Raw genomic sequence first — 144,179 nt, 5'->3', positions numbered from 1 at the left:
CTGGGATGATTAATTTAGCTTTGGTGTGGCCCTGCCGGAGGATCAGTCATAATCAGCGGAGGGGAGAGAAAGGGGAGAGGGAGCGCGGGTCTATACATCAGCCACTGCAGAAAAAAAACAAAACAAATGGAGACACTTGGAATCAACTCCATCTGCATCTCGGACTGATTCTCGGAGCAGGATTAGGGGGCCGCGGGTCGATTAGTTCGACGCAGAGTGTCAGCGGTGGGTATGTGATTGGACAGTAATACCCCTCGCAGTCGTCAGCATCTTGAGATCCACTGAGGTTGTAATTGGGTAGTGCTCGAGACTCAAACAACTGATAAGGTTGATTAGTCCAATAGCAAACGCAGGGGCAGCGGAGGGCTTCGCATTGGAATCAGGCAGAAATGAGACGAGCTCCGCGAGGGGATCCAAAGTTGATCGGGTCACGACGATGAGTAATTTGCTATCAGTGTCGCGACTGTGAATGTTTGCAAAGTAGTCACTTTGCATCAGTCAGGCAAGGACATAAAAAAAAAAAAGTATTCAAATTAATTCAGTCTGTTTAAGAATAAACTGGATGAGTGGGTTTGGTAACGGCACATAAAATAGGATTGTCATCATTTTAACGACGGCATCTTAGGGAAAGTTGGTCACTGGTGCAGTATGTTATGCAACGGTTTATTTTTAACTCAGGAGAATCAGCTGTTGAGCTTGAAAAGGTTTTAAATGACACCCTATAAAGTCGAACATGAAGTACTGGCTGGTGCTCTGGGAAGTCAGTCGAGCTTAAATGTGTCCTCAAAACTCTTCTCACCGCTCACCACATGCTCGGCTTTCTCTCGATTCTCACCCACCTCACTCTGGTCTCTGAGCGACGAGAGAGAGAGGGAGAGGGAGAGAAAAAGCACAATCACATTAGCATGAAGTCAAATCTGCCTTTTGTGAAATGCCAATCCAATTAGCTCATTCTCGTTTAGCTCCCTCTTCCTCAATGGAGGCGTTTGCATCTTTTACAAGGATGATGTGCAGTAAAAGGCACATTTAGTAAACAGCGCGGCCCTCGGGCTTTCCTCCGGGACTATTCGAGCTAGGTGGCTAATGAAACGGGTCCATAAAGGCAGCGGGGGGGGCCCGCGAGGAGGGCCGCGTGGAACACAGGCAGACAGTGGCGTGGGGGTCCCCTGGGAGAGGGAGGACTAAAAGGAAAGGATGATCCTTGTCAGGGGGAGGGGGGGAGGCGGGGGCTTCAAAGGCCCGACAGTATTGATTGTTGGTAATTACCCTCATGATAGGGAATGAACCAGAGGATCCCAGAATGAACAAACCCTTCATCTTAACAACAAAAACAACCTTTAAATTTCATTTTCAAATATCAGATTGATCATTATAATCATCAATCTATATAATTAGACTTTAACTATCTTGGCTAGAACCTGTTTGATCATTTGTCCAATCATGCCCCCCCTCCTCACCATGATTAGCTCACCATGAGCCAAAATGTCAGCAATTAAAGGGGAACAGCAGAGGAGGTCTAGAAGTTTTACATTTTTCAAAAAAGACTGGATACTACATTTCCCATAATGCAACCCAATGGTAACGCGGATGAATACCTTCAGTCTGTGACCCAGGCTTTTGTAGAATATGTTTAGTGTCCTTGGAGAATCGATGCCACTCACTGGGGAAACTTTTTCAGACTCACTACAAGAAACAACCTTCAGTGACCCTTTTAGTCGGTCCAACCGCTAGATCATATTGTATATTGATTCCCATTATGTAGTGTTTAGCAACACTGACAGAAACAAAATTATCTTTTCATTAATGAGAACACAAGTGAAGATATGTGAGTAATGGCGCTAATCTGACGAAAGCGCATGTGCTTGTACAAACCGTTCCGCTAATGAGAAGCTTTACCGTGTCCGACTAACGGCTCCTGGTCATTCATGTTGAACTTTGAGCTTTTTTTTTTTTTTTTTTTTTACCATAAAGTTTCTGGAGTGTATATGGCTGGGAGGAAACCCAGCAGACCTCAAATTATCCTCCTCCTTTTTCAGGGTCTTTTCATCATTTCAGCTCTCTTGCACACCATTCCTTTACTCTTGGACATTTTACCCACAGTTATATCTGTTCTCGCTTGCACATTATTTTCTTGCTTTCTTCTTCTCTCCTTGCTCCGGTCCCTGCTTCTGCCAATTTCATGCCAGGCCAGTCCTTGGAGAATCACCAAGGGCATTGGAAACAATCAGACGACTCTCCCCCCCCCCCCCCCCCCAAAAAAAAAACAGACCTGAGTTCTTCATAATCAACCATTTACTTTCTTCTCTGTCGCAATTAAAAAAGCGCTAGATACAAATTATTTTTAGACATGGCACTCGTTTCCTATTTCGCATTTCACAGTTCAAGATTATTTATCTAAACGCAGCACTGTGCGTGTGTGCATTCTGTGGCCCCGAGCTATTTTCCACATGGGCAACCGTGAAGTCATATTGACACTAAACATATGGTCGGCCCTGTTTTGAGATACACTTGCAGACTCCCAACGTTTCACTTGTCTTAATGAATAATACCATGGTGGATTCCGGCGTCTGGAATCAGTGGAATTTTTCAGCAGCACCAACAATGCTTTCATGCATGAATTAACGCTCTGCATTTCCATTTTTACATGGTGCTGGGGAACACAACGGTTTGTAATTTCATTTGCAATATTATGAGGGAGGGCCTAAAAGAGAAGACCCATCCCGCTTGTAATAAGTGGCCCATTTTATGTTGATTTCCATTCCAGTTCAGCTGAGTACATCCCAGCACAGTAAAAAAAAAGAAAAAAAAGAAGAAGATTGAAGCATTTGAGCAAAATCAATGATATTTTACGGTACTAAACCGCCAATCCTTAGTGATATATCCCTTTGTTATTGAAATGCATCTCTTTGAGAGAACGCTGGCTTTGTATCAAGACTGGAGCTATTCCTGTGTGCACTGAACGGAAGAAAACTAATACTAAGTGACAGGATAGGAAATGAAAATAACGAGACCTCATAAATATAGTTTGGAAGACAAACTGTCCACCGCTGCTCAGACAAAAACAGATATTTCTGTTCGCAGGCCTAATTTCAGTGACCTCTGAGGTTGCAGGGGGGTATAGCTGGAGAAATAACGGCTAAAGTATCTGTGTATCTGTACATGAGTATGAAGGACAAAAGTGGATCTGCTTTCTTGATCGCGTCCGGGAAGTTTGTCATGTTTAAGGGGCTGAATGACGTGGTGTCATGTATCTCAGGCTGTGGATGTCAAAAGGTCAAATGGGAAATTCACTAAAAACATGAGAGTGTAGCGTTTATTTTAATGAGGGGACCATCTTTAACATTGGACTGAGCAGGAACACTCATGGTATTCAGTGAGAGCTGCTTGATGATCAGTCCAACATCTTTGGGAACACACCACCCTTTCTGAACTTCCTGAAACTTACAATGCAACATTTACAACACAGTTGCCCATAAAGTTGGAATTATTTTTGTTTTCATATCAGACACATTCCTCTTTTTATTCCTTTTACTGTATAAATGTTAGTTGTGGTTAAATTTTCACACTGATATGTTTGGAAGAGATTGATTAATAAGGTTTTGAGAAGATATGAGACTTTATGAGCAACCATGTGATGAATGTTTTGATTGATTGGTTGATTGATGATTTTTTTGTATATGACTTTGTTCAAACAAATGCAACAAGTAACTATTATACACATTTTAATTACAATTTTATTTCCAGTATAACCAGGCCCATTAGATTATAACCATACTAGCAGCAATGCTCGTAATGTGACAGTGGTAATTTGGGATCACAAAAGTTATTACAATTCATCTTGAGTAGAACATGAATGTAATTTCCAAAATCCATGCTTGTGAAGCAGACATCAGGGAATCATTACAGGTTTTAGGAATGATTGTCTGGGGACCGTGAATATTCCCTTATGAATTGATAAATGCTGAAATAGGGAGATTTCCATGAATATGTTTACCTCACTGTGTGACAATCTAAGATGTCAGGAGACTTCAAATCACTTTGGTCAACAGGCTTCATCTTTTGGGGACCAGGAATGTCTATAAAACTTAATGAACACCCAACTGGTATAACTATTTAATCTGGATTTATGTTTGCAACCAAGTGATTGACAGATTAGCATTGTCCTCTACCTAGTTTGTATCTACTTTGTATGATCCTCCCTGTAGAATGAAGACAGGATAGCCTCATATTTGGTCAAAACATCATTTAACATAAAAACGTAGTGCTACTTCTGGCCTGTTTTACTTCAATGATGTTTTAGAGTGAACCACACCTTGTGGTGTGTTCAAATACTCCAGGAAAGCATGTCAACCTCTTAATGTAAAACTCAAATTAGCAGCTAATTTGGTGTTGGGTGAAGCTGAGCCTCTAAACAGCAGATATGGTCATTTTCTCTTACATAAAAATTTTTACAGCCGTTTTTTTTTCTTGCCATGTAACAAACATCTGCCCTTCTTAATGACTTTCCCTGTTTAATGACTGTTCCCAAAGTTTCTGTGAACCAGCCCAGCCAATGAAATTTTGATGATGTAAGTGGTTTGTATTTTCCCCCGATCTTGACGACTCATAACTGCAAAACCTTATTAAGGTTGATTAGCAGTTTGTTGAGCTCGTGCTTTTGTGTGCATTTCTGTCACGCGTAAATCTTGACAAATGGCTTCTTGGCTCACCACAATATGCATGATGTAGTACACACACATATACACACACACACACACACACACACACACACACACACTTCACAGCTCTGTGGTCGCAAACCTTGCTGATCGGGCTTGCTTTGTCTGACTTTGGTAAACTTAAGTGTTGACTGACAAAAAGAACACTAGAAAAGTGAAAACGAAACAAAAAAAAAAGCTGTTGTGGCAACTGCTCATTAGCCGTTAAAAGCAAGTGGAAATGCCATTACTTCCACCAGCCGTCTGGCAAGATCCTCACATACTCATGTACACACCAATCTGCCTCCATGTTTGCAGAATCCAATCCCCCAAATTTTTATAACAACTGGTTATAAATACCTCGCTAGCTCCGCTCCCAGAGCACCACGACAGCAAACAAGAGCAAAAGTCAAGACATGCAGCTGACATTTTCAGTTTAGTTTCGCCCCACAACTAAAGTTTCCAGTGGGGGAAATTTGTTTTGCAAGACAGGTTTTGAAATTAAAATTAGATTTACTAAGAAACACGGCATTTGGCAGAACATATAAATCAATACAGGTTTAATGCAGGCGTAAATATACGTAACACGTCCTTTGATGCCTTTATTTGTGTAGATGATAATCGAGTTTGAGTCTAGACTCCTGAATCAGGATGCAGAAGTCGTGAGCTCAGCTTGCCCTCTATAAGTCAACAACCCTGAGACTTTAGAATGGCATCGGCCTTGCTCGCCATATGCTTCTTCAAAAGTTTTTCCAGCCCAACCGTCGTGGCCGCGGCTCGATAACTTCAATGCCAAGCTCGGCTCCATCTCGAAATCAAACTTCAGCTAATTAAGAAAGGACGACGGAGCCGGTTACAGTAAAGTTGCACAGGGACAGGGAGCAAACATGAAAGGTGCAGGTTAAGTGACAGGGCCAGATGGTCCGAGTTTCGAACCAAAGTCACTTTACCTGGCTTCACTCGTTTTAACCTTCCTCCGCTTATACTGTACTGCAGTTGCTGAATGGACAAATACGTTGTGCATGTTCTGGGGTCACTTTTGGATGGACTACTGTGGAAATAATAACGCTGGAACTGGGAATAAAGCCAGATTTAAAACATGAGGAGCGGAGCATTGCGTCTTCATTAGGGGTGAGGTCATGTGCATTGGTGGGAGACGGTCTTCACTCAGTAACAGTACCAGGACAACAAAAGGTCCTTCATTGAAAATCTAACAACAGTTTTATCAGCAAAAAATCTTACTTAAAGTGCCTGAGCTCCTGTGACTGATGCATCATTATATATGACATTATTTGACTTTGGGCTTTGTTTTTTTCTTCTGCTGGTCATGCTGTGGTTTCTTACTTCTTGATATTTTGGAAGTTTAGTTCAGCAGTTCCCAAACTTGGGGTCGAGCTGACTCCAGAGGGTCACCGGATAAATCTGAAGGGGTCGCGAGATGATTAATGGAGCGAGAGAAAAAAAGGAAAAAGAAAGTTACATAAACTTGTACTGATCTCTTGCTGCTTCTGTTTTTTTTTGGTGAAACGCTGGATGATTTTGACCCCTGTGGGCTTCGAACTGTTATATAAGTGAAACCGTTTAAAAAACTTAAGAGGGGAAATCTCTCCTAGGGGGAACTGATGTCTGAAATGGACTTTAGAAAAGGGCCCTGGCTTAAAATCATGTGTCTTTACACGTCAGTAAATACTAGTATGTATATATGCATGTGTCAGATAAGAGCATTGTAACAAAATACTGCACTGTTGTAGCACAAATTAGTCCTTTTCATAAATTTCAAAAATAGCTGGCTCTCACAACCTGCCTCATTATTACATTGTCTCGTGTGACAACACCATAAATGAGTGTTTGCACAATACGCCTGTTATACATGATTCTAAGCTATTTTCCAGCATGTCTGCTCAATTTGTTAACATTTATTAGATTTTCTGAGTTTTAGACACAAACATTAAGTTAATAACCAAAGCTGAAACCCCCCGCAGGTTTAGCCAGCGGTGAAGCCACTGATTATGAATCATGATTGCTTCCAGCGTCACTGTCCTGTCTTACAGGAATATTTATTCCCGCAAATTTATTACTGTTGTTTCTCTCTGCTTTTTTTTTTTTTTTTTGATTGACGGCTGAAAATGCTTTTAGAAGGCAAAAGTAATCACATGCTTTACGCTTGTTAGGAATTACCACAACTAAGCCAAAGCCTCTGGAAGTATCATGTTTTTATAGTGTGTTACTAAACGGGCTTGAAGACAGAGTTGTCCATCTACAGGGAAAATAACACACAACAGCCTCCATAAGTGATAACGCAGACGAGGACAGTCTGGAGAAAGGGGGGAAAAAAAACAAAAAAAAAACATAATCATGTTGGCAAGGTGCTTAAGATGCAGTAAATGGGAGGGCAGTGTCTTTAAAGCAAACGGTCACAGTGAAAACTCACTGTGCATATCAGCGTTGAACACTCTCAGCACTTCAAACAAGCTAAGTGCATTTTATTGGCCAAGTTTGCTTTATAGATGAAATCATCCCACTGTGTTTCTGTGCACTGCAAGCACTTCGCTATCTCTGCAGGGTCAGAGGGATGCATTCAACAAATTCACACACACACACATGCATGCGCACACACACACACACACAAACATTCTCAACACTCTCATGCATATAGGCGAGAGCACAGGTGGATATTGATGACAGTGCAATACCAATTGGTGTAATTAATGCCCAGGTTATATTGGAAGGACATGGACAGCGATGTGGGCCATTTATCACCGGTGGGCTCGCTTATTCTCGCCCCATTGAGCCATTGGAGTAGGCTGGCAGAGCAGAATCTTAATTGCAGGCTCAACCCTATAACCCCCCCCCCCCCCCCCCCCCCCCCCCCCCCACCCCATGCCTGAAGACAGGGGGACAAGATGGGAGAGCCAAATAATCAGCCAACCTTCTCTCCTCCATCCCCTCTCAGTTGTTGTCACTTCTGCAGGAGGAGGAGGAGGAGGGGGAGGAAGTGCATGTGCAACAGTGAGAAAGTGCACACATGCACACACATAAGTGGATAAGTGAGTGAGACCAGGAGAGGGAGGGAGGGAGGGGGGTGGGGGGTGGGGAGGGTGTACTCCTGGGGAAATATTTCTCCCTCAGCCGTCAAAGTGACAGCGAAAGAGGATTGACCACTGCCGAGCGCCGAAATACACGTTTACACTTCACCTACAATAGGAAACATTATGTAAAGAGATGGAAACGCAGCGCAGATCAAACCTGAGCTGCAAAGGGGGGTCCAAAAAAAAAAAATCACATTTTCCCAAATGGAAAATCGACAGGGGAGCTCGCGGTTTGTATTTACCCCAACCGGCGCGAATGTCAGAGTCATTTTGTGCAAGATGCGCCATTTAAAATGTGTTTCAGCAGGAGAGATCCACACTGCTTAAAATGTACAGGATCTGCTGCCAACATCACCTTGGCTGTTTCTCACAACATTTTTTGGAAGGAAAAAAAAAAAATCTCCCGGGAGGGTTTTTCCTGTTCATACAATTTTTTTTTTTTCTTGCTTCATTTTTTTGGGGGATGTAGAGGTTAAGGTGGCAGGGCACAAGGCTCGTCAGAGGAGTGCCTAATTGAAAACATAAATGTCAGAGAGGAAGCGAGGCAGAGCGTGGTAGCATGGTAGAGGAGCAGGCGCCCTGGGAATACCAACGAGCGCTCATTATCATCACTGTGTTTCACTGTGTTGGGCCGGGGCGAATGGGGATGGGAGGGGGGGCGAGACGATGGGGCTGCGGGGAAGCAGATGAGGGAGGGAGGAAGGAGAGATAAGAGAGAAAAGGAGACCAGGGAAAAGGAGAAGAGGAGTGCTGGTTGACGTGCAGAGAAGGGGATGTGGAGGAAAGTGACTGATGGGAATGAAAATATTGTAAATCCAGAGAGGGAGCGTGTGGGAAATGGCAAAGAAGCAATAGTCGTTTGACAGGTGGGCGCTGAGGGACACGTGGAGACAGATATTTGCACAAAATGGTTGCGGTGCGTCTCTGGAAAAAAAAGAAAAAAGTCCTCCCCGTGTCCATTAATGTGTGCGAGCGGACGGCTTCAGCCAAATGCATCTCGAGCCAGAAAGACAAACACAACACACTCATGCACACACGCACTCCCTCTCCTCTCTCTCTTCATTGTTTTCGCACGTCTTCACATCTTCACTGTGTTGTTTTATCATTAGTTCTTACCTCTAGTGACTAACTGTCAGGCCCCGGCCAGCGCTGAGTGAAAAATGCAAATATTTCAACTGCATTTCATTATGAGACACACAGCAGCCCCCCCGTTCCACCCCACACCCCCCTCCTCCTCCTCCCTCAACCGCTTGTGTCAATACAGGAGAAGGGAGAGATATAAGATAATATGATAGACTGCTGACCTTTCTCTGTGATCAGAGGTGTCAATGGGATGACAAATAATCTGTTAAGTCAGGCCCAGTATGCTGACGGAGAGCAATAAGGAAAGGCCCAGACTTTTTCCACTCTTGGCTCAATCGCTCTTGAAACACACTGAAAGAAGTTCAGTCCAAACACTTTACTTTACTTCCATACATGGTTACAAGATGCATGAGAAGACGAGGTGAGGCAGCCAGGTCGGACAACAGGCTCGCCTGGCTTTGACGGAGTACGTCGTAAATTTCCCCCCCGAAAATACAAAAATTTGTACATGATGTACCGATCGTTCCAAACTGTTTGTATAAAGAAAAAGAAAAAGTGCATGAACTCGGTGACCAACTGGTTTTCAACTCAGGAAAGCAGGAGAGAGTTTGCCACAGATAAACACAGGGAATATTGTTTTTCATCACCAGGACCTTGTTTCCAGTTAAAATGAAGGCTGAGGATATTCAGAAGTGGATCCCATTCATTTTTTCATGTCCTTGTGTTGTGTTCTCAGGTATACGGTCCATCTGTCATATTCTCATTGAGTATCAGTTATGCCTGGATGGAAATTCATCAGATTTGGCAGAAATATTCACTTTAGTGGTTAAAGGTCAAATGTCAAGGTGGTGTTGCCCTTGCAAAACACAATTTTGGCTATAACCCACAAATTGATTTACTGAAAGTCAAACCTTACTGTGACATCATAATGTTCTGCTAAATCACTTAAAGGGATGGTTCAACATTTTGGCAAACAACGGAGTTGTTTTCGAGGCAAATTCAGAGACTGCTTGCTGAAAAACTGCCTGCGACAGGAACGCACATCAGCAGTTTTGCATGAATTTACCTCAAAAACAGCTCTGTTTCATAATGTTCCATTATGGTGAATGTGCAGGTCACAACTTGTCCACAAGAGCGTTTTGGAGTTGTTGGATTGTGTATTTGATGAGTTTGATGAGGGAAACCAAGAAATCCCATGAGCCTCCGTAGCATAGCTTTGAGCAGCTCGCCGCTCTGCTCCGCCGTTCTAAAAACAGCTTGCACCGACAATTAAAGGTAAAGCACCTACTGCTATGACTATAGGGATTATGGCATAATGGGCCAATTTGCCAAAATGTTGAACTATCCCTTTAAGGCCATGATTCAGTGCTAAGGAGGGTGAGACTGTAATGGTGTTTCTTGAAATTTGGCCGGACTACTACTTTAAAAGCAAATATATCCATGGATTTACTGGTTTATGTGTTACATTTATTTCATATTATATATTTACTTGTGTGCATATTTGTGCATAGCAGCACTTTGTAATTACACATAAAACAAACCAAACTTGGCAGGAAGTGGCAGGAATAGCCGTTATGGATAACTGGCTGCTAAGAGCCACATTGGTCACATTTACGAGGGTTATAGGGTTAATCTCAGTCAGATCAATTCATTTCCTGTCTATAAAAATATAAGCACCGCTGATACTGATACAGAAAACTACACCACAACTTGACTGTAGTAAGCATCTAACAGCAGCATGCTCACCATGTGTAAGCTGTTCTTAGATCCTAATGGGCCGTACACCAGTGCTCTGAGTCACTCATCTAAATGCCTCCCTGCACACAACCTGACTGATGGTGTGTAAAAGGGGGTGGGGGGGAGAGGGGTTCTAACTCGTGCTTCTCTTACACCACAGCAGATGGGTGGAGGAGACATCTGCAGTGTGTGCACTGTGTGTGTACAATATATCTCTAACTTTCTCCCTCTCCTTCTCACACTCACTCTCCCCCCTCCACCCCCTCTGCTCGCGTCTGTCCCCTCAACCCTCGGGCGAAACACGCTCCATTGTATTCCTCATGTTGACTCGCAAAGAAAAACTGTCACCAGCGCTCCAGCCCTGTGCCATCATCTGGCTCCTCAGAGGGGGGAGTGGTGGCTCCGTTGCGTGCGTGTGTGTGTGTGTGTGGCTGCGTGGTGTTTGCATGTGTGTTGGTGGGTGGGCTGCCATTACCTCCGTCTCCGCCGCGCTGATTGGCGTGGCAGCAGCGAGAGCAGACACTATAATCTCATGTGCCAGGTTGACGGCATCGCACGAGGCTGCTATCAGTTGCACAGAAGTTACGCCGCTGCAGTCAGTAAACTGAATATATGACACAGATGCTGAGGGACTGACAGGGTTTGATGCAGAGGCTTTACACTGTGGAGGCCCAGGGAGGTCAAAAGTTGAAGAGGTCATTTTTATGGGAATCCCAATATGTGTGAAAAGTGGTAGATGTGAACCTACTGGAGGAGGATAAAGTTAGAATCTAGCTGAAAAAGCAGGAAAAGAGCCAAATATTTCATCTGGAGCTGGTTGAGACCAAAAATGGAGCATAAAAAGCGACTTGCCCTTGAGAGGTGGCCATAATAATGACTCCATTGTGATTTTCATTTTTATTTTCTAGGCAGTTTTTTTTGTTTTTTGTTTTTGCACAAGACATGCCTGTGTTTTTCTTATTATGTTAATTGGACCATTTTGTCGTAAATAACAGTTTATTGGTCGGCTCAGCTCAGCCTACATTCCCTCGCTTTCGGTCGTAGCCTTACGTCCAGGTCGTGACACTAATAAACATGCCGTATTATCTTCAAACCTTATGAGTTGCCAATGTTGCTTTTTCCACTGCCTGCTAATGGCTGAAAGCTTCAAACAAAGTAAAAAATAAAAAAGGGAAGAAAAAACTCTCCCTGCTGAGGAAAATAAATACTGATAAAACTTTCACATATGCATTTGTGTCTAAACATTTTTGCATAATGAGGGAACTTTGCATGTATCTTGCAAATACATAATTGTGTTACACTTCACTGTTTTTGCGGTTAGAAATGAGTAAAAGTTTAATCACAGTGCTTCCATTACAATTTCCTCTCTGGCTCAGCCACTTAACAGCATACATTAATTGGAAAAATGTAATATATATTAATATATTGATATTAATATTAATTTATTGGGCCTTGTGAGACAAAGTGTAATTATGCAGGAGGTACTTCTAGAGTTTTTTTAGTGATGAGCAGTGTGGATTTGGGCCCAAAAGTCTCATATAAACCACATTTTATCAACCTACATTGAATCATGTGCAGCTATAGAGGAAGTGAATATTTAAACATACAACTTGGCTTTAAAGCTCTCAAAAAGTCCCCCTGAAACCATCACTGTTCTGTTCTGGCAACTGGGTTGAAGCCACACACTGCTGGCACTGTTTTTCTTTTCTTTTTTTCTTCTCCCCGCTGCATTAGGGGGAACACCGTGTGCACTTGTATTGCCTGGTAATATGGCAGTCACACTTCACACACACTATAGAAGGAGCCTGGTGATTTTTCTGAGTTGCATAATCGACACATGAATTAAATTTTTTTTTTCCTCAGCAGCTATTTCCAGCGCTACCACCACTGCACTTTGGTATTAACAGCTAACAGTTTTTTTTTTAAAGTCAATGCGGTCTCACTCACCCCAATCATGCGCACCACCCTCACCCCGGTCCCCTCTATGAGTCTTATTATTCATACAGGAAAGGCTTTGCAGAGATATATATTCTTCTTTTTTATTATGCCTCGAATTCAGGCAGCGCTACGCAGTCGCTCAAACTCAAACATGCTCTTATACTAAAGCAGAGCAGGTTAAAGGTCTTGCTCAAGGGCACACTGGCAGCAGTTGTCAGCCGAGTAGTAGATCCCCCCCCACAGAACCCCACCTTTTCTTTATGAACAGGCATGTGAAATAGATGATTAAACCTGACAGCGTAAATCCTCAGGATTCCAGCGGTGACACAGGTGGTTTTTATCGCACATTTTATCACACATGCCCCCAATGGCAGAGAGAGATAGAAACGTTAAATCAAAACAGGAGCTGAGGAGCGCCGCGTGGAGGCGTGTGATTAATAAAGAAGGGGTGGGAGCATGGCTGCTGACATTAGGGTGACATTGTGCACATAAACATCTGTTTTGTTTTGTCAAGACAGCACCGCTCCCTGGGGTTTCCCGCTGCTTAGCATCATCAAATCCATGTGGATTTGTTTATTTTTTTGCGTGCATGTGTGTGAGGGCACGCGCGTGTGTGTGCTTTTGTTGCGTTAACTCACACATGCGAGAATGAATCCGCATGCAGAGTGTGGGCACTTGTGCTTATGTGTAATGGGCTAATTAAGTGTAGCCCCTGCACAACACACACACATACACCCCCACATATTTTCACCTTGAGAGAGGAAAGCAGCCTGCAGAGGTTTTAGCAGAGGGTCCAGACACACACACACACACACACACACACACACACACACACACACACACACACACACCCTCTCATGGGATACACACTGTAGCTCCCGACCCCCCCCCCCCCCCCCCCCCTCACCCTCCACCACCTCTCTCTCTTTCTCTCTCGCCCTCTGTGTCTCACTGGGTGCAGCAAGAGCAAGAGATGGAGAAGCAGGAAGTAAACAAGGTGGCCATAGGGACAACATGGTTCACACTTTGGACTGTGTGAGTGTGTGTGTGTATGTGCGAGAGAGACAGAGAGAAAGGAAAGGATGCACAGTCAGATCTGCTGGGAATAAGATGCTTTTTTGTTGTTGTTTAAAATCACACCTCCCACACCTTGCTGTTTATTAGGAGTGAATCGGAGTTCACCAGCAGGAAAATCTGCATGTGTAGCATCGCATTTCCATCGCGAGGAGGAAGTCCTGCAACCCCAATGCATCAATCAAAACCCAACCGGGCTGAGCTGTGACTGCCACATGCTAGCATCCTTTGATGTAGCACATGCAAATACCAGTGTGCTTTTTCTTCTCGTACAAGCGCTAACCTAAATACTTCACACACAAAAAACAAGCCACCCTTTCTCATAGAGCCATCATATTTATGCAAATGAGTAAATAAAACATGCATGCGTACTTGCTTGACTGATTACGTTTCTTTTCTTTTTTTTATCCTTCCCTCCACAAGTTTGTACAGTGTCTTCCCACAATCAGATATGTGGGATAATTATGCAAAAACATGCATGCAAAATGTGCATACAAGGAGCACTATCTACCATAAAACATCAAAGACAAAGACCGTCCTTGTCAGAATAATGCATGCATAAACAGATATTTTATATACATCACAGGGGTATTTTGTTTTGCTGGTGACTATGGAGCGGGGATGCACCACAGCAAAATAAGCTGCAAGCAAGAGGCCACTCTCCCCAGAGAATTAGCCCCACAGATCTCAGTCTCTTCTCTCCCGACCCTCATTCGATGAATTGTATTAGCCCGCGAGGATAGCCGAATCCATTGATCTCGGCAGAGGCTGAAATTAGCTAATTAATTACCGTGGTGGGGGTGGGGGGTGAGGAGGGGAGAAACAAGCAGACGACAGAAAGCTTGATGCGCAGCTCGTCCGGGAAGCCAAAAAAGTCCCCGGTCCTGAAGTTGCCCGCGGTGGCTTCAGGTTGAGCCTTGGCTCCGCTGTACCTTATGTAAATATACCTCTGATGAATTAAACATGAGCGAGTGTCTTGGGCAGTGATACTTTGGTATGCAAATGATGATATGTAAATAGACGGCAGCGTGTTGGACCAGCGGTTGGTTTTAAGAGATCACTGAGGGATCAATAGTCGAGCAGTTTGGAGCGAATGTATTTGTTTATGCATGTACACATGTTCATGTCAGATAGCATACATGCTAACATGAATTCGCTGGAATGAAACACGCATCAGCACCACTGTTGGGAATACACACAGACACCGCAAAAATGACACTTAAACCAAATGTGTTATTAAGACTAATTGAATTAACAATTAATGGAATAGTTGCTAACAAGTAATATTCCGACTTCAGAACATTAATTGCACAGTGTTTTGAGTTGGTTTTACACAGTTAAAGCCCCCGTCAAAGTTTGATTTTAACTTCACTGACCTAATCAGACCTCTTCTGATGGCAATGTGGGTGTAGAAACTGGATTTGATTGACTTTTCACTGACATCATGCTGGTGAAGACTGGAAAGTCTAATCAGACAGAGGAAGTGGAGACTCCTGTGTTGGTGGTCAGGGATGTAAAAGCCTCAGTCTGGTGAATGGAAGCAGACAGTAAATGAGCATCGATCAGTCTGCACACAAGGGTGTGAGAGCCATGCTAGAGTTGTGTGTTGTGTGTGTACTAGATATAGCAATAAGTTGCCTTTGCGAAAGCTAAACACGGGTGAACTCTGACAGGAAATGCATGTTTGATTTGCTGATCAGTCAGGCTTCAGTCGAAGTGAATGAGAAATGGGCTGCACTGTAAAATCACCATGACTTTAGATGACATGACAACACAGGGCTTATAGGCAGGGCCGTTGCTAGTAATTCAGGGCCCCCTAATAAAGTGAAGTGGGCCCTTAACCCCGACTTTTCATCACCACTTTTTTCATAGACTTTTTTTTTATGTTAACCAGGGCAACTTTTGGTTTTCCTGTTTCTGGTAACCAGATATATGTTTTTGCATTCTCTGTTCTTCCAGCTAGCACTATATTAAGTCAGTGCTATGTTCGCTAATAACTGTCTCAAGAGTTTACGGGGGGCTATTGTTGGTTCAGCATGTACTAAACCATTTCTAAAAAGAAGGCAGGGGGTTATTGCTTGGAAAATAAAACATATTTTATTAATAGTGAATGTTTTGTGGCTTTGTTTTGATGCTGGTGCAGCATGAGTATTAGTCAGGGTTAGGGTTACCCAAACCCAAATCAGTTTAACCCAAATGTCCTTTTACTTCAAAATATGGCCCGATGTCCCTTTGGATGTTAACGACCCATACCTGTATCAACCAGTAAGCGATGAAAGGAAAGCAGTTTTCAGACTCCTGACGTTTGTACGGTTTGCAACCAGGGACGCAGCAGTTATACGGTTTGTTTACCCACCCCAAGTGATGACGTAAGGACAAATGGCGACGCTGTGAATATAGTGAATAGTCGGCCCATGGCTCGTTGATAGTTGGCATCACTCGAAAGGAGAAATTGTACAAATTACTGCATGTAAAGTAATGTAAAGGTACCCTGACGTTTGACATCCAGCCAGCTAATGATTAGACCACATACTGTATGGAACCACAGCTCTTTATACTTCTCATTTTCACAATCTGTGCTACTTGGTGATTTCCTTTGGTCTAACAGTAATGAGAAGTGCAGCAGAGTGGCAGAGGTAGTCGGGCACAGTCGGATAGAAATGGCTTGGTGTCTATCAAAGTGTCAAAATGGAATAAAGCTGTGCTGCACTCTTGGCCCCGAGCCACAGGGTGAGTCAGGGATTCAACACATGCACTTACACACACACACACCCCACTGTAAGGTAAATACAACCATTCCTGAGTCAAACTGTAGTCATGTCATAGAGTTAATTCTTAGAGATAGGAGAGAGTTCTTATATGTGTGTGTTCTGGCCCTTACAAACAGCTGCTCTGAACATTATATATTCATCCACATGGGAAATAATAATGAGATTGTTCAGATCATTCTCTTTGCAAAAAAAAAAAATCTGTTGCATTTTCATAGCTGGTGCCTTGTGCATGTTAACAGCATGAGGCAAATCCAACTCTCCCTCTCTCTCCGTCTCGCTTTCCATTTTTCATCTCTCCCGCTCTCTCTCTTTCCCTCTGGCTTCTCACCACGCAAAAATTTCAGCATGTGTAGAAGTCGCATGAGAACCCCCTCAGACATGCAATAGGGGAATAAAGGGAAGACAAAACAAACCAGGGGTTAAATAAGGAAAAGACAAAGCAGGAGGGAAATAATAATAATAAAAAAAAAGGCTAGAGGTGAATATCGTCACCAGCTTGACAGCGGGGTCAGCGTTCAGTCATGTCGTCTGGGGGGGGTGGGGGCGCTTGCGTCATTGTCAGGCTTCAGGAGAGGCTGAATGTGGTCGTATTCAGCTGTGGCGCCGAGCGTTCCCGCCGAACAGCAAGAATCCGCCACACACGGTTGTAAATGTGTGAATCTGAAACATAAATGCAGAGCTGCGACTGCGGGAAAAAGGGGGGTAAAGATGAGATATGACTACTGCTGCCAAAACATTACCTCCCAGACTAGTTTTGCATGATATCACCCTATGATTCATACATCAGACATGATCCTCCTCGCGACGCCTTATGGTAAGTGAGAATTTCTATGCCGCGGCTTTTCCCTCCAAAATAAGCAGCGGCGTTTTTTTTTTTGATTGATCTGAGTGTGTGAGTGCTGCAGCTAACACCCTCTGACTAGAAGTCGTTTTCAAAGTGCGGCAAAAACACAGTAACACAGACTAACCATCGTGTCCACAGCTATACGCTGTAACAACACAGAAAATCCATTTGTTGCGTTTGCAAAAGTGATTAGAGTCGGAGTCATCAATTCAATCTGAATAATAGGACTCACTGCAAACATCTATTAGAGGATTCATTACTCTGTGCTGTAACACACTCCGACTCCACTGCGGCCTCCTATTAAGCGGGTTGCATGGGTGCAGATCAATACTGATCTCAAGATGATATCTGCCTTTAAAAGAGACAGACCCTCTGGCCCATATTCTGTTTGAGACATAGTCATGGTTAATAAAGATGGACGTACTGTAGCTTCTTGGATGTTTCCCAAAGGTTTTCTGAAGAAGAGAGGGTTTGAAGTGGTTGCTGATCTGCTGTTGCCATCAACTCCGCCTATTTTTGGATTAAGAGGAGGGCCATGACCTTGGCATTCACTCACCTGGTGCTCAAACTGGCCACCCCTTCAATTATGTATTAATTAATAGAATATATTCATATTTATTTCTTCTGGAAAGTTGTGTACTTTAACTTGGGAGTCTATAGGACTGGACTTGCTTTTAAAGCCACCAACAAGTGGCCATTAAGGGAACTGCAATTGCAAGCTGCATCTTGTTTGACTGTCGATGGCTCAGGAGCATGATGGAATGGACTAAACGCAGGCATGTCCAAACTCTTCCACAAAGGGCCGGTGTGGCTGCAGGTTTTCTTTCCAACCAAGCAGCAGCACACCAGACTTGACTTGATTCAATCAACTGATCTCAGTCTTCAGAGAGTTGGTGGTTAATCTGTGAGCTCTTGCTTGGTTGGAACAAAAACCAGCAGCCACACACAGCCCCATAGTTTGGACATGCCTGGACTAAACTATCTGTGGTATTAAATATTATATACAGGTAATACTCAGAAAATTAGAATATCGTGAAAAAGTTCATTCACTTCCCCATGATTGCGAACTGTACTGAACCAGACAGAGAGCTTTTAAAGGCTCAGGAACCCTTTGCAGGTGTTTTGGATTAATTGGCTGACAATTTGAGCTACAACATTGAACTTTTTCACGATATTCAAATTTTTTGAGATTCTGATTTTGGGTTTTTCATAAGCTGTAAGCCATAACAGGGTCCGACGTTAAGGTTTTTTCGTACTTGCCCTGTCGGGCAAGTACTTTTCAAATCTACTTGCCCCATCTAAATTCTTACTTGCCCTGCCTAGGTTTTTTTTTTCTGGTTGTGTGGTGCATACTTTCGCTCATGACTTATATCTTACTAAAATCCTTCCTGTTGACTATACACAACACTACACAACACTTCTTTCTTCAGAAAGCAGTATTTATTATTATCTATAATTGCATTTAAATGGCAATCATTGCAGACATGTAAAATTAACTGCTATTTCACATTATTTGACCAGTAGCAGTTACACCCTCCATGCCCTATCTGAACAGGTGAGCCACCTGTTTAATGCCCGATCACAGTTGAAATCTTGAACTGAAGGGCCTTTTAATGGCTAAAACATTAACCTGGACAACATTTTAACAGATAGCTGGCTCCTCCAATCAGATTTTATTCTTTTCATTGCATTCACATGCTGCAGTGGACAATTTAGCTTCAGTATTAATGCAGTATCTAAAAATATATATATATATATTAGAAAAGACCAATTTAAAAAATAATTTTGAATATGAAAATGTTCATGTCCATCTATATGCTCTCAATACTTGGTTGGGGCCATTTGACTTGAACTACTGGAAATAGCCTAGACTTTTCCATGTTACTCTAGTTTATTGAGTTGCCCCTGTAAAACTCAAGGATGTGGGACATTGAAACAACAGTGACAGGCAAACAGCCAATCATGTGTGTCAAACTCAATTTAGTTCAGGGGTAACAAACAGCACAATTTGATCTCAAGTAGGCCTAACCAGTAAAACAATATCATGATAGCCTATACATATATTTTAAAATTTCTATTTTTCCTCTGTTTTAGTACATTATTAAGATGTTTACAGTTAATGAACTATCCTTTTACAAAACATATTATGAACCACCTGAAATTTCTTGATAAAAATATGTGCAATTTAAAATTTTCACACTTGCTGAGGGCCGGATTGGACCCACTGTTGGGCCGGTTTTGGCCCGCGGGCCGCATGTTTCACACCCCTGGTTGTAGCGCCGTCTCCACGTGTGTTTATTGACAACAGGATTATAACCTAAAAAGGGCACGTTAGCTCGTCGGTATGGTAACTAAACGGTGCGTCTGCCCCGAGTCTGAAACAGCGGCGGCGTTAATGAAGCAGCGTCAGGCCGCTCACCGTCAGTGAAATGCTCGGTGAAATCGCCGATTACGGCGAGCCGCGAGCGACGTACCTATCTCACCTGGTAGAGCACCCGCTGCAGCGACCCAGTTCGATCCCACCTGACAGTGCCTTTGCTCCGCGTCAACCCCCCCTCTCCCCCCGTCTCTCTCCAGCTGTCCTTTCAAAATAAATGCATAAAAAGTCCGAAAATAAAAAATAATAAAATCTGAGTCGGTGCTTGCCCGACCGGGCAAGTCCGCGCAGGTTCTACCTGCCCGCCGGTAATTTTTACTTGCCCCGGGCAATCGGGCAACCGTTATTGTCGAACCCTGCATAATAATCAAAATTCTAACAAATAAAAGCTTGAAATATCTTGCAATGCCTGTTATGAGTCTAAATAATATATTCATTTCACCTTTTAAGTTGAATTACTTAAATGAATGAACGTTTTCACGATATTCTAATTTTCTGAGTATTACCTGTATATTGAATATTGAAACACTAAATCAACAAAGTGAACTAACATTAGCAAATCTACTAACTAATGAGTTTAAATGCAGGAGGACAAAACAAATCCCAAGTTAAAAAGTTAGTGGTATCCATTGAAATTTCTTCATTTTCTATGTGCCAAAACAGTCAAAGATGAAGAAAACACCAGGGAAATAAATGTGAGTGTTGCTAATGGGAGGTTTAGACATTGAAAATTACATATTTAGTTTTTGTCTGGATGGAAACTCTTTCAATATGATATCATTGTTTACAAGGAAACTCCACAGGGATCCTTTAATGTTTTATTCTTATGATGGCATTTAATATGTTGAACATTAGCGAGGGTATAAATTACTCTGAACCTCGTTTAAATTACATTTACACTGCAGCAACGGGGGAAGAAAAGACAGCCGAACCGGTGATTGGCTCGATTGAGAAAATCGCCTCTGTCGAAATTTGCCTCTGTGCAATATCCTACTGTAATTACACTCCAAATGCCGATTCAGACAACTCTGAAGTTGAAGTGTTTCATCGCAAAACCTGAACGGATGAAATAAAGTAAATAAAGATCTCAGCATGCCCTTTGAAAAGAGAACGTCCATTTGGCAAAAGAGAAAAACACTCAACATGTCAGCACCTGGAGGATTATTTATTAATATTTTCGCTATCAATCATTGCAATGTGACAGTCTGGACTGAAGCACTCTTCACCATTACAGTCTGACCCTGGAGATCGGGTGCTTTACTTAATTCAGTTACCTTGAATGAGAAAAAAGAACTTTTCAGACATACTAGCCGCCTGTAATGGTTTTGTTACTTCCCACTTTCGACCAAATATTTTCTCTTTTTGTGTGTGTGCATGACTGCATTTGGAGTGTAGTTGAGTTTTTCCATAAGAAGCCTTAGCCAAAAAAAAGCTCTGCAACATGTCAAAGGTGAGGGTATTTTAGGTGGGAATGTGCTCCTTCCGCAAAGATTTTTCACAAAGAGATTGTTTTGAGGAATTTCAAATTAAAAGTTCAGTTTTTTCAGGAGAGCAAACTTTTTCTCCCATAAATAAATGTATTTGTCAAGACGTCTGTTTTAGAACATGAAGTCTGGATTGAAGGCGTCAGGGGAGCGTTGGGCGTTGGATAGTCAATCAAGCAAGTCACCTTTTTCTCAATCCCTTTCGCCCCCACAGTCGACCGCCATCTATTTGTCATTTATCTGCCTCCTCCAGCTCTGTCTCCCCCCTTTTCTTCTCACCTGCTCACTTTCCTCTTATGTAAGTAGTTCTCATTAATCACCGGTCCAGCTCCAACTACTAAGCCTTGTATGGATTTTTGTCAAATTGCTTGCGCCACATAAATCTAGCACATATAAATTTGTGTGCATTCAACTCACAACTGATGGTTGATTAATGGCCGTGTATGTATTTGCCCGTTATACAGCAGTATTTTTTTATTTTTACTTATTCTGGAGAGGGGTTGGGGTGTCACAATAAGTAGCATTCACCTCACACCTCTTCTTTTTGTATTGGTGGGAGATCACATGGATGGCTGCAGGTCATTGTTGGGAATCTATCATGTGACAGCTGGGGTCACGGTGAGGCTTGTGGGTAATAACGAGTGACCTGTGCGCACTGGATAGATATCACTCATACCCTCTCTCCACCATTCCACTTCCTGCCTCCTGTGTGGCCTAGTTTACAGACGGAGACTGTTCATCATAAACACAACTGAACGGATGAGCACAAAAAAAACTATCAATGATGGAGCTGCTGAGATGTGCTTGTGGTGCAGTTCAATAGTGCATCTAGTGGTCAAACACTGAAAAAAGAAGATTACCATAGTTTAAATTAGATAAAAACAAATAATTGTTGAGACGATAAAAGTGAGCAACTGCTACAAATCAACTCAAATGAATGGATTTCAGAAAACATTGATGGAGGACGTTTAAACGTCCTGACAGGGTGAGACAGCGGCTGTGTGTCCATCTCTGCTTTGAGCGCAATAAAATTAACTGTAATGACATCATCCTCAGGGGTGTTTGTGTGTGCGTGTGCGCCTGTGATCGCCTGGCAAAATATAAACTCTGATAGAATTTATGTGATCACAATTAAATCAAAGTTATTGCAGGAGTTTCCTTATGAACTTGTTTATTTGTTCCATCCACAACACATAAAAAAGTTAGCCCCTCGATCCCTCAGCGCGTTCGTAAAATAAATATGAAAGAGAAATCAATTTAACAAAGCCCTAACTGCTATTCCTCAGATGCTATTTCCTGTGGTTGCGCTAGAAAAATAAAATTTAAAGACAATAAAAAAGTCATAAATTGTGGATATCAAATAGCTTCCTTGAAGGTTTATGGTCGAATTCCCTTTGCTGATGCGATTTTGAGTCGTTATTTCGCCCCAGTGAGCATAAATGGGAATGGGATTTATATGAAAATGGTATATTTCATGTTTGATGTTGGAGAAGTGATCAATGATTTCATTAATTAGCTTTACATATCTGAGCTTTAGTGGTAGTACCTTTGATTTTCTCCCTCCCCTCTCCCTCTCCCTCTCCTTTTCCCTGTGGTGTACTCAGGCTTATCCCCTCCATATCCTACGGTAGGTGCAGCTTTATCTGTCTGCTTGTCCCGCACTATCTTCTCTCATAGGGCTGGCTGAACAAGACAGCACCACAGAGTGGACCTTTGAAACAGGCGAGTTGCCCGATTATTATCGAGACCTCACGTCTCCTTTTGGGCTCCTCTTCTGACGGAGGAGCCTGCGTGGGAGGTCAGAGCACGGCCGGACCTTTTTGCGCCTTTTTGCAACTTTGCATGGAGATCAACGATAGCGGGGCAGTGTCAGGTATAACTGCCAGTGATGCTTGCCAGAAATGTGTCTGCTGCTGCCAGTGAAAGAAGTGTCAGGTGCTTGCGAAACCTGTTGTGCCTCACTTTGTTGTAGTACAGTCAGAAAAACACTCACGCCCACGATACTCCAACTGTGATGCTAAACCTGACCCGATGAGACCTGTTTCACAGCCGGCTCTTGAGAGATTAATATTTACTGTGGAAAAAAAATATGATTATGTACATTTGAGGAATTAATAATTCATGCAAAATTGTGTTATTGCCTGTTGCTGATAACTCCTATCCAGTGGTATCAAAGCAGCTTGTAATTTTGCAAAACTTATTCTTATTTATGGTATTCAAAGTATTCAGTCGCTGTTTTATTCATTAAAAAAAAAACCTCACAACAATTCATTGGTATGCATTGCCTAAACATTAATTACATTCAAATTCATTCTAATTTGTCTTAATTTCCCCCTCTCTCAACAGAAAAATTAATACTACCCGCTGATTATTCCATGCTAGGCAATTCAAAATGCTTCAGAGAGGACAAGAAAATGAGCAAGACCATTTGCATATCAACATGATTCAAACCTAGTATTTCTTAGAAGTGGCATCTTTTGGAAACAAACATGCAGTGGGTGGGGGCATAATTGTCTTACTTTTGAATTTCCAATTGAAACTGTACACAAACAAAACTTGAGCAAAAACAATGTTTTTCAGTTTATAATTTTGGTTATGATATGACACAACAAGAATGTGATCCCCCTGTTTGCACCGGTGAAGAATCTTAGTTTTTTTTTCCTGAATACATTTTGTAATCTTGTCACATTTCCATGTTACGTAAAGCAGAAGTAATGCTCAAATGGCCACATGTAATTTAAAAGTATTCTCTTTTAGCCTGAGTGATGTGATCTTACCGTACACTAGGGATGGGAAATCGGCCCTATATTCAGATCATTCGATCGCGGACACTGTCGATCGCCGATAGGCGATCCAATCGCCAGGAGGGGGGGGGGGGGGGGGGGGGGGGGTTGCAATTACGTCATCTTTAAAAAAAAAAAAAAAAACTTGCTACATAGTTCCGTTCATTCATTTCCGCATAGCGCTCACTCTCCGTTATTGTCGTCCACACACACAGACAAGCGCGCATGCATGACGCGCGGGTCCCGCATCTATGAAGTATTTTGACCCGCCCCGCACCACCGCATCTATTTTCACAACCATCCCCGCCGCAATGAAACGTCAGACAGCGGGCTTTTTTTTTACTTTGAAAGGGCAGACAGAGGCGCTGTGTTGCCGGTAGCTTGTCAGTGTGGAGCTCGTGAGGAGTGGGAGAGTCACAGTGCAGCGAGTGCAGCAGCCGCCGCCGCCGCCGCCGCCGCCGCCTCTCCCTCTCCCCGCTCTGCTCTCTGCTTCAACCCCGCTCTGCTGATGCGCCCAGCCGGCGTCTCACCGGTTCCCTCACACCTCCGCCGGCTTTCTCGTCAACATCAGCGCACCCCTGATAACACACTCTGGACTTCTTCATCAGTTTTTTTAATGACCCGCCCCACCCCGCACAGCCTGCGTCCGCGGCATGCACCTCCGAAAAAAAGTGAGAAGGAAAAAAAAAGATCAGGAATTAAGAGTTTAATATTCACTCCTCTGTTGCACAGATCCAAGGGCTCTGTATGCAGACATGTTGCTCCACGAAACATTTTTCAAGTACACAGTAGAGCGCAGGTTCTAGAGATTATTTCTTTAACATCTTACGGCAGTAAATTAATTAAAGATCGCCTTAAAGATCGCCATTTGAAAAAAAAATCACGATCGTCCCCTTCGATCGCTGATAGACGATCCGATCGAAAATCACTCCATCCCTACCGTACACTAGGGATGGGAAATCGGCCCTATATTCAGATCATTCGATCGCGGACACTGTCGATCGCCGATAGGCGATCCAATCGCCAGGAGGGGGGGGGGGGGGGGGGGTTGCAATTACGTCATCTTTAAAAAAAAAAAAAAAAACTTGCTACATAGTTCCGTTCATTCATTTCCGCATAGCGCTCACTCTCCGTTATTGTCGTCCACACACACAGACAAGCGCGCATGCATGACGCGCGGGTCCCGCATCTATGAAGTATTTTGACCCGCCCCGCACCACCGCATCTATTTTCACAACCATCCCCGCCGCAATGAAACGTCAGACAGCGGGCTTTTTTTTTACTTTGAAAGGGCAGACAGAGGCGCTGTGTTGCCGGTAGCTTGTCAGTGTGGAGCTCGTGAGGAGTGGGAGAGTCACAGTGCAGCGAGTGCAGCAGCCGCCGCCGCCGCCGCCGCCGCCGCCTCTCCCTCTCCCCGCTCTGCTCTCTGCTTCAACCCCGCTCTGCTGATGCGCCCAGCCGGCGTCTCACCGGTTCCCTCACACCTCCGCCGGCTTTCTCGTCAACATCAGCGCACCCCTGATAACACACTCTGGACTTCTTCATCAGTTTTTTTAATGACCCGCCCCACCCCGCACAGCCTGCGTCCGCGGCATGCACCTCCGAAAAAAAGTGAGAAGGAAAAAAAAAGATCAGGAATTAAGAGTTTAATATTCACTCCTCTGTTGCACAGATCCAAGGGCTCTGTATGCAGACATGTTGCTCCACGAAACATTTTTCAAGTACACAGTAGAGCGCAGGTTCTAGAGATTATTTCTTTAACATCTTACGGCAGTAAATTAATTAAAGATCGCCTTAAAGATCGCCATTTGAAAAAAAAATCACGATCGTCCCCTTCGATCGCTGATAGACGATCCGATCGAAAATCACTCCATCCCTACCGTACACCCTCCAATATTTCTGTGTCAGTTGAGAGAAAAACTTTCTCCAAATTATTGAACTTTGGAGATGTAATTTGTAGTTTTCTATTAAGACGCCATTAGTGATTTGAGGGTGTGGGAGAGGCTGTAGCGGTGCTGTTAATCAGAGCATAGGGAATGGAGTAGAATGGATCTCTAATCACCTCGACTGTAATCGCCTCGTACATCAACCTCAGACATACAGGCACTATGAGATACACACTCCAATACATATGAATACATTCACACGTGTGTTTACATACACATGTACAGCTAATATGGTCATTAGGAGGATGATTTTTACTGTTTGAATGAGTTTTGATTGCTCCACATCATCAAGGTCACTTACTGGCTTGATGCAATAAATGTAGCTACATGTTCAACTGAGATTATATAATGAGTATGATCCAGATTTCACACCACTGAAAATAAATCTTTACCTTGTCACTTAATGCAGCGCTAATTAACATTTTTAATGCTGGAATATAAGGTTTAATTTGACAGAATGACTCATAGTGATGAACCTATATGGAGTTATCTGCAAGTTCTAATCCATAGAGTTGTTAAAAGTTTCTTATAGCCAATTTACATTATCTATTAATAAATTCATTTTTTTGCAGGCTACAGTAAAATTCAAGCTAGCAAAACTCACTGCACAGCTAGCAAAAGGCACTATCCCCTTAAAAGTTAGCAACCGGGTTGTGATGTGTAATGGAAAATTTGGTTTTCATGTTGATGTGTTGTGAAATAACACATCAACAAAGACACTGCACGATATTCGGCCGAATAGCGAGACTTGGTCTCGGAATCTCCTTGATGATCATTATAGAGCCATATAGAGCAAACCTTTGCCTCTCCATGATGCACCTATAGGTAAAAAGCACAATATATTTCACAAGAGACCAAATCACTGTTAAATAATGTACAGGATATTGGACTTGAGCTTCAGAAAGCAGACACCAAACATATGCTAATGTTGCTCTGTGTAAAGAGGCAACTGTTTTCGAACACATTAGTTGTAGTTACCTAATGATTATGTGTTTCCAGCTTGTTTCTCTATCTCCAAATGGACAAAAAATAATCAGTGCATCTTAAAATAACACATACAGATAATAGTGATTAATATCTTGGCATGTAGTTAATTAATTTTGAAATAAAAAATCTAACTTTATTTGAAGAGTTCATTTGCAAAAGCAGATAACTCTAGAATCTTCATTTTTTATTTACATAAGGTGATATCAGTCAAACCAAAGTTGAGTGACTTTGAGATGTAACAAAACAGACATATCTCAAAAAAAATAAAGTTTTATTGAAAGCAACACTATTCAAAGAATAATTACAAAGCCTCAGCTCATTTCTTTCAAAATGGCACTTATCTGCTTTTGCAAATGAACTCTTCATTTGTATTTTGTTAACACTCTGAGCTAAATGTCGCCTGTGTTAACATTGTCACAAGAATGATCCTTATTTAGATCACTGGAACCAGCTTTTGGAGTTCAGAGCCAAGATGAGTTGAAATTGCTTGCAGTGACTTTATGACATCAAATAATTAGAGTTGTTTACATTAGTGTTTTCATAACAGCATACCGTTTTTGACTTTGTAAGTTTTATTTAATTAAAACAGAATGAAATACACTTGGACAGTTTGTTTTAACATGTTATATTTTAATTTCTGCAGAGACAAAAATGACAAGCAATTTATTTACACAAACCTGTACAAAAGCAAATTAAATTATGTAAAATATCTCATAAATAGAAGTGGACTTGCGTTCAATACACTTTGCCATGTTCAGCTAAGCTGCGTGCATAGTGACTCATATTAAACAATGATAAATTTGTTCCTCAATTTCTATATCAACATCCAAGTCGCAGGACAAATAGTAATGGTTAATATTACAAATCTCATTACACACTGTGAATGCTATACGAATAGAGGTGAGCACAGACTGAACACACACCTCGGGCAGCAACAAGATACAGACATTTCGATGGCAGGTGGCGCGTGGTTCATGTTGTGTCAAGTGTTGTATTAAGAAGGATAATGACAACATAATGCAGTCCGCAATCCAGTCCAGATCTCTGCAGCGTTTACCTCAGTCAATATCAGAAAAAAAAAGAAAAAAACTGCACAGTCTATCAGTGAAATGAACTAGCGTGTGCTGTATTCAGTCTAAGTGCCAATATGTGGCACATTTTCTTTCATTTCCTCTTTTTGTCTGAGGTTCACGCTACAGAGTCTTTGTTTTTCGCTTCGACTGATCTCGCAAATTCAAAGCATCAGCTTCGCGGAATCGCAGCAAACATCGTACCGCAAGCCTATTTGTAGGACAGGGTTTCATCATCCGCTGATATGCATACACTGTAAAAAAAAAAAAAAAAAAAACGCATGTGTGAGTAGTGTTGTTGTGTTGCTTGGCACCTCCTGAGGTGTGTGTTCTGTCAGCAACTCTCCCTTGCAGCTTTTTTTTTTCTCCCTCCCTCCCACTTTCACTCTTCCTAGTAAACCGTCACATTAGCATTTTTATGTCTAGGCTCCCTCAACTCTGAGCAGTCAAATGTCTTCAAGCATTTTTTTTTCAGCATTTTCCCCCGCTATCTTTCTTTCGTTCTATGCTTCTATATTCAGTCCTAGAGCTTGTTTCATGCACAAAGAAGGTTACTTGACCTCTGATGTCATACATGTACATGAGTGGAACACGACAAAAAAATCCATTATATCATTAATATTACTACCAACAAGCAACTTTTGAATTGACCTGTACTCATTCGGTAATGCACTATGCTAGGAATGGATATTTCAACAAGATAATTGAACCGAGTGAACAACAGCCATTTGAATATTAGACCTATAGGCTCACTGACTGGTCGTCGTCCGAGAAGCTTTTGACATCATGGGATTTCATCTAAGATATGCAAATGTATTTCAGTCCGTTCTTAAATGCCACCCCATCTAACTTTTGTAAGCATGTCATTGTTTATGCACCATTCCAAACCAACATTAAATCATACCAATTGGTATAAAAAGGCACAATTGCATATTTGCATTCACTCTAGTATTTTTTTTTTTTTAGTTTTTTTTTTCTTTTTTCAGAAGCACTCTAAATATACAAAGTGGCACCAGATAAAGAAAAAAAGTAAAACACAGAGTACATTGTCATAATCATTTCCACGGTTTCGGACTGTTATTGTGTAACAAACCAATGTATGGGATTAAAAAGAAGGGGAGAAAAAAAATATAGGGTGAAGATAAAAAATTTGCAAAAAATTTCATGGTACAAAGTTGATAAAAATGAAACATATGAAAGATTTGGGTTTGTGTGGTGATATGAAAGACAAGGATGACATAAAGTACAAAAAAATGTAAAGAAATCAGTGGTATGCAGTCTTAACTGATGTACTAAGTTGGCTAATACATGGCTAATGTTTCTTTAGGTATAACGAAAGCAAGCAACAAGGTGGATTTCCATGTTTACAGGGATAACATTTTTTTGTACATTTTGTTTTACAGTTTTTTTTCTTCTTCCTTCTCAGTAAGTGAAGTAAGTTCCCATTAAACGTGCAGTAAAAAGTAAATATTTATGTATACAGTTGATAAGTATAGGAGCACTTTCTTTCGAACAACGAGTAGTACTTACAGACTATAGATTGCCGGATTACTGAAAAAAAGCAGCTCCGGTGAAACCAAAGGGGTTTTGCTAACATACAAAAAGTTCCATTGCATCTGATATTCTTTTGCTTTATTACAGTCATGAGATTTTACGCCTCAGTAGCTGCGAAACAGAAAAAACACTGTAGACAAGGAGGCACAACATCTCAACATAGTTATGTTATGTGTGAATGTGGTTATTAAGCGCCAGCTCTGAGGATGTTAATGGATGTTGTGTTGAGACATCACATTCTTATCGTTCAAGCTCAATCCTTCATTTAAAAAAAAAAAAGTCTTTGTGTAATGTGTACTTCAAGCAAAGTTCTCCCAGAAAGCTATTTTTGTGTATAAATGGGGGAATGCTTCATCCTGCTTTCGAAGCTTTGGTTTCTCTTTGACACCATTTTTTCTCGGCCTGTAAATCCCAAAAGAAAAAAGAAATACTAAAAAAATAAAAAATAAAAAAACTTCCTGGTATCTGTTCGTTCCGACGTTGCTTTTTTTTCTTCTTTTTTTGATTGTTCTCCATTGAGCTGATTCTTACATTCGTGCTCAAAGATGCCATCACCATGTACTATGGAAAAGCAACATCTACTAGTGCTGAAAGGACTCTCTAGGACAGCCGTGTGTGTGGGTTAACGTCACCTTGAAGGCTTGAGACGAAGTGAAAAAGAAGTTGATGCTGGTTGGTCACATGAACGTTATGATATTTATTGCTCAGTCTATCACACACACACACACACACACAAAAACGTAAAAAGGAATAACAGTAAAAAGCTGTCCTTGCAGCTGTTTTAGGACCAGCTTGGCCATGTTTATGCCCTCCTAAGCCTATTATTGGTGTACAACTACAGTATACACTTAATATGGCCTGTACACACATACTATATACTGCATATCTGGCCCATACACACATACAATTTCAATTGCACCTCCACAATTTTAATCTCGGCGTGCCATACACTGTGCTTACCCAAGATTTTCAGTCAGTACAGCAGTGCCACTGGCCTCGGTGAAATGAATCTGCTTTTCTGCATCTGTCTATATGTGTGTGTTTGAGGACAAAACGGGGGGGGGGGGATATCGATAGAAACAGTAGCATCCCACTGAGGTGATCCGAAATACGCACGACCAAATGTACACACACGCTTTCCCAGCCTTTTGGCGGTGACAGGTCTTGCATCTCTTTAAAAGAGGGGGTTTTCGTCTCATTGTCGCCAATCAAAGACAAAGAATGAGAGACTGAGGGAAGGTGGCGAGACAAAAAGGGGGAATGAGAGCGGTTAGCGTTGTTGCCGTGGTCCGATGTTTATGTACAATGAGTGACTTTTTTCGCCTGTGAAGAGCGTACACACTTGTAAGTTAGAATCAGTCACATGTTCATCCTGGTGTACCAGTTGGATGTAGTCTGAAACCATTGGGTTTTGTTGCAGCAAATTCCACTGGCTCCCGATTTTTCATCCTTTTTTTTAAAGAGAGGACTGAAATAAATGTCATTTTCCCCCGGACTGAGTATTTAAAGCTTAGTCTTTACCGTCCTTGTAGGAATTGAATATGGTCAGGTTTTGTTCTGCTATTGAGCAATTTTTTATCACAAATAGTCAAGATGTCAGAGTCCATGGACAGCTCAGCATGATAGGAGACCATTAATCCCAATATATTGTTGCAGCCACAGAATATCATGGCCAGAGTGTTGCCCTGGTCTGAAATAATAATAATAAAAAAAGGCAGAAGAAGACACACTTTGAAGTCAAAATAGTCCACATGTACAGCTTTGTTTCTAGAAAAAAACATAAACAGAAAAAAAAGAGAAATTGTCTCCTTTTACATAGTCATCGTCAGAGAATGGGGCCTTCATGGGGGAAGGGGGGGGCGGGGGGTAATGCATGCACGTACTGTATATGTAAAATGAGTTGATTATTGTACAGGTTGACTGTCAGGCAGCAGATTGTGTCCCAAGAGCCCGACTCGCCAGTAGAACAGCCTCATCCCGAGTCCAATCAGTGCCAACAACAGTTTCTCCTCCTCCTCCTCCTCCTTTCTGCCAGGTCATGGCCGGAATTAGCACTTTAAAAATGAAATTATGTTTATCTATCCACTTGGATTTTTCATTAAGGAGCTGTTGTAAAAGTCTTTGGAGAAAGTTTAGTCCTACCTTGTTCAGAACAAGGGTGGCTAAAAGCTTCTAGAGCTGTAACGGTGGTGGGTAAGCAGCTACGCTTAGTGTTGTGTTTAATGCCATGTGTTGCCGCACAGCAGGTGTGTCTAACCCTCCCAGCTCACAGGTAGACCTCCCGCCGTGTCAGAGTGCCACAGGATGTGGGTTTGTACTCCCCAGTAGGTGCCAGAGGGATCTCCTCGGTAGGGTGGCCCAGCGCCTCCTCCCCGCCTCCCGGCGAGCCGTAGGAAGGCGAGCCGAAGGCCTCGTAGGAGGAGGAGGAGGAGGCCATCTTCTTGTTGAGCAGGTTGCGGTTGCGGTCGCCCATCATGTGAGCGGCGGTGGGGTCTCCGTTGGCCATGGCGGCCATGGCGAGGGTCTCTTGGCTGCCGGGCTGCTCGGCGCTGCTGCTGCTGCCGCTTCCGCTGCCGCTCATGAAAGTGGAAAGCTTTGGTTGTTGGGGGTTGGTGGTTGACTTGGATGGCCGTCGCTCGGGCGACGTGCGCACAGGCATCCAGCAGGAGTCCGAGTGGCCGTACTCGTCACATTCCCGAGTGCACTTGCCAGTCATGGCTACGTCAGGCAAGGGCCGGGAGTCTGGAGGAAGCAGAGGAGAGAGAGAAAAGTCAGTCATGCTGTCTGCATCACAATAATGGGATATTTAATGGTAATCTAATATTTTATATTAAGAAATAATAATAAAATAAATCCTAACACTAGGTGTGGTATGTGTTACATGATTTGACTATGAATTCCTTCATCAGATGCGTGAGTCTGAATTTTCTCCCTAATGAGGTCATCATCGCATCTCAATGTTAATGGAGAAGGTTAAAAACAATAACAACACCAACATAAAAACAATACAAACTGGTCACAATGGTTACCAGGCACCTTTTTTTTGTCACAGTTAATGTGAGAATCAGAATTTTATCACCAGCGATAGATAATAAGTTAATTAAGCTGTTGTACGGATAAAATTTGTTTTTCATGCAGAACCCATACCACATGACAGCAACGGGAACAGAAAAAAAAAAATAATAATAATATTTAAAAAAACAACCATGAAAAGAAGACTCCACCGGCTTAACAACAACAACAACAGCCTCCAAACTCAAAAACAGTGGCGTGAGTTGCGGAGTTGAAATAATGTCATGCTTCAAAAAACGTGTTTGTGCTTTGTAGGGGAAGAAGGTAAGAGGGCAGCGATGGAGAGAGTAGGGGCCAGGTCAATCTACAACTTTTAAGTTGCACATTTAGGGCCTGCTTTATTGGGTATTTTGTGTGTGTGTGTGTGTGTGTGTGTGTGTGTGTGTAATGCGTGTGAGTGTGTTTGCAAGATGGGAGCACCAACAACACCCCTATTTTTCTTATCTGGTGATTGACAGACGGCAATCACGTTCTAATCTAAGTAGCTTAATAGCTTTGTGTGGCTCTAGCGCCCTGATATCCTCTTAAATCCACTAATAGGGGTCTTAACCAATTACCTCGCCGGGCGCTGGCCTTAGATTAACTACGTCTACTGTATTATTGTGGAAAAGCAAATTATGTGCTTACAATGCTACCCCAGGACAACAGGTTTGACAGATACCCCACTTGCCAGTGACTACTGTCAGACAGTGTAATATGTGAAAGATAATATTCCAAAAAATACAGCAAAAAAAAACAAAGCGGAGGAATTGGCTTCGTATAAATCCAACAAAAAAAAATAAAAGAGGAGTCTACTCCGCAGCCTTGACCGAATGCTTAGACATTACACAAGTGCCAGAGTTAATAAGAGTGCCAGTGTTATAGAGATGCTATGTTAGATGTAATTTATTCATGACCTGATGCGAGATATGGAAAAACCAAAATCAAGCAGAAGCGAGGGTGAGTGCAAACCAAGCCAAGCATGCCTTTTGCCCATAGTAGAAATAAAAAATTAAAAGAAAAACAAAAGTTTGGACCATGGCTTACTTTTAATGCTCTTTTTCTCCTGTAAAAGAAAAAAATAGAACAGAAATCACTCTTTATATTTTTGCACTTCTGCAGTAAGATATATGTAAATATATATATTGTATGAGAAACCTTGAGGAGCATCGAGACTGTAACTAAAAAGTTCACGTTGACAACAGCACCAAAAAAGTGTTATGCAGAGCAAGACACATGACGGAGAAGACAATGCAGCGGAGACAAGGACAGCAAAGAAAGAGGAGACAGGGAAAAAAACGAAATGAGAGTCCTCTAAAGTCCTGATTTGTGTTTTTTTAATCAGCAAACAAATCTCTCGTTTCACTACGGATTGCTTTCCATATTGCTTGGAGTGTGCCATTCCTTTGCTGCTACACATCTTGTTTCTGCTCAAACACCTCGTGGGAATCCATTTTTTGTGTCACAAATTACCTTTGTGAAAGCATCAACTAACTGATTGCCACTCAATGTATAGCCAATGCCTCGGGGTGGAGTATAGCTGCCACTCGACAGAGAAATCAAATAACTTCATGTCATTAGTGAGCCCAAACAAGCAAATAGTTCTATTTAACGAATTGTAAATGGCTAAATAAATGAGGAGAAAAGGCAAGAAAATAACAAAAGAGAGAATTGAGAGATGTAACGGTTAACATGCCAGCTGATGTGATGAAAATGTTGATGGATCGCGGGCAATGGCGAGGAAATAAAACATCTTTGTCTTCCTATTCCCTTTCTTTTTCCCCCCTTTATCGCAGGTTCCGCAAAACACAGACATCAAAGAGACAAAGCCGGGTATCAGGTACTGATTGCCTTGCTCATTTACACCTACGATTGAGCCATCAGGCTACCCACAATGCACAGGAGCTCTCTTACTCTCTGTCTCTTTCTCTCTCTGGAGGCCTAGGCGCCCTGCTCCTGAATGCTCATCCAATTGCCTCCTCACCCCTCTCCCTGACCCCTCCACCTCCCCCCAGCAGTCACATTCAGGCAAACTAGTAAAAAAAAAAAAAAAAATCAGCAGGGAGGATCTCTGGCTTCTTCTCCAGCTCTCACGGGGGAGGCAGCCAGCCTTCAGCATCACATCTTAGCTGCCCCTGCGCGGCGAGGTGCTGAGGTAGTTAGCCGGGCGCTCTGTGTGTTGCTGCGCTGGAAGGAGGCTGATTATTTCCTAGCCATGGTCCACTGACTCTGCAGGCTCGCTCAAAATGAAGACGTTTCCCACCGAGCTAATAAATTGGGTTGAAAACCAAAGCAAAAGGAAAAAAAATATATATATAGTTTTTTTTTTCCCCCCCATTCTTTCTCTTTTCAAAAGTGTCACCTCCCCCCTGAGGTTGGGCCATCAATACAAGTACTTTAAAACCACTTAAGTCCATCTGTCCATGCTTCAGGCCTGGACTGGTGTTTTACTGTAACCTACGGGCTTCAGAAATCACCGTGGTTGATGCAAAATTAATTTTAATGTCCACTCAACATCAGCAAATTTAGTTTAGTACTTTATAACCTGCCTTATTTAATTCAAACTTTACTTCATTATAGCTGAAAAAGAAAAAAGATAGAGGATTTCTATGGTGAACACACGCACCGCTGCTAACCATACGTATCCATCGGCCCTTAAAAGACTCAGATCACAGAATCAGGACGTAGAAAATATCTTTAAGCCCTCGGAGCGCACCCGGCACAGCAGCAGGCTTTTGTTACGTATTCAAAAAAACATCCCGCGAGCCCTCGCTATCAACCGCAGCACAACACAATACAAGTGGGTCACTCTGCTGTGTTAAAAAGCCTCCCTGCAACACTGAGAGCCCGACGAAGAGGCCTCTCCATCCCAGGTTATGTCACCCCCCCCCTCCCCGCCACCATCATCCATCCATCCATCCCCTCGCCTGCAGGGGCTCAGGGGCCTTTGTTGTTTGGGGATCCAGAGCCAGGAAACGGTGTCACAGGCTGGATGCCACGGGCAGGTGCCCACACCACAACGTCCGCCGCTGGAAGAGAAGAGCTTTCAGCCGAGTGCTCACAATAACCACTAGCCCTCTTTTACATTTACTCAAAAGAGGGCTTCCGGAAGAACAGCGAGGGAGGGGGAGGTGGTGGTGGCTTTTGCTGAGATATTTGCCGCCACTGCTGCAGTGATTACCCACCGAGGCGCCAGTTGTGCAGCAGATATTTGTGCATTTTCTGATTTGACTTTAAGGAGTCCGCATAGTGAGGACTTTGTTCATTTTTTTGTGCGAGAAAGCAGCGCTGGGGGAAAGTGGGACAGTAGTTGCACTACTTGAGCTGTGGCTTTTCTTAGCTGGCTTTAGTCAGCCGCCCTATCAGCTGACTAGCTTACACTGTGGGATATTTCAAAAGAATCCTCCGCCGCCGGGGTACAGTTAGCGATTCGACGCGGTGTCTTTAGCCCCTCGCTAAGATGTTGCAGTGGTAGGAGAGGAACGGAGGGTTAGACTGTCAAAGCTTCCGGGCATATGCAGCGCTAATGTCTGTTGTATGTGTGTGTGGAAGTGAAGGGGAGGGGTGAGGCGGGGGGGGGGGGGGCATTTCTGGGCAATTACAGTTTGGTGTTTGTTTGTGTTGTGGCACTGAAGACTGTGTTTTCACTGCAGCATGTCAGCGAGTGCACTTGCCAGTCGGCGCTCATCTACGTCACCGTCTCTTTCGCTTTTGAGCCGTGTCGTCCCCCGCACGAGCACAAGCGCTCCCTTCTTCCTCCCCTCCCTCGTATATTTCGCTACAGACCACTGCTACACAGACTGAAGCTCCGTGACCTTTCGCCCTCTCTTTTCCGGTCGGCAAGATTCAATCCAAACAGCTGAGGCGTTAGGAGGGAGGGGGGGGGGAAGCATGGGATGGAGGGAGGGAGGGAGGGAGCGGCGGAGAGAAAGAAAGAAAAAAAAACAAGAAGTCCGAGAGGATAGAGGAGACAAAACAGAGGTGATGTGCCTGCATGGATTTTTTGTGTTACCTCTCCACAGCGTATATGACAGACATTGCAGTTGGCCTGACAGCAGATAGGGGTCGGAGCGCAGAAGGAGGAGGACATGAAGGAGAGGATGGATGTAGGAAGGAGGGAGGGATTGATAGAAAATATAGGAGAGATAGAGGAGAGAGAGGAAAGGAGAGTGTGTATGTGTGTGCTGAGTGTAGCAGGGTCAGGGCCTGAGAGAAGGGAAACAGCAGATTGAGTGGAGAAGACAGCATGGCTGCCTCTGGGCCGTCACAGGCCAAACACACTGCCAAAGAGAGCAGTGGAGAGGAGAGCAGAGAAGACAGGAGGAGAGCAGGAAGAATTGAGGACATTCGCAAAGACAGAAGGAAGGAGAGAAGAGAGGAGGAGGAGGAGGACAGGACGGAGAAATGCGAGAGTGATGATACAGGGAGCCTTGATAACATTAGACGTACTGTACTGTAAATAACTCCCGCGGACACGTGCTTCCCAGGTCTCACATTAACCTATCAAAAACCTCGATTTAGCCTGTTTTTAAAGTTTCAAATTATCCCACGGACAATAAAGTCCTGTGTCCAGGAAGACGTCCAGACGCCACGCACCTCTCCATTAAGTCAATCTAATCTACTTCCATCACACCGGCCACATTAAGAGAGCTAAAAACAACACTTTAACCTCTAAATGTAATTTACACCCCAATCCACATGGTTCCAATTTGAAGCCACAAGTAGAACATCTTATTCTTGATCAAAACAAGGGAGGAAAGAAAGTTTTCAAGGCGTGGGCTGTAAGAAAAAGAAAAAGAAAAAGAAAAAGAAAAAGAAGGCCTGTGTGAGAGGAGCAAGTCTAGCTTTGAAATGGGCTTGTGATTGCCTTGCACCCCTCATCAAAGACCTCCCTGTACAGACAGATCTATTTTGCACGGCGGAGCAATCAGCGTGAAGATGACAGTGTACACTGCCGGGGTGTCACACAGATTACTCCGTGAGGCTGAGGGAGAGAAAATGAAATATTTATCCAGGAGAGGAGAAGAAAAAAAAACAGCTGTTGGAAATACTCAGGCCTTCATGAGAAAATGGGAGATTGAGAGGAGAAAGAAAGGAGACAAGAGGGGGAAAGAGAGAGAGAGAGAATGAGATTGGGATGAAACGCAAACGAAAAACAACACCAAAGGAGAAGGGGTTTGCGTTCTCGCCAAAAGTTGCTCTGTAGTCGTCTGTTCTCTGTTTCTCCCTCTGTACTCGTTCGCGCCTCTAATAAGCTCCCGTTTAATTAGGTGAGACTTTGCCGACAAATTACGGCGGAAGAGCGAAAGGCTCCCCGTGTTTCGGCTGTCTCGCTTTTTTTTTTCCAGGGCCCCCGTGGCATCGCCTCGCGGCCGAGAAGGTCCGCGCGGCATCAAAGACGAGGGGAGAATGGCCTGAGAGAAGAAAATAAGGTGAGCGGGGAAAGAGAGGAGGACGTGTTCCTGAGAGAGAAATAGGATCGGCGAGGTAAAGAATAGGTGCTAAATTATTAAAAGGCGGTGACGGCGAGTTCAGACAGAACAATATCCACAGGAAAAAAGGCGATATTTGTCTTTCTCTCGCTGAGATGTTTGCCAGACAATTAACGAGGGATTGAGGAGAGGGAAGATTGCGGAGAGGGGGGAGGAAGAGGGGGTGAAGTCCTGGAGAGCGATGACCTTTCTCAAAACGCGCCAGTCATATCGCGCGCCGCTTGCGACGGCATTAATTGATGGCATTAACGTCAGCGGTGGAGGTTTTTTTTTTTTTTTTGTCTTTTTCTCTTCTTCAGTGGCACAGCAAGTTAAATCCAAACCTCAAACATGTAACCCCTATTAGTCCAGTTAACATCTCGCAAGCTGGGGGCCAATTTAATCGAAGGAGTAAGGAAACTAAGGAATTTTCCGTCTCTCTTAATTACTCTACCACACATAAGAGGCGACTGTTTATCTGTAACGCTTTACGCAAATCACACCCTGTTCCTGAGCCAGCTTGACCCACATTTGCCCCCTTTTTCATAACCAACACATTCCCCCTGTAGCTGTAACCCTTTTTTCTTTCTTCATCTTTTTTTTTTTGCTCCAGCAGTAGGAGGGATGGAGAAACGCTGCTGAAAGTGGCAGCAGGTGATGTATTCTTTGCCTCTCTGAGCTTCTTGAAGTATTTACTGCCTTGGCAAGGGCAACTAAGGGAATAATCTGGAACCCCCCCTCCGTGCCTCGAGAGGTGCAGGATGGGTGCAGAGAGAAAGAGAAAGAGAGAGGGGAAAAAATGAAAGCAAAAAAAATATGGGAGAGAAGAGGCGAGTGAGTTGAGTGAGTGAGAGAGAGAGAAGATACAGAGCCCTCGATGGAGTTTTGTAATGAGCTGTCACCTCCTTTTGCTTCGCTTTTCGAGATGCCCAACCTCTGTGTGGAACAAAAGCAAAAAAAAAAATACACACAAGACCATTGGGTGCTGAGGGTATAGGAGAAATCTTCTAGCTAAGTGACATCACTTCCTTCTCATTCTTTCCCAGTGTTTCCGCGCAAACGCTGACGCTACGGTATGATACGCCTTTTGCTTTTTCCTCTTTCAGCAGGGTCAATACTCTTTCTGGAATAATGAATGTACTGCGGCCTGCTCCTGAGGTAATTAATTGAAGAGAGATTAACTAGCATAATTTCATTCTGGTGACGATCTCTCAGCCAATTATCAAATGCGGCTTGCACTCTCCCTCTCCTCTGCACACGTCCTCTCACTCTCTCTCTCTCTCCTCCTCCTCCTCTCTTGGCTCATTTGAACAAGTCAGCACTCAAACAGCCAAAAGACCCCCATAAATAAAGTGCCCCCCTCCTCCTCCCCATTCATCTCGCAATGCGTGCAACGGCGGCCGTGCATGTGCGCATACGAGCTCACACGGCGCGCACAGCAGGTGGTTGTCGTGTTTCCAGGAAGCAGATTTCCCTTCTCTCTCCCTCTCTCTCTATCTTCCTGGTGCATAGATGCAGACACCACGAGCCGTGTCCTCAGCGCACTTCTGACCCCTAACCTCATCTATAAGTGGAACAACAGCAGGATGATGTGGAGAGGAGAAGAGCAAGAGTGACTCATCCACTCTGCTAATAAGAATGATGGCCCTGGCTTCCTGCCTCACACACTCACACACATACACACACACACACATACAAGACTGGTAAAAAACAACATCAAACTTAAGAGAAAAAAATAAAAAATCCGCAAAATCTTTTAAAAGAAAGGGGATTTTCTCATCAGGCTTTCATATTATCCTTCATGCGTAACACTTCTAATCACCTTTGCAAGCTACAACTCACATCTTTGTATAGGCAATTCAGTTATGCTTGAAAAAATACCCAATTACAGTACCAAAAAAAGTGCTTTATGCCTGTGCCCACACCCCCTTCACATTCACACTCACACACGCATACGGACATGTTTTGCGTGTGTTTTCCTTCTGCATGCCACTCTTGAGCTTATACAGAATACTCTGGAAGCCCCGTAAGGATTAGCTTTAGCTGCTCTGCTATGGTGCACACATGCAACACTGCTAGCCACCGATAAAACAATATGGCAGTTTCAGCTCTCTTTTTTTTCCCTACATTTCCACACAAGACAGTGGCACTTCTTTTTTTTTTTTGCACTGTAGCAAAACCTTACATTAACCGTGCAGAGCCCCATGTGTATGCGTGTGTGTGTGTGCATGTATGTATGTGTGTGTGTGTCGACTCTGCATCCCCAGCCACGGACATGAAGACAAGCACACAGTATTATTTGATAAGACAAAGCACAGAATACAGATGAAGGGGTGGTGGGTGTGTAGAAAATGGTAGGGCTTACTGAGCTACTGTTGAGCGAGGGGTTAAATAAGTTTAAAAAAAAGAAAGAAAAAGATGTGTGTTTGTATGTGTGTGTTTTTTTGTTGTTTATTACTCCTCTGAATTCTTTTCCCCTCTCTCACACACACACACCATCCCTCAGCCTCTCTCTCTCTCTCCAGTCTTTAGAAAAAGAAGTGTCATTGCTTCTCCTCCACTGTTACTCTTATCGCACACTCCCAGGCGCACTCACACAATGGCCTGTTTTACACCATTAAATGGTTATTTGTCAAAATACAATTTCAATTAAATCCTCCCTAAAATAAAAAAGAAGGAAAGGAAAAAAAAGTCTGTGATTTGTGCTTTTTTACCGATCGTACTAATAAGACAAAACATCTGAATCGTGGGTTTGTATGGGTGCACTGTAGGTTGACATGGGGCAATAGGTACAGTAGAGAGTTTTGAAGCTTTGGTAGGCTATATATTTTATTCTTAATCTGATAATGTTACGATTAATGGTGCCTATACAGGACATACATCATGTTCAGCCCTGAGCAGCACATCAGCTATGAAACTATGATAAAGAAAAAGTATTATACTATCTGGCAAATGGGCATGTACAACACTGGTAGTGAATTTGCATCAGAATTTCATTGTGTCCTGCTTACCAGATCTGATTTACTGTGACCTACATACCAGAAATTGTGTTCATGCGATGCATAATTATCATTTTGAAAATAAAAGAAACCCCATAATCGCCTCTCGAGATAAATTGTCCTCTCTCGGCAACTAATTCCTAAAACAAAGCTTCCACTCGTGGTACGTCGATGGCAGCGGCGGGCTAGCTGGTTATACCTCATGAGTCAGCCCGAATAACACCTAACCATCCGCCGATACTTGTCATCCCTGAGTGTAGCAATTAGCTTTCTGCTGCTAGCACATCCTGAGCTTGACGCGCGCTGGCCATGGTGAGTCACGACCCTAATGGAAAGCTGGTGGTGGAAATGTGGTGGAGGGTAATTATGCTGACCTCAAGGGACAGGCTTTCAGTTTTACAGCATGTAGGCTCATAAACAGGCACAGGGAGCTCCAACTCCAGGGCAGAGGGAGAGAAAAAAAAAAGACAAATTATCCAGGGCCCATGTTTTCTAGAGGGGATTGGTTTTTCTGTGTTTCAGCAGGTTCAAAGAGGCTGATGGACTTTTGTGTTTGACCGCAAAAAGTTCTGTTGATCTGGGTGAGGAAAGACTTGAAAACTCGACCTTCTCATTAATTCTGTGGGAGTTGTGAACGTTCCGCGTATGAAAATAATGAGCCGATCATTCGCAATATACGGATTCAAAGCGGAGCACCTGTTGCGGTGGTCTAGCGCTGCTTTAGAAATAAAATAAAAACAGGGAAAGACAAGGAGAAATGGGTCTTTTGTTCCCATCTGTTTAAATGTTTTTTTCACCTCAAATGAGTAATAATTAAAATATCAGGATGTGCCAACACTCTTAGACTCTGTTTTACAGTGTAACGACAGGGGGAAACCAAACAAGCGATCAGACAGGTTTTTAGAGATTTCTCCCTTCAGGATAGATAGAACACCTACCGGGAAGGTTAAAAACAAACTGCATCAAATGGCTCTGCACAGTGCAGCCCCGTGATGAAAGTGCTAAAAGGATGTGCCAGTCAGCAAATAGGTTCTCCGGCACCTCTTTAATGTATCTTTGAGTCTAACCAGGGTGCCTCTGCTGTGTAAAAACCTCCCACAGCGTTTGAGTGTTTAAGAAGCCGTCGGTGACAGCGTGAAAAGGGCCTCTCGCCCTGCACCGGGAGGCTTGTGGTCAGTTCAAACTGGAACGCAGCTCGCAGGGTACACAACATGTACCCTGATATACTGTGGAATGTCGGCTTGTTTTTTTTTTTTTTAGCAAGGGATAGGCTCCGGCGCAAGGTGAGCTTTGATTTCTCGAGTGCCTTAAACGCCATCCAGCCACTACCCCGCTCAGGCAGCCAGCTCAGAGCGATACAGCCTCGATAACGCCAAGGTGTCCTGGATTATAGACTATCTAGCCGATAGGCCGCAGTTTTGTTCCCTCCTTGGAGGAGGAGGAGGAGTGCGCTGGATTTGCTGCAGCTCTCCTTATTCGCTCTCCATCTCTGGCTTTGGACTCAATGGGTGGGTCACGCCACCTCCAGATTTTTTCTTTCTTCCTATGATTCCACCATAATGGGATGTATTCGTAGGAGAGGAGGAGGAGGAGGTGGTGCAAGGAAGGACCATCTGCAACTGAACATTTTGTAGGATGAGGAGGATTACTTAAAGGATTTTTCTGATGAATGTGAGCTAGTGACACCTTCCTCACACTTTTGATGTGAAATGTGTCACACATTAAAATCTAGTTTAATTTTTTCTTTGCGTCGCCTGTCTCTGTGTCTGTGTGTGTGTTTGTTTTCACGCAGTTGTAAACACAAGGATGTTCAAGCTGTGAGAGCACTACCCACGTCCTCTCCTTCATCCCTAAGAGGTTTTGCATGTTGGGTCAAATTATGCAGACTGAACAATCCCACTACCCCGTCTCCTCCTCGCTTTGCTCCACCAGCTAACAGAGTGTGGGGGGGGGGAGTGTCAGCGACAGTGGCATGCCACATCTTAAACATTCATCAGTGCATGATTCTGTTTCCAGCAACAGACGCCACGGGGAGACAACAAGCCTCTTTTCAGTCATCACTCAAAAGTCGCTCCCTATCCTTGAAGCACCAGATCTAGATTTGAATGCGAGTGGACACTTGAAAGCAAGTTTCCCATTAACATTCGCATGTATCACACGGATGAACAAGAAAGGGAGATGATTGGAAGTGAAATCGGCTCCGGATCCAAGTCACTAAACACTACCGCCGCCACACCCCCCACCCCCCATCCCCCATCCACCCTTTCAACCCACAACACACACCCCTGCTTAACAGGCCAGTTTAGCAATATAGAACTACAGCGCCATGGCTGGAGCCGTACACTGTGTATTATTTAAAGCACCAGGGGCCCAATTTGTCACTCTGGCGGGCTCATCACAGGCGAACATCCTTTATGAAATGCACTTTTCACGCTGCCTGTCGGAGGGATCAAAGCGGCAGCAGCCTTGCCCGTTTCTCCCTCTTCAGTTTCCCTGCTCCGATTCCCACTGACAAAATGAGTCAATTTAAACCAAATGGATCCCCTATCAAAATAACAAGAGTGAGTGAGGGAGATATAGACAGAAGAGAGGGGGAAAGAGATTCATATCGTGGGTGGAGTGAAGCTTGGACAGGTGGGCAGTAACTAGGGAATATGGGCACTCATCCTCTCTTATGTTGAAAGTTGTGGGATATTGAATAGAAATGCCATCAGTGGTGTAGCTGAAGTCACTTTTCAGTGAAATGGAGCAGATGCTCAGATTTAGTTGGAAAGAATAATACAAAAAAAATTCATGTGTGGCACACACAGTAGTATGTCGATGTCTACTTTGTTTTGACACATGGGTTCATTCAAGTTACCTTTTAGGGGGAATTTCAGTAACTAGGACTCTTAAGTGATGTCTAGTGGAAGCTCAGATGCCACTACATGAAAAATAATGCAAATCATTTCTCTTTTTTTGAGCAAATTGGGCAAAGAATTAAGGTGTTCCTTACAAAAAAACATGAACTTCACATGTGATTTTTTGCACATGTGAATCATGTTATGTCAAATGACGTTATTCCCATGTGCAAAATTTTGCACATGTGAAAAATCACATGCAAAGTTCATGTGGTAGACAATTTCATTGTGTCTCCCTCCTAAAGCATACATAATGGATTGGACAGTAGAGAGACAGGAAAGGGGAGACAGAGAGAGGGGGAATGACATGCAGCAAAGGGCCACCGGTGGAATCAAACCAGGGCCACTGCAGCAAGGACTGTAGCACTGATACGGGGTGTCTGCTCTGATCTACATGACGCCCCAATGTCTCGGATTCATTGTTGTCAAGAGCCACTGGTTATTTGGTAAATGAAAGTGGATGTTATGTATCGAGTTGACATTTAGCTTACTGTACTGGATCTACATCATTGGGTAATGTTAGCAGTTAGCTTATATTGCTAGCAGAGTTTGTATGGATTACATTAGCATCATGATCATGATTATAGCACCCCTTAGAAATACTTAAATGGGGAGCTTTAGTTCAAAGAGAATTTGGTTATCGCCTGAAAGCTTGGGGCGATTTCCAGGACATACACAGAGCCGATTGAGCCTCGCTCTATCAGATGCTTTAATTCCTCCTCCAGCACTAATCTGACATTGATCAGCAATGCTTAAAAACCTCTCCTGATATTTTCTGCAAATATAACTGATTGCACCTTAAAGAGACACCTGAGGACGGCAGATGAAGAATTTGAAGAGTCCACGGGCCCCGCGTTCACCTCGGTATTCTGGACCTTATCTCTCGTATGATACTCAAATTAATTTGACATCCGATGACACCGAGCGCGTTACATGACTTCGCCGTTGCCTTTTCTCCTTTGCCTTTGAAGCACAGAAAACACACTTCATTATTCACCCAGCTCTGACAGGCCTCTCCCCCCGCCGCCCAAAGCCCACCTCCTCCACCCCCAACCCCCTCTTTTTAGCAAAGCTCTCGACCAATTGATTTTTCCTCCTTCCTCTGTCTAACCACCCACCACCACCACCACCACCACCACCACCACCAACCCCACCACAGCCCTTGATTCTAATGCTTCTGGGTTGTGGGAAATATTTTTTCACATTGATCGACGACAGAGCTGATGGGTCTTTCATGAGCGTCAGAACTCTGACTCTTTTTCGTCCCACCGACGTCTCCAAATATCAATCACCAGTGGGAGAAGTGCAAGCCGGACTGCAGATTAGAGCCCCCAAAAAGGCTGGACACATTTTCCTAAAAAATACACACCCAGACACCAAACAGTCGGACTCTGTGATCGAGTGTTTGCGTATACCGCATCAACTCTTATTAGCTTTCTGTGCTCGGAGACACTCTTTTCAGAGACAAACAGAAACTTTTCTACGCATGATTGAAATACCTGAAGCGGACGCGGACAAAGTTTGGCCCGGAGGTGCAAAGCCGTTTGTGTGCAGTGCGTGACGCGGCGCCGAGGGCTCGAGGAGGGGAGCGAGCCGATGATAATTCCTGCATCCGCGTGGACGTGGTTCCCTATTAAAAATGCAGCGCCGACAGGATATTTTCTGCATCAAATTTTCATAGCATCAAGCAGTCTCGACAGCCCCACGAATCCCCATCTTACACACACACAGACAAACACTCAGACGTAACAATGATTAAGTTAAATAAAGCCTTCGTATCTCTGCTTCCTTTCTGAATGAACGCACTGTGGCTCTATGTATGAGTGATGCAGACGGTGTGTTGTGCCACGGTTCATGGAGAGTGACATTCCTCAAGGGCCTTTTTGGTTGCATATGCATGCTATCCCCCAGATGCACACCTCCAACACTGACTCACATCACTGTTTACTCCCTCTCCTGTGTGTGTGTGTATGTGTTTACATACACAAAACCACATAGAATCGTAGAAACGTGCCCCGGTGAGTTATTATTTCCCAAATGTTGACAGGAAAAGATCTCACAGCCATCTTGGTGTCTGGTGACAGGTTGTCATTTAAACTGAGAGAGCAGCAATATGTGAGCTGTGTGTGTAGACTGACTGACACTCAGGTACCGGTACATCTCCACAGCCGGCGGCCCACACGTACAGTACGGCCCGCTGACGTAATATACAGTACAGTTGGCAACCAAACTAGTAAACACATTATGTCTAATCCTCATGAATACCACGACCCGCGCTGACTCAACTGCTCTTTTCATATTTTCATATTCATATTCTGCTGTCACATCCGAGCTAAAAGCACATCATTCCAGCAAAATAAAACTCCACGCACCCCCCCCCCCCCCCCCCCCTCCTCGTTCCACCAATTGCTGCATGCAAGGTCATATGTAAATAGGCTTCCCCTTGCAGCGACGGAGACAGAGGCATCACCATTCGTGTCAGCATTGTAAAAAAAAAAAAAAAAAAAATTGCAAAGCCGCGTTTGATAAATACGCCGTCTCAAGCGTTTCCTCTGGACTGAGCAAATACTATGAGGAATGGAGAGCTGTGGAAGTTTTTTCAAGCTCCATTACAGGGGGGTACGCACAAGACGTGCGCACACATCATCCTCATAATCACCTACGCCTGTGTTTCTTTTGTCGTGTTGACCAGAACTCATCTCTCATTTTGGGCCTACATTGAAAAAGTCCTTATCATGGAAGAAGGCTTTCAAGAAAGAGGTTGTAGTTGTATCAAAATGAAATTAAACTAATAGTAGTGGGTTTATCACTTTTTTTTTTTTTTTTTTTGAATGCGGGGCTTGAGAAAAAAAAATCCTTTTGATGACTCCCAACTTAATCCTAGCAAAGCTGACAGAGAATTTGCTTTCTATCCAGTTCACTGGTTGAAAGATTAGCATTGTCTCTGTCCTTTGATGAAAAGAAATCACCAAGAATAGTACAGAGCAGATGAGAGGCTATAGACTCCGCCGCGAGGTAGGGATGGGAGTGAGTCATACGAGGGGTGGCGCGATGGAAGGGCATGCTGCGTTGGTACCTGATGGGTGTCATACGAAGAGGGGGGGGAAGTAATAATATGTATTTACTTCCTTTGTTTCCTCTTGAGATAGGAATGGGAGGGGGCTCATTGAGCTACAGTGGAGTGCGCAACCAAATTAAGAGAGAGAGAAACATAATCAGTGAGAGGTAGAGAGTGAGTGAGAGATGCAAGTGTGTACCAGAGAGGGAGAGAGAGAGAGAGACTGGTAATATGCTTGGGAATTTAATAAGGCTCAGCGCTCCTCAATAATATCACCCGCTTCACAGAGTCCTCTGGGAAACATGAAATGTGCCGATAAAGGATGATGCCTCCCTCTGACAAACGGGATGTGCTAAAAGCGCTGTAGGAAAAAAAAAAAAAAAAAGAAAAAGAAGAAGAGAGAGAAGAAAAAAAAAACAGCCACGCGCCGCCGCTATAGCTAGCGCACATGCTAATGTGCCCCAGGCTACACTTTAAAGAATTATTCACTTTCTTCTCCTTATGCTGCGATTCTCCAAACCTCCCCTCTTTAAGGTCACACACGCTGCATACTTATTCAGACTCCAGCTGAACAGTGTCAGCTTTACTCATGCAATTGTTAGTGGACATGGGAGGTGGATTTAAGAGAGCTGCTGCTGCTGCTGCTGCTGCTGCTGCTGCTGCTGCTGCTTCTGCTGCCATCGCTGCTGTGTGGGTTTCCCCTTCCTTGTCCGGCCATGTTGAATGTGCGCCGAAGGAAACCGCAGCAACATTTGTCACGGCGCCGCATCTTTGCCTCGGTGAATGATAAACTTGACCACAGAGCAAGACAGACTTTTCCCCCTCCCAAGTAAAAGGCGATGATCACTCAAAACTGTACAGCTGGTAAACACACAGCATGGCCAAAAGTATGTGGACGGCTGAACAAAAAGTCCACGGACACCTGTAATGTGATTGTTTAAACTTCTTATTCCAAAACCATGGCCATTGATATACGACTATAACAGTCTTCTCTCTATGAGGCTTTTATAGCCACAGGAGCATTACAGTGAGGTCAACCCACAATTGCCGGCCACCGCGGACAAAGCTCCGGTTTATCACAAAAGGTTTTTGATGATGTTAAAGTCAGGGGGTTTGTGCAGGTCAATCATAGTTTTTCCACGCCAAACTAAAAAAAAAAAAAAAATTCCTGTATCGATCTCACTTTGTGCACAGGATCACTGCCATGCTGCCATGCTTAAAGAAGAAAGGGTCTTCCCAGGGAAACACGCTGTTGTCTGAAATAGTGTAGTGTTAATATTTCTTTAACTGGAACAGAGAGGCCTCGTGTTAGTGTAGTAGTCTCATATTCTCATGAGTTTCCTTGTTTTTTTTGGCTGGTTGCTCATGAGTGGGATGAACTCACACCCACATATGTAAAGATAAATTACAGCAGCATTGGTCTTCTCAGATTAGCTCCAAACAACAAAACTGGTAATGGCTAATTTAGATATGTTTCCATGTGCATGAAATTCCCCTAACACCACCCCCAACTTCAGAAAAACAGCCTATACTACTTCCACTCTCACAATACAAACACATTCTACTTGTTACATTTGATTCTATATTTTTGCCAAGTCTCTCTAGTTCCCAGAGTTGTATTCAAAGTGCAACCCCACTCACGTATGCAAAAAACCCAATAGGGTCCATGTTGACACCAACACGGCAGAGGAATGCACCCCCGCGACCCGTCATGTCCTGTCAAACGAACAGAGGAAGACAGCCTCTCGCTCTGTTGAGTCCTATGACATTTACATACCACACTGTCTGGTAGTGCAGGAACCACCCTTAGGCTGTACCACCAAGGCCTTGAATTTAGGACATTTCTTTTTTTCTGTCTTTTTTTTTTTTTTTTTTTTACTCAGTTGCCACCTCTCTTGTCACTACCTCACTGGGACCTGCTCACGCTTGACAAAAAGAACCGCAAACATGTATCCTGCTCCGCTGCCACCAAAAGAAACGGACTGCTGCCTTCACACGGGGGACACAAAGCGTGAAAGATGGGGGGGGGGGGGGGGGGGGGTGGCCCATTTCTCTCTTTTCCCATCCTTCTCCATCCATCCATCCATCCCTCTCATCCTTTATTCCCTATCTGAGCAGACATTGATGTTCACGTTCTCTCTCTTGTCTATCAAGGCTCACCTGCTCTTTTGTTTTCACTAATCCACTCTCTCGTACTCACTCAATCTTTCTTCACTTTTTTTCTCCCCTCCAGTCCCTTTTTGAGTATTTCATCCCTGTTGTCCTCCATGTAGCCACTCATTTCTCCCCTCCCTTCGTCATCCTCACTCACCCTCCCATTTCTCTCATTATCTGCCTCTGTCTCCGCTGATCAGCCAACGACTCCCTATTGGCAAATTCATGAGATTGATCTTTTTTTTTCTACACAGGTGGGTGGATTTAGTAAAAGCCCACCCCTCCCCTCCTCCTCCTCCTCCTCCTCCTCATCCCTCTCCTCCTTCCTCCTCCCTTCCCTCATCCGCCGGTACACAGCTCCAACACAGCGAGCTATGTGGCACCCACACCCCCTGCCTGTAAGACTCTGAAGCCCTATCACTTAACATGCACTGGGCTCAACTCCCAGAAGGAGAGAGAGAGAGAGAAAAAGAGACCGAGAGGCTATGGGAGAGCGGGAGAGAAGGAGAAGAAAGCGGAGTAATGTCTGAGTTGAATACTAATAAAGTGCAGCACTCGAGAAAAAAAAAAGAAATGAAATAAAAAAATATATATACAAAGCAGGGAGTAAGGAAAAGACAGTGGCACCTGAAAATTACTACTTAATTTGATTCAATACTGTAAAATCTCCCATTTTCTATTCTTGTTGTGTTTGTGCGCAGGAACGTGTGCGTCGGTTTATGTGAATATGTGTATGAGTGTGTGTAAAGTGTGCCCACAGGCTTCTAAAGAGTTATAGAGTTATAGAAATCCCCACTTAAGATATTCATACGCCTTGGGGGACTTTGGGCCCTCCATTCTTTCGCTCTCTTTTCTTTAATGTCTGTGTGGATGTGAGTGTGTGTTCTCGCCCATATATATGTGTGTGTGTGTGTGTGTGTGTGTGTGTGAGTTTGGTCAGCCAGTGAGCACTAAAAGGGAGGGAGAGAGAGAGAGGTTGCATTAGCATGATTAAAAGGACAGTAACAAATGGCTGCTGTCTCAGAGAAGCCATGTGACTATCACAACAGGATATAGGCCAAGTATATCAAGACACACACGCACACACACTCCCTGATGATTTGACGTTCCTTCTTAAAGAGAGACGGAGTAGTGGGAAATGAGCAATGATGAAGATGTTACTGTGACACACACACACAAACTCAACATCTTACACACTGTACATGACAACTTTTTCTTTATTTTTTTTTAGGTTTTCTTCCCACATGTATGATTTTAAGAGGCTGTGGGTGTGACTGTGCGAGTGGTACGTGTGTGTGATCGCACACATCAAGTATTAATGGGCACATGGTCACTGGTGAAGCCTCATTATCACAATTTCTTCTGGGGGAAGAATACAGAATAGAGAGTTTCTTTCATTGCTACAACTGCTGAGTTGCAGGCAAAGGAGAGGGATCTAAAAATAGCCTCAAGGTTTCATGTGCTGGAAACCCATTTGTAACTCCTCATACTGGGTGGAAGAAGTGGGAGAAGTATGTTTTCCTACTGGTTTGTGCTCATTATTATTCCAGCGCTATATGGACTATTTCTCTTCATTACAGCTTTTAATCATTTAGCCTAAAATTGCTTTCGCCGGCAGCCGGGATGTTCATTGGCTCAGCTTTCAATAATAACCATCCTGAATGGATAAAGTCATTAATTCCTGCCTCTCACTTGGCTAATGCTTCCACATGGCTCTGCAGTAAACCCCTTTGGTAGCCAAGTGTACTCTTTTTCCAATTCCACTCCAGAATAAGGAAAGAAGCTATAACCTCGTTCATGTTAGCATAGTGGATAGAACATGTTTCTATCTTTGCCCATGGCAGCTCCCAGCCAGCCTTTCATTAATATTAGAGGCAGAGGAAGAGCGAGCGAGTGAGAGAAGTAGATTCCGCGGTACATTAGCGGCCAGATTTATTGACGTCTTTGCGCCGTGAATGTGGCAGGTGCTCTTAGGCTACTTGTGAACAGCGGAACTCCTCTCAACTCCCGGCCTCTGGAGATAATTTTGGAGATAAAAACACACACACATGCGCGCGCTCACGCCAATCCACCTCCCCACCCTACCCGGTTCCACTCCGCGCCGCCGTTTCTGTCAAGGTTGCTGAGACGTTCGCAGGGAACTTTATGAATGTTCTCTGTCTTGTCAGGGCACAGTGTGCGGCCTCTTCGCTGACAGCAGGCACAAAATGATGGAGGGTCTGTGTGTGGCGTTGCCAACGGCTGAAAATCACCTGCTGGACCTGTGGCCAGACCTTGAAAACAGACTTAGACCATTCTTGCGGGGGTCTACCGAGTCATATTTTAAATCTTACGGGACAACTACGGATTGGTCATCTATGAATAGCTGCTTTTGATGCCGAGGTGAACGCAAGGTCGCGTCAATCAAAACGAGGACACGGAAAGAATACGCTTACACACCTGTGCTACTCGGGCAGCAACAACTCCAAAGCAACAACTCGCAGACAATATTCAAAAGACTTTTGGAGCTCATTGGAGCTCAAATGATCAGTGGTGCTTGGCATTTTGACATTCATTACCTTTTATTTTTGATAGGGTGGCAAATCAAAATGAAATCACTAACCTTTCCTCCAATATTTGTAGTTTTTATATCAACCAGAAAGCTTCTCCTTTCTCTTAACCCCTCTATTCCCTTCTGCTCTTACACTGACAGTGAAGTCCACAGGCCCATAAACACCCTGGCCTTTTAAACCCAGCTGCATAATACATAACACTGTTGAATCTCTGTTGTTAAGCCACTGCATGCTTTACGAGACACTTGAAGGTTTATATGGCTTCACTATATGAATCAGCGACATCAGTCCTGCTGAAATTACAAGAGCAGACATGAAAATATAAGATTGTTACCAGCAGATGAATGTAATATATACATGTTTTGTAATGGTGTTTGGGTTTCTTACACTAGGGGACCGCAGAGATTCATTGTTTGGCCCCACCCTGAGCCACAATCAAACCTTTTCACCCCGGCTCATATGTCTCTCCCGGCCTGCGGCGAGCGCCGGGCTCCATCACTCACTGGATGGGAACTGATGTATGGAACGACGCATCGGTTCAATACCATTTAATTGTATTAGGCCTAAAGTATGAGATTAGTCTTCAAATCTGTCCAGAAGAAACGAGGATGCTGCGCGGGCGCCAGCGGTAGCGTATTAAATTGATGTGAATCCGACACAGTCTAAGGGGAAGAGGGTGAAAAAAAAAAAAGAAGCAGACTCTGGTCTCAGGAGATAATAACTGCCTAGTTTGTCTCTGCGGGTCAGCTTGACCATTTCACTGCTGGGAAGGTGCAGTCCCTCCTGTGTCCCAAACCATCTATTCCCTCCTTCCTCCCATCCATCCAAAACACTAAATATTCTATGCAAGTTGATTTTCATCCCTGCACCTTGCTTAAAGCTGACCAAGCTCTGAGACAACTTGTCTGGTATGACGCTTGTGAAATAAATTAGAAAAGGGAAGGGGAGAATAAATCACATTTTCATTGGATTTAGCAGTGAGGCAGCCTTGGCGAGAATCAAAGGAATGAGCTTAGGCTATGAAACGTCATCTATTCTTGGATTGTGTTTGTCCTATATTTTAGGGGAGTTACTGTATCGCTGCACAGCATAAACAAATATGCTATAGTGTGCTCTTTTTTTTTTTTTTTACACATAAAGAAAGATTTTGTGTCATTTGAAAGGCCTGGCCATGGTGAAGGAAAAATAGATGGTGACAAGCATTTCTCTCATTTCAGAGCCAAAGTACACCACTTAAGGATATCTTATAGTACATACAGCACTAGCTCATGTATCTGTTTCTTTATTTTTTCCCTGAATACGCTATATCAAAATTGCCTGAGACAAAACGTCCTCTGTTCGCGTTTTTGCACGAGTAGGAGTGCAATGACATACGTATGTGCCAACCAATCTTCTGACACCATGCAGTAGATTATGTAATTCAAAACACACACACACACACACAGAAGCGGTTCCCGGGTGCCCAAAAATCTCCACCAATAGATGGGAGCTCTGGATATCATAGCAAAGGCAGGGAAACCCACCAAATATTTAATACACAACAAACATATCAGCCGCTAACAGCTGAGTATGGATTAGGCCATCTTCCTGAAAGTGAACACATATTTACTGACACAAACAAGCTAGGGAGCATATTACCGAGATACACGCCGCTCGATGCCAGCATATGAATGTTAAATTAGAGGTGCGGGAATGGCTTGTGGCACCGGCATTTGTCGTAAAATAATAATAATAAAAAAAGGAGGTTATCCTTGCGGTCAAAGCTGATGACAGCACTCGTGTATTTAGATTGAAATATGTGACTGTTCAGACTCTCGAGGTGCAGGGGTCAAAAGGTTAAAGATTTGTTCTGTAATGCAGGAATGAAATCTTTGCCATCTGTGCGCTGAGCTCCCATCCCCTCAGCAGATGCTTCATATTTGCTTTTTGTTTTCCCCTCAAACTTTTCTCTCTCTTATGAGCTTTTTTTTTTTTTTTTTTTTTTTTTTTTTAGAAAAACACCCGCCACTGGTACGCAAGTAACAAAAACAAAACAAGAACAAAAAAAAAAACAAATAGGTTCTGAGCTCATGGATGTAGATGGGTATTGTTTTTTATTGATTTCCATTGGCTGAGGAGCCGGTGACAGGGAGTCTCCACTCATCAGGGCAGGTTATCGATCAGATGTGGAGGGAGGGGAGCAGCAGGGCACCGCGAGGGGGTCGGAGGCACACGGGTGGATAAAAAAAAAGAGCTGGAATGCGGCCTGTTGGGGGGAAAAAAACAGAAAAGAAGGCAAAGCTCGGCCGCGATCCTTGACACCGGTAATTAACGCGTGATAAGCGGTCAATTTCTCCTCTGATAGAAAAGGGCTGTTGCGAAATCAACATTTTGCTTGCATCAGGGAACGGTCCCACCACATCCACGAGCACTTAGAGGATTAACGCATTCCTGTAGGAGTCAATCTACAGCATTAGGGTTGCCACTCACTATTTATGAATAAAAACACTACATTTTTGCTTGTAAACAGCAACTAATAATAGCTTTAGCTTTAAATACCCGTATCCCTCTAGATAAGCGCCTGTCCCTATGTTGTGGAGGTCTGTACTTAGAGGACACCAGTGCACTCAGAGGTAGGTGAGACAGATGACACTTTGAACCCCCGCAAGGACTGAATCATTACAAGCACCTCCCCGCTAGAAGTGTGGCGGGATCAGCAATATTTCACACTGACAGAAGGACCTGACAGCAGGCGTCCGCACACGCGCCCGACTCCTCTTCTGTCTTTTATTTATATATTTATTTATCTCCTCTCCTGCCCCCCCCCACCTCCCCAATATATTTGGGAGTTGCCAGATTGGATCAAAGGAAAAAGAAAGAAAGAATGAAAGAAAAAAAAAAGCTCAGCAAATTCAAAACTTGAAGAGCCACACATGTATATACACACGGACAAAAAAAAAAGCGAGCGAGTGCGTGTGATTAGAAATCTCAAACTCCACAGATTGTCCCCGACGTTCCTCTTCATGTTTCTAATCAGTAGCTGAATGTAAATGTGTCTTTGGCTCCAGCTGGAGTGATAGGACCAGAATCAGTATGTTGTCTGCTTAACACCAAAGTGTTTAAAATGCCCGCTGAGTGTTCCCCCCTATCTCTCTCTCTCTCTGCCTCTCTACTCTCTGTCCTTTGACTTTGTTGCTGATGTATGTATATGCAGAAGACACAACATTAGGGACTCCGGTTCAGCTGATTGAGCCCATTTGCAGCAGCACTCTTTGGCCTTATCCCCCCTCCCCTCCCTTCCCCTCTCCTCTCCTCTCCTACCTCCCCCCATTAGATAATACCTTATCGCACAACACTTCACTTGCACCTTTCTTACATCCTGCGGAGGAAATGAGCACATTTGATCTGAATCCTCTGCGCTCTTCGTGCGTTTCATTCCGGGCGCTATTTATTTTTATTTGGGCCAAAGCCTTCCCTTTCCCTTCAGGACCCATGAATAGTGCATCGCTCTTTGCTGTGAGCGCTTTTTACGAGAAACGCGAGGAGCCTTGGAAGTCTGAAGTTTGACTCCGGGGCAAATCTCTTCCCATGCTCCCACCCCACCCCTCCCTCACCCCGTCCCGTTATAACCCCCTTCTGACTCTCACTCTTTTTTAGCACTACAGAAATGAAATGAGTTGGAAATAACGGCTCTGTCTTTGGCAGCGTTGTTTGAACATTGTAATTCTCTGAACGATCCAGACGTGTTAGCTTTGGAAGCTGCTGACGTGGAAGGATGTTTGCGGACAGAGACCGCACTAAATCTCATTTTTTACTGTATCCAAAGAAGAGGACACCTCAGCTTGGGTGGCCTTCAATGTCCCACCCCTCGGGGATTAAGATTTTATATCCCCTATTGTCTTGCCAGTGTTGTCTCCTCATTTGCTGATTGGATCGCTCGGCTTCTAGCAAAGCTGAAGTTTATCCAATATTTAGCACATTAATTTGAGGATTTCTTCCTCTCTGAGCTGATGATGGCACAAGAACTGGCAAAAGTTCCTTGCGGGGATGGTTTGCCAAATAAATAAGTAAATAAACAATTTCTTTAATTTCTGTTGGTATTAAAACACAACTTTACCATTTGCCAACATTCCTCTTCAACAGCGATTGCGGGGAGAGAAAAAAACTAAGCCTTAACTTGTCATATGCTCTCCAAAAAAAAAAAAAAAAGATTCCACTATCAGCAACCATGAGCGGTGACTAATACCATTTGCTGGGATCAATTAGGCTGATTGGCTTAGGCTCTGTCTTGGCCAGCCCAGGGGGTTGGCAGTTGCAGACAAGTTGTCCAATTAAGTGAGCACAAGCAGTTGCCAATAATGGCTGAATAATGGGCCTTAAGGGGAGCGTGATTCATCTCCAATGTTAGGCACCAGGGAAGCAGCCATTGAGTGTGTAAAAACCATAGATTTCTCTTTTCGGATTACAATCAATATCGCCCCCGTGGCTTTGACAATGGCCTCGATGAGGGATTAGACTGTAAAGATGTTGGTGTCCTGGGTTGAAGCCAATAGTTATTTTCAGACCAGCCCCACCGAGCGTACGTATGGTCTACAAATGTCAACATCTGCTCTTCTGAAAAGGTGGCTACTATTAGACTTTAGTACGCGCAAATCATACGCAAGTAACAGATGCTTGGGGTTTAATGCACCGTGGCATTTAGACGTTGGGCTGTAAAGTGCTATACATACCTGGGAATGTAATGCATGGATGGTTGGATAGGCCAATCACCCACAGCAACACATCCCAACAACTTGCTTTGACATTATACATGCATGTCTTCTCCCAACTCGCTCACAGGGTAAATAACTCTCGATCAAGATGTTGAAGGCAGTTTCCATCGCTCCCTCTTTTCCTCCTGCCTCCGTCTCCCGAGTCTAGAATAATAGTCAATAAGTAGCTGAAAGGCTTTAATTTCTTCTGACATCACATCTCCCTCCCTCCTCCCTTTCTCTTTCTCCCTCTCACTCTCTCTGTATCTCTTTTGTTGACGCGTCTGACGCTGGCAGGTTTCTTAATGTCACATGTAAGCAGCTGTAATTTAATGCTACGGGTGTGGCGTCTGACAGTCGCATGTTTAATCTCTCCCTGTCGAATGCTTGTTAGTGCCACCACCTGATCATAATTCAAAAGCCACATTTGAAATGAGAGAGGAATGTGTGTGTGTATGAGTGTGTGTGTGTGTGTGGCTTCCATCTTTGATGCATTCTCTTATCTCGCTTGTTTCTGTGGGATTCTTTTTTGGCACTATGCTGAAGTAGTATCACACCTTCACAATGTTGGCCCCCCCTTCCTCCTCCTCCTCCTCCTCTTCCTCGCTCCCCAAACTCCCGCCTCCCTCTGCTTGGAGATCATGTGAATTGCTACTCGGCGCCACTTGGTTACCTCTTTGGCTCCGCTCTCTACGTCTCTATTGCAATCCCTCCCCGCCTTTCAAGTCCCTCTGCGTGCACTGGCTAAAGGCCGAAAACACCGCATGTCCTGTCTCTCTCTTCTCTTTTTCTTTTTTTTCTTTCTTTCTCTTCCTTTGCCTCCTCTCTCCTCATCCCAGGTGGCCCGTCTCTGACCAACCGTGCTGCACAACACGGCGCCGGCCGGCAACAAAAACGGACGACAATAACGTCGGGGAACCCACGCGCTCGCACATGTGTATGAGCACGCCCGTTCCCCCCAGTGTGCACGTAACCCCCCCGTCCGCCCCCGCTGATACCAAAGCTGTCAATCAAAGATAGCCTGGGAAATGTGTGCTTCAGTACAGCAACCAGCTGGGAATAATAGAAATCCTCGGTGCAGCCGTGTAGACGCCCCCTTCTCTCCGCTATCTCCCTTCCCTCCCTCCCTCCATCCACCCTCCATCCTCCCTGCCTTTGACACTCTGTCCTGTCTCCTTGTTCATCCTCCTTTAGGAACATACTATAATCCCTCTTTCACAAGAGGGTACTTGTTTCTTTATGTACCTGCGATATTGGTTGCCAGCAGATAATTGTCTAGAAGACACATTGTCGTATTAGTTAAGATTTAAAACTCCGACACATGGGGGTGAGAGAGAGAGAGAGAGAGAGAGAGAGAGGCAAGCCATGACATGTGCAGCCTGAATCTCATTAGATATATTTGAACATCAGCTGCTGCATGAGATTTCGCTGACCATAATGCCATGCAGTTACCAGCGGGGCATTATGGGAGAAAAAGCAATTTGCGGCGGCAAGGCTCAATGGCCTCATGAATCAAGCCAATATGGACAAGGCGAGCGCAGTTAAGAGACCAGTACACGCTGCCTGGAGATTTCACTTAATGCTGCACTGTTAAAAAAAAAAAAAAACCACAAGTTGTCTCATTGAGATCTGCAAACAGGTTCCACACAACAGGTTTTTTTTTTTTTTCAAAATAAAACTTTATTGAAGTTCCTTTGCAGGTCAAGGAGCTTTAAAATGGAAATATAATGTGTAAATATATAAAAGAGGAATGGCTTGTTTACTTCCAAACTACAACCTGTTGGCTTCAGGCTGTCAACAAGGGCGAAGTTAAAACACCTGTCATACCCCACTGCCAATCCCTTCCTGGTAGGTAGCTGCGCCGCTCGAGCTGCTAATGATAATGACGGCAATCAAAACATTGGCACTAATGCTGTTAATAGCGATGATAGCGCTAATGAGGACACTACCTGGGAGGCTGTTTGCTTAAGCTGTTTTCCTGGCTCACCCTCTGGGACCAGAGAGAGAGGGCCTGATATCCTGTTGCAGCGGTTCCCCCGGTGGTCTCCTGGATGTCCTGAAAGGCCCTCGTCTACGCCGGCTAGCTGCTAATACGCAGCGCTAATTACAAACAGGGGAAATGAGGTAACATCAAGAGGGGCCTCGTGGGGCTGGGATATGCACCCCTGACTGCATTCCCTCCCCGGCGCAACCCCTCATCACCTTCCTCCCCGGAGGCTCACAACAAGTTTCTAAACAGCTATTTTTCAGGCCCCTGGCTGTTGTGAGTTTTTTTTTTGCTGAAAAACACACAAGGGTGTGAGCAAGGAGGAAGGAAATGGCCACGTTTGTTGTTCTCTCTAGTGCTCAGCCTCTCTGAGCGCAATTAAAACCTGAAATATTAGTCTGCAAAATGGCTGCATTAATGATCAATGTGCCAGCAGAGAGGCGAAAGCAAAAAAAAAGAGGACAGAAAAGAGCTTTTAAGCTTGTCTATGTTGATAAAAGCTATTTATACACTGTATTTTCTGTCTCCTAACAAAAGTGTGAGGGAGGAAAGGGGGTGGGGGATTACAATGTAGTGGGACCACCTTTGTAAAGCTAAATCCCATTCCTAATCTGCCAGTATTGATTGGCCATCACAAGCATCCATTTACAAAACAGGAGGATTGTGTGGGAATCAGGGATTTTTTTCAGTTTTTTCAAGGGGAGGGGGTCAGGGGGAGCGGGGTTGTACATGGTAACACGAGGCACTCCCAAATGGCCGACACTGGATCACACCAAAGCCAGCTTCTCTGAGCCTGTGCAGAAAGAAAACAGAAAAGCAGAGGATAATGCTGCCTCTGCCTCTCATCTACTGTTTCCACTCGCCACAAGCATAAGGGAGAGCATAATCGCCAGAGCAAGACAGAGCTGAAAAAGAAAAAGGAGAAAAAAAAGGAGGGAAAAGGGTAGAAATGAGGCCTCCTGCCTCCATTTTGGCTCGGATATCTGGCAGTTGCCCTTTAAGAGTGAGAGTCTGCGGGGTCCAATTGGAGACAGGAGCCCAATCCCCTGTTCGGTCATTAAAAGCGGTTTCTAGAATGGCATCCATCTGCTGCTCGCTCATTACTGCTGTGAGTGATGGTGGTAATGTTCCTAAATACGGTACTGGCGAATTGTCATTGTGACCCTTGACTCAGGAAGTGGACACAAGCCGGCTAATGATGCCAGAGTGTGGACAGAAGTGAGCTCTGGGTGTGCGACTTGGACTCGGTGCAGGTGGCTGCGGCGCAACGCGGTTGCATCATTAAGCTTAAATGACTTGTCCTTTTTTAAGGGGAACGCGCCTTGCCCCCTGTCCGCTATGCGTTCTCAGTATGGTACAGGGTGGGGGTCGCTAATGTTCAGCAGAGGGTTGCTCATCAAAGTTTTAACGTCAATCAATATCTAGTCCCCACCACCAACCACCCACCCAATCCTGGACCGGATTCTTTTCTTCCCTGCCTTTGACGGATGAAAAACTCAAATGTGTGAAATGAGTAATAAAGCGTTGCTAAAGAGCTAAGCTGTGACTCAGCAAACGGCGCATTCACAGCACAAAAGCCTTTTCCACGGCAGCCATTTTGATTTCACATCCACGACGTCAAGTTGAGGCCCGCCGTATTTGCTCGACTGAAAATCCCCCCACTGCACATATTCTTTTCAAGCTTTCCTCTAAACTAGACCCCCCCCCCTTCTATAATTTCTGCTCTCCATCGATAGCTGCAATACCCCCCCCCACACACACCTCCTATTAATTTCCCGCTTACAGAGGCTCTGCCAAGACACCTATAGACATGGAGAGTGAGAGTCTCTATGTTCTTCAGGTTTGTGAAGGATACGTTACCATTCCACAAACACACACACACAAACACACACTCATACAAATGCATTCAAAACTGAGCCACTTCTTGTTTGTAACCCAACACCATTTGTGTGTGTGTGTTAACCAAACAACTTCATATGCATGCAGCCATGAATCTGAATATGCTAATAGATACGGTAAATCAAAAAACACAGACTATGTGCGCACACACATATACACACATAGATATTACTCATCATGCCGAGGTGTGAGATGCCCCAGAGTTGAGTGTTTACCTGGAAGAGAGAAAAAAATACACAGTACACTAAGGACTAATGAGCTCAGTCTCTGCAGCCCAATCCCCTAAGCATATCGCACACAAATATGTTCACACAAACACTATATGCTAACCCACCCACCCCCCCGCACCACCACCCCCCTCTCTGTTGCCTCTCCATCTCCAATGCCTCTTTCGTCATTTTTTTTGCATTTCCTCATGTGCATCTCGCTTCTCCTCCTCTCCTCATCTGTTTTCTCTTCTCTCCTCCCTCTTTCCTCTTTTCCTTCCTCTCTCACTCTCTCCCCGAGGCATATCCCAGGGAGTCTGACTGATCCACCGGCTGTGTGTTTGGAGTGCATTTGATAGGGCACACGGGTACCTTGGGGCACAAAGAAGGGAGACGGATAGAGATGTAGTACGAGGTGAAAGGGAGTAGGGAAAGAAAGGTTTTTGCGACGATGCGGTTATGTGCGCGCACTTGGAGGAAGTCGTGGGTGTTGTGAGGACAAAAGCAGAGTGCGGTGTTTGCACCATTAGGTGGTGACTCTTTAACTGGATTTTGTGTTGACAGTGCAGATGGATCCTTGATCCTTTGCAGTTACAAAAAAAAAAGTTTCTAAAGAAAAAGGAAAGTTCCAAGGTGACTGTGACAAACATCCAAATAACACAACTTTTCAAAACATACCAACAGAGAATGCTGTCTTCTGCAATAGCTACAGTTTAATCTCTAACTGTGGGGTCAAGTTGCTGAATATGGCCATTTAGATGCAATAACAGTGAGTTTCAAATGGCTATTTCTATGTTTGCTAATGCTACGTAGCCATGTGTTTATTTACCAAGACATTCAGCCATCACAGTTTATGAATTGTCCCCTGAGCAGCCATACTTCTTCATGGCAGCCTAAGCATCGTAGTGACTCGCTATCTGAAAATGACTGGCCTCTTTTACAAAGCCAGAGCTACTTCGTTAGCATGCTAACTTCTGAAAAAGAAGTTGTTCCCCAGTGCTGAGGATAGGTAAAGGGAACTTTTGACAATGAAATTGCAACATTTCTTATTTTGTTTTTTATTTCTTGACTGTCAAGGCCAACACTATGTAGCAGTAGCAAAAATCACAAATGGCTGCTTTAATACAGGAAGCGTTCATGTTTTTTTTTTGTTGAAAATGCTCAAAAAGTTTGAAAAAATAACAATTCACATACATGTACCAACCAACAGGTCCCATTAAATGATTCTGTTTGTGCTTTAAAGCAGCACACAACCAACAATAACAGTGACTGACAAACAGCAAATTTCTGCTGGACGCTATGATTTGTCATGTTGCTGGGGAAACCTGAACACAAACACAAACATACACTTGCTCCACATGATGGGTACACAATAAAAAAAAAAGGGACACAAATTCCATAAAAGGTGTCTTTTTTGGTGAAGGAAGCAGCTGCACTGCGGTCTACTTCACATTCCTGGTAATTATCACTGTCTGCCTGGGAGACAGAGACAGTAATGCTTCATTACAAAGTACAGGGAAGACTGAGGACACTGAGGAGAGGAGAACAGACCGGGAGGAAAGTAGGCGATGAAGGGCTATCATTACTGGCCCATTTGTCTCAGAACACAGTAAAAGGAGAGAAGGAGTTTGAAGAAGAAGAAGGAGAAGAAGGTGCACAGGATGAGTAGATGTATGAGAGAGAGACCCTTCAGAAACTAATCCAGTTCGGTCCCATGAGACTGCTGCCTGTCAGAGACGACCAATTGCCGACCGCAAAATGAACCAAATCCAGTTCAGAGAAAAATGTAGTAGACTCTCCAATTCAATTTCATTATTCCACCTTTAATTACTTGCTCAATTTGGGGCTATAGCATGCCTTGATTAAAATGGACACTATTTAATAACCCCGGCCCCCTCAAAAAGGAACGCACCTTGAAGATGGAATAATTAAAGCAGCGGTGAGATAAGATTCATATCGTCCCCCTCTAACTCACTCCCTGAAAATTGGATGTGCTCTAACGAGAGTGCAACAATAGTGGGAGGGGAGAGGAAAAAAAAGAGAAAAGGCTTGAGTGAATTGAGCGAGTGGCGGAAGAATTTGACGGACAAGGAGCAGCGCTGAGAGACAAGTGAGAGGATGGGGAGACATATGGTGGAGAGATTGTGTGGAAACAGAGAGCTGGTACTGATTTTATCCTTGATTTGATACATTTCAGGCGCAGGAGTTGGACTTTTTTAACGCCGCGGAAAGAAAAAAAAAGAAGTGTCTCCTGTGTTGTGAAGGGTAAATGGGCTGCAGAATGTGGCTGGGTTAGCATGGTTGACTTTGCATGTGTCCAGCGGTGCCCCTAGGGAACGGCTATTTAAAGAAAGGGACGGACAGCAGTCTCCCTCTCTACTACTCTCACCAAGAAACGAGGAGAGAGAAGTGGGGCAGGACACTTTCAGTGTCCTTTACACACACAAAAAAACAAAAAATATTACACACACAAACCCGGGGCAGATGAGCATTAGCAGCATCTGTAGCTCTCATTTAGATTTTTTTTAAGAGTGCTTTTGAGATCTTACCGGACATGTTCCTACCTCTGCTAAATCACACCCTGTGGGCCTGAGGTTTATGGGCCAAAACACTAACAAATGTGGGAGTTTTCCACTTCCTGTCACTGCATTTTTGAGTTCTCCATCCATGCTACAGTATGTCAGGTGTGCGTAGGTTTTGAACTAGACAAACTAATTTATTTATTTTACCTGATTTTAAAAGCATTCCTGCATCGGTTCATACCCTTTTCGTTTGTTTGTGTGAGCCAGGAAGGTTGGATCGGGTGTGAGCGTATTGCGTGCGTGTGTGTATACGCATGTTTGTGTGCCACTGTAACAGCTACTAACCTGTGCACCCTCATGGCCTCACCTAGTGGGAGTGCCATGGCTCGTTAAGCTGGCAAGGATGATAGGGCCTGACATGTATTTACCGTAGCCACGCAAACACACACACAAATGGCATACTTTGGCCAACAGCATCCCCTCCGGCCATTTTACGACTCTCGCTCTTTGACTCTTTACCTTCCATTACACTAACCCCCACGCCGACCCCCGTCACGTCTCTTTTTCATCCCTTGGTGCCTCCATCCTGGTCTGAAACGATTAGTGTCATACCTGGCTGTGAGGTTAACACATGGGGGGAGGTGTACTTTTCAGCACCCTGCTATAGCTTTTATTTATATATATATATATATATATATATATATATATATATATATATATATATATATATATATATATATATATATATATATATATATAGACGTACACTGTGATCTCTTTTCACAAGATAGGCTTTGTAGTAAATAAAAAATAAATAAATATGGTGTCCAAAAAAATATTTCACAATTTACAGGATGGTGCAAGTTCGCAGAGTGCATATGAATCTAATCAAATTCAATGCCAATGTACTAGCATTTCCAACGTGCCCAGACCACCTTAACAACACTGCATCCCATCACTAGTCGATAAGTGGGGCTCATCCTCGTGGATCTGTGTGTGTGTCAAGGGCTTGCATTATTCAGCGCTTTACACACTTTTTAACACTTGCAGAGACCTTGCAGGATTAGATGCAATAACTACAGGCTTTGCTTCTCTACAGAATACCTGATTTTGGCTCGAGATTTTTAACCAAAGTGGTGTCACGGGTCTCTAAAAGCAAAGTAAATTAAGCACATGTGTCTTTTTGACATCAAATATTCCACCTTCGGATGCGAATTCTGCACAAGTGAAAGTGAAATAACTCATAGGCATTTGTGTTTACTGTACATGCAGTGTAATACAAAAAAAAAAAAGAATATCTAAATTCCTTACGAGGTATGCAGTCTGCTCTGGGGCACTTTTAAAAGGGGCTTTCAGAGTTCTTTCAGAAAGCGATCTAAATGAATGAAGCAGGGAGAGAAACTAATGTAGAGAGATGGCTGGAGAGAGCGAGGGAAATCACAGCATGCTACCCTGGGCTCAAGCAGATCAGCGCTGTCTAGGTCAGCACATTTGAAGTTAAAGTCAGTCTTAAATGGGTCTTCAGACACCCTCAAATAAAGCCGACAGACAGCGCTGACCTTTACAAACTACTGTCTGCGATGAGGGGAGAGGGAGCGAGCGGAGGGAAAGAGACGGAGCGCTTAACTGCCACGGCTCGAATTCCCTCTAATTTACCAACTTTTCAACTCTCTATCCGACTTGAGCGAGACCCCAGGGAGGTGGGAAATGAAAAGAGGAGTAGGTTCTGTTTTGACTTTTTTTTTCTTTCTTTCTTTCTTCAGCACACCTCCCCATCACCACCACCACACTTTCAATTTTCGCAATGTGTTTATGTTCAAATCTAGGTTGCAGCGAGTGTGGGAAGTGGGAGAGAGAAAGAGAGAGATGGGGTGATATTTGGAGCTCACGTTTCTTTTTCTTTTTATCCCCACCCCCCCACCCCCTCTTCTCTCCCAGCCCCCCCACCCTCCCTCCACCTCTCTGCTCTGCGCAATTAAATTTAATGACACGAGCGCTTGTCTAAATCGTTTGAAGTGACTTCACTTTTTCTTTTTTTTTTCTCGCGCTGGCAAAATGGAGCGGGAGAGAGGGCCAAGGTCGAAGGCCCCCGCGACGTCACGTTTTTCTCCTCGCGTTACATAATTTAATGACCGCAAACGCTCGGTAATTCATTCATTCCAAAGGAGTCTCTAATTCATGTGAGATGTGGAGCAGTTGGAGGGGGGGGCGGGGGCTGACAATGAGGCATTGGTCGCCCCCCCCCATAAATCTCCCCCATGCAGTTGGTGCATGAGTTATTTGTTTATGCCTGACATGCCTTGGCTGGGAAATGCGTGTCAAGCGAGCAGGTGGGGCGGTCATCAATGAAGACAATTAAACACCTCGGAGGCACTCAGCCAAATCTTCCCTCTGTCCCCTCTTCCTCCATACCCCCTTCTCACCCTCCCCTCCCCCCCTTTCTCTCCCTCTCCCTCCTCTCTGACAGATGATAATTCAGTGGGAGTAAGGGGGTCATGGCCTGACAGGGAAGGGCATCATCAGCTGTGATAACCATCGCTGGACACAGACAGTCAACAACAAGTTGGCAGCTGAAAACAACAACAGACGTGAAGAGAACTTTTCAAAGGCACACACACACACACACACACACACACACACACTATGCCTCAGCCCCGGCTTTTAGTAACAAGCTCACACACACACGTACACACACGCGACGATGCTCTTTGAATGTGCGTGCGTGCTTGCGCATTAATGCTGAATCCGCCGTTTACGGGGCGAAGGGTGGCACGGGTACACTTTGTGCTCCGGCTGAGGGGACACTGCTTACTCATCCTAACTTGACTCCCTTGTGTATACCGAGACACAGAGACACACAAACGCGCAGCGAGACACACAGTGAAATTACTGCTCGGCCCCCGTCGAGGTCATAAGGGCTCTCAGTTTCTCTTGCATCATCTCAAATGCTCGCTAATTACAAGGAGTTGATGGGTATTATTGCAGCCTCTCTAATTGCCGGAATATTCTAGAAGGACACACACACACACACACAAAACTTCTGTCACTTGCACATCCTCAAAGGAGGGATTATAGTCCCAAACTAGAGTGGTGGTGGTGTGTGTGGGGGGAAATCAGTGTCACAAATGGGGATCGACTGTCAGCCCAGCTAATTATCCCGGCTGAAAAGAGCAAGCTTCATTTCCCGGACTTACGTCGAGGGGAATCATTTGTGGCGACCTCATCCCTGACTTTATGAAAAGAAACATTACATTCATGATATTCCCACAACCACCCCTCCCCCGCTTGCCCTCCCCACCCCCACCAATTCTTTCCAACTGTCTTCAGCGTGGCTCTCAATTTGACGGCTAATTCCGGTGTTTTCATTTTCGGAGGCATGAGCTTAATTCTGATGCATAATAGCGTATTACAAGAGAGAGTAGGGGGGTGGGGAGGGGGGTGGTGGTGGTGGTGGGGTATCGGCGGCAGCAAGCCCACACACACACACACACATCACGCTGACACACGGGATAAAAACATGTAAGCTCTGGCAAATTCCTTCCGCAGTCAAACGTGAGCGAGTGACGGCTTTGGACGCGGTTTTTCCCGCGTATTAGCGCTTCTTTTTCACGTGCTGACACTTTTAAGTGCTGCGTGAGAAGGAGGAGGGGGCGCGAGGGGGGCGGCATACAACAGCACCTCAGTTCTTAAGTCCAAAGCGAATGCAATACACCGAGGTCAGAGCCGGGGCGCTCACATGATCGATGCTAACGTGATTAGCGACACACTGCTGGGGCGTTGGTGAAGGGTGCTAGTTATGGGCTCCTCTATTTCCCATCACAGGAGGTTGCGGCGTGAACTCTGGAGCAACACACGTGTGTGGCAGGTTAACGTGGAGAGGCTGCCCATGGACCGTAATCCATTTAAGACTGTAAACACAGAGTGGGTGGGGAGGCATTTACTGTCAAGCAGCACTCACCATGGCCGGTATATCATCTCCCTGTCAGCAAATGCACACGCTGCTGGCCTCCATGAAATCACTCCAGCCATACAGTAGTGGCATTACTCATCCCCTGCCTCGGGCTTCTTTACCCTCTAATCAACCACAATTACCAGACTCACACTCAAAGTTATCATTTAAAGTGTCTTTTTTTTCTTCTTTTTTTTGGTTTGTTTTTCTAACGCATTGCCAATGACCCACATTTTAAGGTGCGGCTCAGTTCAAACACGTCTCACCTGTATTTTTCCTGTTTTTTTCTGTCATAAAGCGCCAATGACAGGACGCCGATCGCTGCTATTTACAGTAGATGGCGTCTTCCTTCGACGGCGACAGCAGCAGAAGAACACGCTCAGTGTGGATGAGGGATAAATAAATGGGTGGAGAGCGCATGAGCTGCTCATTATGAGTCAGTCAGTTACTAAGCTGCAGAGAAGAACAACAACAACAACAAAAGGAGGGAGATTAAATAGATTTTTTTTAAATTGAGTTTAGTTAATCCAGTTTTCACTTTTTGAATTAGAAAATCACCACAGTGTGACTTATACAGCACAAGCTGCCGTAGAGATGTAGCCTTTGGTATTCCTATACGCCACATCCACAGTTGTGACAGTTTAGTGTTAATCCACTCGGCCTGTGCGAGGTGAATGAGGCCAGCTTGTGAGAGTGGCAGCCAAGGTTAGAGACTTGTTTAAAAAAGGTTGACATTGACTCACTCAGGTTCCTATAAGCATTTGGACTCACAGCAGTCTTTCAGTGGCTTTGTGCCCTGCTGCTCATGTAGGTGACAGTTAAGCCAATGGGATGTAGTTTGTGTGGGCGGGAAGAATTTACTGTAGATATGACAAGAGTAGGACAAAGAGTATGTTTTTCTTCTTTTTTCTCATTTTCTTTCTGCTCTGCACACACAACTATGACGCACACTCTCTCTTTTTTCCCATTTATGCAAACATCTCCTCTCACACTGCATTGCTCCCAGTACTTAACTTCTATTATTAGAGAAGGGCTCTCCAGCTACGGGTACTCCTTTTGATTTTCATTTGTGGCAGCTTCGGCGGGCAGGTGCAACAGCCTCGCCTGCAAAAAAAAAAAAAAATCCACCGCCCTCCCTTCCATCACACAGGGAAACACAATTAACTCGCTCGCAAAAACACAAGACCAGAGAAAAGTAATGTCTGTTGTCTCGGCGGTGGAGGCAGCAGGGAAGGGAGGGGGGGGGTAAATTCATCATTAACGACTTTTTTTCTGCAAAGCTTTTGTCTACTCAGCTCGACATGGAGATGACTTTAGGTCAAGCCGCGTATATAGCACAAATATCTGCCCTTGGACAGCCAAGGTTGTCTGCAGCATCTAGATCGATATCGCTCCTCGTACTTGCTGCCCAGCAACATAAGCACTGAAAACATACAGCCCCCGTCTGTCTGTGTTCTCGCTCTATCTCCACGAGGACAAGAGGAAGACGTGGATGGAATGGGGGGTGGGGGTGAAACGTTGATGTGAAATGTGAATCCACACGTATATCACACCTGTATACAAACACACCCATAGAAACATAGGCCCAGTGCTGTTGAAATAATAAGCTAAAAACTTTCCGACACAGCTGAACATCTCGTGACAACATAGCACCACTACCAGACAAAGTCAGAGTTATTAGTCTATTATTAGCTGCACATACACACACACACAAAAACACACACACACACACACACACTCTCCCTCCCTCCCTGCCGACACAGCGCTGTCATCATAGATGACTGGCTTCTAATTGGATACAGAGGAGGCTGTATCCATGTTTCACACGCTGTGAACGGCCATCGAGTGGCGAGAATCAAATTTTCAATTAAATAAGCCCCAAAATGCCAGCAATAACATTTCTCGGGGAGGTGGCAAGCTGATTACTCTGTAAATCATACTGAGGCTTTTGCATAAACAGATGATTACAACGAGATGTCTGAGGAGAAGGGGGGGGGTGGGGGGGTGAATGGCGGCGGTGGTGGTGGTGGGATGGATGCGAGACAACAAGGGGAGGGGGAGAAGTTTGTGGAACAAAGAAGGGACCCTCTCTTCTCCGTCTCTCTGCGCCTCAGACAATTGGCACCTAGTTTTTGTTTTTTTCATTTTCTGCTCACGTTGGGTAAAAAGAGGAGGGGGGGGGGGGGGGGGGGGGGTAGTTTGCAAACACAAACACGCGCCCGCACGTACGGCTCGACACAACACAGTGGGGAAACTGGAGGAAAGAAAAAGTGGAGGCAGCTGTGAAAACATTGCTTCTCGGTATCAGAAGAGACTTGAGAGGAAATATGGTGCAATTTTTTACAGCTCTCTGCCTGTCAGGGTGAGTAAAGAGAGCCTTGTCCACTGGACTTTTACAGTCCGCACACGCATAGACACACACGCGCGCGCGTAGACACAGACACAGACACGCACATCACACTCCGAAATCAAAACCCTGGTGTCACTGAGTGGGTTGTGAACATTTGCCTTTTGCCTGATTTGAATCAGCTCGTTGCAGTTTATTCTTGCATTCCTGCTGCCGATCCTTTTCTTTTTTTTCCAGGGGAACACATTAGTCTGTGGCCTCATTTTCACTACAACATAAACAAGTGATTTCATGCAGGAAGAAGTGGGAAACTTTGCATGTTTTTGGCCTATTTCGGCAACCAGACACAACACAATTAACTTCCTGTCTTCAACGAACCACACTGTCTGGTTTCCAACACAAACATGTTCTGGTGTTGTCTGGTCCTGCTTTTGTTTTTTTTTTTGTTTTTTTGCAATAGCTTTCATACGCACAACACATGAGGAACACAATTGAGCAATAAAACGCAGCTGATATGTGTAGTATTGTAGTATTTGTACTGTAGCAGCTCCGGAGAGCAAGGCGGCTTCATTTAAAGTGTGTATGCGTTCATGCAAGTGTGTGTGTGTGTGTGCATGAAAATGTGTCATTGCATTTCATTAGGGGAAGTGCTCTCCGGATCTTAACTGTGCATTCTTTTTTTTTTTTTTTTTCCTCATTATTTTTTGCCCTATTCACATCATCAGCACTTCAGATTAAACTGACACAATCTCCTGGCTGAGTGCGGGGCTACACACACACACAGACACACACACATGCACAATTAATCACAAGAAAAGGGAAGAGTCTGCTGCTCTGGTTGCGTAAAACCTTGAACAGAATACAATCGCGTCTCCACACTCCCACATTCGCTCTCTGTCTGTCTGTCTCTCGCTCCATCCTCTCCTCTTCCACCATCACCTTTTTGCCAGAGGATAAAGTCTTTGGCTCGCAGGCGCTCCGTCAAAGCCCAGAACCACAGTCTTCCCTGCAAAAATCTGTTTATACACCCGATACACCATAAACACTTTCACCTCTCTGCAGCCGACTCCCCCTCCCCTCCTCCCTTCTCTTCCACCACCTTCCCCCCCCCCCCCTCTGACGCTTCAGAAACAAATTGCTTTGTCCTCGGACCGGGTTCAGCCGAAGAACACGAGTGTTGACAGCTTTGGTCTTTTCAAGAGGAGAGGAGGATTACTGCATGTATGTGCTGAGGTGGATTAAGACTTTGACGCTAATGAAAAGGTCCTGATGGGAGCATTTTTTTGGGAGGGGGGAGAATGGTCAGCGAGTCTTAAGCCCAGATAATGCGTATAAGTCCGAAATGAAATCAGCAAAAGCAGGGGTAGTAATAATAATAATAACACCAAGGAGGGAGGGAGAAAAGCGCAAACAATCAAGAAATGTCTGGAAAATGCAATTTTCACCCAGAAACCATCTGTTCTTGCAGCTCATAATCTGAGGTTGTTTTTGATTAAGATTAAATTTAGCTCAAGCCCCCTGAGCTATTAAAGAGTACAGCCTCTCTCGCTCTTTTTTTTTTCTCCCCCAAATGAAGATGAGTGATTTGAATGGTGATTTAGGGAGTTTGGCAACAAGGTGAGGGCTGTGTGTTTATGCATATATGTGCATGTGCATGACCTTGCTCCGCCTGCAATCGCTCAGGGATTAAGATGATTTATGCCGCCTTGGCGTGACTTCACATTCACAATGTGTGGGGTGATGGAACCATCATTCATCTCTCTCTCCTCTCTCTCTTTCTTCCTTTCCATCAGTAAAAATCAAACTTGTAGACTCGAGTCCTCTAAAAGTTTGACTTTCGCTTAGGCCTATTACATTCTTGACATGTTTGGGAGTTGGCAAACAGGAATAGTGTATTTTTTCTAGCAGTGCCTGGGACTTACATTACCCACAGTGCACCTTGATCATCAACAAATTAAAATCAAACAAGGACAGGCCTGCTATGCTAACTTCTTTGTGAAATCCTTACTTACGGGTCAATTTTCTCTGCCACTGAACATGGTTTCCTGTGGGTGGTGATGATTGTTGCTTGACAAGAGCTTCACCTTTCATTGTCTTTGAGGTTATGGCAACAAATTCCAGAGCAGATTAGCAGCTGCCATCAGTAAAACAGCCTAGGGCTAGCTGGTTAGCATGCTAATTCCAGTAGAAGGAAAGGTATGATAAAGATGGGTGTTCATTTCCAATGGTGGAAATGAATCAAAAGAATAAAATTTGATACTGAGCTCACAATACTTCTCTTAGACTACTAAGTATGCAGCTGCTAATGCTAATGTGAGGTGTGTAGCAAATTACTGTAGATTCTTTAAATTCACCACACCCAGGCAGTCGTGGGCGTTTGTGCATATGTGTGGCAGTCTTGGCATGAGACAACCACCACAAAGTTCATGATATATCCGCAAGAACTGGATAATGACTGTAACTTGTTTCCCTGTGCAGTGCGTGAACCCAATCTGTCACTTCTAGAAGATTCTCAAATCTGTGCCGTACGTCGTATGTAGGAGGCAGGGTAAACAGTGCAACTCTGCATCATGCACAGTACGAGCAGCCAATGATATAGCAGCTCGTTGGGAACTAGAAACCCTTTATAACCCATAGCGACAATATATGAACCAAACACAACAGCTTTTTTTTTTTTTTTTTCCCTTTCTCCATTTCCCATGCAGCATTGCAAACCTGCAGCACAAAGGATTCCTTCCTGCTTATGTATACAGACTCTTTGCCAGAGGTAAGCCTCTTCCCAGTAGCACCCCTCCAACAAACACACAAACCCATCCACTCTCACTAAGTTATAGGCAACACAATGTTTACCTAGGCTGCCAAAGGCTGATCTCAGGGCATTCATTTGAAGAGATAGAGATTTTTTTTTTTCATTTTAACATGTGTTTAAATCTGGTCCTACAAATATGTATTTTTGTGTGCGTGCTTGTGTGTGTGTGTGTATGTTGTGTTTATAGGCCATTGTGAGTGGATTTGCCGGCACATCATCTGGATTAGGATGCTCTGTTTTGTCAGCCCATCGGTGGCGGGGGCGCATGCAGGGGGGTGTCTTTTGTCATTATTTCAGTCTCTTCCTGCTCCCTTTCTCTCTCTCTCTCTTTCTCCTCATGGCTGATAAAAGTTGAAGGGTTGCTTGATACTGTGAAAAAAAAAGCTAACATAAAGAATCAAAGAGCAGAGAATAAGAATAAGGAGGATGCGTGACCAAAAAAAAAGAAAAGAAAGCTCCCTTCTAAACAACTCCTCAATGCTCTGTTGTCCATTGCTCATTAGTTAAGTTTTCTCTCGCTCTCAAGTCCAGTCCTGTGCCCTGTGGAGGCACTTACTGTGACTAGTTCCACAACCTCTGTTAAAGTGATTGCCTGAGGGTTAGTTTGAGCTACAGACAAGATAAATGCTATTGTTTTAGCCTTCCAGGTAGCCATTAGTCTGCGGGCGGGACCGCAAACAAAAGAGCAGGAAGCACACAAAGAGTCACACACTTGGCTGCAAACGCACAGACACAGGTGTGCCCCTACTGCATGTGTTCAAAAGGGGTTTATCCTTTTTTTTTCTTTCTTTTTTTTTTGTTAAAAGCCCAGGGGAAAGAAAAACAACTCACCTGGCTTTTTCCCCTCATCAAATCCCCACTGCATTTACCTCCATTGTTTGGATTCAGTGTCAAGTTACCTCACCCTGATTGTGTCCGCTGATGTGTTTTGGCTCTCGGGTGATTTTCTGTTGTGGTTTAAATGGGAGGCTTTTGACTGCCACTTTTGGCTTTCCTCATCCCTCACAGGAAGTTGTTCTTATAGGGCGGCAGTCATCACAGCTCGTGCATGGCTGAGCTGCAGCTTTGTGAGGTGATTGCCGCTCCGTTTTAACGGGGCTTGAAAAGACAGCTGCCACAGTGAGCGGAGCACAAAAGGAGAGGAGGATTCTTGTTTTCTTTTTTTTTCCTTTCTTGTTTTGTGACCCTCGAGGTAAAGGAAATAAATAAAAAAACTAACACACACCTGGAGGGAGGGAGGGTGGAATGTGGTGTGTTTGGATGCACACTTCCCTTTGCCTTCCCAACCAGGTGCACCAAAATTACAAACAACACAGAAGGGAGGGAGCGTGGCGTGTGATGTTGTACAGAAAATCGGGTGAAATTTATCAAGTCGAGGGCTCAAATCGAGGCGGTATTTCACTTACTGGGTGCCAATGTATAATCAAACCAGCTGTGAGCAGGGAAATGGTGCACGGTCCCCTCAAAAAGAAAAAAAATGTCACTACGTTAATGTGTTGCCTACCCTGACGTCATTTCTACAACTGCTGACGCAAACTTATTCCTTTACATCCTAGATGGGGGAAAAGGAGGAGGGGAAAAAAAGAATGAACAAGGAGGATGATGCATTTATGAGGGAGGAAGAAAGAGAAACAAAAGGGTATTTTCTTGTTTTTCACAAAAAAGAGTTATTTCTCTGTGTTGCTTTACGTAGGTGTTACACATGTGAGAATAAACTGTTCACATTGTGAGCTGAAAGAGACGGCACAATGGCGAAAAAACGCTACAGCCCTTAAATGGGTCAACAATGCATAAGCAAGCAGCTTCACACTCACAAGAGAGAAGCAGCGAGAGTGCAAATATTAGCAGCGCACGCACACACATGTACGTATACACAATTTCCTCCTCTTAAAGCACCAGACAACAGACGCACGTAGCGCGGCGATTTCACGGGTGCACGACTGGCTCAGCGAGTGTTTGTCGTAAGTAGGGTGAGCTCTCGGCCTTCATAAAACATGTATGGCGCTAATGCCGACCATTATGAGGATTTCTTGCCTCACAGTCACCAGGGAAACCAGTTCGATGGACTAAGTGGACAAACCTTTTGTTAAAAAAAATAGAAGTAGGCCTACTGTAAGTATCTCAGGAAATGCATTAAGTCATTCTTAACACAGACAAAAAAACCTTCCTTCTGTTCAATTGTGAAGGAACCACATAGGTTGTTCACGGTAAGGAAAAGTAATGAGCATCCTTCTTTCTTTTGTGTGAGAAAAAAAATACATATCACACATCTGCTTTAAGAGATTTTTCTTTTTTTCTATGAATGCATATACTGTATGACCCTTAGTAATTGTGTCCGTGAGCAGAGTCCTTTGAAAAAGTCCAGCTAAGAGGAAATAAGAAGAACGAAAGTAATGAAATTCCTTAGCTGGAGGAACTTAGGAGGATATTGTCCCTCCAGGTGAATGGGATGGAGTGTGCACACATGTGTGCAAGCATACATACAGCTGTACATGGAGGTTTTTGTGAGTGCTTGCATGTGTGTTAAAGCCTTATGTATGTGTCTTTCTGTTCCGAGGTGTGTGTGTTTGTTATAAAACCCTCCAGCATCCCCGGTGTCAAAGGTCACTTGCGCGGCCTCCAACTCGGCTCAGCCACAGGCCAAGACAGACAAGTCCCCCCACCTTACTATAAAGCATGTTAGCTTTTCATTTCACTCTTTTTTCCCCCCTCTGCTTCCTCCCTCCATATGAGACACATTAACTGTGTCCTCAAAGAGAGAAAGGCGAGAGAGAGAGAGAGGGAGTGAGGAGGGAGAAAGAAAGAGAGCGGGGAGGATAATCCCCCTTCTTCCATTGTTACACGCTTTCATCTATTTTTATAAGGCGAAGGAGCGAGGGAGGGGAGGGACGAGAGAGAGGGAGAGAGGGGTAGAGGAAGGAGTAAAAATAAGTTCTGGTGGGCCGCGGTACTCTTGTTGCAACAGTGAGAGTGCGTGTGATGCATCTCTGCTTGGATATATATGCATTCGTAGGCATGTGGACACTCACACTCTCATATATACTGTACAATGTACACATTTTCCTCAGTTGTAACTATTGATCCACATTCTCTTCAGTACAGAACCTCTTTCCCATAAAACCTAAACTCACCTATACAGTATTTATAAGCAGTTTATTGATACTCAATTAATGTTTTATAATAAAGCGTAATCTCGAACATTCTCCAATGAAGCATCTGTAATTGGTGTATAAACACTAAACAGTTAACGAACGGTTGATAGCACAGAATGACATAATCATGTGTAATGCTAATGACTCATTCTTGTACAAGTCATCTATCGATCATTTGCACAACTTGGGTAGAAAATGGTAATTAGGTGAAAAAGACAAATATCCAAGCCTCTTAATTGTGAGAATTAATTGATTAATAGGTCGATAGAATAACTGGCTGATGAATACATGAATTGACATTTTAGATGTTCCTCATCTGCTCAGAATTATATTGCTGTGTGTACCGCTGTGTGTTAATGTGCTTATATGAAAGCTAAATGAGAGGTCAGAATGTAGCGTTACCACTGACCCCATGGATACATGTATTACTATCTTTGGTGTTGTTATTGATATTAAAGCTAATAGGGATTGCTATAGGGCCAGTGACTTTGACCCTGTTGGGTTACACAGCTACAACTGTGGGAATAGTTCATACGTAACCTTAAGATAACATACAACCCCCACCACCACACACACACACACACACACACTTAGCCCACGCAGCACACTGATTATCATTAGGTTTCCGCGTAATGCCTGCAGCAGGCAAGCCATTGTCTGCCTCGTGTTTTGACAGTTTCACAGCATTTAGCTGCGTCTCTGAGTCATCAAACCGTCCTGATTAAAGACGAACATGATGTCAAATTCCTAAATAATACGACCTAATTGGTATCAATTAGTGGTTGCAGCCGCCGCTGCTGGCAAAATCCCTTCCCAGAAGAAATGCCAGTGTACAGCCATGCCTGCTGGAGATGTGTGGCTCAGCAAGCTGTTCTGGAAATAGGCACATGTGGGTGAATGGGTGGCGGAAGAAAATTAAAAAAAAGCCACAGAAACAAGTTTGTACAAGGTTGTTGTTTTTTTGTGTGTGTTTGTGCTTTTCACGAGTTTGAGTCTGTGTTTGGGACAAAGTTGTGGGCGGTCAATGTGAAGCATCGGAAATGTCAAAAGGTTAATCTGCTGGCAGGCCAAATGCCACACATACATACTGTGTAGGATAAACAGAGAGGGAGCTACATCATGTGTGCGTCAACACAGCCTTGTAAAATGCACACAATTTGCAATTCCCACCTTAAAGGTCAAAATGAGTGTCACTGCTCATTTTCAATCTGAGGCTCACACACACACACAAATACACATACACACACTTACAAACATGAGGATATCTCTTACCAACTTTGGCAAACCCTCACTGAGATGAAGTCACATTATGTGTATTGGCTGAAAACAGGTTACATCTGGTTCCAGTTGTTTTTTAGTTGGGTTTGGCTAAAACGCGCTCGCCATTTTCACGGAAACGGTCCGCAATCACATAAATGCGATGTGTTTTATAATCAGCACGGCATTCCTTGCGCGCAAAATCAAATTGCCGGCAGTTTTTTTTTTTCCGGTGGGGGAAAGAATGTGCTCCGTGGAGTGGAGTTGTTATGCATGGATTTGTGTATGTGCTTTAACTGTGAGAGAGGACGAGGAGCTGGTGGTAGTGGGAAGATGGTGTTTGCACATAAAGTATGGTATGTTTGGCCAACGCATGAATGAATGCATGAGCGGCCCCAGCTTGGTGTCAGCCTACAGAATGTGTGAACACCTGAATGTGTTTGTGTTTTTTGTTTTTTTTCCCTCCCTCTTCTTCTCCGGATTCTGTTTGTTTGCGCGTTTGCAACAAATTCATTGAAGTGAGAAAAAAGAGGGGGGAAAAAATACAGAAAAACAGAAAAAGAAAGAATGCCTTCATTCTTCAGCTTTCTCAGTGTTCCTCTCAGATATGCTCCTGGTGTGAAGCTGGCATCCCGCAACATATGCACATACAGATACACACACACACAGATACTCGTCCCTCGCAGTGGTCTTCTCCCACATTCAGGGATCAGGAAATATACAAATAAATAAATAAACACAAGCAGTCAGCAAGTTACGATCACTGGCATCCCTTTGCAGCCGGCCCCTCCCCATGCTGTAGCAGACCTCACACTGGGATAGACATGGCACCCACTGCGTCCCAGTGCTACACACCTGATGTTCCAGCATGCACCGGCGAGTGTTAATTCCTCTCCCTACGCGCAACCTGTTCGCCCCATCGTCTACTACTTCGATCATGCACGGTGTGACAAAAGAGAGGAAAGTTACAAAGAGAAAGGGAAGAAGAGCGGGAGCGGCCGCAAGAGAAACTAGGAGGAGGGAAAACAAGCAGAAAACAGAATGCCCTCAGAGGGAAGGGAAGGAGGGAGCTGAGGGTGGGAGGCTTTGGCTGAGTGCCTTGGAGGTGTTTAATTGTCTTCATTGAAGACCGCCATCCCCCCCCTCCCTCCCTCGAAAAGATACACCTGACACACATTCCCCAGCCAAGTAATGATTATATCGTGAGAAAGGTGTGGGAAGCAACAACAAAAAAAATAAAGATATGATGAAATGGCAACCACAACAAACAAACAGCAGTAGGTTGCCTTCCATATTAACAGCTGTCGTAAAAAAAAAAAAAAAGGTGATTTTTATTCTGAGCATAACGAATGCCCGTGCCGTTTGGAGACAAGCCAAATTGCTAGTCGCCGCTTCATTGCACCTAAAAAGGCACGAAATGCACATGGCGGCGCGTATGACTATAGGCCCCTCATTGAAAATACAGTCATGTATCTGCAGCGCCACGAAAAGCCATTCTGCTTCCTTTCTCCCCCTCCCTGCAGCAAGTGCTGCTTCGCGCTTTATCAACAGTGCATCCAAACTGCAGAAAAAAACAATGCAGAAACACAACAGAGAGGCATTTTTGAAGAGGAAAAATCCACACATGTATGTTACGACTTTGCCCCTCGGAAACAAATATGGCCGTCGTACTTGAATGGGGGGGGGCTATTATTGCAAGGCGAGCACCTTCTTATTTACTGGCTTTTCTTCGGTGTAAGAATGGCTGATATTCTGTACAGTACAAACGCAACACAAAATAAAGCGAGTGCACTTTTTTTCTCTCTCAGAACCAAATGGCCGTCATGGCAGAGCGATGCTTCGCCGTGTAAGCCAGCTGAATGGCTTTTTTAATCTCTGTCAGGAGTGGGTGTCAGTGCGCCTCCAGCTACACAAAACACCACAGCAACAATTCCATTATCTACACTCTGACTTTCCACAGTGTGTGTGTGTTTGTGTGTCTGCACACCACATACATATATCAGTCCTTGTTTATTTCTGGCAGTTTCCTCTAGAACTTACATTCTACTGAGTTTAATATTAGTTTGGAACAAGTGTCTCTCCCTCCCTTCCTCTGCATTATTTCTTAGATGATTTTAATATTTCTTTATCCTCCCTTGTCTTGTTTTCTATCAGCTTAGAAATTTGATCATTATTGAATGAAATGAAAGAATAGAAAATATACAGATCTGGCTGCAACCACGTGAAGATAACATCAGCAATAATATCTGAATCATGCGATATTGAGGTTACAATAAACCACACAAACAACCAGATCTGTCACTTTCTTACGTGATGCTCTTCATTTTTGCGGTGTCAAATTTATGCAGACATTTTCTGAGTGTACAAGTTTGCAAGTTGCAGTGTGTTGAGCTCTCAGGGCCACCGTAGAATCAGCAGAACAAGCCATTTACCATTTTATGGGAGTATTATTTTGATACTAAAACTGGACATGTATTGAAAAGTAATTATGTATTGAGGATGACCCAGACACATTAAACCAGCCCACTCTGTATGCTAAGTTACTAATATCCTTTAACTATCCTGTTAAAGGATCAGTTCATCCAACTCACCCCAAGTTATCACGCAACTGAACTGACCCTTTAACAGGAAGCATAAATTTCTCTCTGGGCCTGTCTATTTCCCATTAGGTTTCCCCTCAGTTTTAATTCAGTCAGTGTAGTGTGTGTTACAGGAGTTAGGAGTGCACTGGGTGGGCTTTACAGTTCATGTGTGCCCATGTGGAGAGAGAGGAAGACAGCCTCTCTGTCTCTCCGGTGGATGTGACACTGGGGTATGATTTGAATACCTGCCCGCTCTGGCTGAGCAGTGATCAATCATCCCTCTGTCAAGCCCCGACACTCCCTACTGGCAACTTCTCCATGCATATAACCCCCACATCTCCCCCCGCTCACTTTACCCCTCTGTTTCTCATTCTCTGCCTCTCTCCTGTTTTGCTTTTTTGTTTTATTATCATTAATTTTCTCTCTATCTCCTGGTCTCATTCCAACCTCCCATCCTTCGATCCTCTACTCTGCTCCCATGCAGTGTGTTACTCATTTAATCCTGCCTCGCCATGCCTCCCTCCCTTTACCTTCCCCTCAGTGCTTCCTCTCACATCATCTCACCAGGCCCTCTTGTTTCTTTCTGTCGCTTTGCCTGAGGATGTCATGAAAAGAAAAAAGGGGTACGAAAAAGGGGGTAAAGAAGGGACGGATGGAAGTGTATGGCAGCCAAGGCTGAATACAGACCCCCACCGCAAAAAAACGCACACACATCCAAAAACTTTATGCACTTTTTAGATGCTACTGATTATTATTTATTTCAATTCTCTCCTGATTTCAATTTCCTAATAAATGTTGTAGTGTTTTTAACTCTCGCTCACACATGCGCTGTGACCTTGGGGAAGACGAGGGGGGAGAAAAGCATGTGTAACATGCTGATTGATAGCACGAGTGCCTTCCGCTGGGTGATTTTTCACTAAACCACTCTCTGCCGGGTGGTGATGGGCACAATACACAAACACACACACACACACACAAGCTCCCATCTCTCCACCAAGTTGGGGGAAATCAGACCTAAGACCAGCGCTGCTGCCGCTCCGCTCTTGAAATATGAATGGTTTTAATTAAACAAACTCGCTTTGCCATCTGGCCGTACAATTGGGCTTGCCTAATGAACAGAGTTACACACAAACACACCGCACGCATACGCATACGCCTACGCGCGCACACAACACGCGTGCACATTATTAACCACGCTAAGCAGCTTTCCAACGGGCAAAGCTTCGGAAATGGAGAGAAACAACAACAATGAAGTGATCTAGTGAGGTGCTTCACAAGGCTGGAAAATGATGCAGTGCCTCATTGTGCTGAATGAAGAGTGTGTGTCTCTGTGTGAGTGAGTGAAAGATGGCTAAGTGTCTTTTTTATTTGACGTAACACAAGATTTGTATGTGTAAAATAGTCACACTTTGATCCGTCCAATGTTTCTTTGTACTTTGAGGTAGTTTCCGTGTTCGCAGTGTCTCTACCGGTGCCTGTTCTCTGTGACTGGCTGACTGATAACTGCTGTGATGTGCCACTTGTCTGTCCTACTCTATTGAGCCGGCTAGCCAACACTAAATGATGATGTTTGTAATCCAACGGTGGTTACCCCAAGATTTCTCAGCAGGAGAGGAGACAGGAGAGAGATAGACTCTGTTGTGTTGTGTGGTATGTGTGTGTGTGTCTGTGTGTTTGTTTGTGTGCTGGAGGGGGGTGGGGGGTTGTCTGGCAGCCAAAAGCACAGAAACGTGGGAGGCATGCTAACGTTAGCAGCCAGTAGGACGTGCTATTACTCTCTTAGAGGCTACAATAAATTTGCACTGTTCATCTGTCTTTGCAGTCTGCATGAGCAGGTTCAGGCGTCAGCCTCTGTGAGATACCCTCAGTGATGTAGTGGGAAATAACAAGTTGAATAAACTAATGTATCCCCATCTTACAGCACAAGTAGACCCTTTGGCTGTTAAGTTTTTCTTTTTAAAAGTGACTAAACTCCATATAACACCCATGTTCTCATATGTTAACTATATAGTATATAGCCACTGGCAGGCCAGCACTGTACCGCATTAGTTCAGGGTTGAATACAGGCAGGTGAAGCCTAAGTAAAAAGGTTATAGGTATATATTAGCATTTTTCTATTTAAAAAGAACAACAACAATATAATGATTCACGCTATGGATCAAATAGAATAAATCCTTGACATCATGACCTACAGCAGTGAGCACAGTACACCGTGCAGTTGCACCGATTGCACCGAACAATGATATTACATCTTCAGCGCCGCGAGCTGTTGTGATTCGAGCGGAGGTTTCGCATGGAAACACCGACAGACACCTCTCGCTCATGATGAAAGGGCAAACACGGAAGCGTGTGATTTCTGAGGTGCACTTGAACTAACATGGCAAAAAATTGAAAAAATCCACCGGCCGCTGCCACTCCCCCACTCCCACCCGCCCACCCCCCCCCGGCGATGCGAGAGATCAATAATGGAGCACGAGTCTTTGACCCACCGATAACACTGTACATCTGGAAGAGCTCTTTGCCATCCATAACGGCCTTAATCGGGTGTTTGACTCCAAACACTCAGCGTTTATGAATATCTGATGAGCACTGGGGTAAGCTTATGAATAAGTGAGGGGCCCAGCTGTGCATCAAAAAAAACAAGACTTCATCGAAAGTGCCATATCCGAGCAATACATGGAGCTAGGTGCTGTTGAAGAATTAGGGTTAAAATTGATATATTTCTTCTTTTTTTAAAAAAAAGGTATTTTGGCAATATTTGTAATGGATTCTCATGGGCTCAGTTTACTGAAACCAGGTCTATAAAGATGAAACTACAGAGGAGACTTTTCTGTTAGTGTGTGCAGTGTGTAATGGGTCAAGAATGTGTTGATATTCCCGTGGTGACCCCAAACACTCCCTGTTCCGACTTGGTTCTGGAGGAATATGTCTTGGATAGAGAAGTTGTTTTTTTTCTCTCTCTCTCTCTCTCTTTTTTTTTCTTCTTCTTGTTTTGACACTCCCCGCGGAAAGAAGTCAACCAATAGCAAATAATAAAGTTTGAAACCTGACCTTGATGAAGGGGGATGAAGGAAGAGAGAACACGGTCCCTCAGCACATCTGTGCACGGTGGAAGGGAAAGAAGAGATGAGGAGCGGGAGGTAGAGAAGGGAAAAACACAGGTTTGTGTGTGTGTGTGTCTGTGTGATGTCTGTCTGGGTCGTTGTTAGTACGGATGCCTGCGTATGTGTGTGTGTGTGCGTGCGTGTGTATGCGAGGGGGCAGAGGGAGTTCTTGCGTGCGTGCATTCATGTGTGCGAGACAGACGAGCAGCTGCAGTGGAGGACGATTGTTCCTGCACATTGTGCGAACATCGATTGACAATGAGCAAGTCTGAGCTGTGAGAAGAAAAAAAAGAAGAAATAATAGTGCAGAATGAAAAAAAATTAAAGAGAGGGGGTTACAAACTTGGTTTCAAGTCTATAACACATTCCTATCAAAAGTTATGAACTGAAAATAGGATCATACGGCGTACGACCGTGGGCTAATACCCCTTATCCTTTGCCTAACCCTAACCCAATTTTGTTGCATCCCTCCCTCCTTTCCTTACTTCCTTCTGGTCTTCCACAGGACAAGAGAGGATTTAAAGAAAAGAAGAAAAAAAAACTCACCAGGAATCATTGTCGCATCACGCACCTAAGTGTCTGCAATTACCTGTCGCTAATGATGCCCACGCCAGCACTAAGCGCCACAGCGAGCCATCTGCTAACTTTTTTTTTTCTTCCTTTCTTTTTTTTTTGTTCTCCCTCTTTCCTCATAACTCTCTGATTTCCTCCAAGAGACCAGGCTTTGAAATACAGAGCCAAACGCAGCGCTTGTGTCTACGCTCGGGCTACAACAAGTGGGGGAGCGCTAATGACCGTAGTTAGCCTCCCTCTGGAGGCCGGAGCAGTTTGCCAATATTTGCCCTAACCTTAGATGATTGCATTTACTTTTACACACCGGCATTTAAGCTGATGCCCTCATCCAGAGTGACCTTGTATATAAGTGAGCGAGCTGTAGGGAGGGGGACTCAGCATCTTCCTCCAGGACAGTTCGACAGAGAATTTACAGATATTTCTAGGGGGTTGAATCGCAGGATCTAGACCAATTACAGTCTCTCAGACAACAAGGCCACCCTGGTGCCCACCTAAATCCAGATCATATCACCTCATAGCCTCCCGAGTGCAAACTGCAAGTACTTGGAGAGCTGTTATAAACGCGCCGCAAAAAAAAAAGATGTGAGATGTGGGAGATTTGAGATTAAAAACAATATGTTGAACAAAAAACAGGGACCGCATTCGCATGCGCTCACTCGCTCCCAATCTCACTGGTACAGCTGCCTTTCCACACACACACACACACACACTCACAATAGTTCAGCTGATCTCACTAAAGATAGCGAGCAGCAGCCGAGCATGTTGTTTCTCTTGGATGGAGACTGATTCATGAATTGACCTTGACTCTGTTCCTTCCAACAAATCTCCTCTAAAACTCCAGTATACTTTTGCGATAGCACTCTGAGAGCGTGGAAAAGAGAGAATTAACAACATACGCGCACTGAGCTGAGGCCGGGATTACATTAGCATACATTTTGCGGTCAGTGTTGTAATTGTAAAACATTTCAAACTTATGATACATGAGCTTTTTTCTTCCTTTTTCTATTTTTCCTTCTTTTTTCTTAGGTATTCAGTATTCCATTTCTGTGTTCATTCGTTTCGCAATCTATGCTGTTTCCGAGGTGGACTTGTTTGACAGGCTGATCACAGTTTGGATTTAGCTGGGTTGTCTGGTCCATGTTGAAAGCGATAGCGAATTGAAACGAGCCTTTTAAACCGGGGCCCTAATTTTTGGCCGGCGAACTGGTACCTTTTCAATCCGCGCATTTTAAATATCCACCAGGTAGCCCTATCTTCTCGCGCCAAATCCCCTTTTAATCTGCATTAATGTCAGAATTTGAACAAGGTCATGGCGGACACCTGTGTAACTGCCCATTTGATGTGGACATCTGTCCGGGCTTTGCACAGAGTCGTCATATTAACCGTTAACGCTTTATGTCCAGGCTTCACCTTGTGACTACGCTGATCTGATAACAAGTTAAGACATCATCTATAAAACAACTCCATCTAAAAAAAAAAAAAGAGTAAAAAAATAAAAGAAAAAAGGAGGATGTGAATCTTTAAGCCATTTGAATATCTTTATCCTAAGCTGCGACGGGAAAGCCTCTGCACTTAGGCTTAGCACTCTCAAGACAGCTCCTCCTTGTTAAGCATCGCCTCAGACTCCGAGACTATGAATGGGACCATTACCCCCATCTCTCACTGCACACCCAACTAAACACACACACTCACACACACACATATTTTAGCCATGGTAGGAAACTAGCTGTGAGAAGGTTCTGCAAGGGAGGATTGCACTACTGTACCGAGGGACTGCTCTTACAATAGGCTTTTATTCATTTTGTTATTTATTTTCTTTCCCATTGCACCCACTCACTCCTTCTAACGCTGCAGTTTCTTCACATTTCAACCTACAGAACATCAACTCTACCTCCCAATTGGAACAACACGAGCTCCTTCGTAAGGGCCTCGAGCCAAACCGCACATCGCAAATCAGCGCGCGCCAGTTATCTGTATAGATCCTACACTGTTCAAGTCGAGTTTAATTCACCACCATCTCAAAGAATAGAAGAGGACGTATAGAGATCTTATAGGAAATCTATCCCCGGTCAAGCTGAAGTCAAATGAAATTCAACGGGAGGAGTCCAAACTGGCGGCAGGAGAATAAAAGGTGTTGAACTAAAAACAATACGTTACATGCAGCGCCTTTGATCATACAAACTCAGAGCCGTAGGCTTCGTAATAAACCCCGCACCTTGTCTTCACATGATGTACATTGGTGAAGAGGTTTAAGCTTTAATAAGAGTTGTAACACCTCCAGCCGCTGCCACACCTGACAACGCTGCAGAAAAGATCTAACCAACGCCAGAAGATGTCACGCAAAAAAATAAAAACAACAAAGAAACAGAAGCGCTAACAAGAGAGGAGAGATAACCTCACGTTTCTGTTTCTGCATGTCAGTGAGGCTTGTATCTACCACCAGGGGGGGTTGCTACTGTACGTTATGTGTGTGTGTTTTTCCTGTATCTTAGCGTTTTTTTTTTTTGTTTGTTTGTTTTTTTCTTAATCTCCTTTTCAGTGTTTGCCCCTACCATTTTCCATGTGCTCTGCCTCACCGACACTGCCATCCGGCGTTGTCCTCTCGTAGCTGTCCTCTGGCAGGGGTAGGGCGCCCAGCCGGGGGCCCGACGAACTCTTGCTGCTGGGCGTCTCCGACTCGTCCAGGCCGCTGTCGTAGCAGCTCTGCAGCGATCCCTGCTGGTGAGGGTCCTGGGGCTGGCTCACCACCGAGAAGGTCACTCGGCGAAACGGCTACAAGAGAAACCAAACGGCCGGGGGTCACTATAAAAGGGACTGCTTTACTTTCTTTACTTGTTTTTTGTAATTATCAGGGGGGTTGGGTCCTCTGGAGAAGGGATTCGGGTCAAGATAGTAGACAAATAGGTTAGAAAAAAAGGGGGTAAGGAGGCGTTAAAGTGTGCTAGCTAGATTTAAAGGACACAACTTAGGGGGCACACTTAAAAAAAACCCCAAGGTAGCTGTGATGTCACCTTCCTGACCCCGCCAAAAATAAGACACATAAACTCAACTGCTCTATCACAACAGCCAACAAAAGACATTTATCACCACTTGTTTATTTGCCCACTAAAAGGAAAAGGACAAGGTGAACAAGCACTGGGGCTCTGCAGGAGGTCAGGTTTTGGCGCCACAGAGCAAAGACGAGCACTTACAAACAGGCTCGGGTATGTGCGCGCACACACAAACACACACACACACACACACACACCCGCGCTTGCTCACACCGTCAATATGTGTAGCCTGCTCCAACACATTATTGAACAGCGTCCCGCGTTAAGCAGTAACAGAGCATGTCATTAAAAGCCGAGGCCTCTTTTCTTTCTCGCTGTGTCACTCCGTTTCCTCTCCTCTCCTCTCCTCTCTCTCTACATCTCTCAATCCCTGTCTGTGTGTCGTACAAAAGGTAATAGCGGTGCGGGGTGGAGGGGTGCAGGGGGGATGATAGAGGGGAGAATGAGCATGAGAGGAGGAATGAAAGACCAGGCTTGGTCATTACCAGAATAAATGGCATAACAAATGGCTAATGCCATTCATTAATTAGATACAAACACAGTCAGAGCTTCGCCTCTGTTGCGCGGTCGCCATCTCCTCTTCCTGCCCCTTCACAGGGACCTCATCACTTCCTCATGTTCTCCTCTCCTCTCCCACCCTTTTCCTCTTCCTCCTCTTCTCCACTCTCTCCTTCTTTCCTCGTCCATCATTAGAATATTAAACAGCACTGAGGCCCATTACTCTCTCCTTCCTTCCCTCCCTCCCTCCCTCCCTCTTCCCTCCATTTATTTCCCAGTTGTCTCACCTGATGAAGTAAAATCGGTTCTCGACTTTCCGTGATTGGTGACTCGCATCTTTTTAATTTTCTACATCTGTTGTCATAACTCAAACCTGTCGTTTTGTTTATGCAGACGTCAAAACATCATCCCCGACCCCTTATGGCGTTCACAGGTTTTTGTGCGACTGTACATCCTCAGAAAACAAGCACTAACAGACACACACACACACACACACACAAACATTCACACACTGAGGAAGTGTTGACAGGTCACCTCAGGAAGGTGAACCTCTGTTATTTTTCTATCCTAAAACACTGAGTGATCACATCTAAACCTATTCCAGACATGCACTGGGGAAGATTCTCTTTTTGATAATGAAATTTCCCACAAGCCACTGGGAGAAGACAGAAAAAAAGGCTTTTTTTTTTTTTTTGCTGTGTGTGTGTATTTGCGTGTCTGAGTGGGGGGAAAAAATTAGCATTTATTTATATATTTCCTCCTGGTTCTCTTTCTCTGGCTGGCTGGCTAACACAGCAATCTTGGCAATAAATCATGTTTCCATGTAATTACAATCAACACTCAACAAATGAATTGGTATAAATATTCATGCAAATTTCACTTGGATAGTCAAACATTTGTTGCATAATTAAAATCAGGACCCAGAAGGAGCACTGCTCTCTATAAGTGTAATAACACTTGAGAAGATGTTAAGATATTAAACCATGTTTTTTTTTTTTTTTTTTAAATAGATTCTTTCATGTTTCTGTTTGTTTGTTTGTTCCTTCTCACTTGTTCGATGCGAGGTGCGCGTTAACAAGCCGCCACAGCTTGCGTGCAGTCGAAAGACAAAAAGTACTTTGTCTGGATCGGATTTAGTGGACTGCCATGCTCCTTGGGAAACACGGTTGTTCTAATGATACAGATTAAACAACTGTTGCCTAATGAATTGCTGGCGAGAACCGCCGCAAAGAAAAAGAAACACCCGAGCGAGCGAGCGCGCACAGAGGGAAAATTGAGTTTGGGAAAGAGAAGAAAAGAAAGCTGACGGGGAAGGGGAAGGAAAAAAAAGTTAAATGAACAAATGGATTTTATTCACCTGAATTTCCCCTTATTTTCACTGGAGGGAGAGCAAGATAGAAGAAGAGAGGGGGGGAGGATGAGGGGGAGGGGAGCTAATTTGTTTGCAGACCAGAAATGGAGTTCATGCAGAGATCGCCGGAGGCTTTGGATTAGAATCTGCAGCAAGCACCGTCTGCACAGCGACCTTCGCTCCCTTCATTCTGTGTCTTTTAAATAAATGAATAAAATAAAAAGTGATTCTTTTTTAGTCATATTTCCCTTCTATTTGTGTGTTTGTGTGTCTGTGTGTGTGTGTGTGTGTGCGCGCGCGCGTGTGACAAGTTGTAGCTGGGGAGGAAAAGGGAATTGTCCAACGTGCCATGTGAAATTACATATGGCTTTGTGGTTGTCACTACCAATCTTCTCTTTTTTTCTCTCTCTGTCTCTTCCTCTCAAGTATTCATAGAGAAGACGATTTGGGGGGGTTTTGTCACATGGCCAAACCACAGGGAGAAATTAACAAAATGATCCATGCACACACACACACGCACACACACACATATAGAATCAGAGCTGACGATTGGGGTGGTTGAGAGGTACCGCTGCCTTGAAGGTACTTTAACGCATGAGTGATGGCTAGGCTGATTTTTACACTATGGCTGTTACAATGAAAGTTGTCAGTCCGGCTCAGAGTCGACCCCTCCCACTCCCCAATCCTCGCCAGATACCGGCAGTTGTCAGACCCGGTGAGTTTGTTGAGCTTGACCGAGTACATGCCCTTTGATGCTGGCCCCTTTCTACCTCGCACCCCGACCTCCCGACCTCCGCTGCCAATCAATTCAGCACAGTGACCGAGCCTGACAACCCCGGCACGTGATGACATGACCCCCCCGTGTCATTTCATTTCAAAGGAGAGCTCCATTACGGTACGGGGAAAAAAAAGAAGAAAAATCACTTTCAGCTTAGTTTCGTGACAGTCTGTGATGTGATGGATGATTTTTATAGCCTTGGATTCCCAACACAAGACGAAAAAATGTTAACCTCATCAAATTATTCCACTCGCGCTGTTCGAAGCATGCATCAGTACACGGCTAAACTCCATGTGCCCTGGCACTGAGTTGTAGCCAAACTTTTTTTTTTTTCCCCAAAATGTATGGATTTCATTACAAGTTAGCACTACTTAAAGTTTATCTTTACCAGATGCTGGGACCCGGACCCCACCCTCCCACACCTCCTTTACGGGATACTGACAGCAATGAGGGGCCTCTTTGAGGTGGGGGGGGGGGGGGGGGTTTGGTGGTGTTTGCATGTGATGGAAAACCAGCTGTGACAGCTACGGGTGATTGAGCAAATCCGTCATCCCGAAAAGTGAACAACGCAAAAAACAAGCCAAGGGGGTTTATTGCGGAGCTCTGGCCGAAGCAACAAAAAAAAAAAAAAAGAAGCTCGGCCCGGCCTATTTCCTGGACCTGGACGCTAAAGGGAAAACACATGGGCTTGCCTGACTCAGCGTCGAGCCGGTGGCCAATGAAAACAGGACTGTGCCACTCATTGTCAATAATGTGTGACCTCTTGGATTTGATTTTCATTTCCTCCTTGCTCGAACTAAACGCGGAGCTGCTGTCAGGAGCACTCTGTTTGAGCCTTATTCACATTTTTTTCTGCCTTTTATCTAACAGCAAACCTTGAGCGGGTAACACGTTGTTTAGAAGTGGAGCGCTCTGCCTTTTTTTTTTTTTTTTTTGCTTGAGTTGCTCTGATTAATGACACCAGTTATGAACACAGTCAAGACACATTTCTTAAGGCTATACAGTAGCTTTAATGTCCGCGCTCTCATCAGATCTCCAATCAGCCTCCCTTATGGGCCCATATTGTACAGAAAAACACAGTGGTGGCTGTGTTCATGCTCTATTGCTTCTCCTCATGCATTGAGAGGACTTTTTGAACCCGTTCTCTATGGGATGTCTGGAGTTATAATTAAGCCCACCTCTGCCAGAGCCTCTGGAAGGATAATGTTAACGTGGAGGTGGGTCTGGTTGGAAAACACAGTGTGTGTGTAATTTCAGCTGTAAATACCTTTTGGCGGATGGCAGTGACCCACTACCATGAACCACAGGAAGTAATTGGGGCTGGGCCGGACTTGGGGCATGGGGGAGCAAACGCAAACTGCAGGACCAGTGTCTTATTGCAGTCAACCGAGAAAGATGGAGGGATACGGAGAAGGTAGGTATGAGTAAGTGAGATGCAGAGGAAGATAAGGAGGCCAATGGAACAGGAGGGGGGAGAGAGTGAGGGAAGGAGGGGGTGGGGGTGACACATGATATAACCATGATTGCCAAAAAGTGCCAGTCTGTAATTAAGACGGCACGTTTCATTTTTAATGGGGCAACCAGACAATGACCTGTTGATACGCCACCCGAGATGTACGCAAAAGTGCCAAATACCCACGGTACACCAAACAACATACTGGAATTCGCTTAATCCAATCATGGGTTACATGTTTCCCAATGCAGGTGAAGCGCTGGTGTAATTCCAGCGCCCTAAATTAAAGCGATCATGAGATGTTAAAGCGGTAAACGAGACAAATGCCCTCGAGGTGAATGTCTGACGGTAAATCAATCGGAAACCGATCCAGGTGGATTCAGGTTCTGTTTGGGTGCCGCTCGCTCGCACTTCCAGGCGGATCTAAGAATATAAGAACGCTGATGCCGAGAAGACTCGGTCGTCAAATACAAAGAAGCTAAATAAATGGCTGGTGGATGGTGTCATAGGTGGACCAAAAAAAAAAAAAAAAAAAAAGGTTTTGGATCAGTCCTGAGTCAGTTGTGGGAATGCTGGCGGAGTAGCCGCTGCAGCTTTGTTAGCTCAACCGCCTGCAGAGTCTCAGGTATCATGTTCTCCAGCCTTGACTGATAGCTTTGGCCCTGTCAAGCTCCAGCGCTCCTCTTCACTTCTTCTTCTTCAAACTTCACTCCTCTGCACGCATTCCTCCCAGGTCACTCTTTCCCCAGAACAAAAAGAGGAAAAAAAAAAAAACTGGGGTAACATTTCCAAAGAACACCCAAGACTCCAGGAGAAAAGAAACAAAAACATAGCCGAGATAAAAGAGGCTCTCGCAAGTTCAACACCAAGATTTTTCTAACGTTATCTTTAAAGCCAACAAAGATGCAAAGTCTTTTTTTTTGTATTCCGTTGTTCTAGTCTGTTGAGTTTGAAAAAAACATGTTTTTTATACATCCTTTTCGAAGGCATCCAGCTGCCAGTTCCTCACCCTCGCTGTGCACACAATAACGGACGGAGGCAGATGTATTAGATTGATAAGATTTTTCAATGCCTGTCTCTCTCGTTTGAAATTATGTCAAGAGAGCTGCGAGGTCATACAATCCACATGGGCACAAAGCCTGATAATAACATTTTTAAACACCTTTTAAAAATACTTTTATTACAGGAGGTGCAGACGTTACGGGCAACACAGCGCACAGCCTTGTTAAGAGTTGATGATGCTATTAGCACTCTCTTGTCGATCTTAAAAACCGTGATAGTATTTCCTTTTACTTTTTTTTTCATCCTTTTATTTTACCATGTGGCCGTTTTACGATCTGACAGCACACCAATCAATTGAATGTCCTTCAGCGCTTGTCTACCGGCGTTCTCACGAGTCTTTATTGACCCTTTATTGCGCTCTTTTTGGCGGGAGAAATGGCTGTATAAATATATGTGCTCCAATAAGAAGGAAGACCATTTAACAAATCCAAAAAGACAGCAGGAAACCCAAAACATGAACTCCCCGATGCTGCTGACTATTCTGTAGTTGAGGTTGTGCCATACACACATACAAAAAAACACAACAAATAAATAAGTCGTTGCCGGGCACTAGAGGTCCTTCGAAGGAACTCCGTGGGGATAAATTCGGAAATCTCAGAGCTGGCGCTTTGGGAACCACTTTGGATTGAGAAGAGGGAAGTGGGAATTGAAGTGGTAAAAACAAAAACGCCAAAGTTGGAGAGTGGAAGAAAGGAAGAGGGAGGGAAAGCGATGATGAGGGATAAAGGGAAGAGTATCATCCATCCATCCATCCTAAACTCCTTCTGCTTCTTCCAACCACATCCCCCTTTTGTCTTTCCCTTTTTTTCCCAGTGTGTTTGGAATGCCTTTGGAAGAGTGCCACAGCTAGCACTTTCCCATTAGCATGCTCCCCATGTGCACAGCCGAAGAGACAGACCCCGCAGGAAGAGTAAAAAACAGAGAGGGGGGGTGGGGGATCACACATGGTTACTTTCTTAAAGTCTGGGCTAAACTTTTAATTGCTCTTCAAGTGGCGGATTAGGCCACTGGTGAAACAGAGATACTATTCTGGGGGGATGCGTTTGAACATCTTCAGAAGCTTAGCCCAACCCCTGACCTGCTCTGAATGGCAAAGGAGAAGTGCCTCTCTTTTTCTTTTTTTCCCCTTCTTTTCTTTTTTTTTTTGTTGATGTGGTGGGCGGGGGGCCAACATGGGCTGTGGGAGTGGGGGCTGTTGCGTTTTGAGTGGCAGTGGATTAGCTTCAAGCTGACAAATAACACACCCTTTGTGGGGGATTCTGCTGCTTTTCTGGCTGGGCTGAAGGAACACCATCATAGCAAAGCCTTGTGTCATGTAACTGATAGCAAGAGGCTAAAAAGGACATTTTAGAAGACGAAGGAAAAAAAAAAAAGCTAAATGAAAGCTTCAGAATTCATAAAGAGAGATTTGTCATTTTGAACCAAATAAGTAATGTCTTCCCCATTTATGCTGTGGTAAAGTTTTGCGGATTTCCGCGGCGACATCCACGGCTGTCAATCGCGAATTATGTTACATCCTCTCATTATGAATGGATAGGGTCTTCTCTTGTGTCGCTGCTGCTGACACAAGTGCTGGCAGACACTGGGAATGAGTGTCAACAAAACCTTGACCTCGGTGTTCCTTACATAGTCCATGTCTGCTTGAAAAATCTTCATATCGCATTTCCTACCTTTTTTTTTTTCTCCCCCCCCTAAACTTCAGCCCTTGTTTGTACACTGACAGCTGAATGGCGTAGCTTTGAGTTCGCAGTGGCACGTAAGCATGCGGATGCACGTTACATGCGAAATCGCTCGGCCGTGCGAGTGACTCTTGTCTTGTGTGTGTGTGTGTGTGTGTCATGTCTTTGGCATTGTCATGTCATTTCACATGTCACCCTGCCATCAGCTCAGGTTCCCTGTTCTGGCATGAGAAGGAGATGATGGGGGGGTCTAGGTGTCGCGCGCCCATGTGTGGGGTGGGGATCCATCACTGCAGTGGCAGCGCTGCGTCTGACCAACGGCCTACTACTGTCAGTCTGTGACGAGCCTCGGGCTGGCACTAACGTTAGCTTGTTGTGACACAGGTCTGGGTGTCAGCAGAAAGCATGACATGGCATCAAACGAAGCCCCGAGTCGGCGCAAAGCGGCCAAATGCCAAAGCTAGAGCGTTTACCGTCACGGATATGAGAAACAGCAGCAGCCCTCTTTTTTTTTTTTTTCTTTTGCTTACCTCTCTCTCTCTCACACACACACACACACACACACACACACACACACACACACACACACACACACACACACACACACACACACACACACACACACACACACACACACACATAAAAGCACAGATGGAAGATTTAGAAGCCCTCAAATGGTGTATCTGAAGAAATGAATGTCATCACAGAGAGAGAGGAGGGGAGGGGAGAGGAGAGGGGGGCAGTGATATGATCTACGGAGAGAGACACAGAGACAAAGACTGAGATAAGGGAGGGAGAAAGAGACAGTGTAGAGGCTTTAATAAGGCTGATAAATGATTCTTTATTTACCATCCTGAGTCACTGATGACAGATAACCTGCGTTTAGGGGATCAGGGCCGCCATCCAAACAGGCAAAAAGAGAGAGGAGAGAGATAGATTGGGGGAGGTTAGAGAGCGTATCCAGCTTATCCTCTAATGAGGCGTTCTATTTGAGTATGATCATGCGGGCATGTATCATTCATGTGGGATAAGTAGTGTGTAGTGCCCGTCTGTGCCTCGGCGGATGTATGTGTGTGAATGTATGCATGTGCGTGCATCCGTGTGTCATCTCTCCAAACGCCCACACTTTCCTCACTCCACCAGGTGGCGTATCTTTGCCTTGATTGAATGAGCGCCGATTGCATGTCAGGATCACGTCACACATACACACAAACGTGCATATGCACACACACACACACACACTTGTACACACTCCCCTTACAGGTCCCATCCGCTACCACCTGTTCCTCACAACAGAAGCATAGGACGATTACGATGAAAACAATTATGGAAACAATTACAAATGAGTAATTAAACGCTAATGTCAGGATAAATAAACTGACAGTGAGAAGGGAGAGGATGAAGGAGGGTGGAGAAGAAAAAAAAAGAAAAGAAGAAGCCCAAGGCAAGTGAGGGAGGGAATGAATGAAGAGCGGTGGGAAGTGAAGGAGAGAGATGTGCAGTCACTAATATGCTGCACTCTGCTGGTGCAACATGAGGATTATGAGAGACGGAGCGGCTTCGCGCACACATGCGAACACAAACGCACACGTTTTACAGTCCGTGTAACTTTGGCACGGGAGATATTTCTCCTTCTCTGTCTCTTTCTGTCATGCCACCCCTCTCCCCCATCCCTCCATCCTCGTTCATCATCTCAACTCTGCCTCTTATCTCCCAACTTCCCTCTGTCTCTCTCTCTCTCTGCCTATCTCTGTCTCCGTCACTCTCGCCCTCTCCCTCCCTACCTCGCTATCTTTGTCGAGATCACGCAAGGTCAAACCTCCCCGACGTTTGATGGATGAAAATGGAATTAAGATGAAAGCACACTTTCAGATAATGAAGATATGCAGCAGGAGATTAGGAAGCAAGGGAAGCTGCTGAGGTGCCGACCAAATTAATATTGAAATTTATGTGTGTTTGGCTCGAGCCCAGACAATCCCCATGTGTTATTTTCACCAGGGGAGGCCAAAGTGGAAAACATAACAAAAAAAATGAAATAGTGTTGGAGGGAGGGAAAACTGGAAAGTGCTTTTTTCTTCCTTTTTATTGTCTTTCCGTATTATTCTTTACGCGTGACATACATGCAGACATTCTGAATTTTCACGTACCACATCCGCACCGTTTGCGCGTGAGTCAGACGCGCGCGTGATGCTCTTGCAGGTGTGCGTGAAAACGTGTTTACGTATTGTCATGTGCGCGGTCGCATTATTTGCGTTATCTTTCTAAGGCATTATCTGCTGCTTTTACAAAAAAAAACACATATATAAAAAGTGCCACACTCATGCGCTGTACGTCTTACAATCCAATCTCCTCCCTCCTCCCCATCCTCTGCAGTTCTGAAGGGCTGTATCAGTGTATGTGTGTTTGAGGAGCGTGTTACAGAAGATAGGCGAAAGGGATAAGGCCCCCGTGCTTCACAAGGCATCAAAGACAGACAGTCTATCAAGGCCCCGTATCACTGTCTGATGGCGGCGATATGCACACTAATCCGCATGTAAAATAGTCCTCTCCTCCAAGGCACTTCTTCGAGTGCACTTAGCTAACAGTCTCTCTCTCTCTCTCTCCCCTCCGATCCTTTCCTCATTTTTGCCTTCTCTTTGACACTATTCCCAGTGAAGGGAGGAAAAAAAGAAAATCCACAATGTGCTCTTAAGGTCTCATTTTCAGCTCCAGCCCTTTTAGATCTCATTACTCAGTTGTTGACTGGGCAGCCATTTTGGGCAGCTAATGGGAAATTTGATAATGGCGTCAGGTTGTTTTGGTCCCCACTGTCACAGCACTCTCCAGCAGCAGTAGCACTTTGTTACAGGAGGCGCAGGAATGTTGAGAAATTAAAGAATAAGGGAGAGGGGGGGGGGGGAAAGCTAACAACACACAATTAACAGTGTGACTTGTTTGTTCCCTCTGGTGTTTCTGCCCAATAAGTCAAAATAATGTAAAAAAAAAAAACACTGGAAGAGAAATACAAAAGAAATTCACGCATAGTTCAATTTGGCCCTGTTTTTGTCCTCTCTAAGCTGCAAGCTGTTCCCTGTTATTAAATAAGGAGGGAGAAAAAACGTGGTCAGGTTACATAGGAGACTGCCAACAATGAAGTTCTTTGTTAAGATGTTAAGTTAACAGGCAGAATGCAGAAAATGTTATCTTTTTCTTTTTTTTCTAACTTAGCTAAAGGTTACAATGAGGTCAAACAGGCATAATTACTGGACACCTGCGCCTGGTCTCTACCGAGCTCTGTACCAGTGTACAAATGCCCCCTGTGCCATCAACCCCCGCCTACTTGTGTGTGTGTGTGTTTGTCTCTGTGTGTGTTTCACCTATCACCTTACCGGCAGCTGGTATCCTAGGAATAAAAGAACCGTCAGTGAGATGGCAAACTGAGGCCCGGGATCAAGGAGGTGGGTGGGAGAGAGTGAGTGGTGGGGCAGTGGGGGCTAGCAGATGGAACGGATCCTGTGTCACGTTGAAAATGCAGCCCCCGCACCCTCTTCCTTCTCCACGCGCTGCAGGTGAAAGCACCTCACTGTATGCAACAACCCCCTCCCCTCCTCCACCAACCCGTACTTTTAATCAAGGGGGACTGAGGGGGGGGGGGGGTTGTTGATGGACAACAGGAGAAGAATGACGGCTATTGAGGTAACCTAAGCTACCGAAGACAGAGAGAGATTGCCGCCATACGTGGACGTACCACACTAACGTACACACAGTCTCTGCAGTAGTGACAGCGCCCGTTCTGCTAACTGACTCCGTGAAGGAGCTTGCTTGTCGAGGTGGTGTGTATGTGTGTGTGTGTGGAAAGGGGGGGGTGGGGGTCAATGCCACCGAGATGGTTATTGATTTAAAGTGACATCAGCGTGGCAGATAGTAGTGACGAGAGCTAGGAACGCGAGGTGCCGCGCGTCACGTGCCGCATCATCAAGGATCCATGATGCCTGATCAATATGGAGGCACGAAGGCGGCGGGAGGAGGAGGGGGGGGGGGGGGGGGGGGGGGGGGTAGCCATCCGTGCGTTTGCAGCTGCTATGAATAGGCTTTTCCTGCGTCCTTGCAAAAAAAATTTCAGGGAGAACAGAAGAGGGATGCGGTTCTCTGCTTCCCCTCTCCTCACTCTCACTCTCTTCCTCCCTGTGTCACACAGCCACAACTGAACTGCTTGGAAAATAGAAAGAAAAAACACACATACACACACACACAACCTGACATCAGCACTCAAGGCCAGAATTGAGGCTGTCACATAAAAAGACAAAAACATCCATTTAATTTGAGCTGGTATTACATTGCCACTTTCTCTCTCTTTGATCTAAGAACAATAGCCAGGATTTGCCTCAGACTGGGCTGTTTCCAAACCCTTCCCAGCTCAGCTATACCTAGTTTCTGCTGAACAGGTTTTCTCCCTCTTCATAAAGAGAGAGAGAGAGAGAGAAAAAAAAAACCCTGACTGCTTAGCAGCAAAGCACAGCACAGCACCCCACCGCACTAATGATGGCCCTCATCAGGCGTGCTAATTTAACCCCCAGTGTAAATTGAGAGGTAGGGGTCAGTTGGACAGAGGGGCTGCAATTCATCTAAAGCTGAAGCAGCTTGAGCTTAAAACAATAATCAGTTCTCTAAAAGTAAAAAAAAAAAAAAAAAAAACAGCCGCCTGGCCCACATTTCAAGAAAATTGGGTGTGTTTTATTTATCTACAGCACAGACCACATTATTATGAATTTGGGGCATTGGAGGAGTCGTTGTTTAGAAGGCTACAGTTTCTGTTATTCCCCGTGTATTTACTTTGCTTACCCCCCCCACCCCCCCTCAACATCTCTGTGCCTCTGGTCCTCCTCTTCGGCCAGAATGGAAAGCAGGTCAGGCATAAATGACAACTCAATAGTCTAAGTTATAATACCCACCCCCCCTTCAAAAAAACAAAAACAAAAAGAGTGGTAGCCATAGTTGTTATCATGCAACACAACACCACTATGAGGCAAAATATGCAAATCTGTCTTGGGATATTATTTCAGGTGCTGGAAGTCAGCACGCGCTTCGCCTTTGTAGTAATTCTAACTGCTGACATGCACTCCCTCGGGAATGGTTTTGAAGAGTGTTGGCTAGGTGGGAGGTGGGCTGTCCTTTTTTTCCCCAAGATGCATCTGATAAGTCTTTGTGGCACATCAGTGGTATTATAATCGTGCTGTAACATCTGACAACACTTGTCACAGCTGAATATATATTAAAAAAACCAACAACCACATGCACATATGTACGGCACATGTCCTCCGACTCTCACTGAAACGCCGTGGTCCTGCATAACAATGCCGAAGTTGTGCTTTGCAGAAGTTGTCAAGCTGTTGTCAAGGAGTCATTTCTTTTTCTTTCTTTCTTTTTTTTTTATTCTCCTAAGCGACACATGCCAGGTATCAGCCCATCCAGATGTGATCATCACCATTAGTGAGTTTGTTTTTTCAGCACCAACAACTTTTCATTTCTCATCCATCTGTCAAGAATATTACCCACCAAGTCATCCATCACACTCAATCCACTCCCTAATTCTCGTGTCTCTCGCTCTGCTTATCTCAATACTTTCGGAGCTGAGGCGTAATACTAACAAGGGTAGAGGAAGACGAATGGCTTGTTGGGCCGTAAATCCACAGATAAGGTGAGGAGTATGTTTCACATTACGGTTTTATGCCATGTTAGACCTTGGAGGAACTTCTCCGCGTCTTGGCGCTCACTCACATGCGTGAGCACGCGCGCACGTGAATAAAGGTCCCTGTCATCCCTCCCTCTCTCCGCTAATGAGTTCCATTTCATTCCCACATTCCTTTGCACGACCTTATCAACCCCAGTCGTGTCGAGTTGCAGTGCCACCGTTTCTCTGCTTCTCTCTCACTCTCTCTATATACAGTGCGGCTGATCTCAGTCGAGCCCTACGATCTAGTTAATATTTCATCATGTCGGGAATTTCACATCTGTAGGTCACATTCTGGTCTCTGGCAATTAGAAACTCAAACAGCAACCTAGCTTGCTTCTTTAATTCTCCTTCTTCTTCTTCTCCTTTTTTTTCAAAGGGAATTAACAAGTTGAAATTAATTTGAGGCCCTCGGTGAAGTCCTCGTACCGCAATCGGCAAGAGTCGTCCGAGGGGCAGAAGGCAGAAGGCCTCCAGAAGACAGCTGGGGGATGGGAGGAGGAGGAGGAGGAGGGGAAAGGAGGATGGTGGTGGTGGTTGATGAGAGTGATAGAGACAGAGTCAGAGAGGCAGAGATAGCGGAGAGACCACCGGAATCCACATGAATAAAATAACATTCCGCGTTTTAAAGTGTTGCGGCGCTAAATGAGAAGCGACCGCAGTCATTTGCTGGGCACAGATTCTCTTTGGTCTTGGACAAATCCCTCGTTTAGGAAACTAAGGACATGATATCTCCACGGTTGCCGGAGACACAATGAACCGGAAACCACGGATAATTCTGGTGGCATTTACTCCAGTTTCTGTGATTTAGAGAATTAAATATTTCATTGTGCAGGGATGAATGTGTATTTGTTCGCTTTTAATAATGAATTTGTCTGTGTGTCTCTTTTTCCTTTTTTGTTGTGTGTTGCATCTATGTCTGCGCATTAAGTCTGTGTTGTGTGGGTCTTAAAAGCAGGGGGGGGGGGGTTCTTACTGGTTTACCCCAGATATCGTATCTGAACTGGATTAACAATGCCTCACTCGTTACGCGATCTTTGATTAACCCTGCCTATGAATCTTTGTGGCTTAACAATAAGATGCCCCGGCCCCGTTCGCATCCGTGATAACACCGAAACACGACGGGGGTCAGTGGTGAATAAATGTAAAAGGGTGGGGTGGTGGGTGTCCGCGCCATTCCGCATGTGTAGTGTAATTCAAATGTAGGGTGCGATAAGAGATGTGATCAATGAGCCATTTGCTATTGTTTCCAGTAGGAAGTCGCTGCAGCAGCTGCGGAATGGATTTAAAAAGATCACTGGGCCTTTATCTGCTTAAGATACTAAGCAGAGTTTAAATAAACACAGGGAATGGCTCATCGTGCTTTCATAGACCACAACAATCAGCAACGTTCTCATTTAAGGCTGTTAAATGTGATCGTCGGTCGCTGACATGGGTCAGGAGGGATGTCTGCGCAGCTGAATTGGGACCAGTGATTATTAACAGTGACCATTCAGAGCCTGACCTGCGATGCACTCTAATACGTGACCCCGCGACCTTCCTGTCTGCAATGCTGCTTAGCGCTAATACGTATTGATCGTTTGTTGGGGAAGGGAGTATGTGGAGAGACTGAGAAGGAGATATGGATGGAATTAATGTTAAAAATTTGACCACAAAAAAAAAAAAAAAAAAAATCACTCTGGCAACTACAGGTCCCTGCTGGGCTAATTTAAGCAGGCAAACAAGAGAGGCAGCCCAGCAATCTGGCAAAATAAAAACCAATGCTCCCCGCTGCAGCCAGCTAACCAAGGCCATCACACAGAGAAATGGCGGAAATCCACGGATTCTTTCTCTTGAGTTACAGTCTCAACCAAAACCTTGTAATGCAAGCCAAGCACAAGCACAAGTATTCAAATGAGAGAACAGACCGTGGCGTGCACCTTCTTCTTTTTCACGTGTGCGAGTTGTGTGTAGGCTACGGTGCAGGCCCCCCCGACACCAGATGAAACTTTGATACAGGCGCGGTATGATCCAGCCCGCGCGCGCCACAACACAAGACACACCCATCCCACATGCAGCCCCAGATCTGTCCATCAGCCTCGTGTTTAGCCAACCTGCAAAACTGCCCCAATCAACACAGAAGCCGAGGCTTGTCAGTCACACATTAGCAGCCAAGTCACCACAAGGCAGAGGAGGAGATGAGGCTGAATGCTTATTAGTGGCTGTGAAATCTTCGCCCCAAAGCTCCTCTTGCATTCACAGGCTTCAGTCAGAAGGCACCAATGCTTTTCTTTAAGAGGATTTTTTTTTTCTTTTAGTATTAAAGTTTTGCAGGGGGAAAAAAATACATTATATATATTTATATAGGACTTAAAGCAGGAAAGGACGTAGCATAGCAACAGCATTATGTCCAAAAACCTGACGTTGTAAGCACACGGATGTCTCCCTCTAACTTCTACTGTAAGCATTAGAACAGACATAGTATTTTCTCAGAGATTAGGAGGCTTCTCTTTTATCCCACACAAGTTTACTCAGTGCACTGGAGGAACCGACTGGGAGCAGCACATTTAAATTCACAATTAACGTCAGTGAATGGAAGTTGTTAGGTAAGTTCACCTCCCACAAGTCGGTTAAGGCTGTAGTGATGCTGTTGGGAAAACAAAAGGCCTGTTTCACTGTTTCTATCTTAATTTGATGGCTAAATTTTTTATTTTTTTTAAATGAGCTTGGATGGCTCTGAAATGAGCTGCTCCAAATACAAGTGGAGATTCTGTAGGAAGAGCCCACATGCACATAAAATGTACAAACATTCATGCATTTATAAAAGCAATGCATACCAGCACATACATATACTCCTACACACACACTCACACATATACACCAAAAAGAAGAGAAGAAACCAAGAAGGCGAGCTCGCATCAGTGCCCTCGCAGCCACAACGGACGTGGCGTTTAAACGGATGTGACATTAAAAACAGGCAGACCCCTTTGGATGGATGGCGGCTCCTTCAGGAATCACGCTCCCCTTGTTTCTCTCACTCGACGCATCAATGTTGTAGAAAGGAAGAAGAAATAAATAAAGAAAGACGTCTTAACATATTTGTCAAACAGATGCAGCTACTTTACACTTGCTGGAGGAAGATGTATACAATATGCAAAAAAAAAGAGAGAGAGAGAGCTTTATGCGATTCAGTTTTCATCAGCGACACACACACATACATACATACATACATACACACACACAGCAGCTGTCAGTCAGAGCTCCGACCGAATTTCAAAAACACTCCCACTCGTGGGTCCACTCAATAGTTGTTGTGAGTCACAGCTAGAGGCTAGTGCTGTGGTTTAGGTTGGGGGGGGGGGGGGGGGGGTACATATCAGAATAAAAACAAAAAGGAGCAGCGTTAAATCATGTACGAGGCTGAACTGTGGCAGGATGCTGAATCTCCAATGTAAACACACACACATTGGTTTCTTACAGCAAACTGGGAAGCATAATTGAGACAGCACCACAAAACATCTATTTACATTTTGCTTTCACAGTCTGAGCATATTGTTGCTTTTGGATTTAGATTCCAGCAGAAGCAGAGAGAGGCACATCCCCCCCCCTCGCTAGCATGTTTTACTACTTCACCGCGCCTCTCGGTGTGCATCAACCCGAGAATTGACCATCAATCGCACACCGTCCCTGTTCAATCTGCTCATTGTTTGATCTCAGCCAGGCAGAGCCAAAGAATAAACAACTCTATCACAGAAGGATTTTGCATACAAGAGAAAGGCAAAGAGATACAAAGCAAACAAATAAATGTGCCAGCCCGTATGAAGAATTCTGGGCTGCGTAATTAGGCAACATTCATAATACATGACCGGAGGGAGAGAGAGAGAGAGGGAGAAGGAGGGAGGAGAGGAAAGAGAAAGAAAGGTAGAGGAGAAGCATTTGAGTGTAGAGGCAGGAGTGGTAATGCTTGATCCGCTGTCATTGATCAAATGTGTGTGTTTGTGTGTGTGAGGGCGAGGTGGTGTTTATTTCTGGTTGTTTCTATCATGTGGCTGCTCATGTGTCTCTGCACCTGTGTGTGTGTGTGTGTGTGTGACTTAAGTGTGTGTTTGTTGTTTTCCCCCCATTGTGTGTATACACGAGTGTGTGTGTATTGTGTGATGGAGGCAGAGGGCCTGTGGCAGGTAGAAAATGGCCCGGGCCTTTTCATTTGACACCGCTGCGCCTTCAAACAAACTACCTAGGGCCCCTGCGCACACCCATAATCCATTCAAGGTAGCAAGCAATTTTCATTATTGACTGGTGAGAAACACGGGCAGAGAAAGAGAGACAGAAAAGGAGAGGGGAGAGAGAGGAGGGAGGGGGGGTGAGTAAGCGAGACGCGATAGAAAACAAAAAAGAGAATAGCATGGCTGAGTGGGGAGAGATTGAAAGTAGTAAAGAAGGGAGAAGTGGAAGAGATAGCAGGGTATTGGCAAGAAAAAAAAGGTTGAGTAAAGGAGAGAAAATAGATTACAAATAAAGAAGGGGCTCAAGAAAAAAAAAAGGGAAGGTAGGAGGAGAGATCCAAAGAGATAAATGTGATTGAGAGTGATGAGTCTGGAGAGAGGGGGAGGGAGGGAGAGGAAGGGGATGCAGTCGCAGAAGGTGCTTATATGGTAAATTCATGCCGGAGGTGACGTATACGCAAGCAACAACCTCTTACATTATATAACTTTACATATGAAGAGATAAATATACACACATTCCTTTACAGCAAAGGTACCTACTAAAGTGAGAGGGGTGCAGCACATTTTGACGCGATGGTAATCCAGACCTTGTAAAAGAGGGCCAGGGTTTGTGCGACAGACATGGTCACGACCATGAGCTGATGGATGGGAGAGGCAAATTATCTACACACACATACATACTCTCCTCTCTTTCTCACTCTATCTCTTTTCTCAAAGAAACAGATCCTGATACAGCTTTAAACTCAGGTGAAACTCCACCAACGCCACCACAACTAGTTCTCATCCCCATTCTTTGCATGTTTTTTTTCTTTCCCTCCTTCTTTCTTTATGGTATAAGCGTCGTAAAGATCTGTCAGGAATATTGACGGGGCATTTTGGGACAGACTCATTGAAATGCAGCTCAGGCCGACCACCGAAGACGAAGCTGAGGGAGACGCGGGGAGGAGTTGTGGGGGGGGTAGGAGGGTGTATACGCGGGAGCTGGCGAGAAATCCCTCCGCATGGTATACGTAAATCACACAGATTTGTACTCTTTAACCTGCCACCCCCCATCTACCCCAAGCACTCACTCTCCGGAAAACATTTCAAAAACGATGTTCGATGATAAGGGACTTATTGAGCTGTGTGCGTTACTGGCTGCAGGCCTGGTGGACCCGAGCAGAAGTCGACAGGGGAGCATCCTCTGCTTTTATACACAGAGGGAAGTTAGAACGAAGAGGGAAAAAAGGGAGATAGACGGGGGAGAAAATGAGAGAAATGATTGATATTCCATTCTTGTCTCGTTTCAGTCAAGTAACAAAATTCCTCTCCCTGTTTCTCCATCTCTCTCTGTGTGTCTCTCTAACAGCCCGCGCCGTCAGCCAGGAAATGAGCCTGTTTTGTTTTGTTGGAAGATTTCTCTCTTGTTTTTATTTCATTTTCTATATTTTAAATAAGAAATGACAGCTGATTTGTCAACCTCTCTGCAGTATTTTCCTGGCATATGCGAAAAATGTGTATGTGTGTGTATTTGTGACTCCTGCGAGCTAAAGGTGTGCAACCTGTGAGAGCTTCTGACTGAGAGATCATAGCGGGGGAGCACGCGCCCCCATGCCTCGCTGAGAAGGTTAACATCACTCCCTATGGTGCGGGCGGGCCGGCGTGTGTGCGTGCGCGTGGATGCATTTCTGTGGCATCCATCAAACCTGAACAAATAAGTAATGACCGCGTCGATCGCTGCCAAATTTCTCCCTGGTTTTCGCATCCGTGGCCGCATTCCCCACAAGCTTCTTCCTGCTTCCAAAAATCCCTCATGCTAACGTCTCGGTTCCCTTTCCCCTTATCTTCTCCTCTCCTTAACAGCCTTTCTACCCCTCTTTTTTCCCTCTACAGTCATCTCTCCCTCACACACACACACACACTCACACGCTACACTTAAAGGGAGTGTGTCTAAGATTATGAGTCTCTCTCTTTTCTTTTTTTTTCCCTTTATGACCAGGGCCAGGGCCTGAAGTTGCCTCTGTCAGCACAATAAGGCCATATAATGGATGGTAATCATTCAGCAAGCGTGGCGGCTACGGGTAGCTTGAAGAAAAAAAAGAAAAAGAAATAAGTGAGTGAGGGAAAGAGAGAGAGAAGCTTGGTTCCTACACTGCTAATCTCAGCTAATGGCTTCTGCAGAGCCAGGAGAAAGCCATACGCACTAATAATGCAGCGGGGGAAGAAACTGCAGGATTGGCCACGTCGGGTGAGGAGGAGAGGAGGGGGGGTGGTGATGGTGAGGGGGTCAACTGAATGTTCTGAAAGTGTGGGAGGGGGCAGGAGGTTGTAAAGAGAGAGATGGAGGAAAGAAGGGAGGGGGAATAAAGGAGGAAGGAAAAGGAAAGCAAAGTCAGCTTAAGCACAGGGTTTAATAGCATCATTATTATGGGGAGGCACCCGCTATGGGATTTAAAGCCAGACACACACACACACACACACACACACACACACACACACACACACAGGTATGCAGTCAGTTAAAAGACTTGTTCACCCAATGCTTCGTATCACAGAGCCATTATCAGCTAAGGCTGATGTGTTTGGGTATTTACTGATTTTTTTTTTTTAACTTAAGGATAAGATTTATTTTAGAAACAACTCAAAATCTGTGATAAAAACATTGTAATGCTTTAAATAAATAAAAGAAACATGACTGTGCTCGTCCACTGCATTTGGGGATTGCCTAAAAAAAAACCCAGTTATGGATTTATGAAAAGTTGTTAGCTTAGCAACAACCTTGGCTTTGCTTGTAGCTGGAGTGAAAACATGGTTGCTCCTTCAAAGGTTTTAGGATCCACGGTGCATTGGATGTAGCTCCATTAAAGCTTTCCACCTGCACAGGCAGTGACCTTTTTTACCAAACATAGCATCAGATATTATTTATTCATACATATCTATATATAAAATATACCAAAAGCTAAAACCTAGTGGCAAGAAAAGACAGCGAATTAAAAAAAAAAAAATCTAAGAAAAGGGGATTAATCAGAAGGAAAAGATGAAATATTCAAATGTAGGGCTGTAAACAATCATTTGATAATGCAGTACATTGGCTAGTGTTGCAATGAGCACCATGCTTTGAGGGATTGGACGTTTGTCTAAAGGGATTAGCTCAGGGGATAAGCAGAATGTTTCCCGTATCTCTTTAGCCTAACTGAGCAGACAGACAGCAAAATAGTACGTGTTTGTGCTGGGCTCATTTTACATTTCCAAATATATATTTATCCCTTTATCCTGTTTTCATCATCTGCAAGGTTACGCAAGCATGAGCAGAGATGGGGCTATGAGGTCGGACGCATGAAAGGCTGATACCAAATTACTGTTGTCCTGAGCCCATGCACATGCACACGGACTGGGGCCGGGGATTGGAGGAGAGGGACCAGCGGGCGTTTTTCTCTCATTACAACGCCAACAGACACAGATGGCCGTGGCCAGAGCGGGGGGGATCAAATCCGTTGGACAGCACCCAATGGGTGAGCCATGAGCCTTCCCATGGTCACAGACGACAGTAATTGGGAGAAAGGAAGCTTGAGAGAAGCAGGGAGTTCATGTTGGGCGGTCGGCGACAAAACGGTGAAAAAGTACGCAAAAATTGAATTTGATTTGTTTAGAGGAAGAAGCAGCCGTCTTCGCTTTCAGTGTCATCTCAAATCAGGGGCAAGGAGCGGGTTTCACTTAGCGTTGATGGGGACATTTATCCACATCAACTTGGTCAGTCATCTTAAATAACTCTCGCAGGGGGGATTCACAATAGATGATGCGGTGGGGATTTTAAGGAAGAGACTGGCCCGAGTTACAAAAAAAAAAAAAAAAAGAAGCTGCCTTTGAGTCTTTCAGTAAAAAATAGGTCAAATTTTAGCATCCAGTACGGGGACAAAACAGCCGTCTTCTGTAATGTGTGAATAAAAAGCCACAGTGGAGGAGGAGGAGGAGGAGGAGAAGAAAGACAGCGTGTGTGTGTGTGTGTGTGTCTGTGTGGTGACTTAAAACAGTGACACACATAAGAAATTAAAGTCAGTGAGAAGAGATGAAAGAGACTGAAAAAAGTAGACGAAAAAAAAGATGTGGGGATGGAGAAGAGGAAGCATAAAGGAGCTTACAGAGATATTATAGTGATGCGATTATATCATACCTATGATACCAGAGTGTGGGCGTGTGTCTTTTTTTTCTTCTTTTTTTTTTTAAGTTACGTGGAATGTGGCAAGTTTTGTATAGTCATTGTACTTTTAATCACAGGGTTAGCATTGGGAGCACGCTAGCATGTTGTCGTTCGCTTTTAGCCCTAATGAACAGCATAAAAGCAGCTAGCATAGCAGAATATTGCAATTCTAACTGCTAGCATCCAGTTTGTCATTTATTTAAAAAAAAAAAATAATAATAATGTACCGGGCAGTGAGGAGGTGGAGCATGTTTTTTTTTACCCAGAAGGCATTTCCCTGGATGCTTCAGACTCATTTCCCCCCTTTTCTTTCTTCCTTCAACAGCATTACTCAGGCCTCAGTCTACCTCCCTCCCCTCATCTCTTGCCTGCCTTTCATTCTCCTTTCTTTCTCTTTTCCTCCCACACGAGCCTTTTGCGACTCTGTGAAGACTGATGTGAGCCTGTTTAAGAGACGGGAAAAGAACATTCATCAACAAAGAGTTGCCACGTCACTTCGCTTGAAGTGTGTGTGACTGCACGCGTAAACAGCTAATACTATCAGAGGCATTTGACATCTGTGTCTGGGTATGTGTGTGTGTGAGTGTGTGAGACTGGGTATAAACACACCTCCTTGAACCTGCTTCCACCTGCCGTGACTGACTGGAGGCAGTGTGTTGAATGCTCTCTGTTTCTTTCTTGTTGTTGACATTCAAACAGTGTAGTAGGTTTTGTTGCGAGTGAAGTGCCAGAGGTGGAATCCGTCTGGCATTATAAAGAAATGTGTTGACAAAAGAGTGCATTTCTCAAATACAAGTACAGTCGAGGGTGCGTGCCAGTGTTCATGTGTATGTGTGTAGGACTAATACCCACAAAGGAACCATGAATCATGTTTACACCCTTGGTGTCAGACCTTTCATCCATCATCGCGGTATGTTTGTGTGTACGCGCCTGCTTGTGCGCCAGGTTGCCGCGCTCCTAATTTGACCAGAGAATGAGCGAATGTTATCATTTTCCTGCCCTTGACCTGTTCCCGCACCAGTAGACAGAAACACCAGATTGAGAAAAGATTGAATGAGGGGAGCGGAGAGAAAACTAAATAAACAGAAGACACACAAAAAAAGAGAACAAGGGACAAGAGAAAGATGCTGCTCCAGGCAGCGAAAACTACAAGGTAACTGCAGGGGAAGAATATTATAAATAGTTGAAACTGTTTTATTGTCTACTGAGGCATTTTTCTATCCACGATGGAAAATCTCATTTTCAATAACACAGCGTGTTACAAATATTAGATCTTCTCCGAGCCCAGGATGTCGCCATACTCATCACAAAGTGTCATCAGAAAAGAGTTATCCTCAGCGGATGGATTAGCTTCAGTCTTCCTCATGCAGACTTTGACCTTTCGGTTGTAAATTGCAGATGGTTATCAGGAGACAAACAGAAAACAAGAATGACAACCGAAGGGAATGTGATTCTCGCAGCTGAAACTTTGAATCTGTCAGACAAGTTTGAACACCCTACACACCCTCCTCCAAAAAAAAAAAAAAAGTTTGTTAAAATGTGTCCATTTTCTCTTTTTTTTTCTCTCCCCCCGTCAGTTTTTGACATTATCAGGTATTCTTAATAGGATTCCTGCCCGTGCGTGAGCGCGCACGAGCATGCACTTCACACGCCGTTTGATCTGGCTCTCGCCGAGGTGACATCCTGCTGCCGGTAACGAGGCCTGCTCTCGAGGAAGGAGAACCCGAGGTCAAAGAGGCGACTACAATTCCGCGGGCTTTTCATATATTTTTTTTTTTTAGCGCTCAGCTCAACCACCCCACCTGTCTTTGAGCTGAGATTAAAGACCTTCAAAAAACATGGACAGAGAGAAAGAAACAGAGGGGTGAAAGAGAGTGAGGGTGGGAGAAAAAAGTTCAATGACACACACACACAAAAAAAGAACTCGGCTGTCAAAACTCAATGTCATTGTACCTCAAAAGGGAATTGGTAATTGGCCGGGAAGAGTAGAGGACTGGAGAGAAGAAGGGACCAGAGAGGCGAGAGGTTCTTCAGCTGCGTTAACACTGTTGAGGTATTCTACACGCGTCGTCTGTAGCCCCGGGCAAAGAGAGGCCAGGTCGGCTGCAGAGGAGCCGCGCCTCAACAGCGTAATTCTAAAACAGTATTGATGTCAAAAGGGGAATAGAACTCAGCACTTCCTATTGTTGTTGGGTGTATAAAAGACAAAATGGTAGCCCTCCCACTGCGACGAGGGGGGTGTGGGGGTATCCGTGTGACTCATAAAGAGTAACCACAAGCTGCTGAATGGTTAACCTAATCACTTGCTGGGAACAGGGGAGGCTGCCTTTTGAATAGAGACTGAAATATTCCTACATAATTGTGTGGTCAAAAGCGAAATGTGCCAGGAGGAAGAGCACACTCGCAACACAAAGGGAGATTTTATTTTATTATTATTATTTGCATGGGGGAGACGTAGTTAAACCTCAGTGGGAGGTTTTGCGAAATTTGCCTACAAAAGACACAGAAAGCTCCAGAGTTTAAATGCTTCTATTGCCCCCCCCACCCTCCCCCTCTGTTTTGGAGTAATGACGATAGAAGTGATGGCCTCTACTTAGCCCCTGTTTGTGCCTGCCATGCTCTTGCTGTGTAATTCCCATGTCGTGTGTAGTACACGCCGGCGTCGTAACGCGTCGCGCCGAGAGTTCAAGGGAGGCCGAGGCTAGCGGATCAAAGGGCACGCCGGGAGCAAGCATCACACTTCAAAGGGTGGGCAGGTTGTATGGAGGCAAGTCAGACAATAGCCCAGCAAAGAGGACACTTAACCAGGCTGACACAACATGCTACGTAACACAGAAGGTTTAACTGAAAGATAAATGGCATAAACATGTTTTGCTTGAGACAAATCAATCCTTTTATTTACTGTAGCGATTCTAGCAAAACCACATCCTCACCATAAACTCCACCTGCAGTGTAAGAAAACCCATCTTATTAACTGATAATCCCACTTCACATCAACGACCAGGTTCCCCCGATTAAAGGGATAGTTCAGCGGCAAATTGTTGAGTAGGTTCGTTACCTTTAATTGTCGGTGCAAGCTATTTTTAGAACGGCGGAGCAGAGCCATGAGCTGCTCAGAGCTACGCTACGGAGGCTAATGGGATTTCTTGGTTTCCCTCATCAAACTCATCAAATACACAATCCAACAACTCCAAAATGCTCTCATGGACAAGTTGTGACCTGCACATTCACCACGCTATGAGATAATAATGGAACGTTACGAGACGGAGTTGTTTTCGAGGTAAATTCATGCAACCGTTGGGGGCAGTTTTTCGGCAAGCAGTCTCTGCATTTGCCTCGATTTCCTCGGGATTATGGCAATGGGTCAATTTGCCAAAATGTTGAACTATCCCTTTAACTATTAAAACCTACATATGGAAAATAAACTGCTTTGACATGGAAGCTGTTGTCATCTTGTCCGAGGCCTCAGCCCCTCACTCCGCCAAAACAAAGCGGCTTGTGACATGAAACATTTGCGTGATTAATATTTCAGCATCCAAACGCAGGCAGGTTAAAAGCTGCATTTCCTGCAGTTTGCTTCTTCGTCCTCCCAAACGCCAGATTGTTTGGGTTAAGCCAGTCACTCAGTCTGACCTCCCACCTAATACTTCATTGGTAGATTTACTTTCTTTGGCCATTTGGATATATTACTAAATCCTACAAGGTTTATCCAGATGGTCACTATCCAGTGTGTGACAGTCCAAAGGAGGAAAAAAAAAAAGAAAAAAGAGAGAGAGGCTGTAACAGGCAAAGAGTGGATTCACCCAGATATCTTTGCAGCTCTCTGCCTTTAATATTTCAAGGTTGTGAGCATAATACTTGCATGCTCTGGGACAGAGAAACTCACTTCAAAGGAAGGGTGTGTTTAACCTAGAAAATACAGCAATTCAGTAAAATGGATAGTTTCAAAGAGTGTGTATCTGATTCCGTGTGCGCGGCGGCCTGGGGTTTTTGGATATGAAGGCAAAATTCAAACTGTAAGAGGGAAAGCAAGGTGGGCACAGCTGTCAGGGAGAACTGCGAGGGGTTGATTTGTTGCTCCGTATGTAGGGTACGGCGGCATGTGAAAGCGCACATGTGTGTGTGTCCGTATAAAGACACCAACACATAAGCTCCGCTTTGCCGCTTTTCAGCAAAGATGTAAAAATGATGCGGTCTGTGTGTGTTCCCTTTCTCTCTCAGCCCTGCATCCACTGCCTCATCTTTTGTGCCTTTGACACGCTTGTACGTTCTGGGTTCTTTTTTCCACGGTGCTATGTCATGATCAATTTACCGCTCGGTACATGACGGCCCCTAGCGCCTCAGAGGATTTGAAGGACTTTGTGTGCAATCCCAGCCTGCTTCGCTTTCTCTCCCACATACAAAACGGGCATTTGTATTCTTATCCCGCTTTGGCCGCCGAGCGAGATTGTGTCCCAGCTTTTTGCCTCTCTGATTCCAGGTTATTGTTTGGGAGAGAAATCACACCAAATCTCGCCGAGCGGACGCCAACTGGCGGCTGCTATTTTCAGGCAAATCTCAGTCTTTTTTTACTTTTTTTTTTTTGAAAACCACTCTGCTTCAAACTGTGAGGTCGTGGGGGTCAATCTGGTAATCTTACAGAACTCTAGCAGAGCGTATGCGTGTGTGTGGGTACCTGTTTGCATGTGTTTGTGTGCAGATCTAGAGGAAGCGAGAGCACTGGAGCATTTTGAAAACATCAGGCTCAATCAGCGCTCATTTGTTCAGGGGGAGAGAAACTGAGCTTATTGCTGCGCAGAGACGGAGTGGGACCGAAACATTGATAAGTGCTTTGTTTCTACACAGCCGCAGTGTGTTTGTGTTTGTGCACCTGCCTGCTGTTTATTAAAACGCGCCTCTGTCAGCACAAAACGTCTCTAGCACAGGCCGTGTGTTATAAAACCATAAAGCTAAGGAGTCCTGTGTTTAATTTTCCCCACTTCCTTCCAGCTCAAACAACAGACAGAGAGGAGCTCTTCAACTTTTCAGCGAGGAGCAAAACAAACCTAGAAACATGTTTCAGCTTTCAGTATTCAACTTTTTTTTTTTTAACTCTGAGGAATGGAGTAAAATGCTAAGTAGCCGCGCTAATAATCCACCGAAGCAAGAACATGCCGTCTAGGACATTTGCAATTCAACAACTGTCATCAGTGCTAATGCATACGACGCCACTGGCAAGGCTATGACTGCCTGTGTGCGTGTGTGTGTAGGTGGGCTAACATTATTAAGCTGACCGGGACTGAATATATTCAACGCAACCTGCATCGTCTATTGCGTTGCTCATTCGTCTCCCCCCCCCTTCTCCCTACCCTTCTCCTTTTTTCTTCTCTTCATCCATCCGTCCATTCTTTCTTTCCCTCTCCCTCCTTCCATCTCTGTGTGATCCTGCAGCCACCTGGCGCGCGTCCCACAGTGGGGGAATTTTACAGCAGGCCTGTCTTTACTCTTTGTTCTAATTGAATAATGCACTGTAGTATAAAATCCCTCTCATTAAAAAAAAAAAGGAGTGGGTGGGGGGCTTCAATGGATTAAAATGCTGAGGCGAACACATTTTCCGCATGCAAAGGTAACTTTAATGTATTCAGTTACCTCCAGTAATGAAGTGAAAATGAGACTTGACCCGCCGACTCCGACGTAGTATATGTTGACGGTCAGGTTTTTTGCGGACCCATTAACGCCGTCGCTGAATGCTATGTTTTTTTTCCCGTATGTACCTGTTTTTAAAAACACCGCTGCTCATCCAGCAACATTTCACGCACACCTCCGAGCGGAATCTATGTTAATGTTTAAAGGAATATTAATATGATCGATACCTCTGTGCCGTGTTTGTCAGTGCTCTCGGTATCCCCGAGGCAGCCAATGCAAAGCATCCCCCACGTGATCTGCTGCAACCTCGTCCACATCAATACTCCCCCTCTCTTTATTATTTTTTTTATCAGCTTTAGTTGAAGAACAGTTAACACCAAAGTACATTATGTCCTAGTAGTAGCATGGATGTGATTAATAATTCAAGTCCAACATAATTTAGTTCACTAATTGGTCCAGATCGCCTCCTAAGAACACGTCCAAGCATAAATGATTGCGTATTTCTCTTTATTTATTTTGTTTATTCACTCACTTAGTTATTTTTGATCCACATAGGATGAATGTGCTAACGCGCTGTGGCTGTGTGGCTCAGGATCTAGGTCCTTCCAGTCATCCATCCTTAGTGTCAGACCTACATTTAAATTCACATGACATCACGGTGCAAACTCCAGTAATTGGAGCAGGAAGACGGAACGCAAACAAAAACAGCCCAGTTTTAACTGCAAAAACAGATTGTGTCATAGCTGTGGAGATTGGCAGCTTACACTCAACTGGCTGACCTGAGATCAGCTCCGGGGCAGAGGCAGCTGTTTCCTTCCACCAAGACCCAGCTCATGACAGACACTGGAGGGCGGTGGGGGTGGATGGGGAGGGGGGGAGGGGGGCAGTGTCCTTCTTTTTTCAGCTTGTTTTAGCACATCCTGGCTGGGCACACAGTCAGCAAGCTTAATATCATTTATTTGCACAGACCTAGCAGGCAGTCAGAGGGCAAAAAGCCATAAAAAAGGGTGTCAAGCATGTGGACTCCAATGATAAAGTTTGTTAACCGAACCTCTCCTCTTCTTCCAACCACTTTTTTTTTTTCATTCTGCCTCTCCTATTTGGGAAGCATAGAGATACTGTAAACCCCATGGTATAATTTCAAATTAACCAACCTCATCCTAGTATGGATATGAGATTTCTTCGGCTAATATTGATATGCAGAATTTTCTCATTATCCCCGGCGAATGAAACCGCTACAAACAACACCCGGGCAACCGTGTCTCATGCGAGGCGTGGAGAAGGAGTGAGGGGGGGGAAAAAACAGAAAACAAGAAAGAAAAGTTAATGTTTAATTTGGGAAAACAACGCCCTGACTAATGAATTTCCCAAGTTTGCTGCCTTGCTTACAGCTCCTTGTTTGGCTTTGTTTTAATAGAGCATGCTGATTTAGAAAAATGAGGGGCAGCAAGAGCAGAGGTGGAGACGAGTAGAGAGGAGGGGGGAAAAAAACATGTTTGTGCAGAAAACACCTTATTTGGACTTTTCTGAGGTGATCCCACCGTCCCGGGCCAAACCGAAATGTCGGAGATAAGTGTAAGAGGAGAAACGGCTTACATGAGGAGTGCACTGCCAGACGCTTTTTACATGACAGTAGGGAGGGAAGGGTGGGGGCCTGAGAAACGTGAGGACCAGACGGTGCTCATCTGAGCCCCAGACGCAAACTGAGTTACGGCTGTATACAGAAGCTAACATCTCTCACAATAAATCCGATGGAAAAGAGACAGGTAGCCGAATGTCACCGTCGGCCCTTGAAGATGTGAGGATATGAGCCGAAACTAAAGAGTTCAGCGCGAGTTCATACAAACTGGAAAAGGAGCCGTTCACTTTGAAAATAACTATATATCAGAAATAAAGTAGTTATTAATTATTAAATAGGAATAGATATCCCTTCCTTTAGATGTCCTGTATCTTCATATCTTGGAAGGAGAGTGTCTTTATTTCACACAGGATGATTTCCCTTGACTTTTCCTTAAAATATTCAGCAGCAAAAAATTTCTAGGTGATTCAAACTTCTTTCTGTTTCTGGGAGGAGGAGGAGGGGAAAAAAAGGCCAAAGAAATGTTAGGAATTCAAAAAAGAAACACTGTGATATGAGCAGCCTTGCCTGTCCCACCAGCGCCACTAACACCCCCCACCTCCGTTGCTTGGCTTTCAACTCCTGGCTCATCCCAGTTACTCGAAATACTGTACCTCTGAAGTGGAATAACTTTGCAGAGTGCTGTGACCTTGTTGCACTCATAAAAGCAACGCGCGGCGGCTTCAGATGCGAGACATGCCGACGAGCTGCATACTTCTTCGCACAGATACAGAAACAGAGAGAGAAAAGAGAGGGAGGTTGAAAAGTGTCTGTGTAGCTAATGCTAACGCTGTGCATACCTTCAGACCACATGACAAACAGAAGCCGCCGCTGCTGAAATTCCAACTTTGACAGCTCGTCATTAGCACTTAAACGCAATCAAACCGGACGGACGCGCCCTCTCACAGAGACAAAGCCGACAGCACAGAAACAGTAGCAGCAGTGATTTCTGCTTTTCCCACCGCCTCAGTTCCTGAAGAGCTCATTTTAAGAAACATAAAACTTTTTTTCCGTGATGTGCAAACTCTTTGAAAACTTCACTACAGCAGCTGTTGCAGTGATAATCTCACTCCAGCTTGTGTGTGTGTGTGTGTGTGTGTGTGTGGGGAGGGGGGGGGAGACAAAAAAACATCTGAGTCATCTCATGCTTTTCCGGTTCAGCCAGGTATGTTCGGAAGAAAGAGGAGGAGGAGGGGGGCATTGCGCCACGCTCCAACCTGGCACAGAGCTCGGCCTAGTTATGGCACTGTTGCCCTTATTAGAACCTTGTGTCAACGCAAATCTTGTTTATTCCCACTATACCTAACACTACGCCATTCCAGCCAGCGTCGTCTTCTTTGGAAAAGACTGCAAACCCCCAGCAACGCTCTCAACTTTGACACAATTCAATACTTCAAAGGCTTGCTGCGTATGACTCAGATATCACTTGTTTGTTTAATAAAATAAAAGAGATTCATTTCCAACCACGAACACGCGCACGCATGCAGACTTCCCTGGAGGATGGGAGGAATGTGTTTGTTCCAACTTAACACAATAAATGCAATTACACTGGGTATTTAATGTTTTTTTCATGTATTTTTTCCCCCCTGCTTTTGTACTTCTTTTTTTTCTAACCAGAGCCTTGTCAGTCTGTAATTAGTGATCACTGAGAGGAATCAAGAAAACAAGAAAGGCTTGTTTTTTTGTCGAGCTCCTTGCTTCTTCTCTTTCCTCCTTTTCTCCCCTGAGGAGGAAGACGCCTCGCACGCAAATTTGATTCGGTGCCGCATGCCAAAAAAAAAAAAAAAAATCCAAACTCACTTGACTTCAGACGATGTTAACTCTTGGAGACTTGCGCACCCCGTACAAACACAACACAACCTTGTAAGATTTTGCTATTAATAAAAGTCAACATGGCCGCGGAGTGGGTGAAACAGCAAATTGTGTTTCTGTCTGTTTTTTTCCCACTTCCCAAGTGTTCAAAGGCCTGTGAGTTTGTGTCTTTGATACACATCGCTCTGTGCAGAGGTGACACCAAGTGAAGGCTGAAATATCGCGGAAGCAGCAACAAAACGCAACCTCGCTTCAAAGCCTTTCACTCTATTAAATGTTAAATCAAGATAAGATCATTAAACATTGTTACGCAACTTCAAAACTTTTCTCGGTAAAGTATCACATACTTCTAAAAGTCTGTGACACCGAACAGGAGGAAACTTTTTAAAATGGTATAAATCATCCGGTATAATACAGGCGCCCCGCTGCCAGCACTCTCTCCTGCTGGGCATCTTTAGCTGATCTCCACTCTTTGTGTTATAAGAGCTGCGTTAAACTACTGTAACTCCGACAGCTGGCCCTCCTGGAGACATTTGCTGGCCTGAGTTATTGTTTATCAAATCCAGATCCTCTCAGAACCACAGTAAAGAGAAGCTTTTTTTTCTTTTCTATCCTTTTTTTGGGACTGTCTGCATTTAGTGAAAGGTCAGGAATGATTCACTTCAAATAAAAAGTAAGACAAAAATGTCCTTCAAAGTACTACTTCTTTTCTTTCTATATTCTTTTTGCGCTTAAGGGAATAATTCACCTATAGGAACCACAACATCATAATAACATGTAGAGGGGGAGAAAAAGAGTAGATGTGAAACAACTTAATGCGTTATTATAATGTCATTATGATAATTTGTGTTCAAGTGCTGTTGTGACACATCTGGCAGACAGGGAGAGTGTGGGAAAAAGTAGGTACTGTAACAACACCTGCAGCACAAACCGTTACATCCCAGGGTCACATCAATGTCACAGAGTGAATGCTCAGGAAAATGGTTTTGATAAATAAATAAAACACCATTTTTTCCCCTCTGCTATCAGAGTCAACAGGTTTCTCCTTGGTGATATAAAAGCGAGGCTGGTAGGAACGGCAGTCTAGACCGGGTGTGTGGGGGGTGGGGGGGTTGTGGAGTGGCGAGGATGTGAGCCAGGTGGTCTTTATAAACAGTCCCATTGGAGATCGTAGACGACGCTTGTTTGAATAACTTTCAAATATGTCCGCCTGGTGTTTATCCACCATTGATCCCCCCCATATGCATTAGACCTCGCTGGCAGGACTGGCCATTGTCAGTAACTGCCATTACAGGAAATCTTTACCTAATACCCTTGTTATTATGAATGCTCATTTTAAAATCCAATAGCGGAGGAGCAGTTCTCGTGGGTTTTAAAGGTTGGTTTTCCCTTTTTCTGAGAATCTCAGGATGCAAATACTATCTGAGTGTTGTAATATGCAGGCAAACATATAGGCATAAGTTGTTGTTCTGTAAATTTCAGCTTCATTGATATGCCAGTGTGGGGAAGTCATCACGTCTCCCCTGTAGCTGCAGGGGGTCTGAGGGCTGTGGCTGCAGCGATGCGGAGAACATCGGAGCAAAACAACCTCGCGGAGGGAGCGGCTTTAAATTGAAATGTGCATCATAGATGTATAGATAGCAAAGACTTATAGTCGCAGCGAGCCCTGGAGCCATTCTTGGGTTTGTGATGAAACAATGACCCAGGAAGCTGCCAAATTTAGAGACAAGCTGGGTCTCCCAGGAAGCATCTCCATTTGGGGCTGGAATGGCAAGTGTGACCCTCATCTCTCTGCTCCTCACCTCCTACTAATTGAATCAGGCTGCTGCCCAGGATAATTCTGCGTGTGCGCGTTGTGTGTGCATATAGTATGTGTGTATATGGAGAGACATACTGCGGAAGGTGTGTGCGAGTAAAAACCAGGTTTACAATCGTTAAAATGTGTCTTCCTGGAATGGCTCTGGCTTCAGATAACCATCCAATATATTTCACATGTGGAAAGATTGGGAGCATTGTGTCCACACCAACAAGCCACCAGCCCTCCCCCCACCCCCCCACAAAACCCACAAGACCAATATACAACAACTCTAAAAGGTCATGAGAATCTCTTTCAGAAAATATCTACTAAAATCCCTCATGGACATTCCCTGGGAAATTATGCATTATAAATTTGTCGACTCCCCACCCTGAAACCCACTTTTGATACTCGGCTTTTTACTCTATTCTGATGCATGGATTTAATTAAAAACAGCGGAATAAACATTAAAAATGTATGATTGGAAATTGCCGCAAGTTCTAAGTTTCTCTCCCCCCCCTTTTTATTCCGCCTTCCGTTGAATATGCGAAAACAATGTTTAAGCACAGTTCAGAGCCTTCCTGGTTCATTAATTAAAGTTTTTTTTTTTTTTTTATATATATATATATATGAAAGACCAATACGTTCTTTTGGAGACTCCAATCATCAAGGCCAGACATGGACACACAAAGACAAAAGGGCATGCTCAAGGGGGGGAAAGACTCTAGTTAGTGTAGCCTGTCTCATTTCTAATGCTCGCTCAGCAGCTACAACTGCAGCACTCTCATCAGCGTGCGATATTTAAACAGGGCTTTGAGGAGCTTGTGCCTAATAATTAGTCAGTAGTCTGCTTTAAGAATGTTGAGGTAAACAGGGTTTAATTAGGAAGGCTAGAGCAATCTGGGACAGATGTTGTGCAGGAGGGATCACGCTGTGAGTGTTTTCGGTTTGGTGTCGCAGTTGGGAAAAAGAGGAAACATTCTCGCGCTTCCAGAAAGACAAAAATAACTAATTGTTTCGAACAATTTCTCATTCACACACATACATACACACATGTGCACATTCATGACGTTTCTGGTGTGTGAACGTGATCTCTTTGTGGTGTTAAGAAGCTTATGTCGATAATGGCGCACAAACGCACCCATGAAAACAGAACGGACAGAGCAAAAAACAAGGAATTCCAACACTTGTTGTGTTGAGAACAATATTCATAAACGTGTGCCAAAATGTGTCCGTTTCACTTACGCTGTTGTGAGTATTGCGAGTGCTGCTGTAAATCTGTTTCTCAGCAGTTAAAGAGCTTATAACCACGGCACTGCAGGGTGGGTCCCTGACGGTTTCCCCCCTCCAGGCGTTAAAAGGGAAGGTGGGGACAGGTACGAGAGCGTCTTTTCCCAACTATCCCGCTAAGTGGCAGCTGCACTGCTTAAAACCTGCTGATGGGATCGCACGGCTCCACCTAGGCTTAAGTCGCCTCTAAACCAGATGAAACTCTCCTCAGACGGGCAGTGGCTGAACAAGGATCAACAGCTAACAATGTGGCAGCCAGTGCACCATTTTGGGAAAGTAACAAAAGCAAACACACCTAAGGCGGGTTTTATGGATTCTAAGCCTTAAATAACCACGTCCGCTAAGCTGGAAGAACAGAGGAGGAGGAGGAGGGGGGGGGGGGGGGGGTGATGGGAGTGTGAGAATGAGAGCGACAGAGAGAGAGAGAGAGAGAGAGACACAGGAGGAAGAGATGGAGGAGTGAGAGAATGGAGTGTTAAAACAGAGATGATGAGAAGAAGAAGCAAGAAAAAAAAAAGCATTGAGGGGCAGATGATGAGGATGACAGCAAAACGGTGGGAGGGAGACATAGAGAGAGTGAAAGAGAAAAGAGGGGGGAGGAAGAAGAAGTAGAAGGAAAAAAATCACGCATTCTTGACAAAAGCAACATGGCAGGATCACACAGCTATTTTTCATTCACACTCCTCTGCATTCGCACATGATTCCAAAGGTACCCAAGCCCCAAGGAAGCCTTCCAGCAAACACTGTTTGCCAATTTTTCAAACCTGTCACTCCCTCTCCGTGTATCAGCTTGTGCTGCACAAAAAGGGGAGGTGGGGATGGGGATGGGGGTGGGGGGTGCTGTCGCTATTGTTGTTGTCATTGTGTCGACGCAAGGTAAACACGTGAGGCGGTGTCGTCCAACACCACCACCGACACCCCTTCCTCATTCATCCTCCTTCCTACAATACATCACCCCCTCATATCATCATCATCATCGTACCGCGAGGCGACGAAAACATTTCCCGTAGGTGGAGATATGACTGCTGCGAATACGCCATGATGGCTTGAGTAACGCGTGAGGACAGAGAGGAAGTGGAAATTGCAAAAAAAAAAAAAAAACGGGCCTTGTCAGATTGCAGAGTGAAGCTGGTTGTTTGGTAATCCGCATCATCAATATTTCACTACTGTCTTCTTCAGTCTCAACCTTTTTACACCTCCTGGATGTTAATAAAAACAGCTGAGCCTTAGACACTGTCTCGCCTACAGTGAGCTGTGTGCTAAGCCGCTAAAAAAACACACACACAACACGGGTCGGGGGCCCACTGCGGGCGCGGCAGGCAGGTAAAATGTAGTCAATAGCAAGTGTTAGTGAGGTTGGCGCCTGAGGAACGTGTCTGCCACATGTAAAGACCCACATGCCTGGACACTTTTCACACACACGCACGCACACACAGAGAGGTATACACCACTCACTGCCCACGGTGCTCATTACGAGCTTTGACACAAAGTCCACAGAGACACCAGTAATCAAGCAGGAGGCTCTGTATGTTCCTTTAGGCAGCCTGTACCTGCTGAAGACCAAGCTGGGGAGAGAGAGGAGGGGTGTGGGGGGTATTGTAGAGAATATTCTTTAATCTTCATATACGCATGGTTAATACTTTATGTTTGATTCAAATTCGCATAGATTGGAAAAACTGATCTCCCTGAGCATGAGATTTAAATCCAACCTGCTGCATGCTGCAATGAAATTGAGGAGGGGGAGATGTAAGGGTTAAAAAAAAAGAAAGAGGTGAGTGTTTATCGTTAAGGTGTAGAGCAAACATGTTGAACCGCTGCAGGCAGCCTCGGGGGAGATTTCGACAGCAACTTACAATCAGACACGTTCATGTTGTCGCATAAGCGAAGTCCCACTTCATTAGGCCGCACGCATGCCAAGAGTCATTACAGTGAAGAGACGCACTCCAGTTGGATTTGCACGCACACAGACAGACACACACGCACGCACATCCCCCCTCCCGCCTTGAGATCATTCCTGTCATTGCGGCTTTCTCTGCTTCTGCTTTTACATTTCACCACCGTCCAATCACTTGGTCATTTCACTCCCGTTCCTTTACGCTCGGGCATTTTACAGTATTTATTCAACATTCCTCCCTTTTTGATCCCTGACACCAGCTCTCTTTTAATCTGTCTGAATGAATTCATTGCTATTCTGCCGTCACGCTCCTCAGATATGGGATGAAATATAGAGGACTTGTTTCATCTGTCTTTAAGATTCATGGCTATTTGATACTCAGGAATGTTTGAAAACACTAGATTCCTATGTGGCGCATCACATCAATAACAAGACTTGACCTTGCAAGGCATGTCTTTTTTTTTCTTTTCTTTTTTAAAGAATCTTTCAAAATGCTCTTGTTTAGCTCATTGTTCTTCTGTAGCTTTAAAAAAAGATGGTGCATATTGTGTTTAGAATCTCTCTGGTCCCAGTTTCCCAGGCAGGGATGGATGTAGGAGATGGTTAACCAGTAACCAAACCAGACTTGTGGGGTGCTGCTCAAGTACCGGCCTTGAGTTAAAGAGCAAAGCATTGTGCAGCCACTGATGTTCCCTCGCTGTCTAATTTGATCTCATGAATCCCGAGCTCAAAGTGGGGAGGGCAGTAAATTACGGATCCCTAAGGAGCTGTGACACAGGCGAGAGATGAGCCCATTGTAGTAAAGCAACTGCTGCCAATTTAGCGTTCAGGGATCTTCATCTTTGAAATGCTCCCCCGCTTGCCCAGGTGGCTTTATCAAAAGAGTTTAGTGGAACATGACGTTCCCACGCCTCGTCCAACTCCGGGCCAAAGCCGTGACTCTTTTTTTTTTTTTTTTTCTAGGGGGATGTCGACCCTGAGCTCCGCTTTTGGCAGTGATGTGTCTGAATTACTGGGTACAAGCAAGATGAGAGAGGAGTGAAAACCTTTTGAAAAACTCCAGGCGTATGGCCATGGGAGAAGTTGCAGTGGGTGGTTTAGGAGAGGAGGAGAGGCGGGGAGGGGAGGGGAGGGCAGCCGAGGGTACATTGCCATAGTAACAATGGATAGCCCACCAAAAGATTCCTGAGCAAACACAGGCATACGGTTCAGAGCGGCGACGGAGGAGGACCCCCCCACCCCACCCTCGCCAGTCTGACTTCCCTGTTCAAACAAAAAAAAAAGCACGCTGGCACAGATAACGCTGACATTTTTAAACGTAAATTACAAGCTCTCCAATTGTTATGTCATGTCCCCAATTCACTAAGAGAAGATGCTGCCGCAGTAGAGGAGAGCTTATTCAAAGAGATTCAAAGGAGTAGGCACACAAGTACACACACACACACACACACACACACACACACACACACCCTGACGTAAATCTTTCAAATGTACAGAAGGAGAAGAAAAGGAGGGGAGGTGAGCACGGGTTCGCATGTTTAAGCACATTTGCGAAGACATCAAATGATCGTTCCGCAATTGGCTTCACAATGGGGAGTAGGGGGTGTGTGTGTGGGGGGGGGGGGGGGGTAGTAATCTGCGCTGCTCAAATATTTGCTGCAGTGGCGGCCGCAGAATTCTGATGGCGATTTACACAGAGAGGAACTGCCCACCCCCCCCACCCAAAGTCCGACTGGGGATCTCCACGACACACACTCGTAAATGTCACCCGTGTAGGCACTTAGCTGCTTGTCAAAGTCACTATGAGCTCCTCTCACGTCACCAGTTCATAAGAGCCTCTTCACCGTGTGATAGGCTTCCTTTATGCACTTACGTTCCCAGCAGTTTGCCTCCTTTTTTTTCCTCCACTCAAGTCTGTTATTAATATATCATTCTGGACAGATTAAATGTGATGAATCTGACGTTAAGTGAAGCTTATTAAGCAAAAGACTGGGGTTTGGAATAAAAGTTGAGGTAAAATATGAAAGAAAGAAAATTTAAAAAAAGGCCAGCCCGTGTTTAAGCGGCTTTGTTTACCATTATTCTAATCATTTTACCGCCCCCAGAAGTGTCATTTTGATTGATATCCCTGCCTTTCCCCCAATCCCAGACCTCATCAACCCAGAACCAAGCGGCAGCTAGCTCCCCCTCAAGGCACTTCTCACCACTGAATCCACTCTGTAATTTACAATTGGCTATTGTGTCCCAAGTGTTGCATAGGACCAACTCAGGGTAAATGAACCATGTCGAAGATCAGTCTTTCAGTCTTGATTACTCACACACATACACACACATGTCCCACTGCTTCCTTCCTCCCCCTCCATAACTTCAGGAAACTGAGGGGAGAAAGAAAAAGAGCCACGGATCAGAACCCACTATTACCCGAGCACCTGAACTCAGCTGGGGCAAAATGGCCAACGCGTTCTTCGCCAGTGGCCGCTTTGATTGACTATTTGTAGTTGTTACTGAGAACATTGTTGCTGGGGAAGAGAGAGAGGGAGAGGGTAAGGGAGAAATGAGAGGGAAGACTCTATCTCCTGAGATGCAGTGAGAAAAAGAGTAAAAGGTGAAACCGAAGCTCCATAATAAACCGGCTATAGGAGCAAGGTGCCGCAAATCAATACCTGAAACCATATTAAATGTCTGGAGCTCCTCAATCCACAGTAGAATTTGTCTAAACTAAAGCCAGCATTACAGTCATCTCCACTTTATATTGCAGTTTCCAACCTGGCAGGCCTGTGGGAATTTCACATATAAGGACCCGGTTGCAAGGTTGTGTACACTGTGCAGTTCATTCCAGCCACACATGTCGACAAAATCTACTTTTTTTTTTTTTAAAGACTTGGACTCATCAAACGTCCTGACTTTACTATTCCTGTACATAAAAAGTAATTAACACAGAAAACCTCCGGCAAATGACGGACTAATACAACGAACTGTATAAGTCCTCAAACGCCTCACGGCGTCCACCACCTATACCGGGGGCTGTGACCTTCTTCGCGTTTTAATTTAATCGCTGTATGCTGCATACTAAGAGAGTGAGTACACAGCAAGTGAGAGGCAAATTGAAAAATTAGCATTTACAAAAAAAAAAAAAGGGGAATAAGAAGAAGAAGGAGCTGGCTGGACTTCATATTTCAGTTGATTTGATAGCAGCTACCTTGCGAGGCCGCTCGTAACTCCAGCTGCCCCGTGACCTTCATTCTTCAGCGGGGCAGACAGACTCTTCCCAGCCTCTGACAAGATTTATCGGGCCTGGCTAATAGCCTGCTCTCTGCCAGGTAAGGCCTCATCGATACAGGTGCTCCTCCTGCCCCTGCCAGTGCTTTGCTAATGAATATTTCTGCTTTCTTTTCACATCTTGCGTTTAATACAGGTAGTGGTGCGAACATGTGGGAATAAAAAAAAAAGAAAGAAAGAAAGTGAGAGAATAGGGTTAAAGTGGACATCTTAGTCACAGCAGGGTCCAATAAATAGCTGAGGTGGGAGGTGGGGGGGGAGAAGGAGCTTCCAGTGCCTTGCTGGAGGGCACTTGTGATTGCTGAGAGAGTGAAAAGAAGGTATCGCATCACGGACTGCTCAAGCTTGTCGTGGGTTTTTTAACAGGCGAAGATAAAGTATTGCTCTCGCCGTCGGGCTCCATCTGCCTCTGTATGCATGTGTGTTGAGAGTGTATGTAATAACCAGACACACATACAAATATAATGAACTGCATTCCTTGGGTAAACACAGCAGCAAAGACAGACACACACACACATACACACACAGGATATTGAAACCCTCTCAGGCATGTCGCAGCGCGTGTGCCTGCCGCGCAGGATGATGGAGAGGCTGAACTGTGGAGGCCCCCGTTTGCTCTCCTCTCCAGCCCTCACAGGATACACAAACACACACACACACACAACACATACACGCGCATCTTCCTACTGTACACCCACACACTTTATCACACCCATACGCATTCACACACGCCATCAACACAGCGAGCGTACCCTGCCGAGTACACATGCACAAACTTTCGCACTAGGTCCCCCCAGGCTTTGATGGATGGTCGGTGAGTGCTCTACCTCCTGTTTCATACACATATAATCTCATTTGGGGGCCACATGGTGGGAGCCGCACCAAAACAGGGCTAATAGAAGCAGTCAAGCTGTCCTACTACCTCCTCCTCCCCCTTCCCAAGTCAACTCATATCCATTATCCTCTGCTGCTTAGCAAATATGTAGAACTGCAGCCTGTTAATAAAAATAAAAAACACTATATCCTTTGAAGAGGAAAAAAAAAGAAAACACATATACACACAAAAAGCTTTCAGATGCATTATTTATCCTGGACAATTCTTAATGTGTCTTATGTAGTCAGGAGATCTCAGTGCATGTTAATATTTCAGCAGATTTCCTTAATACAAAAGAGGAAGGTCAAAGTCAAGAAAAAAGAAAAGAAAAAGGGGGGAGTATGTGCGAAGAGAGAGAACAGGTGCGTGTCTGTCAGAGCTTTAAAAAAATCAATGTGAACCTGACCTCAGGGTGAAGGTTGGAGCATTAAATAAGCACCAATTACACTGTTGAACTTGTTAACTTCTCCACCCTGTTGATCCCATGGTGCAGACAGGTGTGGACCTATCCACCTGTCTTCCTGAACATCTCACGCGTCAATCAAAGTTGCTTTTATTTTTGCGATCTGTCAGCGCCGCTTAATAAACAAGCTGGTGTCGCCTTAAGGAGAGTAAGGGTGTGTGTGTGTGTGTGTGTGTGTGTGTGTTGGGGGGGGGGAGTAAATTATGGATCAATGTGTCTGGCTTTCATGGCTCATCTTCTCCACGAAGGCCACGTGTCACGACGTGGCTGACGCTGCACACACAGGGGGGGGGGGGGGGGGCGCGGACTGCAGACCCCCGTTGGCAGTTCCCTTGACATCCTTAGACCTGTGTGAGCAACGCTGACAGCGCGTCATCCGTCTGATTCATCGCAACGAGGGGCAAGAGAGAGACGGAGAGAGGGAGGCCCACTCAGAGCACACGGGGGGTACGCCGAAAGGAAACTTTACCCACGACACCTCTGCAACCTGTTTGAGTCTACATCAGTGTTTTTCAACCTTGGGGTCGGATCCCCATGTGGGGTCGCCTGGAATTCAAATGGGGTCCCCTGAAATGTCTAGTAATTGATAAAAAAAAATGTTTACTAATTATTATTATTTTTAAAATTATGATTAAAAACACCACACACAATCAAAAAAACAACTGTATTCTACACTTTCACTTTCTCTAATATAAACTAAGCAAATTGATTGACAGCTGCAGGGTTGCCAGAAATTTGTGATGTTAAGATGGGGTTGCGAGCCAAAAAAGGTTGGGTTACCACTGATCTACATCAAGGGAACAACGACAAATATGCTTGTGACCGTCGCAAAACAAAGAAAAAAAAGTCACATTATTATAAGGAATGTACAGTAAACAAAACACTACTGTTTTTCCTATTAGTCTCGCAAACAGCCCTCACGTCTGATCCGCGTTGTGATCCGGCTCGTCGACGGGGGGGAACTAATTCCCCAGGGTCGTACAGCAGTGGAGTGAAGTGATGTTCTCATTCAGCTGCTTCTGGAGTCTACAGTATATACAAGAGGACGACTATGGAGAAAACAACAAGGCTAGCAGCAGCAGCAGCAGCGGCGGCGCATCACAGACCTCGGGAGCCTTGTAAAAGTCAATTTACTGTACAAACTCCTCCTAACAATTGCCAGAGAGAGAGAAAGAGAGAAAAAAGAAACACAACAAGTCTGCAATATGGCGAGCATGCACTGATTGATAGTGCCACAGGAAAGGCAAATCTGCAAATATGAATCAGCTTTATCCTGGTGAGCCCTATCTAATGCGATCGCTGCCGGTATGAAATGAAATTCCATTTTCGATGACATCAAATTGAAAGAAGCGGCGAGAAGAAGGTGGCATCCTCGACACTGCCACTTACAATCAGCGGCGTGGAGAGCAATCAAGGTGGCATGTGGCTTAAATTTCTTCTGTCTGTTTCTTCCCTCACTGCCCCCCCCTCCACCCACCACCACCACCACTATCCTCCTCCTCTTTCTCCTGCCTCTGTCTTTCGGCTATCTTATCATGACAAATGTTGCGGATGAGTCCGGGCCTCCTTCAAGCTTATTCAATCATGAGTATTTATTTTCTTGTGAAGACAACTGAGCTCAGTGGCACATTTATTGTGTGTACTAGAGAAGAGAGAGTGGCGGGTGGTGGGGGTGAAGAAGAAGAAAGGGGAAAAAGAGACAGAGTCCTAGAAATGAAGTAATACCTTTCATGGTTTCCCCTATAGGTAAAGGAAGCCTCAGTATTAACATATTATGCAGAGTAATATAGGAGAAACTGTAGCAATATCTCCCCGACTTCCTCTCTCAGTCTCCACCATTCCTGCCTGCATATCAGGTAAGTCTAATCCTTAGATTAGTAATTGCCTTAGAGCGAATGCATTCAAATCACCAAACCAAATTATACCAGAAAATGCTGCCCGCTGCAATTTCATGAGTATTACTGTGCACTCTTACTCCTTCCATTTTCCTCTCAGAACATAAACAACAAAAGCCCGAGCAGCCATAGATTGAATTAAGCCGTAATAGATCCAAAACAATTTTGATAAAATTAGCCACAGTCGGCGGTAAACACGGCACCACACACACACACACGCAAAGGACAAGCACTAATAATAATGTGGCAATAAACAAACCAGCTCGTTGCACATAATCTCATTTCTTACAAAACGTGAGATTTCCACTTTTTTTTCTGTTTCGTTTTGTTTTTCCACTTTTTGTCATCCTATCCCCAATTTCAGTCTAGTGGCTTTTTTTTCTCGCATGACGTTGTGGAAAGTTCATCACATCTGATTTCTAAAAAAAAAAGAAAAGAAGCTGAACCTGTATAGGCAACAATGGGAAGAGGAGAAGGTGGTGGTGGTGTAGGCCAAACATGTGAAAGCTCCTGTGGAACCTCTTATCAAGTAATTACCTCATTGAACTCAATGAGTGAGTGACTGCCTGGACAGTTTCACAGATAGAAATCACACGGGAGGAGGCGAGGGACAAAATTCAAGGGGTGATGACGGCAGAAAAGAGAAAAAGAGGAGACATTTGCTGCTTAATCTGACTTACAAGTGTTTATATAAAACTAAAGGGTCACCGAGGGGGTTTTCAAGTTTCATTTAGTCCAGTCGTGGCTTTTTTTCATGGGGTGTTTAGGGCAGCTACGTTTTATAGCTGGAAACAAATGAGGCTGGAGGCAAAGTACCACATTTTCATATTGGTTTCCTGATCTGCCTGGAGCTTGAAGGGCAATCACATCCTATGTTTTGGCTACAAACACCATCCAGGTGACCTCCATTTGCATGGTGATGTTGTTTCGTCCTGCCCTATGTAAATCGGGGGCTGCGTTTAGCTGAGCTGTTGCTGCGGCTACGAGACGAGAGATGATGCTCGGGGAGGAACAGCTGGAGCCGGAGCGACGGAGGTGAACACTGGAGGGCAACGTCGTCCAGTTATGCTTTGCTGCGTCAGCCCCGAGGCGAGATAACCTGGTAGAAAAGTTTGCGGGGGGGCCTGGCCTGAGGGGGGGTGGGGGTGGGGCGGGGCTTCGAACACAAGCTGCTGTGGCTCACCATTGATTAAAAGTGATCCACCTGGGCACCGGTGGCGCTTTTTGAAGTGCAATAATAAAACAAAAGCTGATGGCTTGTGCTAATTCGACGGCTAAGTGATTTCATTCCTCGCTACATTATGGTTGGACAGCATTTATTTTCTGGCACCGGCGAGAACAAGGAAGCTTCTGCCAGAAGTAATAAAGTTAAGTGTTCTGTTAAGTGCACACTCACGCTCATCAGCCTTCAGATGGGACGCAGGTATGTAAAGACGGAGCAGACAGAGCAAACATTATATTATAGACACGCATGGCAAACAAAACAAAAAAACGAAATATATGAATAGCACAAGCTGCAATCAATAGAGTTACAGGAAGATGAAATAAATGTCAAGTCGGTTTTCACTCCTGTTCCAGCTCTCCAACAGCTGCTGGCTGACATGCCGGCATTTCCCCCCACAGTTAGATAAGACAAGATAAGATAAGATGAAACTTTATTGATCCCCCACATGGGAAATTCACTCGTTACAGCTGCTTGAAAGTAGACAAGAAAGAGTGAGTGTTTCATGAATAAAAATGATAAACACTATATGCAGCAGGAATACCCACATGGTCAAACTTAAGATAAATATAATGATGATAGAGAAGATAATGCGGCCCCGAGATACAGCGCTACGGTCTGCTGCTGTTTAAAAAAAGAACAGCATGAAGGGCCCTCGTGTGGCTGAAGCTGCTTAAGGTGTCCAGCATGGGCTTGACCAACATAACGTCATCCTCTCATGACAGTCCAGAACAGAGCCGACCCTTTTATTGAGTCTTTTTCTGTGCCTCTCTGGGCTCCAGCCTCCACTGCGTAAAGGATTGCTGATGCCACCGCTGTGTCATAAACTATTCTTAACAGTGTCCTGCACTCGCCACAGAGCTCAGTCCTCCTCGGTGTACGGAGACGTCTCTTGCTACTTCTCATCTGTGTTGTCTGACTGGTTCAATTTCATGTCAAAGTGAAAACCTCTGTTTTTTTTATATTTGTGTTCACATATCCAACCCCTATAGGTGTTCAGTCTGGGGGCATCTTCCTGCAGAAATCTATCTATCCATGGTCTTTTTGTTTTGCCACCGATTACGTTAGCTCAGCTTAATGACTGTTTAAACGTCTGACGGGCTAAGAGGAAGGGCTCAACCCTCGCAGATAAACTCCCTCAGTTGCCTGGTAACCTGCCCGAGTGGGGGCCGCCTGTGCGGTTATTGTAAGATCAGGTAGGCGAGGACAGAGGAAGATGGAACCCGATACCTCTGAGACTACAGTCAATGGTCAGCACTATTCTCTCTCTCCCTCTCTCCCATCCTATCTCTCTCACTCTATCTCTCTCTCTCTCTCCACCCGACCCCAAAGTCCCATGTGAAACAGTAGGGGCCATTCTCTATACTGCTAACAGGGCTGTCTTTCTTTTGCCTGTCTCTATCTCTTCCCACAGATGGACAAAAAAGAGAGGGAGTGGTAAAAGAGAAGGGTTTTGTGGGTGAGGGCGTGTCTGTCGGGGTGTGTGTGAGAAAAAACACAATTAAAAAAAACCCTTTATCATTACACGTCATAAATCTGCAACCTCAGTTCAACTGAGTCTATCTGGGGAATCACAAGGAAGAATATAACAGCATTACCTAACTTCCAAAGAGTAATATGAAACAAAGTTAAAATATTATCTCCCCCTCATCCAGATTTTTGACTAAATTCCTCTCCTGACTGAAGCACATAAGAGTCCTTCAGTTTTTTATTATGTCTTTAGCTGTAGTGGCACTTACCTGACAACAGAATATTTTTAGATGCAGCGTCCCTAAAATCAAGAGCATGACCGCTTCCCCACTTAATCTAATACAGAGGTTGCTGTTTAATGGTGTAATTGGAACACATGAACACACATCTTCACTACAAACAGTTCCATTACCTTCTATTCACCTCGACTGAATGTATCAACAGTGAGTATTTACTGAGCCGGTGGGATGTAAAAGGCAATTTTAATGCCTGCTCGCTATTGTATATTTAAAAAACTCAACAGGCCAACATCACGTAGCAATCACGAGTGACATTACCCAGTAGTCTACTAAACACTTTCTTAACTATTTTATTACAACTTAAATATTCAAACCACATGCCGCGAATCAAAGGAAAAGACTCTTTATAGCCGGTGCAGATTGAATCCTGTCCAAGACTGTGTATTCTAACAAACGCACAGTCCATAAAAGTTACTGCAGCATTAATGTAGAGAGTAAATAAATAATTATATAAGTGGAGCATAGTGACACACAATACATGCTGCTGCCGCAGCAGCAAATAGAGTGCCCTTTTAATTATGCAGGAGACATCCGAAAGCAACAGCACTCCTCACACCCTGGGAAGCAGCTCAGTGAATACACCATATTAGAAGCTGTTAGGCAGAGCAGGGAAAGAGAAGGCAGAGAAGAAAAAAGGGAGTGAAATGATTTGAGAGGAGAAATAGCAAGAGGGAGGGGAGAGGGATATAGAGAGTGGAGATTAAAAAAGAAACCACTGCAAGAAAAAAAAGGCAAGACGGAGAGCAGCATTGTAAGGGGTGTGATGTGGTGGAGGCAGAAAACACTGAGAGAGGAGAAAGAATACAGGCGGAGAACAGACAGAACGGGTGGCTGCAACGCACGCAAGGGTGTATTGCACGAGGCCAGAGGAGAGTTTGAGGGGAGAAAGGCGACAGTGGGCGCAGAATATAAAACACATGAATGTAGAAATATGGAGAGGAAAACAACAACTGGAAGTAGGGAAAGAAGAAAAAAGGAGAAACAGTGGAGCTGTGTTCTGAGGGAGAACAGCACACCAGAAGTCTAAAAGGAGTAGCGGATGACACCAAGTAAAAAGAAAAGATCAATAATTCATTAGAGTGCCGTAGAAAACACATAAAACAACAGTGTTCTTTTGCCTGAAAACGCAAATCAGCTGACTTCATTATGTATTTACTTTGTTTCTTGCTGTTGTTGCACCTAACTGTGCAAAAGCAGACCAAAAAAAAAGAGAGAGAGAGAGAATCTAAAGACTGAACAGATAAAAGCACACATTTCCTGGAATTTGAATATCACATCATACCACCTACACCTTTTTCCAGCACTACAAATGGAGGAGAAGGTTTAGTGAGAGGGAAAGGGAATAAAAGCAAAAAAAAAAAAAAAAAAGGCAGGAAAGAGGTAAGATGAAGATTGGAGGGTGGGTGAGAGAGGAGGAGGAGGAGGAGCAGGTAGAAGATGGCAGACATGAGGAGAAAGATAAGGGAGTGAAAGAAACAGAGGCACATTATGAGAGGCGGGTATAAAAACGTCACAATTTCACTGCTAAGTCAATGAATTGACGCACACCCCGAAAGTGCAGAGGAATGTTAATATGACCTCCTGGCCAGATGTTCCTAGTCAAAGCCAAGATTGTAAAAAAAAAAAAAACCTGACTCACAAAGCCCATATTTGTGCTGCGTTCAGGGCCTGCATCTACCTTTCTCTCCTTTCAGCTTTTGTTCTTTATTCTCTCCCCTCTCGTCAGGAAGAAAAGGTAGCCTTGTCACAGACAGAGGGCAGGGCAGGGCTTTACACAGCTAAGGGGTGCGTGGGCGGCCCCCGCCACGCTCCCCCTCTGGGATAAAATAACTGCAAACCAAACCCTTATGTGAGCTGTCTAGAGCACTCCGACACATATTCGCCAGGGTGAGTAGTTGTGACACCCCTGACGGAAAAAGGTAGCCTCAACGCCGTGATAAAAGTGAAAAAGTTGAACGTGTTTGCTCAAGTGGTAACAATACCCCTTCCTCAGCTAATCTAAACCTTTCTCTTCCCTTTTCAATATTACATGTGAATGGCACTCCAAACCAAAACAGATCAATACTGCTAACTTGACACACATTAGCACCATAAAGGCAACAAGACTACTGAGACTAGCCCTGTCAGAAAGCATTATGGTAGAAAGAACACTAAGAGGAAGAAACAGAAGACATTTAAGAGTAGTGGAGAAGGGGGGAGGGGGGTCGGGGGGGGGGGGGACAAAACATGGAGACGTGTCTTCTTACCTGTTTGTTGTACTTGTTGATGGTTTGACTGCTGTATTCAGAGCAGTGGTCAGATCCAAGGGAAATGTTATCTCCGGTGCCAACAAAGGTATTGGCAGGGGGCAGGTCCTGAACTGCCTGGTGCTTTTTTCCAGCTGTTGGCGACTGCGGGTGAAGCTGGACAGTGGGGAGTGGAGAACTGGACTTGTAGTGTCGGGCCAAGTCTGGACTCCCGGGGCCTCCGTTGACCGAGCGGTACCGGCCCATGCCTGGACTGTCCGACAGCTTCTCGTTGACGCCGTCGTACCGCTGCCCGTTGGGTTTGGAGGCCTCCACTGTGACAATGCTGCTATAGAGCGGCTGTTTGGACTTTTGTTTCTTCTTGTCTTTCTTGGGTTTCTTGGATTTGTCGTGCTGCTGCGGTGTGAAGAAGTCTTCGTGATCTTTCTTGCCGGCCTCATAGCCATTCTTGTTTTTGGGACGGCAATAGCGGGCCATGACTACGACGAGGATGATGAGGATGACCGTCATGATGCCCGAGACTACTCCGATCACGATGCTTAACCGCTGCTTGCTCAGGTCCCAGTTTGGGTCGCCGGCGATGTCGGTGTTGAGGGGCGTGCTCAGGCTCTTGGCCACCTGCGCCTCCACCACTGTGGAGTTGGAAAGAGTCTCATTGACGTACACGTGAACCAGCGTGGTGGTGCTCTGTGAAGGCTGCCCTCTGTCGTTCACCTGGACCACCAGTCTGTGGAGACCGTAGTGCTTCTCCTCCAGCTTCCCCACCAGGGAAATGACCCCAGAACCGCCATCAATCTCAAACAGGTTGAAGCGGTTCCCCCCAGTTATGCTGTAGTTGAGGTCTGCGTTGATGCCGGTGTCAGTATCGGTGGCTATAACGGTTCTGACCACTGTCCTGATGTTACTGGACGGAGGGAGGAGGGTGTAGGAGCTGTTAATTGGGAAAGTGACCGTTGGTGCGTTGTCATTTTCGTCCATGACGAAGAGTGAAACGGTGGCGGTGGCCGACCTGGGAGGGTCACCTCCATCCACAGCTTTGACTCTGAAGGTGTATGTGGTTTTCTGCTCTCGATCAAATGATAAGGTGGAGAAAATAGTCCCAGTGTCGTTCTCTATGGAAAAGATTTCCTCCTCTTCTTCAATGAAAAGACTCATCTCTGCATTTTGGCCTTTATCTGCATCAATGACTGTAACCATGCCAACTGGGCTGTTTGGCTCAAGGTTCTCTTTGACATAGAAGGTGAACACATCCTGCATGAACTTTGGTTCATTGTCGTTCTTATCGGCCACAAGGACGACCACTGTGGCGGAGCCCTGAAGGGTGTTGATGCCCTTATCTTTGGCTATCACTTTGAATTCGTAGCGCTCCGTTTGCTCTCTATCCAGAATGCTGTTTACTCGGATGTCTCCACTGTCTGCATCGATAGAGAAAATCCCATTTACTGATGAGTCGAGGGAATAGGCTATTTCAGCGTTCTTCCCGCTATCTGCGTCTATGGCTACCACCGTTGTCACCCTCTCGGCGGGGGCGTTGTTTTCGGGGAACGACACCTCCACTACATTCTGGCTGAAGATGGGAGGGTTGTCGTTAGTGTCTCCCACTTTGACGATAAGAGAGTTATTACTTGCCAGACTGGGGCTTCCAGAGTCCACGGCCACTATGACCACATTGTATTCCTGTGTGGCTTCATAGTCCAGCGGTGCAGACGTGTGGAGGAAGTATTTCTTTTTATTCTGCTCACCCTCCATTTCACTGGCTGGTTTGAGCTGAAAGGGCACGTCCCCTACCACCGTGCAGGTCACTATGCCGTTTTCCCCCTGGTCACGGTCCGACACCTGGACCAAGGCGATGGGTGTGTCCACCACCACATCCTCGGCCACGTTGGCCACTCCGTCTTTTAAGAAAATGCGTCCAATCTTCCGTATCTCGATGGCGGGGACGTTGTCGTTCTCGTCCTTGATGTTCAACACCACGGTGGCCTTGTCCATTTTGGGCGGCTGGCCTCGGTCACGGGCCATTACCGTGAACCTCAGTTGGCTCACTTCTTCACGGTCAATGCGGTGCAACACACTCAGCCACCCTGTGCTCTCATCCAACCTCAGCAGCCTCCTCACTGACTCTGTGGCCGCCCCAAACACATACTCTATCTGACCGTTAACCCCCACGTCAGCGTCGGCCGCCTTCAGCTGGAGGATGGGGGCGCCCGGGGAGCTGTTCTCTGGCAAGTCTGCCTCATACACGCTCTTCTCGAACCGAGGGCTGTTGTCATTCACATCAGTGATCATCACCCTCAGAATGGCCTGGGAGGAGCGAGGGGGATCACCTCCATCCCTAACACGCAGCGTGAGCTCATAGGAGTCTCTCTGTTCCCTATCAAGGGCCCCTTTAATGATGAGTTGAGGCTGTTTCTCTCCATCAGTAGTGTCAGCAACTTGCAGTTCAAAGACGCTGCTCCTGCTCGCGCCTTCATCAAACCTCCTCTTCCCGGAGTATGAATCCCCAGAGGAGCCCAAGCGCCTTGAGTTCTCCCCATTGTCCTGGATAAGCTCGTATCTCTCTATTCCATTCCTGCCAAAATCTCTGTCTGTGGCAGTGGGCAGCAGATAAAGGGTTCCAATGGGTCTGTTCTCCTCCACAGACAGTGTCAGGACAGGGGAAGGGAAAGACGGGGTGTTATCGTTTATATCTAATATGATGACTTTTCCCTCAAACAGGTCGACCCAGCTCTGGGCCGGTCCGATGACTGACACTTCGAAATCTATAAAACACTCATTCTCATCAAATATCATTTGGCATTGCTGTAATTTCTCACGGTCTATCCGCCGCTCGTTGGTGGTGAGCTCACCTGTTATGTTGTCGATTTTGAAAAAATCAGAGCCCGACTCGAGCGTGAATGTCACCTCGCCGGACCCGGCAACGATGCCCAGGTCGGCGGCTACGTTTCCTACCCTGACATCGGCGGGTCCCTCCTCGGCCAAGCGGTACCGGAGCACTTGCTTGGCAGCGGGCTGATGCACAAGCTGCAGGATGAGCATGCAATAGTACAAATAGTCCACTGCACCAGTAGTCCTCATTGTTCTCCTTTGGAAAAAAAAATGTCCACTTAAAGGTTTGGAAAAAAGAAGAAGGTAAAAAAAAAAGAAAAGAAAAAGAAAAAATGTTTTAATCACTGACGGAAAGTCCAAATGTGAAGATTAAAAAAAAAAGAATAAAAGAAATATCGTTTTCAAGAGCAAAGCCCTCGGTTTCGAGATGTGTGAGACTTCATCCTCCGGACGACTTCTTTACATCGCTCCTGCTGCTGCCGCTGCTGCAGTGAAAAGCGAAGTAAGTGCACGGGCTTCTCTCCTTCCTCCAGCACTGGATGCAAGTTGCTCTTTCCGTGTTTTATTGTGCAAAAAAGGCATACAAAACCCGCAATGCACTCAGCACACACAAACCAGAGCTGCTCCGTGCGCTCTAGATGGTCTATGTGGATTTCATGTGCGTAAAAGCCAAAAGAACAAAAAAAATGTCAGTCCGAATATCACATCAGCAGAAAAGTGGAATCGGTCCACGACGCGCCGCCGCCGCTGCCGCTGCTGCTGCTGCTTTTTTTTTCTACTCACAGTTTTGTGGACAGAAATCTCCCTTCTTCTCGGGGCGAGGCTGCGATTATTCCTCTGTCTGATGGATATGTCCAAATATGTCAGAGGATCATTTCGATACCCGCGCAGTTTCCAAACTCATCGTATAACGACGAGCGGAGCGTCTGTCAACTCTCCGGATCCTGAGGATGGTGAATAAGAAGCAAATGACCCGTCCGCTCTCTCTCTCTCTCTCTCTCTCTCTCCTCCTCCTCCTCCTCTCTCTCTCTCTCTCTCTCCTTCTCTCTCTCTTCCTCCCTCTCCGTCTCCTCCTTCCAAGTCACTTGCAAAACCCAAGCAGGGCAGTGGATATAGTTCTTTCTCTCCTGAGCCAACAACTCCACAATGCACAACCTCCTGGAATATGTAATTAAAAAAGATCGGGGTTGTGTTTTTTCTTCTTCTTTTTTAAAAAAGAGAATCAAACAAAAACTTTAGAAAATATATTATATCCGATGCAGTTCTGTTTGTTTCAGGAGACGCTGGTTTGAATTCCTCAGTGTGTCCAGCATATTCTCAGCCTTGTTCCCTCACCTGCAGACGCGCCGCATGTGTTGGCAGCCCCTATCTGCAGCACTGTGAGAGGGATTCACAAATGATATTGCAGTCTCTCTCTCCCTCCTCTCCTACTCTCTCTCTCTCTCTCTCTCTCTCTCTCTCTCTCTCTCTCTCTCTCTCTCTCTCTCTCTCTCTCTCTCCACCCCCTCCGGTTCTCCAATCACCCGGTAGCGCACGTAAACAGAGTCGGACTTTGGTCTTGATCGCCGGGTCCAGGGGCCAGCACACAATATTAGACTGTGGTGGGGAGGGCAGGGGAGGGGGGGTAAACGGTGGGGGGACAGTCAGACAGAGTCCGTTTGCACCGGTGCTTGCGCGCGGCGTGGCGCGAGCACACATCACTCTTGTGCTTAATGATCCGGTGCACGGTGAGGCGAGATGTCCGATTGCAATCACAACTGTTTAATATATTTCACTTAACAACAGGAGGCAGGAGCCCTGTTTTTTTCTCTCTCTCTCTCTCTACTGGGATGGCGCACCCCGTGCAAATTTGATGCGGAGCTTATTGGGCTTTTTTCTTTTTTCTTTTGCCGCAACAGATTCCATGTGCGGCCAACAAGCGCGCATTCAGAGTGTAACTTTTACGCAGCCTCAGCTCGACAGTTGTTGTCTTGTCTAGTCTTTTTCAGTTTTAATGTGAAGCGGGATCTGAATATGGAACCCAAAACAGAAAAAGCTGCAGGACAGACGAGACGGGACAGGGTTGAGGAGGTGGTGGTGGGGGGAATAGGAGGAGGAGGAGGCTGTTGGGTGCGCAGTGCTGTGGTTTCCCTGTGGTTACTAATATGTATGCGTGTGGTCGCCAGTGGCTGTGCTCCCCGGCGCAGAGGCAGCAGCAGCAGCGGCGACGGCGGGGCTCGGCTTGTCTTTTCTCGCCTCTGCACACGCCGTTCAGTCCACTCAGCATCCAGGAATCTGAGACCAGTGACTATTTTACTCATTATTCCATAAAGAGGAATAAGAAAACCTCCTCCCTATCTCTTCTCCTCACCTCCCTCTGCATGCCCCCCCCCCCCCCCCCCCTTTTTTTTTCCTCCCCGTCCCCCCCTTGCACGATCTGAACGAGGGGTTTCTTCTTGCTCTAATGCGGCCACTGCGCAAACCCAACTCAACTGTGGAAAGGATCAGTGTTGCGCGGTGTGTGTCCTACCACAGCTGCCATCCAAGTGCTTGTAATGGGGGGTGTGGGGTGTACAGTGTGGAAGGGGGGAAAAAATATGCATTGGTGATGCTGATGCTGTTCCTGTCTGTCCGTCCAGGTCCTGGTCCATCATCCACGCTGAGCTGATGTTCGCAGAGGCGCACACACAGTTTGCAAAAAAAAAGAAAGAAGGGATGTGCACGTCTTCACTCAGCGCTCGCGTGCATTCATCCGCTGCAAACACGAAGCCTATGCATTTGCACCGCCGCGTGAAGTGCAAAATAAATAAATAAATAAATATACACACATACACACAGAGAGAGAGAGGAATGCAGTGATTTTCCTTTTCTCACTTAAAGACTGGAGGATGCTCCTCTGTTTTAATATAGGGACAGTGCGGCGCTGTGTGTGTCTGAAATTATACAGTGAACGAGTGTAATGAGTGAGTGAAGGAGTGAGGAACGGAGTCGGATAGAGGGAAGGAGGGAGGGAGGGGGAGAGGAACGGAGGCAGACAGTCTCAGCAGCTGCATCTCTCTCAGACGGCTGTCTGAATTCCAGCAGTGGCTGTATCCTTGCTTACTAGCGCCCTCTATCGTCACATTTAAAACCAAACCCTCTTCAAAATGTGTCTGTAGTGTAAAAAAGTACAGCAGGTAGATGCAGTGCAGTAAATGCAGTCATACTGTACATCCAGGCAGTGGGATTCATCATCATCACCATCATCATCATCCTTTAGCTGATGAGTTTCTGTGCACCAGAACTGTAATTGTCTAATACAAAAGGCTCAGTAATAATTGACAGGAAGATTTAATCAGTACAAGTTAAAAATTAATAGTTTCATCACATAAAAGTTGGAGAAAGTTTAAAAAGACTTGCATCACAGCGAAGGCAAATGTTATGAAATTTAATTATTATACAGAGTGATAGAAAAGGTCCAAGGTTAATTTGACCCTGTAGACGGTTGTTTTACTTTAAACTGTCCCGAATGAAGCGTGCTGTACACGGATCATGCTTGACTTCTTACCATAGCATCTGTGCATGTGTGAGCGCCCTTATACATAATGTGTGGGTGCAAAACACTGATTCACACCTAAGCATATGTGTAGGTCTTCTTGCATTGGTTGAGCGTGCGTGGAGCCCGTCACCGTGTCGTTTCTGGCCTCATGAGATGTAAAGGATCCATGTGCTAATAACAGCATGAACAACAGTGGCGTATGTCATGTGTTTACAGTCATATCTTTGTTTTAGATTGGGTAAAATGTTTTCTATCATGCCGTACAGATATATTGATCTATTCCCTATGAAATGTGAAACAAAGATGTGTCTCCTCATCCTCCTGAAAATCTCTGTCAAATCATCCTGCAAGTTAATTTTGAGAAAAAGATCCATTAATCACTTGCTGGATTTTCAGCAAGCCAGCATGAGTCCACTGGATGAAACAAGAATCCACACAAAGAATAAGAATAACAACGGACTGAGCACTGAGACAGCGTTTTTACTATCAGAACCATAAAGATCAAGGTTCAGAATCATCCCAAAAATCATCAGTGAAAATCATTATCATAGCTGTGCGCGGCATCGATCTTGCTCTCGAGTGGATGAGTGGTCCAAAAATGATGCCAGGGAAAGCACTCGACGCCTTTACAAAGACCTCATCAGTGGAAGCGAGGTGTTTTTTGAAAACGAGATGTTCAAAAAGAGTGATTAATACTCCCACGCAATGACTGATAGCACAAAATTAAAACAATTTCTGATAAGAGATGATACATCGCTCCCTTTATTTGGTGCCAAAAAAAAGTATATATCTTTTTCTCACTGAATCTTATAATGCAAATATTGGGTAATGAGTGGACGGCAAAAATGGCTGTAACTTCAGAATATGCACAGACGGTCCAGAAGTGTTAATGAAATGTGGGAAGAGAAAATGAAAAAAAATGAGGATGATTGCACAGTCCGCTGAATTAATGGTTTTCCATTTTATAAACATAATAACAGCAGAAATGTCCGCCTGTCCCACTTATTTGTCAGTTAATGCTCATTGTAGTGCCGTGACACTGTGTGCGATGCAGTTGCAATTATATCAGCTGCCAATAGGAAATGACACTTTGTGTTCTCCAGTGATGTGAGGATAGAGGTACTGAAATGATTTGTTGCATTGTTAAAACATGAAACGGTACCTTATTGTTAGCTTGGGTTTGTGCCGTTCGTTCGGTTCGCTCGTCTATTTGAGCTTTAATGGACACAGCCGTCCCAATCCATATGGCGATACAGCTCTTTAGATTAATATTGCATGTGAATGATGGAGAATGGCAACAAGGAGATGACGAAAGAGCTGTAATGGAAGTGTTTTACTATATTTACCAGGTAGGAAACATATTTTACACCCAAGCAGGAGGCCTTGGCAACTGTACTGCTGGCATTTATTTATACACACTTTTCTAACACCTGAACTTCCTTCCTTCCTGCAATCAAAGCTTTGTCTTGTAGTCAATTCATTAATTATGTTTTTAGTCATAATCAAAAAGGTGCTCTGTGGGGCAAAGACACTAGGGTCAAAACAACAAGTTGTGTTGTTTTGTAAGGTGACCTTGAGTGCCATGAAAGGCGCTTCTAAATAAAATACACCATTATTAATATTAAATGTACTGTTTTCACTGTATTTCCTGCCATGGGAAATATTGGCAGGCGATTTGTGTTTATGCAAAACGGTGCCTTGTTTGTGTCTGTTTGCTAGCTGGTATGGGTAATGGAAAACTTGTTTTTTATGATCTGTAGAACGATTTCTTTTAATCTGGGTTATGCTCTGTTGTTGTAGAAGAGCTATTTGAATTAACTGGATGAACTGATTCAAGTAAATAGCTTTCTGATCCCTTTCAATGGGACATCATGATGTGAAGGAACTTTGCTGAGCCCTCAAAAAGTTCTTCTCAAAGATATAAAAGCTATAAAAGTAACTTATTATGAAGGTTGAATCAGTGTTTTTTGATGAGGATAGGCATATTTAGGACATTAAGGAGGCAACTGTTGACAAAAACCCAGTTATAATGAACATATACCGTGACAACCATCGCTCTGTAATGCTGGAGAGCGTGGTTGGGTGTTGGGCAACAGCATCAGATTCAGCTAAGTGGATTACTGGAAGGATGTTGATTAGTGATTTGGTTTACTTACATTAAGGTAAGAAGAGTATTAGCTTTTAGCTAATTGATTGGATTGTTTGAACCAGGACAGGATATATGTGAATGGACAGGAGACAAAAGTGTGACACCTTCGTAAATCCACATTTCTATTATTTCTTTTGCTTGATACAGTTTATTTTAACTCAAAATATAAACTATATTTGCACTCACCCACCCCTCACCCATCCCTTCTTTTTATCTGCAGCTGCACCTGCACTTGAAATTTGAATGCAGGTGAATTGGCCACTGTTGAGCTCTTTTACGTCTCACGTTGCTTTGAAAACTCGCATTCAAACTGTGCAATTGCGAGTCCTCCTTTGTGGCTGAAATATCCTGCTAATTGGCATTCGGAGGTGATGTAGTTACCATGGTTTTTTCCACCAGGGCATCGAATATTTTTATTTATTTATGTCATGTTTGTTTTTTGTTTTTTTTTGGCCTGTTTTTGAATACATTTCGGATACTCAAAACTGACAGTGTTTCAATTCTGAAATGCTGCATGCTTAAAGCACAGGTTATTGCATATTGAGCAGAAACAGACAAGGAATAACAGATACAGCTCCATTAAAGCAGATATTTAAAAAAAGAAAAAAAGAAAAAGAATTGTGGAGCCATTTTTACCACGTTGATTTCCATAGAGAGCTCACCTGAAATTAAATGAAGCTGGACCGTTTTATCAGGAGAAGAGTCTATTATATTTGGCCTGTTTACTGCCCTGAAAGTGTGAAAGTTATTTTTTGAGAAACATGAGAGAAAAAAAAACATAAGTAACTATAAAATCAGGCCCAGAGTCAACTGTGTAACTGTTAATAATACAATAAATAGACTAGACACTCTTTGAAGTGCATGCTTGACTGATCGCGCCGGTGTGTCTTCTTTCACCGCTAAGCCACCAGGTGTTTGGGACTTGGGGCAAATGTACTTAATTAATTATGTCACTGCACTCCGGTGTGTATCTGTGTGTCTGAAGCAAGGTTGAGAAATACAACCAGAGAGATGTGATGTGGTTTGAGAGCGTTTGGACAATGCCTCTTGGAGAAAGATGGAACTATGTTAGTGTAGAAAGTTAGAGGGTCAATCCTTCTATTATGCATCTTTCCATAGGCGCAAACTCTGATTGACACTTCCGATGCTCATGTGTAGTGTAGGTCTTCCCTTCCCTGTGTGGCTGTGTCTGTCATCGTCCAGTTGAACCCGCCATCATGTACTCCATGGCCTCAGGACAGGAGAGAACTAAAACCATCCGTCAAGAATGTGTAAAAAGTCGGCCGATGGCGGGCGGACGAGCGGGCAGCCAGCCAGGCCACACTTAGGCAACTCTTTGTTGTGCTGCCCGAGAGGTAATATGTCACGGCGTCCTCCACTTTGAACAGCAGAGAGAAACATCAACAAGGAGTGACTCAACAGCCCAGAGAAGAAGAGTCCGTCCAGCACTGTGGCGGTGGAAACTCAACAAGCCTTTTTCTCTCCAACTCCCTCTGGCGAGTTGCTATTTCGAGACTCCCAACGCCTTGTTCTGCCTCCTCCCTCTGGGATCTGTGAGAACTGCTGAGGAGATCATAATGCACAATAGAATTGGTTCAGAGGGTTTCAATACGGCCCTGGATCAATCAGGTCGTCACAGGCCGGCGTAAAAATTGGACGGCACCAAGCCTTAGATACATAGAGGAACAGATGTGCCCAGTTCATGTTCTCCTAAAGATGTGATCAGTGAGAACATTCCTGCGTTCCATGAGTCATGTCTGTTATTGATTTGACACCAAGACTGATACAGCTTGTTGGTTTTGCATTATTAATCAGCCGTCCATGACTATACTCTGAATCTGTAGGACATCTGGCTGGAAAATGTGTCAAAAATCACACTCAGGGAAGAACACAGACCAAAACCAGTGTCGTGTTAGAGAACTAGACGCCACCTGAGTCACGCCATTGATGCAAAGAACCGGGACACAAGACTTTCAGTAACGATGGGATGAGTCACTTAATTCATGACAGTTGGCCTGATGTCGCACGGTCCTGTTAGTCACATTCACACACAACAGCTGAAACACTGAAGTGTATTTTCGTATCAGTATTACTGGTTAAATATGTTGACACACAAGCTTGAGTACTTGTTATATCAATAATAGAAAATAACTGTAGTTAACTCACGTTTATATTATGTAACGGTCTTTCCTGTCCACTGACTGAAGTAATTTGTCACATTACTTTTGCTTATCAACCCAGCTCTATTGACTGAAACTTTAAACATTAGCCCCCACGGGTTAACTTGTTAGATGGTGGTGGTGTAAGCAAACTGTTTTGGTGGCAAAAAAAGGTCTCCTGTCACATGAATCCATAATAAGCACAAAAATCACACTTAACATGAACTGCCACTGTGCACAGTTAAACAAGTAGACTTGCAAACAAGCTGAAACTGATTCTTCACACTGAGTTTTTATAAAATATTCTCTCACAACAATCAGGTGAATAACTATGTCTTTGTGTTTCTGATTTTCCAAAAATGAATCACATTAAGACCAGTTAAGTATCAGAGCTGCTAATGAACCATGGCCATCTACTGCCCTGTAGCACCTTTTAGTATTCTTTACTAACCAGTGCAGAACATGTGGTACAATTTCTGGTCTAATCTGAATGCATCATCATGCAGTGGTTACTTCACTGTTACACAGCCAGTCTATAGTTTTGAAAGGTATTTATTGGGCAACTAGAGTTAGCTGGCTAATGTTAGCCTTGGGGTTCACACACTTTCCAACAACTCGGGTAACTCCCTAAATGTGCGAGTAGGTGCTTAGTAATAACAAAAAGAAGAGGCTGTAATGTGACTTTGTCAGCTTTTCAGTTTCTAGGAAGTCTTGGTAGACGCTAACAGTGCCGAGCCCAAGCTAACATGTTTCACACCAGTCTCTCCAGCGATTTAGTCAAAATTAGTAACAAAATTATTCAGAATAGGAACAACACTGAATGTCAACACACAAACAAGCATTAGGTTAAACTTCATTTCCCCTCTTTTGGGAGAAGCTAACAGTCTCTAAGCCTTAGGCCAAGCTAACATGTTTCACACCATCTCAAGTGAATTAGCAACTGTAATGTAATTACTGATTTTCATAAATTACACCGTTCATCATTGAGAACAGAAACAACACCGATACTGTTAACACAATATAAACATTATTTATCAAGGTCAAACA

At 44.7% G+C, this 144,179-nt stretch overlaps 1 protein-coding gene across 1 annotated transcript; it reads right to left on the bottom strand.

Annotated features, from left to right (window-relative positions):
* Positions 1–30,525: 30,525 nt before the first annotated feature.
* On the bottom strand, positions 30,526–136,279 carry pcdh7b (protocadherin 7b). The gene is given in 5 exon segments (XM_083993449.1): positions 30,526–32,176; positions 33,533–33,551; positions 85,289–85,378; positions 85,380–85,508; positions 132,482–136,279. Coding segments are annotated over 5 exon segments (3,789 nt in total). The 5' UTR covers positions 135,557–136,279; the 3' UTR covers positions 30,526–31,700.
* Positions 136,280–144,179: the final 7,900 nt, after the last annotated feature.

This window comes from Trachurus trachurus (assembly GCF_905171665.1).
Source record: "Trachurus trachurus genome assembly, chromosome: 18".
Classification (NCBI taxonomy): domain Eukaryota; kingdom Metazoa; phylum Chordata; class Actinopteri; order Carangiformes; family Carangidae; genus Trachurus; species Trachurus trachurus.
This window is presented reverse-complemented; position numbering and strand designations above follow the sequence as displayed.